The following is a 127,500-nucleotide window of genomic DNA, read 5'->3' on the forward strand; positions in this document are numbered from 1 at the left end:
TAACAAATAATTTAAAAAACTTCTTCGGGATCAGTGTCCCTTCCACGGGACGGTTGAGCTAACGTAGGCTAATACGATTAGCATGAGGTTGTAAGTAACAAGACATTTCCCAGGACATAGACATATCTGATATAGGCAGAAAGCATAAATTGCTGTTAATCTAACTGCACTGTCCAATTTACAGTAGCTATTACAGTGAAATAATACAATGCTATTGTTTGAGAGTGCACAATTTTGAACATTAACATTTATTAATAAACAAATTAGGCACATTTGGGCAGTCTTGATACAACATTTTGAACAGAAACGCAATGGTTCATTGGATCAGTCTAAAACTTTGCACATACACTGCTGCCATCTAGTGGCCCAAATCTAAATTGCACCTGGGTTGGAATAATACATGATGGCCGTTCTCTTACATTTCAACGATGATGGTGCAAATAAAATACTAGAGAACAGTTTGTTTTTTCTTTGTATTATCTTTTACCAAATCTATTGTGTTATATTCTCCTACATTGCTTTCACATTTCCACAAACGCCAAAGACTTTCCTTTCAAATGATACCAATAATATGCATATCCTTGCTTCAGGGCCTGAGCTACAGGCAGTTAGATTTGGGTATGTCATTTTAGGCGAAATAGAAAAAAGGGGCGGATCCTTAAGAGGTTTTTAAAGAGCAACAAGAAAATAACAAGGCTATATACAGGGGGTACCGGTACAGAGTCAATGTGCAGGGGGCACAGGTTAATTGAGATAATTGAGGTAATATGTACATGTAGGTAGAGGTAAAGTGACTGTGCATTGGAGCGGCAGGTAGCCCAGTGGTTAGAGTGGAGGGGCGGCAGGTAGCCTAGTGGTTAAATCATTGGACTAGTAACCGAAAGGTTGCAAGATCGAATCCCCGAACCGACAAGGTAAAAATATGTTGTTCTGCCCTTGAACAAGGCAGTTAACCCACTGTTCCTAGGCTGTCATTGAAACTAAGATTTTGTTCTTAACTGACTTGCATTTTTGAATAAAGGTAAAATAAATTGATCATAAACGGAGAGTAGCAGCAGTTTGTTGATGATGTGGATACCAAGAGTGTGTAACCACACAGTGGTGATTTTAGCATGTAAATCTTGGTGGGCAAAAAAAGTGTAATGGGGGATGCATGCCAGCAAAGCCACTACACAACACAACACTAAACAACACAACACTACACTAAACAACACAACACAACACTAAACAACACAACACTACACTAAACAACACAACACAACACAACACTACACAACACAACACTACACAATACATGAATTGCACTATAACGGTGACAAACGGTGCCCACAAACTGTTAGGGCCTACATGAAGCTGTCCCAACAGCAGAGTCCAAACATATCAGTCCCAACACCTTACCACCGCTACACCTGGTTATCAGCGGAGCCTTGACTGGCAGGGAAACAGGTCATTCAAGGGGACGACAAGCGTATAAGAGGCAATCTGTAATTTTGATTAAGACATTAATAAGCGAGCCAGGACGGACATAGTCAATTTAACTGTTTGTTCAGCTTTTGAAATGTACAGCAACAGAATTCAGAGCATAGGTCATTCTTACAGTGTTTTCCCTGTACACCAAGTCAGAACCGTAGGGTAAATGAAGGGGGCATATAAGCAGACAATGAAAGCTCTTACAACATTCAATGATGACATTTCTCTAAAACAGGTTATAGGCTACATGTGCACCACCAAGTCAGAAGAGTAACGTTAAGCGAATTTAAGAGGTGAAAATAGACCAACTTATTAGGGTGAGGCACATGGCCTACTGACAGCTTACTACACAACATACACTTAGTTTTACTTTCTTAGCTACAGTATACACATCTCCCTGGCATATTACATTATTTATGCAGCAGCATATAAGACATTTCTGGACTCACCTTGTTGTGCTGTGCTCACTTGAACAGGAAGGTGGCCCGGCGGTTCTTCCTGGGCAAATTATGTCATCAAAGAAAGACAAAGAGGCCGGATTTACAATTCCTGATTGGATTTGGATGACCGTGCAAAACGTATTACACTAGGCTACCTTGTTTATTGCCCATTTCCCAGTTGCAATGCTTGCAGTTACCCACTGTCAGTAATTCCTTCCAAACCACTCATTGTTGTATAACGGCCGATGAGCAACGATACGTTTTATCTATAATTTCTCTTCATTACTTCTCTTCATATGACAAGGATTAAAGAGGATTTGCCAGTAGATTGTCGACTTGATTCATGATGATGACTGCTAGCTAAGATTTTGAAAGTATGATGTTGACATGATCAGTCCAATCAAAGCTACTGTAGATATAACGTGATTTGACGTCATTTTATCTGTGGCCAATGACCTTGAGCCTTCTTGGATGGGCACTTCTAATGTAAGTCTATGGCATTCGTAGTCTACCCTTATTACTTGGCCGTGACTTACCCCACCTCCACAGAAAGCACTGAGCTAGCCTGAAACACCTGCATTTTGAAGCTGCCTTACTCAAGAAAACAAAAAAGAGACCATGTTTATATGTGGATTTATTAACTCAATGATATATATTGTCCCACTTGCCCTGAATGACGGGTCGCCACTGGGCCTACCTAGAAATGAGGAATACATTGAAAAAAAGAAAGGGGTTTTGAGGAAGATGATTATTCAACCTAAAGGTCAAATAATTCCGTCAGTTTCAGAGCAGCACAGAACAGATACGTACCGAGAGGTGGGGATTAAAGGGTTAATCCAAAATACGGAATGTTGGAGCTATGGAATTCTTAAATCAGGAATCCAATTTAAATGTTACATTCTTGGTTAAATGACAACTGATTTACCATGTTATTGAACCACGTAGATATATATATTTTCAGATGTGTGATAGATGAAAGGTTTTGTATAGTAAGTGCCCTAATGTACCATATAAGTTCACAAAGCATTTTTATAGGTTAACATATTTTGTCTTTGTCTTTTACTATAGGTAGGTGATGACGTGACGAGGGGTATTGATTGGTCCAATGAGAACGACAGACTGCTGGTGTGTCAGATGTGCATCAAGCTAGCTGACATCAATGGCCCACTGAAACACAAGGACCTGCACCTACAGTGGACCAAGGGCATCGTCGATGAGTTCTATGAACAGGTCAGATTCTCCCTCTCTATCTCACACACACACACACACACACACACACACACACACACACACACACACACACACACACACACACAGACACAGACACAGACACAGACACAGACACAGACACAGACACACACAGACACAGACACAGACACAGACACAGACACAGACAGACAGACAGACAGACAGAAACAAAAGTACCTGCACCTACAGTGGACCAAAGGCATCGTCGATGAATTCTATGAACATGTGAGATCCAAATCATACCCTAGCCCCTACACTCTAGCCCCTATACTCTAGCCCCTATACTCTAGCCCCTACACCCTAGCCCCTACACCCCAGCCCACACACACACACACACACACACACACACACACACACACACACACACACACACACACACACACACACACACACACACACACACACACACACACACACACACACACACACACACACACACACACACACACACACACACACACACACACACACACACGCGTGGGAGTAAAATAAGTGACATGCTTTCAATCCAGAAGCGATGGTTTGGATTCTCAGAATTCTCATCCCATCTCTTCAGAAGTAACCACCAGTCCAACAGAAGTATACAACAGAAAAACACTAACACATCCGATACATTCATGGGACTGGAAGGTTTCACGTGCTAGTACAAGGTTTATCCGACATGAAACTCCTGTGAAAGGAAAAGCTGTTATGTTCAATATTAGAAATAATATGGCAATACAGATGGGTATAGTATTGTAAAAGAAAAGTCTCTGCCCCATGCTACAAAGCTATCAGGCACTATAGACTGTAGAATAATATATATAAAATACACATTTAAGTCAAATAAAAACTGTAGTAGTATTTTTTTAAACTTATTTGACCTTTATTTAACTAGGCAAGTCAGTTAAGAACAAATTCTTATTTACAATGACAGACTACCCCGGGCCGACGCTGGGCCAATTGTGCACCGCCTTATAGGACTCCCAATCACGGCAGAATGTGATACAGCCTGGATATAAGCCTGACCGCTGCACCACTCGGGAGCACAATGTACTACCGTTGTACTACGCTTTTAGAAAAAAGAGTTCCAGAAGGGTTCCTCGGCTGTCCCCATAGGAGAACCCTTTTTGGCTCCAGGTAGAACACTTTTGGGTTCCATGCTGAACCCTCTGTGGAAAGGGTTCTACATGGAACCCAAAAGAGTTCTACCTGGAACCAAAAAGGGTTCTTCAAAGGGTTTTCCTATGGGGACAGCTGAAGAATCCTTTTAGGTTTTACAGTGCCTTGCAAAAGTATTCATCCCCCTTGGCATTTTTCCTATTTTGTTGCATTACAACCTGCAATTTAAATAGATTTTATTTGGTTTTCATGTAATGGACATGCACAAAATAGTCCAAATTGGTAAAGTGAAATGAAAAAAATCACTTGTTTAAATAAATAAAAAACGGAAAAGTGGTTTGTGCATATGTATTCACCCCTTTGCTATGAAGCCCCTAAATAAGATCTTGTGCAACCAATTACCTTCAGAAGTCACAATTTTAAGAATATGGCACCACAAGAGAGGGCCGCCCACCAAACCTCACAGACCAGGCAAGGAGGGCATTAATCAGAGAGCCAACAAAGAGACCAAAGATAACCCTGAAGGAGCTGCAAAGCTCCACAGGGGAGATTGGAGTATCTGTCCATAGGACCACTTTAAGCCGTACACTCCACAGAGCTGGGCTTTATGGAAGTGTGACCAGAAAAAAGCCATTGCTTGAAGAAAAAAATAAGCAAACACGTTTGGTGTTCACCAAAATTCATGTGGGAGACTCCCCAAACATATGGAAGAATGTACTCTGATCAGATGAGACTAAAATGTCACTTTTTGGCCATCAAGGAAAACATTATGTCTGGCGCAAACCCAACACCTCTTATCACCCCGAGAATACCATCCCCACAGTGAAGTATGGTGGTGGCAGCATCATGTTGTGGAGAAGTTTTTCACTGGCAGGGACTGGGAAACTGGTCAGAATTGAAGGAATGAAGGAATTATGGATGGTGCTAAATACAGGGAAATTCTTGAGGGAAACCTGTTTCAGTCTTGCAGAGACTTGAAACTGGGACAGAGGTTCACCTTCCAGCTGGACAATGACCCTAAGCGTACTGCTAAAGCAACACTCGAGTGGTTTAAGGGGAAACATTTAAATGTCTTGGAATGGCCTAGTCAAAGCCCAGACCTCAATCCAATTGAGAATCTGTGGTATGACTTAAAGATTGCTGTACACCAGCGGAACCCATCCAACTTGAAGGAGCTGGAGCAGTTTTGCCTTGAAGAATGGGCAAAAATCTCAGTGGCTAGATGTGCCAAGCCTATAGAGACATACCCCAAGAGACTTCCAGCTGTAATTTCTGCAAAAGGTGGCTCTAAAAAAGTATTGACTTTGGAGGGGGTGAATAGTTATGCACGCTCAAGTTTTCAGTTTTTTTGTCTTATTTCTTGTTGGTTTCACACCCCAAAAACATTTTGCATCTTCAAAGTGGTAGGCATGTTTTGTAAATTAAATGAAACACCCCCCCCCCCCCCCCAAAAAAAAACAAACAAATTGGTTTTATTTCCAGGTTGAAAGGCAACAAAAAAGGAAAAATGCCAAGGGGGTGAATACTTTCGCAGGCCACCTTAGATAGCACCTTTTTTTGTAAGAGTGTAGAGCGACTGTATGTCTAAATCACAAGTTTTTCTCAGTCCCATTCATTTTGCTGACCCCAAAGCTTGATGGATTTTCTCCCAGTAATTTAATTTTTATTCCATCTCCCTGACAAATTGAGATAGTAATGGCATGTCTGCTGCCTGGAATTGCACAGAGATTAACCCGTAGAATGTCAACCTTGGTAGAAAATGCGACACACATGAAATATGATTGTCCGGATAAGGAATATGCCATCCATAGACAATCAGATTCTATTTATTTACGTATGTTCAGACTAAAGATGACTTTGTGTGTTCTGTGTAACAGGAGAATATATGACAACATATGATGACATATGACATATGTTGGTACGATTTAAATTCTCTGATAAGGAATATGCATTGGGTCTTCTGCCATCATGGCCAATCACTTTTATACCAAGTATTTATATTTCATATTTTTGGCATTATGACATATGACACATATGCTAGACCGGTCAAATATATTGGCACCTTTGCATTATACAATGGAGTGAAAGTTATTTTTTCTCATTTCAAAACTGGTTGAATGGCTGTTTTTACCCTGTTGTCACCTTTAACTAATCACAGGTCAGTTACACGGTAAATCAGATCCTGTTGTCACCTTTAACTAATCACAGGTAAGTTACACGAGAAATCAGATCTTGCCCCCAATCAAATACATGTAAATGTTGAATCATTTTATACAGGCCATATTCATATTTTGAAAAGAAATAGTGAATTGTGCAAAGGTGCCAATAAACAATATATAGTGTACTGAGGAAACTGCATCAGGGTGTCTTCCATAGTCAGTTGCCAATTATTTCTGTATGTTCACTGTAGCTTACATATACCATGTGTGTTCTGCATGGCATTGATTTCCAAGACATTTTGTCTGTATAAAATACCTTTACATCATTTGAGGACATTGAAAACGTATAGGCTTCTGACGTTTGTTATTTCCACTTTGAAATGTCAGACTTTCCCTTACAAAAAATGTATCAATTACTACAAAAATACCCATTCATTGTAATCCACAGAATAGTTCACATTTCCTGTCGCAAAACACCAGTCTCAACGTCAACAGTGAAGAGGCGACTCAGGGATGCTGGCCTTCTAGGCAGAGTTTCAAAGAAAAAGATATATCTCAGACTGGCCAATAAAAATAAATGATTAAGATGGGCAAAAGAACATAGACACTGGACAGAGGAACTCTGCCTAGAAGGCCAGCATCCCTGAGTCGCCTCTTCATTGTTGACGTTGAGACTGGTGTTTTGCAGGTACTATTTAATGAAGCTGCCAGTTGAGGACTTGTGAGGCGTCTGTTTCTCAAACTAGACACTCTAATGTACTTGTCCTCTTGCTCAGTAGTGCACCGGGGCCTCCCACTCCTCTTTCTATTCTGATTAGAGTCAGTTTGCGCTGTTCTGTGAACACAGCGTTGTACGAGATCTTCAGTTTCTTGGCAATTTCTCGCATGGAATAGCCTTCATTTCTCAGAACAAGAAAAGACTGTCGAGTTTCAGAAGAAAGTCCTTTGTTTTTAGACATTTTGAGCCTGTAATCGAACCCACACATGCTGATGCTCCAGATACTCAACTAGTCTAAAGAAGGCCAGTTTTATTGCTTCTTTAAGCAGGACAACAATTTTCAGCGGTGCTAACATATTTGCAAAAGGGTTTTCTAATGATCAATTAGCCTTTTAAAATGATAAACTTGGATTAGCTAACACAACGTGCCATTGGAACACAGGAATGATGGTTGCTGATAATTGGCCTCTACATGCCTATGTAGATATTCCACAAAATATCAGCAGTTTCCAGCTACAATAGTCATTTACAACATTAACAATGTCTGCTCTGCATTTCTGATCAATTTGGTGTTATTTTAATGGACAAAACATGTGCTTTCCTTTCAAAAACAAGGACATTTCTAAGTGACCCCAAACTTTTAAACGGTAGTGTACGTTCATGTAAAAACATTAACATGTAGTGTGTTTGCATGGATCTATCAGTTACACATACATGTCAGTACATACACACAACAAGTAGGTCACATGGGGGAGAGGCGTTGTGCCGTTAGGTGTTGCTTTATTTGTTTCTCTGAAACCAGGTTTGCTGTTCACTTGCTCTATATGAGATGGAAGGAAGTTCCATGCACTCATGGCTCTGTATAATACTGTACATAATACTGTACATTTTCTTTCTGGACCTGGGGACTGTGAAAAGACCCCTGGTGGCATGTCTGGTGGGGTAAGTGTGTGTGTGTCAGTGCTGTGTGTAAGTTGACTATGCAAACAATTTGGAATTTCCAACACATTAATGTATTTTAGATAAACAACTCCTCAACTCTTAGCCAGGAGAGACTGGCGTGCATACTATTAATATTATACCTCTGATTACAATGAAGAGCAAAACGTGTTGTTCTGTTCTGGGCCAGCTGCAGCTGTTACTTCTGCTCCTGCCACGCCCTCTACTGCTCATCCTGTGTCTCCTTGATCTGCTGCCACTCCCCCAGTTTTCTCTCTCGTGTGTGTGTGTGTGGAGAGACAGGTGTGCTGGAGTCAGAGCAGATCCCCACCAGCTGCAACCTGTTCCATAATCAAGACCCTGCCACTTCCACACTGCCAGATCGTAGCCTCTGCTCTGTCAATCTGCATTTTAGCCATTGGCTCATGCATAGATCCTATTTTCATGTTGTGCCCATTTTTCCTTGCCTGACGCTGTTCTCTCTGCTACAGTTCCGTCCACTCAGACTCTGGTCCTTGTCTCCAGTCCCACGTCTCGTCAGTCCTGCCACTCTGCCCAGAACCCCCACTCCACTGCTTCCTTGGATTCTGCTCCGGACCTGCTCACCCAGCCCCAACTCCCCTCGCTCCAGCCTTAGAACCTGGATCCTGCAACCCGTCCAAGCTTCCCCTGGCCTGCACCACATCTTTCATCTGCTTTTCAATAAATACCTTATCCCAATCTCCTCGTCTGAGTCTGCACTTGGGTTCACCTGCTCTTCTCCGCGTAACATTAACTAGGTATTTCTTTGGATCACTTGATCATAACTGGACAATAATAAAGATAAGATAAAACTAGAGCCTACAGGACTTGCTTTGTGTTGTGTCAAAAAAGCAGAGCATCTCTATGGACAGACCCCTCCCCATCTTTACAACTATTTAATCTATGTTTCGACCATGACAGTTTACAATCTAAGGAAACACCAAGTAATTTAGTCCCCTCAACTTGTTCAACAGCCACACTGTTCATTATCAGATTCAGCTGAGGTCTACAACTTAAGGAATGATTTGTACCAAATGAAGTGCTCTTAGTTTAAGATATTCAGGACTAGTTTATTAGTGGCCACCGATTCCAAAACTGACTGCAACTCTTCAGGGTGCCATCAGCCCAACCCAGCCCAAATCATTGCCACACACTCTTCAACTAGCGTATGAAGCCAGCCTGAGCCAAGCCTCCTTCATAGTGTAGAAGAAAAGTCTGCACTCCAGAAGCTTGGCAACAGTCTGGCCCTTCAATGACAATGACCCCAATGATGGATAGGATTCAATATGGTGATTATGCTGTTGGGGTGCTAGGCAACTGGTGGAGGAGCAGCAGTGATTGCAACAGTGATTACACAGACAGACCACGGCCTTGGAGTCAATGTGTGGGGTGTTCTGTTGGCGCCAATGTATGGGCTGAGCCTGTGTGGTTGTCCATTTAAATCTAGTCCTAGAAGGCATGCACTGCTCTGTAAAGTCCCCAGTGTGTCACTAAGGAAGAGATGAGATGGATGTGTGTTTTGTAACTGGCATATTTATTTTCACAGAATGTGAAACTGGAGATTTATATGATTTGATTTATACCCCTATTATGTTGGATGTTCAGCCATAAAATTATTATTTCATGCAATGTTTCTAAAAAGAAATAGAGAATTACAGAAAAACAATAGTCCAAACCAAATGTCTCTACCACATATGGTTCAATATGCAGACAATTATATCAGATCATTTAGCATGATTAGAGTGAATAGAATATCTGTACAGCCATGGTCAAAAAGTGGTCGCTACTCAATAGAACTCTGTCACAGCTCCGAGGGCAGAAATGCGTTAACTACGAACGTCAACTGACAAGCTAGCTAGTGGCTGCAGCTTCGTGTTTAAATTTTTTTTAATTTCACCTTTATTTAACCAGGTAGGCTAGTTGAAAACAAGTTCTCATTTACAACTGCGACCTGGCCAAGATAAAGCAAAGCAGTGCAACACATACAACAACCCAGAGTTACACATGGAATAAACAAACATACAGTCAATATTACAATAGAAAAACTATATATACAGTGTGTGCAAATGAGGTAGGATAAGGGAGGTAAGGCAATAAATAGGCCATAGTGGCGAAATATTACAATATAGCAATTAAACACTGGAGTGTTAGATGTGCAGAAGATGAGTGTGCAAATAGAGATACTGGGGTGCAAAGGAGCAAAAATATATAGAATAAATAACAGTATGGGGATGAGGTAGTTGGATGGGCTATTTACAGATGGGCTATGTACAGGTGCAGTGATCTGTGAGCTGCTCTGACAACTGGTGCTGAAAGTTAGTGAGGGAGATATAAGTCTCCAGCTTCAGTGATTTTTGCAGTTTGTTCCAGTCATTGGCATTAGAGAACTGGAAGGAAAGGCGGCCAAACGAGGAATTGGCTTTGGGGGTGACCAGTGAAATATACCTGCTGGAGCGCGTGCTACTGGTGGGTGCTGCTATAGTGACCAGTGAGCTGAGATAAGGCGGAGCTTTACCTAGCAAAGACTTATAGATGACCTGGAGCCAGTGGGTCTGGCGACAAATGTGAAGCGAGGGCCAGCCAACGAGAGCATACAGGTCGCCGTGGTGGGTAGTATATGGGGCTTTGGTGACAAAACGGATGGCACTGTGATAGACTGCATCCAATTTGCTGAGTAGTGTTGGAGGCTATTTTGTAAATGACATCGCCGAAGTCAAGGATCGGTAGGATAGTCAGTTTTACGAGGGTATGTTTGGCAGCATGAGTGAAGGATGCTTTGCTTGCGAAATAGTAAGCCGATTCTAGATTAAATTTTGGATTGTAGATGCTTAATGTGAGTCTGGAAGGAGAGTTTACAGTCTAGCCAGACACCTAGGTATTTGTAGTTGTCCACATATTCTAAGTCAGATCCGTCCAGAGTAGTGATGCTGGGTGGGCGGGCAGGTGTGGGCAGTGATCGGTTGAAGAGCATGCATTTAGTTTTACTTGCATTTAACTTTTTAGGGCTGCAATCCCACTAACGGGATCGATATGACAACAGTCAGTGAAAGTGCAGGGCGCCAAATTCAAACAACAGAAATCTCATAATTAAAATTCCTCAAACATACAACTATCTTATACCATTTTAAAGGTACTCTTGTTGTTAATCCCACCAAAGTGTCCGAATTCAAAAAGGCTTTACAGCGAAAGCACCACAAACGATTATGTTAGGTCACCGCCAAATCACAGAAAAACACAGCCATTTTTCCAGCCAAAGACAGGAGTCACAAAAAGCAGAAATAGAGATAAAATTAATCACTAACCTTTGATGATCTTCATCAGATGACACTCATAGGACTTCATGTCACACAATACATGTATGTTTTGTTCGGTAAAGTTCATATTTATATAAAAAAATCTCAGTATACTTTGGCACGTTATGTTCAGTAATTCCAAAAACATCCGGTGATTATGCAGAGAGCCACATCAATTTACAGAAATACTCATAAACCAAAGATCAAGTGTTATACATGGAATTTTATATCCACTTCTCCTTAATGCAACCGCTGTGTCAGATTTCAAAAAGCTTTACGGAAAAAGCTAACCATGCAATAATCTGAGGTCGGCACTCCGAGCCCAATCAAGACAAAAATATATCCGCCATATTGTGCAGTCAAGAGAAGTCAGAAATAACATTATAAATATTCATTTACCTTTGATGATCTTCATCAGAATGCACTCCCAGGAATCACAGTTCCACAATAAATGTTTAATTTGTTCGGTAATGTCCATCATTTATGTCCAAATAGCTACTTTTGGCGCGTTTGGTACACAAATCCAAAGTCACGACGCGCGTTCACTAACATAACAGTCAGTAGAAACATGTCAAACGATGTATTGAATCAATCTTTAGGATGTTTTTAACATAAATATTCAAAAATTTCAACCGGAGAATTCCTTTGCCTTCAGAAGTGCGATAGAACATAGCTCGCTCTCACATGAACGCGCATGGTCAGCGCATGTTCAGGTCATGGTAGACCTTACTCAATCCCCTCTCATTCGGCCCCCCTTCATGTTAGAAGCCTCAGACAAGGTTCTAAAGACTGTTGACATCTAGTGGAAGCCTTAGGAAGTGCAAAATGACCCATTTCCCACTGTGTATTTGATAGGCGATGAGATGAAAACCTACAAACCTCAGATTTCCCACTTCCTGGTTGGATTTTTTCTCAGGTTTTTGCCTGCCATATGAGTTCTGCTATACTCAAAGACATCATTCAAACAGTTTTAGAAACTTCAGAGTGTTTTCCATCCAATACTACTAATAATATGCATATATTAGCAACTGGGACTGAGGAGCAGGCAGTTTACTCTGGGCACCTCTGGGCACATTTTCATCCAAGCTACTCAATACTGCCCCTGCAGCCATAAGAAGTTTTAAGAGCAGTTGGAGGCCACGGAAGGAGAGTTGTATGGCATTGAATCTCGTCTGGAGGATAGTTAACACAGTGGCCAAAGAAGGGAAAGAAGTATACAGAATGGTGTCGTCTGCGTAGAGGTGGATCAGAGAATCACCAGCAGCAAGAATGACATCATTATATATACAGAGAAAAGAGTCGCCCTGAGAATTGAACCCTGTGGCACCCCCATAGAGACTGCCGGAGGCCCGGACAACAGGCCCTCCGATTTGACACACTGAACTCTGTCTGAGAAGTAGTTGGTGAACCAGGCGAGGCAGTCATTTGAGAAGCCAAGGCTTTTGAGTCTGCCGATAAGAATGTGGTGATTTACAGAGTCGAAAGCCTTGGCCAGATCGATGAATACAGCTGCACAGTATTGTCTCTTATCGATGGCGGTTATGATATCGTTTAGGACCTTGAGCGTGGCTGAGGTGCACCCATGACCAGCTCGGAAACCAGATTGTATGGTGGAGAAGGTACTGTGGGATTCGAAATCGTCGGTGATCTGTTTGTTAACTTGGCTTTCGAAGACCTTAGAAAGGCAGGGCAGGATGGGTATAGGTCTGTAGCAGTTTGGGTCTAGGGTGTCTTCCCTTTGAAGAGGGGGATGACCGCGGCAGCTTCCCAATCTTTGGGTATCTCAGACGATACGAAACAGAAGTTGAACAGGCTAGTAATAGGGGTTGCAACAATTTCGCCGGATAATTTTAGAAAGAGAGGGTCCAGATTGTCTAGCCCTGCTGATTTGTAGGGGTCCAGATTTTGCAGCTCTTTCAGAACATCAGCTATCTGGATTTGGGTGAAGGAGAAAGGGGGGGCTTGGGTAAGTTGCTGTGGGGGGTGCAGGGCTGTTGACCGGGGTAGGGGTAGCCAAGTGGAAAGCATAGCCAGCCGTAGAAAAATGCTTATTGAAATTCTCAATTATTGTGGATTTATTGGTCGTGACAGTGTTTTCTAGCCTCAGCTCAGTGGGCAGCTGGGAGGAGGTGCACTTATTCTCCATGGACTTTACAGTGTCCCAGAACTTTTTGGAGTTTATGTTACAGGATGCAAATTTCTGTTTGAAAAAGCTAGCCTTTGCTTTCTGAACTGCCTGTGTATATTGGTTCCCAACTTCCCTGAAAAGTTGCGTATTGTGGGTGTAACAATTCCAGTGGTGGAAACAAGAGTCAGGTGCAGAGAGCAGGAATCTCTTACAAAAGGTGGAATTTATTTCCTTCACGTAATCACCTACAAAACGGTGACGCCACTTTAAACACTGGGCGCGTAAAGAAAAAATGTCCAACATCAATAGAATGACGAAATCCACAAAATACACACCACAAACACGAAACAGAAAATCAAGCCCGCACAAAAGGGAGCGGGCAAACTGGGTTTAAATAACCCCTAATCTAAACATACAACAGGTGAAACAAATTAGACAAACTAAAAGGATAACAGAAAAGGGGATCGGTGGCAGCTAGTAGACCGGAGACGACGACCGCCGAGCGCCGCCCGAACGGGAAGAGGCACCATCCTCGGCGGGACTCGTAACAGTACCCCCCTCCCGACGCGCGGCTCCCGCAGCGCGCCGACTCCGGCCTCGAGGACGACCCGGAGGACGAGGAGCAGGGCGCTCCGGATGGAGGCGGTGAAAGTCCCTCAACAGGGACGGATCCAAGATGTCCCCCACCGGTACCCAGCATCTCTCCTCCGGACCGTACCCCTCCCAGTCCACGAGGTACTGCAGGCCCCTCACCCGGCGTCTTGAGTCCAGAATAGTTCTGATCCTATACGCCGGGGACCCCTCGATGTCGAGAGGGGGAGGAGGGACCTCCGGTACCTCACCTTCCTGCAGGGGACCAGCTACCACCGGCCTGAGGAGAGACACATGAAACGAGGGGTTAATACGATAGTAAGAGGGAAGTTGTAACCTATAACACACCTCGTTTATCCTCCTCAGGACTTTAAATGGCCCCACACACTGCGGCCCCAGCTTCCGGCAGGGCAGGCGGAGGGGCAGGTTTCGGGCCGAGAGCCAGACCCTGTCCCCTGGTGCAAACACAGGGGCCTCACTGCGGTGGCGGTCAGCGCTCCTCTTCTGCCGTTCACTGGCCTGCTTAAGAGAGTCCTGGACCGCTCGCCAGGTCTCTCTAGAGCGCTGTACCCATTCCTCCACCGCAGGAGCCTCAGTCTGGCTCTGGTGCCACGGAGCCAGGACCGGCTGGTACCCCAGTACACACTCGAAAGGCGACATGTTCGTAGATGAGTGGCGGAGTGAGTTCTGGGCCAACTCCGCCCACGGGACGTACCTCGCCCATTCTCCTGGCCGGTCCTGGCAATACGACCTCAGAAACCTACCCACCTCCTGGTTCACTCTCTCCACCTGCCCATTACTTTCGGGGTGATACCCAGAGGTAAGGCTGACCGAGACCCCCAGACGCTCCATAAACGCCCTCCATACCCGGGACGTGAACTGGGGACCTCGATCAGATACGATATCCTCCGGCACCCCATAATGCCGGAAGACGTGGGTAAATAGAGCCTCCGCAGTCTGTAGGGCCGTAGGGAGACCAGGCAATGGGAGGAGACGACAGGACTTAGAGAACCGATCCACAACGACCAAAATGGTAGTGTTCCCCTGAGACGGAGGAAGATCCGTCAAAAAATCTACTGATAGATGAGACCATGGCCGTTGTGGAACCGGAAGGGGTTGTAACTTCCCCCTTGGTAGGTGCCTAGGAGCCTTACTCTGAGCGCATACCGAGCAGGAGGAGACATAGAGTCTCACGTCCTTAGCCAAGGTGGGCCACCAGTATTTCCCTCTAAGACCACGCACTGTCCTCTCCACCCCCGGATGACCCGAAGCAGGTATTGAGTGAGCCCACCGAATCAATCGATCACGAACACCAAGCGGTACGTACCTACGGCCAGTCGGACACTGGGACGGCGCAGGTTCTACCCTCAACGCCCGCTCGATGTCCGCGTCCACCTCCCATACCACCGGAGCCACCAGACATGAGGCGGGAAGGATGGGAGTCGGATCGATGGGCCGGTCATCCGTGTCATAGAGACGAGACAGCGCGTCGGCCTTTGTGTTGAGGGAACCTGGTCGGTAAGAGATCGTAAATCTAAAACGAGTAAAAAACATGGCCCACCTCGCCTGACGCGGATTCAATCTCCTCGCCTCTCGGATATACTCCAGATTGTGATGGTCAGTCCAGATGAGAAAAGGGTACTTAGCCCCCTCAAGCCAGTGTCTCCACACCTTCAGGGCTTTTACCATAGCTAGTAACTCCCTGTCCCCCACATCATAGTTCCGCTCCGCCGGACTCAACTTCTTAGAAAAGAAAGCACAGGGACGGAGCTTCGGTGGCGTGCCCGAGCGCTGTGATAGCACGGCTCCAACACCAGCCTCGGACGCATCCACCTCCACTATGAACGCTAATGAAGGGTCCGGATGCGCCAACACGGGAGCCTCAGTGAAACATGCCTTCAACTGGTTAAAAGCTCTCTCAGCCTCGGCCGACCACTGTAGACGCACCGGCCCTCCCTTTAGCAGTGAGGTAATGGGGGCCGCCACTTGGCCAAAACCCCGGATAAACCTCCGGTAGTAATTGGCAAACCCTAAAAACCGCTGCACCTCCTTTACCGTGGCTGGAGTCGGCCAATTACGCACGGCGTTAACGCGATCACACTCCATAACCACCCCTGACATGGAAATGCGATAACCCAGGAAGGAAACGGCTTGTTTGGAAAACACACATTTCTCAGCCTTGACGTATAGGTCATGCTCCAGCAGCCTCCCAAGAACCCTGCGCACCAGGGAAACATGCGCGGCGCGTGTAGCAGAATAGATCAGGATGTCATCAATATACACTACCACACCCTGCCCGTGCAGGTCCCTGAGAATCTCATCTACAAAGGATTGGAAAACGGCTGGAGCATTCTTTAACCCATACGGCATGACGAGGTACTCATAGTGGCCTGATGTGGTACTAAACGCTGTTTTCCACTCGTCTCCCTCCCGAATACGCACCAAATTATACGCGCTCCTAAGATCCAGTTTTGTGAAAAAACGTGCTCCGTGGAATGATTCCACCGCCGTAGCGATGAGAGGTAGCGGATAACTAAATCCCACTGTGATTGAATTTAGACCTCGATAATCAATGCACGGACGCAGTCCTCCCTCCTTTTTTCTCACAAAAAAGAAACTCGAGGAGACGGGTGACATGGAGGGCCGAATGAACCCCTGTCTCAGAGCTTCCGTGACATATGTCTCCATAGCCAACGTCTCCTCCTGTGACAAGGGGTACACATGACTCCTGGGAAGTGCAGCGTTCACCTGGAGGTTTATCACACAATCCCACCGTCGATGAGGTGGTAATTTAGTCGCTTTCTTTTTACTAAAAGCGATAGCCAAATCGGCATATTCTGGGGGAATGCGCACAGTGGAAAACTGGTCTGGACTCTCCACCGAGGTGGCACCGATGGAAACTCCCACACACCTACCTGAACACTCCTCTGACCACCCCTGAAGAGCTCCCTGTCTCCAGGAAATGAGGGGATTGTGAATGGCTAGCCAAGGAACCCCCAACACCACTGGAAACCCAGGTGAATCAATAAGGTAGAAACTAATCTGCTCCCTATGATCCCCCTGTGTTACCATGTCCAGCGGAATCGTGGCCTCCCTGACCAGCCCTGACCCTAGCGGTCGGCTATCTAAGGAGTGCACAGGGAAAGGAGGGTCTATCTGTACCAACGGAATACCCAACTTACGGGCTAGACCGCGATCCATAAAACTCCCAGCTGCGCCTGAGTCTACGAGCGCCTTATGCTGAAGAGAAGGGAAAAACGCAGGGAAGAAAATAATCAAAAACATGTGACCGACAGGAAGCTCTGGGTGAGTCTTGTGCCTACTCACCTGGGGTGATCGAGGAGTATTCCGCCTGCCATCTCCATTCCCAGAGGCGCTCCTCCAACACCGGTCTGAAGTGTGTCCTCTCCTGCCACAATAGGTGCAAGAGTAGCTACCTCCTCTGGCCCCCCTAGATGCAGCCCCTCCCAACTCCATCGGGGTTGAAGTGGGAGGACTGGGAGGTGGAACGGACAGGACCCCCTCTGAACGCCCGCGGGCAGCTAGCAGGTTGTCCAGTCGAATAGACATGTCAATTAACTCATCAAGAGAGAGCGTAGTGTCTCGACAAGCTAGCTCCCGACGGACGTCCTCCCGAAGGCTACATCGATAATGGTCCATCAGGGCCCTGTCATTCCACCCCGCGCCAGCAGCCAAGGTCCGGAACTCCAAAGCGAAGTCTTGCGCACTCCTCGTCTCCTGTCTGAGGTGAAACAGTCTCTCACCCACCGCTCGGCCCTCCTGAGGGTGGTCAAATACGGCCCGAAAGCGGCGAGTGAACTCTGGGTAGTTGTCCCGAACAGAGTCTGGGCCGTTCCAGACCGCATTAGCCCATTCCAGGGCTCTACCAGTCAGACAGGAGATGAGGAGGCTAACACTCTCCTCTCCAGAGGGAGTCGGACGAACAGTGGCCAAGTAGAGCTCCAACTGGAGCAAAAACCCCTGGCACCCAGCCACCGCTCCATCGTACTCCCTTGGGAGCGCAAGACGCAATGCACCCGAACCTGATGCTGACGTTGATGGGGAAGGTTGCCCCGTCTGGGAAGGAGCTGGGGTTGTAGTCGGGATACCACTCCTCTCCCATCGTTCCATCCTCTCCATCATCATGTCCATTGCTGTCCCTATTCGATGGAGAACGGCGGTGTGATGCTGGACACGCTCCTCCATCGATGGGAGAGGGGTGGTTGCTGCTTCTGCTGACTCCATTCCTTTTGGTGCGGGCTTCTGTAACAATTCCAGTGGTGGAAACAAGAGTCAGGTGCAGAGAGCAGGAATCTCTTACAAAAGGTGGAATTTATTTCCTTCACGTAATCACCTACAAAACGGTGACGCCACTTTAAACACTGGGCGCGTAAAGAAAAAATGTCCAACATCAATAGAATGACGAAATCCACAAAATACACACCACAAACACGAAACAGAAAATCAAGCCCGCACAAAAGGGAGCGGGCAAACTGGGTTTAAATAACCCCTAATCTAAACATACAACAGGTGAAACAAATTAGACAAACTAAAAGGATAACAGAAAAGGGGATCGGTGGCAGCTAGTAGACCGGAGACGACGACCGCCGAGCGCCGCCCGAACGGGAAGAGGCACCATCCTCGGCGGGACTCGTAACAGTGGGGGCTATTCGGTGCTAATGCAGTACGCCACAGGATGTTTTTGAACTGGTCAAGGGCAGTCAGGTCTGGATTGAACCAAGGGCTATATTAGTTCTAGGTTCTACATTTTTTGAATGGGGCATGCGTATTTAAGATGGTGAAGAAGGTTCTTTTAAAGGATAACCAGGCATCCTCTACTGATACCCCGGCCAGGTCGATTAGAAAGGCCTGCTCGCTGAAGTGTTTTAGGGAGCGTTTGACAGTGATGAGGGGTGGTCGTTTGACCGCAGAACCATTATTGACGCAGGCAATGAGGCAGTGATCGCTGAGATCCTGGTTGACGACAGATGTGTATTTGGAGGGCAGGTTGGTTAGGAGGATATCTATGAGGGTGCCCATGTTTACGGATTTGGGGTTGTACCTGGTAGGTTCATTGATAATTTGTGTGAGATTGAGGGCATCAAGCTTAGATTGTAGGATGGCCGGGGTGTTAAGCATGTCCCAGTTTAGGTCAGTTATTAGCACGAGCTCTGAAGATAGATGGGGGGCAATCAATTCACATATGGTGTACAGGGAACAGCTGTGGGCAGAGGGTGGTCTATTGCAAGCGGCAAATGTGAGAGACTTGTTTCTGGAAAGGTGGATTTTTAAAAGTAGAAGCTCAAATTGTTTGGGCACAGACCTGGATAGTAAGACAGAACTCTGCAGTAGATTGCAACTCCGCCCCCTTTGGCAGTTCTATCTTGTCGGAAAATGTTATATTTAGGGATGGAAATTTCTGCGTTTTTGGTGGTCTTCCTAAGCCAGGATTCAGACATGGCTAGGTTGGCAGAGTGTGCTAAAGCAGTGAATAAAACAAACTGAGGGAGGAGGCTTCTAATGTTAACATGCATGAAACCAAGGCTTTTACAGTTGCAGAAGTCAACAAATGAGAGCGCCTAGGGAATGGTAGTGGAGCTAGGCACTGCAGGGCCTGGATTAACCTTTACATCACCAGAGGAACAGAGGAGGAGTAGAATAAGGGTATGGCTAAAGGCTATAAGAACTGGTCGTCTAGTACGTTTGGGACAGAGAGTAAAAGGAGCAGGTTTCTGGGCACGATAGCATATATTCAAGGCATAATGTACAGACAAGGGTATGGTAGGATGTGAATACAGTGGAGGTAAACCTATGCATTGAGTGATGATGAGAGAGATGTTGTCTCTAGAAACATCATTTAAACCAGGTGAGGTCACTGCATGTGTGGGAGGTGGAACGAAAGAGTTAGCTAAGGCGTATTGAGCAGGGCTAGAGGCTCTGCAGTGAAATAAGGCAATAATCACTAACCAAAACAGCAATGGATAAGGCGTATTGACATTTGGGAAAGGAATGCATAGCCGAGTGATCATAGCCGAGTGAAATCTGCGTTATAGAAAACAAAATTGGTTCTACATATTCATTTACAAAGCTAACAGACTGAATTTCAATATCTAACTTCCCCCGAAAGCAATGGGTATGTTCAAGCGGTAAGCTTAACGAAGCCGACTGTTGACGGAAATCGGCGAGTGAAGTCAGGAGAGGTGCATCTGTGATAGCCGAAAGTCAGATACTGTGGTGGTCTCAGATTAACATGGCAGTGTCAACATAGCTGCTGTTGTTTATAAATGTTTTTCTGTATAAATGTTGAAATAAACTTTCTCGCCATATCACACACACACACAAACTAAAAACATAACATGTGTACAATTAATTGGTTAGAGACAGGTCTCAAATATACCTTTCATTTGATTGGTTAGAGACAGGTCTCAAATATACCTTTCATTTGATTGGTTAGAGACAGGTCTCAAATACACCTTTCATTTGATTGGTTAGAGACAGGTCTCAAATATACCTTTCATTTGATTGGTTAGAGACAGGTCTCAAATATACCTTTCATTTGATTGGTTAGAGACAGGTCTCAAATATACCTTTCATTTGATTGGTTAGAGACAGGTCTCAAATATACCTTTCATTTGTATTTCCATTGGCTTTAGAATTGCGATAAAGTTCCTGTTTCAGTTATGTTTTTGTCCACAATCGCGTGGGTCAAACCAGAACACCCTAATGATTGGTTGACAAAAGTGCCTCCACAATGATGGTGAGTAGCAGCCGCAGCAACTTGGAGGCAAGAAACTGCATGACTTCATCAAAAACTGCATGACCTTTGATCACATGATTTTCGTAAAGTTCATCCAGTTGACATATAGTCGCAAATTGGACAATTTGAAAGGCGGTGACCAACAACTTGACAAACATGATCCACTTGTACACTCCTGAGTGGCGCAGCGGTCTAAGGCACTGCATCTCAGTATTAGAGCCACGGATCTGGAGATAAAAATGACCAAGGTATCACGTTGATTTTGATTGGTCCAAAGCACGGAAACACCTCCAAATGTTACCAAGTCCCAACACTGAAAAAATAGAAGAGATACAACCAAGAGCAGGGGTTACAACAAACTAACGTTCTTATTTAAAGTAACTGCCCAGTATTTCCAATGGTAATTAAGTATATTATGAAGCAGCTTTTCTGTGTTGGAATGGTATGGGCGTATTCTGGTAATTAAAAATATTCATGCAAGTAGACCGCTGATTGGCCAGCTCATCCTCCTCAAGGTGATGATGACATCACGTTCTATGAGGACTTAGTAAGCATTTTTTGTAAACGGTCTGTTTGAGATACAAGTTTGTGGTAGGTTTCTGAAAGTGTTTTTTTCTCCAATTTATGCTTTGGCCACAAATACTTGTATAGGAAAAGTCAACATTATTTGGATATGTTATAACTTTTATATATAACTTTTAAAAGTCATATTTTCAATGGGCAGTTACTGTAATTAATATGGTTAAATACTTAGTAAGTCATGTCAGAAAATAACTTAACAGATTCATTACTTACCAACAACAGCTGCCAATTCCAATAAAATTACATCACGCTTTGAATTTCACTTTCCGTGATTTGTCTAACAACTCTATCATGAATCTAGCAAATACGTCCTGTGGGTCAGAGTGCAGTTTTTATTTTGTTTCATGGCACAAACTTCTGTTAGTACGTTCCTCACATTGGCTTGAGTCACTGAAGGAGCAGGCCTGTCCCGGCAAGTGCAGGGGGGTTGCCTAGGAACACGTTCCTTGGAGGGAGACAATGTCTCTATTGAGGCGACACATTCCTGCGACTTGTGAATCTCTTTGGAACGAACAGCTAGCATGATCTAAGCTAATAGAGAGAATCATCGAACAAAATAACTACATTATGGCATTTAAGTTACAAATCATTAAATATTTACACATAATAGACATTTCGGTACATTTGTGGACAAAAATCTTAATTAAGTACAAGCATAATTAAGGTTATAATATTGTAGAGAACAATCTATTTGTTAATCGTATGTGATTCATAATGACAGAAATCTACATTTAGACACATTTATTAGCACCCTCTTGAATGTACCCACATTTCACTACATTCTAGAGCAGTGAGTGAATGTCTTATCGTGTGTAATCATCATTTATCAACTCGCGTGTCATAATTTGATCTACCTATACATTATGTAGCCTACAGATGTTAAATGTTGTTTTTTTAATCTCTTGACTGTAGCACCAAAAAACCTCCTAGCAAGCAATAAAGTCTTCTGATTCTAAAAAGTGAACGTGTCATCACCTCTTCCACAGGGTGACGAGGAGTCCAGCCAGGGCCTTCCCATCAGCCCCTTCATGGACCGCTCTGCTCCTCAGCTGGCTAAGCTCCAGGAGTCCTTCATCACCCACATCGTAGGACCGCTCTGTAATTCATACGACTCCGCAGCACTCATGCCCGGACGTTGGGTGGAGCCTAACCCCGAGGAGGAGGAGGAGGAGCACGAGGAAGATGAAGAGGAGGATACGACAGAGGATGACGATGGGTCTACTAGCTCAGAGGCATCGCGTAAGAATGTTTCCTTTACTTTACTTGGTGTAGTTGACAGGGACAATGCACATTAATATTTACCCAGAATCAATGCATGAAAAAACTATTAAATATTGTTTCTCCAAACCCTTCTGTAGAGAAAGGCAAAGCAGCTCCCAAGAAGAGGAGGAAAGTGTTCTGTCAGATCACCCAGCACCTGATGGACAACCACGAGATGTGGAAGAAGGTGATCGCAGAGGAAACCCCCAAGCAAAACAATGTAGCTGAGCCAATCCTATCCATCCACGAGGAGGAGGAGGAGCCAGGGAGCAGGGAGGATGTAGTGGAGGGGGAGGAGCCAGAAGAGGAAGGGGAGGTGCCAGAGGAGGAAATAGATGAGGAGTGGCCAGCACCCCCGAAGGACGAGTCTGAACCTGTAGAAGAGGCGGGGCCAGAGTGAGGGCCCCAAAGGCTCATGGCGAGTGCTATTTGGGATCCTTGGGATATTGCTACCCTAAACCCTAACCCTTAACCCTAAACTTAACCATAACCCTTACCTAACCTTAACCCGTTACATAAACCATTTTAAATGTAAACTTAAATGGGGTAGGGATGTCCCAAGGATCCCAGATAGCAAGGAGCAAAGGCTCATGGGAATGAAACAAGGCAGCCGTTAGCCCGAGCCAGAACATGAAATTACTTTTTCTATCCTATTGACAAACAGGCGGAGTGATTTTATTATTGTTTTTGCCAGCACATTCACTTAGACACAACACTGTAGAAGTTTGGGACATTGTGCCTAATGAAAATGTAACACAGAGTGGGAGATATTTACTTGTGTTTTACACATTTTATATATAAAAACAAAGAATACAAGTCAGGTTCAGAAACATCGGTCAATCGTCCTCTTGAGGAACGATCCATTATTACAATAACCAACAGGATCATATACTGGATGTAACAAACTGGTATAAGAGGTCACGAAGTACACAGACTCTTTTTGCTACCGTCAAGAGTGGATTGAGACTTGGTCATGAAGACCTCAAACCCATTGTGTAAACAACGGACTGCAGAGACTGCCGCCAATTTATATATAAGAAATATTTTCTAAACGCAATTATACTTAAACATCACATGCACCTGTACTCATGTGTTTTGTTTCGGGGGGGGATTTTAAGTATTTTCTCTGGGTCTGATAAGTCTCAGTAATATGGTTCTATTTTTACTATGTGGATTGAGAAGGGAAAAAATAGACCGAACAGCTTCATACAAATCTACATTTTCCATTTTTATTAATGTTCTTTAATTGATTTCACATTGCATCTCACACCTATAATCTGTAAGCACACGACAGCAAGCATGCCCTCTAGGCATCTTTTGGTTTTTACTGACAAACTGAAACGGTCGGTATAGCCCAACCCTTTTAATTAAGGCCCCTCGATGATCTATGACATCGGCAGAACCATCAGACTGTAACTTTTCCTCGTGTCATGGTACTCCAGTCGTGTCATGGTAATCCAGTCGTGTCATGGTACTCCCGTTGTGTCATGGTACTCCCGTTGTGTCATGGTACTCCAGTTGTGTCATGGTACTCCCGTTGTGTCATGGTACTCCCGTTGTGTCATGGTACTCCCATTGTGTCATGGTACTCCCGTTGTGTCATGGTACTCCAGTTGTGTCATGGTACTCCAGTTGTGTCATGGTACTCCCGTTGTGTCATGGTACTCCAGTCGTGTCATGGTACTCCAGTCGTGTCATGGTACTCCCGTTGTGTCATGGTACTCCAGTCGTGTCATGGTACTCCAGTTGTGTCATGGTACTCCCGTTGTGTCATGGTACTCCAGTCGTGTCATGGTACTCCCGTTGTGTCATGGTACTCCCGTTGTGTCATGGTACTCCAGTTGTGTCATGGTACTCCCGTTGTGTCATGGTACTCCAGTTGTGTCATGGTACTCCCGTTGTGTCATGGTACTCCAGTTGTGTCATGGTACTCCCGTTGTGTCATGGTACTCCCATTGTGTCATGGTACTCCAGTTGTGTCATGGTACTCCCGTTGTGTCATGGTACTCCCGTTGTGTCATGGTACTCCCGTTGTGTCATGGTACTCCAGTCGTGTCATGGTACTCCCGTTGTGTCATGGTACTCCAGTCGTGTCATGGTACTCCAGTCGTGTCATGGTACTCCCGTTGTGTCATGGTACTCCAGTTGTGTCATGGTACTCCAGTCGTGTCATGGTACTCCAGTCGTGTCATGGTACTCCCGTTGTGTCATGGTACTCCAGTCGTGTCATGGTACTCCAGTCGTGTCATGGTACTCCAGTCGTGTCATGGTACTCCCGTTGTGTCATGGTACTCCAGTTGTGTCATGGTACTCCCGTTGTGTCATGGTACTCCAGTTGTGTCATGGTACTCCAGTTGTGTCATGGTACTCCAGGGAAGCACACACACACACACACACACACACACACACACACACACACACACACACACACACACACACACACACACACACACACACACACACACACACACACACACACACACACACACACACACACACAGTATACGATCTCTAAGCCATACAAGGAGGAACCATTTACTGTGAGGTGATTTTAAGGGAGAGAGCAGAGTAGCACATAATAGTCCTAGCTTTGACAGCCAGTCTCCATCCTAAATGGCATCCTATTCCCTGTATAGTGCACTACTTTTGACCAAGGCCCTAAAGAACCTTATTCCCTATATAGTGCACTACTTTTGTCCAGAGCGAGCCCCTCCCCTACAGAGCCCCCCCCCCTCCTTCTATTAACATGTGAACACACACCGTAAATAACAGTACACACAACAGATCAATGACAAGGCTCCTCTCTGTGTACTGCTGTCAAACACTATACTACTATAAACACTGTGTATACTTTAGGTGGTGAACTGGGTAAGGTGAATGAATAGCCTATGCTCCTTGTACATTTTGGATTCCCTCACCTTTCATCCCAAATTTGACATCGTTCTTTTACATGATCTTTCTCAATCAGGTTTTTAATAATTCTTCCAAGTGAAAATAGATTATTGATGTGATGCCTTGTGTAGTGCATTGCATCGATAGCATACTCAGTACAGTATATGGGATAAGCTACACAGTTGTAGTGGTTAGCAACACTTTAAGTATGCTATATAAAACCTTTATAGGTTGTAAGTTGTAAAATACCTTTTAAAATTTATTTTTTTTAGATTGGAATCCAGGTTTATGTAGAGTTTAATCCAGAGCCTTCCTGCAGGAAAAAAAAAAGACCCCATGTTCAGGACTTCAGTGAACTTTTTAGTAGCAGAAACAAATATTTGATCCATTCATGCTCCTCGGAGACAAAGGCCATACTGTATGCAACGCTTGGCTTCACTATAGATGCAGTAAAGAGGTCAATGAAATGCATACCGTGGGCGATAGAAGGATGCTGGACTTGTGGACATTTAACAAATCTGATCCATCAAAGTGGATATTGGTCAAATCCGTCATAATGTATTGTAACGGGCCCACAATGTGGTTACTCAAATCTGATGTGGATATATTTGGCTGTTTTCACCTCATAACATGTAGAAGTTGTCCCTTTTCAGGTTTAGAAGAAGTGACTGCTAAATGCTAACTCCTGTTTGTGTAAGCTGGTAGCATAGCTAGCATACAGCTAGCATACAGCTAGCATACCATTACAGTGGTGGTAGTTAAAGTTGTTTTTTAACTTGTAATGCAGTTGATTGATGACGATGACATCAACATGTATGGGGGTTGACATCTATACAAGCATCATACTCTGATTTTTACCTCAACATAGTGTGGAATACACATGTAAACAACAGTCTAAATGTAGTATCATTTGGCTGGGGGCCAATGAGGAGATTCGGGATCTTTCTCGAATGGCACCTTTCCCCCCCCATGCGTTTCCATGGCGTTTCCATTGTTTTGGTTGAGTTCCATTGACCTCTTTACCATCTGTCCTTTCTATATGGTCTTTATTATTAAACTGAATGACACTGTGTGGCCAACAGGTTACTATTTACATGATATGAATCTGAATGACACTGTGTGAACAGCAGGTTACCATTTACATGATATGATTCTGCATCACATGTACCATGTGGTCTAAGTATTTTTATAAACTGGGTGGTTCGAGCGATGAATGCTGATTGGATGAAAGCTGTGGTATACCAAACCGTATACCACGGGTATGACAGAAAATACATTTTTACTGCTCTAAATACAATGGTAACCAGTTTATAATAGCAATAAGGAACCTCTGGGGTTTGTGGTATATGGCCAATATACCACGACTAAGGGCTGTGTCCAGGCACTCAGCGTTGTGTCGTACATGAGAACAGCCCTTAGCCGTGGTATATTGGCCATATACCGCACCCCCTCGGCCTTATTGCTTAAATCACACACATCATAACATATGGTCTGTCTCTCTCAGTGTTTTTCTGTGATATCAAACAATGCTGTTGCCACCACCTGTGAAACTGCAATGTGATATGTAGTTTCCATTTATTTACAAAAGTTCGAAAAGACCTGGAATGTTTTGTGAGATAATATTTGTTATGGTATGGAGCCTCATATGTTAATATGATCATGCTATTCATTTAATTTTACTTTTTAATTTCTGATGCATGATAGTACACAGAATGATTGTTAAACACGCGCGTGTGTGTCTGTGTGTCTGTGTGTCTGTGTGTCTGTGTGTCTGTGTGTCTGTGTGTGTGTGTGTGTGTGTGTGTGTGTGTGTGTGTGTGTGTGTGTGTGTGTGTGTGTGTGTGTGTGTGTGCGTGCGTGCGTGTGCGTGTGCGTGCGTGCGTGCGTGCGTGTGTGCGTGCGTGCGTGCGTGCGTGCGTGCGTGCGTGTGTGTGTATGTGTGTGTAATAACGTCCGCCTCTGATCTCTTGTCAGTATGGCCTGCCAATCGGATGGATGCACACAAAACTAGGAGACATTAAACATGTAAAACTGTAGAGATTTGTTTATTATTTTGAATAATGTGTCACATTTTTGCAACCTTGACACAACTCATTTTGTTTTGCTATGACACAGTGGTCACTGATCAGTCACTCTCCCCCCTGTTTGTCTGACTGTCAGAGACTTCCACCTCACCTTTTGAGTGGAGCCTAGGAGCCAAGGCTAGTTCCTAGTTCCTAGTTCCTAGTTCCTACCCCATACCAAAATACCGATGTTTGAAAGTTCCAATGTAAAATAGCACTCTTTTTGTCTAAATTCATCTTTATTTGCCATAATTATTGAAAAAAAAAACATGTATTATCTTCTACAATGAGAACCAAACATGCTTTACTATCCTCTAAACAAGAAAATTAGCCTTGTATTTTTATATACTGTAGTTGACACATGATGATGCTTAATTGACTAATGGTTTTCTCTCACCAGTACCTTGCACTTAACCTCTACAGAGTACCTAACCCGGATCCGGGAGCACCCCCCCCCCCCCCCCCCACACACTGATTAGCATCGCTAGCATAGCGTCACAATTAAATAGTAGCATCTAAATATCATTAAATCACAAGTCCAAGACACCCAATGAAAGACACAGATCTTGTGAATAAAACCACCATTTCAGATTTTTTAAATGTTTTACAGGGAAGACAAAATATGTAAATCTATTAGCTAAACACGTTAGCAAAAGACACCATTTTCTTACTCCAACAGTTTCTTACTCCATCAGGTGCTATCACCAATTCGGCTAAACTAAGATATTGATAGCCACAAACCAACAAACAAATTCATAAGATGACAGTCTGATAACATATTTATGGTATAGCATAGTTTTTTTTTTTTAAATGTGCATTTTTCAGGTATAAATCACAGTTCTACATTGCAGCTGCAATCTGATATAGTGCTGATGCAGCTAGAACAATTACAGAGACCAACGTTATATAACTAATTACTTGTCTTAAAACATTTCAGAAAAAATACACAGCGTACAGACATTGAAAGCCCAACATCTGGTGAATCCAAACAATATTTCAGATTTTTTAAATGTTTTATAGCGAAAACAAAATGTATCGCTAAATTAGCATAACCAGGCCAGCCAGAACCGGCTGGACGCGCCCGACCAGTTCACATGCACGACAGATATATGAAATAACATCGTAAATTGGGTCTTACTATTGCTGGTCTTTCATCAGAATGTTGATCAAGGTGTCCTTAGTCCTGATGAGTCGTTCAATCCATTCACAATGGCAACCTCCCCTCTTCATTTAGCCTGGGTACTGGTTGACTGGCACGGTCCATGTCCAAAGTTAAAAAACTCAAAGAACGGAACACGGCAAAACTCCCGAAAAAATTCTAATAATCTGATTAAACTATATTGAAAAAACATACATTACGGTGATATGGTCACATGTATCAAACAAACTTCGACACGGAGATAGTTTTCATCCGTAACGTCAGCATAACAAAAGACAATGGCACCTCTGAAAACGCGCATCTCAGAAACCGGAAGTTGTCGGTCACGCTAAAGAAATAGGTCTTATTTCACGTCAGTACAAGATAAACAAAAAATTTCTCCTCTGACAACTTCCTGACACCCAGAGGAAGAAGAAGGAAGTGTGTTTCGGGTCATAGGTCGCGTGACCATATATAGGCAGAGCTTTGAAGCGAGCATACACATCTTGCAATCTTCTTCTGGCTCAGGGAAAGTGCTGTGAAATGACCTGTGTTTGACTCAGAGACAAAATTGGAACGGTTTTAGAAACCATAGCTTGTTTTCTATCCAATGGCATATGGTTATATGCATATAGTAACAGCAATAATTGAATAAGAGGCAGTTTAATCTGTAGAGGCAATTATGCTAATGCGAAACAGCACCCCCTGTATTCTCAAGAAGTTAACACATGTAGCAATATTTACACTTAATAAAAAAATACACAGTATTTGTTAAGTAAAACTTGTTCATTTCCTTGCTGGTTGATGCTCCATTTTGTACAATATATATGCTGTACAGTAAAGAAATATTAAAACAAACAAAAAACTCTTTTAGATATACATTATTTATTTTTACCATTTTGTAATTTAGACGCTATACTGTAGTTACTATATTGCCAGAATTACTGGAAGTGCCTATTGGTATTATGTGTACTATACAGTGAATATGTTTTGAGATCAGTAGAAGTTGTCACACGATGAACAATGTGGATGTTGTGATGTGAAATACATTGAATTACAATACTTTAATTTCTGTGGTATTTGGGCCTCTGTGTATTTTTTCCTGCTTGAATGTTCAAATGTACACTGATCAAAAATATAAACGAAACATGTAACAATTTCTAAGGTTATAATGAGTTACAGTTCATGTAAGGAAATCAGTCAATTGAAATAAATAAATTAGACTCTAATCTATGGTTTTTACATGATTGGGAATACAGATATGCATCTGTTGGTTACAAATACCTTAAAAGAAATGGGCCTCACAATGGGCCTCAGGATCTCATTGCGGTAATTTTGTGCATTGAAATTGCCAATCGATCAAATGCAATTGTGTTTGTTGTCCGTAGCTTATGCCTGCCCGTACCATAAACCCACTGCCACCATGGGGCACTCTGTTCACAACGTTGACATCAGCAAACCGCTTGCCCACACGACGCCATACACATGGTCTACGGTTGGACGTACTGCCTAATTCTTTAAAACAACGTTGGAGGCATCTTATGGTGGAGAAATTAGTAACCAATTCTCTGCCAACAGCTCTGGTGGACATTCCTACAGTCAGCATGCCAATTGCGTGCTCCCTCAAAACATTTTTAAGTGGCCTTTAATTGTCCCTAGTACAAGGTGCACCTGTGTAATGATCATGCTGTTTAATCAGCCACACCTGTCAGGTGGATGGATTATAATTTGGGGGTTTAGTGGTTAGAGCGTTGGGACATGAAACTCAAGGTAGCTGGACCAAATCCCTGATGTGACAATGTAAAAATCTGTTGTTGTGCCCCTCAACAAGGCAATTAACCCACTGTTCCCTGGTAGGCCATCATTGTGAATAAGAATTTGTTATTATTAACTGTCTTGACAAGTTAAATAAAAAAAATCTTGGCAAAGGATGAATGCTCAATAACAGGGATGTAAACGAATTTGAGAGAAATATGCTTTTTGTGCGTATGTAAAATTTCTGGTATCTTTTATTTCAGTTCATGAAACAAGGGACCAACACTTTACATGTTGTGTTTATATTTTTGATCATTGTACATGCATATAAGTATATGTATATATATGAATATATACATATATATAAATATATAAATAAATATCTGTCTTCATTGCCATCTGAAGATTGGCTGATTTTTATTGAGAGTGTAACGCTTAACATTAATAATATATGCCATTTATTTATCCAAAGCGACTTACAGACATGTGTGCATATATTTTACATACTGGTAATGTTGGGAATGAAACTCATTATCCTGGCATTGAAAGCACCATGCTCTACTAACTGAGTTACGGACCACAAGCACCATGCTCTACTAACTGAGTTACGGACCACAAGCACCATGCTCTACTAACTGAGTTACGGACCACAAGCACCATGCTCTACTAACTGAGATATGGAGGACCACAAGCACCATGCTCTACTAACTGAGTTACGGACCACAAGCACCATGCTCTACTAACTGAGTTATGGACCACAAGCACCATGCTCTACTAACTGAGTTACGGACCACAAGCACCATGCTCTACTAACTGAGTTATGGAGGACCACAAGCACCATGCTCTACTAACTGAGTTATGGACCACAAGCACCATGCTCTACTAACTGAGTTATGGACCACAAGCACCATGCTCTACTAACTGAGTTACGGACCACAAGCACCATGCTCTACTAACTGAGTTATGGACCACAAGCACCATGCTCTAATAACTGAGTTACGGACCACAAGCACCATGCTCTACTAACTGAGTTATGGACCACAAGCACCATGCTCTACTAACTGAGTTATGGAGGACCACAAGCACCATGCTCTACTAACTGAGATATGGACCACAAGCACCATGCTCTACTAACTGAGTTACGGAGGACCACAAGCACCATGCTCTACTAACTGAGTTATGGACCACAAGCACCATGCTCTACTAACTGAGATATGGAGGACCACAAGCACCATGCTCTACTAACTGAGTTACGGACCACAAGCACCATGCTCTACTAACTGAGTTATGGACCACAAGCACCATGCTCTACTAACTGAGATATGGACCACAAGCACCATGCTCTACTAACTGAGTTATGGACCACAAGCACCATGCTCTACTAACTGAGTTATGGACCACAAGCACCATGCTCTACTAACTGAGTTATGGACCACAAGCACCATGCTCTACTAACTGAGTTATGGACCACAAGCACCATGCTCTACTAACTGAGATATGGACCACAAGCACCATGCTCTACTAACTGAGATATGGACCACAAGCACCATGGTCTACTAACTGAGTTACGGAGGACCACAAGCACCATGCTCTACTAACTGAGATATGGACCACAAGCACCATGCTCTACTAACTGAGTTACAGAGGACCACAAGCACCATGCTCTACTAACTGAGTTATGGAGGACCACAAGCACCATGCTCTACTAACTGAGTTATGGACCACAAGCACCATGCTCTACTAACTGAGTTATGGACCACAAGCACCATGCTCTACTAACTGAGATATGGACCACAAGCACCATGCTCTACTAACTGAGTTATGGACCACAAGCACCATGCTCTACTAACTGAGATATGGAGGACCACAAGCACCATGCTCTACTAACTGAGTTACGGACCACAAGCACCATGCTCTACTAACTGAGTTATGGACCACAAGCACCATGCTCTACTAACTGAGATATGGACCACAAGCACCATGCTCTACTAACTGAGTTATGGACCACAAGCACCATGCTCTACTAACTGAGTTATGGACCACAAGCACCATGCTCTACTAACTGAGTTATGGACCACAAGCACCATGCTCTACTAACTGAGTTATGGACCACAAGCACCATGGTCTACTAACTGAGTTACGGAGGACCACAAGCACCATGCTCTACTAACTGAGATATGGACCACAAGCACCATGCTCTACTAACTGAGTTACAGAGGACCACAAGCACCATGCTCTACTAACTGAGTTATGGAGGACCACAAGCACCATGCTCTACTAACTGAGATATGGACCACAAGCACCATGCTCTACTAACTGAGTTATGGACCACAAGCACCATGCTCTACTAACTGAGATATGGACCACAAGCACCATGCTCTACTAACTGAGATATGGACCACAAGCACCATGCTCTACTAACTGAGATATGGACCACAAGCACCATGCTCTACTAACTGAGTTACGGACCACAAGCACCATGCTCTACTAACTGAGTTATGGAGGACCACAAGCACCATGCTCTACTAACTGAGATATGGACCACAAGCACCATGCTCTACTAACTGAGATATGGACCACAAGCACCATGCTCTACTAACTGAGATATGGACCACAAGCACCATGCTCTACTAACTGAGATATGGACCACAAGCACCATGCTCTACTAACTGAGTAATGGACCACAAGCACCATGCTCTACTAACTGAGTTATGGACCACAAGCACCATGCTCTACTAACTGAGTTATGGACCACAAGAGCCATGCTCTACTAACTGAGTTACGGACCACAAGCACCATGCTCTACTAACTGAGTTACGGACCACAAGCACCATGCTCTACTAACTGAGTTATGGAGGACCACAAGCACCATGCTCTACTAACTGAGTTACGGACCACAAGCACCATGCTCTACTAACTGAGTTATGGACCACAAGCACCATGCTCTACTAACTGAGATATGGACCACAAGCACCATGCTCTACTAACTGAGTTACGGACCACAAGCACCATGCTCTACTAACTGAGTTATGGACCACAAGCACCATGCTCTACTAACTGAGTTACGGAGGACCACAAGCACCATGCTCTACTAACTGAGTTACAGAGGACCACAAGCACCATGCTCTACTAACTGAGATACGGACCACAAGCACCATGCTCTACTAACTGAGTTATGGACCACAAGCACCATGCTCTACTAACTGAGATATGGAGGACCACAAGCACCATGCTCTACTAACTGAGATATGGACCACAAGCACCATGCTCTACTAACTGAGTTACAGAGGACCACAAGCACCATGCTCTACTAACTGAGATATGGACCACTAGCACCATGCTCTACTAACTGAGATATGGACCACAAGCACCATGCTCTACTAACTGAGATATGGACCACAAGCACCATGCTCTACTAACTGAGTTATGGACCACAAGTACCATGCTCTAGTAACTGAGATATGGAGGACCACAAGCACCATGCTCTACTAACTGAGTTATGGAGGACCACAAGCACCATGCTCTACTAACTGAGTTACGGACCACAAGCACCATGCTCTACTAACTGAGTTATGGACCACAAGTACCATGCTCTACTAACTGAGATATGGAGGACCACAAGCACCATGCTCTACTAACTGAGTAATGGAGGACCACAAGCACCATGCTCTACTAACTGAGTTATGGACCACAAGTACCATGCTCTACTAACTGAGTTATGGACCACAAGCACCATGCTCTACTAACTGAGATATGGACCACAAGCACCATGCTCTACTAACTGAGATATGGACCACAAGCACCATGCTCTACTAACTGAGTTACGGAGGACCACAAGCACCATGCTCTACTAACTGAGATATGGACCACAAGCACCATGCTCTACTAACTGAGATATGGACCACAAGCACCATGCTCTACTAACTGAGTTACGGACCACAAGCACCATGGTCTACTAACTGAGTTACGGACCACAAGCACCATGCTCTACTAACTGAGTTATGGAGGACCACAAGCACCATGCTCTACTAACTGAGTTACGGAGGACCACAAGCACCATGCTCTACTAACTGAGTAATGGACCACAAGCACCATGCTCTACTAACTGAGTTATGGACCACAAGCACCATGCTCTACTAACTGAGTAATGGAGGACCACAAGCACCATGCTCTACTAACTGAGTTACGGACCACAAGCACCATGCTCTACTAACTGAGTTATGGACCACAAGAGCCATGCTCTACTAACTGAGTTACGGACCACAAGCACCATGCTCTACTAACTGAGTTACGGACCACAAGCACCATGCTCTACTAACTGAGATATGGACCACAAGCACCATGCTCTATTAACTGAGTTATGGACCACAAGCACCATGCTCTACTAACTGAGTTACGGACCACAAGCACCATGCTCTACTAACTGAGATATGGACCACAAGCACCATGCTCTACTAACTGAGTTATGGACCACAAGCACCATGCTCTACTAACTGAGATATGGACCACAAGCACCATGCTCTACTAACTGAGTTATGGACCACAAGCACCATGCTCTACTAACTGAGATATGGACCACAAGCACCATGCTCTACTAACTGAGATATGGACCACAAGCACCATGCTCTACTAACTGAGTTATGGAGGACCACAAGCACCATGCTCTACTAACTGAGATATGGACCACAAGCACCATGGTCTACTAACTGAGTAATGGACCACAAGCACCATGCTCTACTAACTGAGATATGGACCACAAGCACCATGCTCTACTAACTGAGATATGGACCACAAGCACCATGCTCTACTAACTGAGTTATGGACCACAAGTACCATGCTCTACTAACTGAGATATGGAGGACCACAAGCACCATGCTCTACTAACTGAGTTATGGAGGACCACAAGCACCATGCTCTACTAACTGAGTTACGGACCACAAGCACCATGCTCTACTAACTGAGATATGGACCACAAGCACCATGCTCTACTAACTGAGATACGGACCACAAGCACCATGCTCTACTAACTGAGTTATGGACCACAAGCACCATGCTCTACTAACTGAGATATGGACCACAAGCACCATGCTCTACTAACTGAGATATGGACCACAAGCACCATGCTCTACTAACTGAGTTATGGACCACCAGCACCATGCTCTACTAACTGAGTTATGGACCACAAGTACCATGCTCTACTAACTGAGATATGGAGGACCACAAGCACCATGCTCTACTAACTGAGTAATGGAGGACCACAAGCACCATGCTCTACTAACTGAGTTATGGACCACAAGCACCATGCTCTACTAACTGAGTTACGGACCACAAGCACCATGCTCTACTAACTGAGATATGGACCACAAGCACCATGCTCTACTAACTGAGATATGGACCACAAGCACCATGCTCTACTAACTGAGTTACGGAGGACCACAAGCACCATGCTCTACTAACTGAGTTACGGACCACAAGCACCATGCTCTACTAACTGAGTTATGGACCACAAGCACCATGCTCTACTAACTGAGATATGGACCACAAGCACCATGCTCTACTAACTGAGTTACGGACCACAAGCACCATGCTCTACTAACTGAGATATGGACCACAAGCACCATGCTCTACTAACTGAGATACGGACCACAAGCACCATGCTCTACTAACTGAGTTACGGACCACAAGCACCATGCTCTACTAACTGAGATATGGACCACAAGCACCATGCTCTACTAACTGAGATACGGACCACAAGCACCATGCTCTACTAACTGAGTTACGGACCACAAGCACCATGCTCTACTAACTGAGATATGGAGGACCACAAGCACCATGCTCTACTAACTGAGTTATGGACCACAAGCACCATGCTCTACTAACTGAGTTATGGACCACAAGCACCATGCTCTACTAACTGAGTTACGGACCACAAGCACCATGCTCTACTAACTGAGATATGGACCACAAGCACCATGCTCTACTAACTGAGATATGGACCACAAGTACCATGCTCTACTAACTGAGTTATGGACCACAAGCACCATGCTCTACTAACTGAGTTACGGACCACAAGCACCATGCTCTACTAACTGAGATATGGACCACAAGCAAGTGCTTATCCAGCAACCTCACTGATTGCCCACTAAACTAATTCATGTTGTATCCATCCAGCCCTTTCTGTCCAAGCTACTAGCCTGCGTCCAGATCTGTTTGTGCTGTTCATACTGACCCATCCCAGATTAATGTGTGTGCTGTTCATACTGACCCACTGCAGATTAATGTTTGTGCTGTTCATACTGACCCATCCCAGATTAATGTGTGTGCTGTTCATACTGACCTATCCCAGATTAATGTGTGTGCTGTTCATACTGACCTATCCCAGATTAATGTGTGTGCTGTTCATACTGACCCATTCCAGATTAATGTGTGTGCTGTTCATACTGACCTATCCCAGATTAATGTTTGGGCTGTCCTGCCATTGTACAGTTCATACTGTACTGGCCTATGCTGTCTGTCTGTCTGTCTGTCTCTCTTCCCCCCCCCCCCCCCCCCTCTCTCCTTCGCTGGTATTAAATATGGATCAGAATATTAACAATATTAGCAGTCCTTCCCCTCTCAGGTGATCATCAACTGTGATAGTGGTCGTGCCCAAGCTATGTTAATTAAAATGCACCTTTAAATAGCAAAAACAGAAACCATCCTGGATGTGATGTGAAGCCATGCTGTAATGTATATTCAGTAGTGTAAGCTCCATATGTCATGCAGGCTTGGTATCTATCTCCATGGCAACAGGAAAACATGGGACATCAAGGATTGACCACCAGGTGAGGTACACACAGGACGAATTCCATCACTAGACTTCTCTGTTAGAGTCTGTGTTAGATGTCTCACTAAATGTACCTCATATCATACTGTAATATTCACAGATGAAAAAAGTCACACATTTATTTTAATAGGTTTATGTATATCATTCAATCTGTATAGCGATGGAATAGTTCAGTTTTAAAATTGAGTGATGGAAATAAGAAATGTAACTGTACCCCTCATCACTGTCAAACGCTCCATAAAACACTTCAGCGAGCAGGCCTTTCTAATCGACCTGGCCCGGGTATCCTGGAAGAATATTGACCTCATCCCGTCAGTAGAGGATGCCCGGTTGTTCTAGTAATTTCCTCACCATCTTAAATATGCATGCCCCTTTCAAAAAAATATAGAACTCAGAACAGATATAGCCCTTGGTTCACTCCAGACCTGACTGCCCTCGACCAGCTCAAAAACATCTTGTGGCGTACTGCATTAGCATAAAATAGTCCCTGTGGTATGCAACTTTTCAGGGAAGTCAGGAACCAATACACACAGTCATTTAGGAAAGCAAAGGATAGCTTTTTCAAACAGAAATTTGCATCCTGTAGCTCTAACTCCAAAACGTTTTGGGACACTGTAAAGTCCATGGAGAATAAGAGCACCTCCTCCCAGCTGCCCACTGCACCGAGGCTAGGAAACACTGTCACTACCGATAAATCCACAATCATCGAGAATTTCAATAAGCATTTCTCTATGGCTGGCCATGCTTTCCTCCTGGCTACCCCATCCCCGGCCAACAGCTCCAAACCCCCCGCAGCTACTTGCCCAAGCTTCCCCAGCTTCTACTTCACCCAAATCCAGATAGCTGATGTTCTGAAAGAGTTGCAAAACCTGGACCCGTACAAATCAGCTGGGCTAGACAATCTGGACCCTCTCTTTCTCAAAAAATCTGCCGCCATTGTTGCAACCCCTATTACTAGTCTGTCCAACCTCTCTTTCGTATCGTCCGAGATTCCTAAAGATTGGAAAGCTGCTGCGATCATCTCCCTCGTCAAAGGGGGTGACACTCTAGACCCAAAATGTTACAGACCTATATCCATCCTACCCTGCCTTTCTAAAGTCTTCAAAAGCCAAGTTAACAACCAGATCACTGATCATTTCAAATCTCACCGTACCTTCTCCGCTGTGCAATCTGGTTTCCGAGCTGGTCACGGGTGCACCTCAGCCACGCTCAAGGTACTAAACAATATCATAACCGCCATCGATAAAAGATAGTACTGTGCAGCCGTCTTCATCGACCTGGCCAAGGCTTTCGACTCTGTCAATCACTGCATTCTTATCGGCAGACTCAACAGCCTTGGCTTCTCAAATGACTGGTTCCACAACTACTTCTCAGACAGAGTTCAGTGTGTCAAATCGGAGGGCCTGTTGTCCGGACTTCTGGCAGTCTCTATGGGGGTACCACAGGGTTCAATTCTCGGGCTGACTCTTTTCTCTGTATACATCAACAATGTTGCTCTTGCTGCGTGTGATTCCTTGATCCACCTCGACGCACACGACACCATTCTGTATACATCTGGCCCTTCTTTGGACACCGTGTTAACAAACCTCCAAATGAGCTTCAATGCCATACAACACTCCTTCTGTGGCCTTCAACTGCTCTTAAACGCTAGTAAAACTAAATGCATGCTTTTCAACCGATCGCTGCCCACGCCCGCCCGACTAGCATCACTTCTCTGGACAGTTCTGACTTAGAATATGTGGACAACTACAAATACCTAGGTATCTGGGTAGACTGCAAACTCTCCTTCCAGGCTCATATTAAGCATCTCCAATCCAAAAGTAAATCTAGAATCGGCTTCCTATTTCACAACAAAGCCTCCTTCACTCACGCTGCCAAACATACCCTCGTAAAACTGACTATCCTACCGATCCTCGACTCCGGCAATGCCATTTACTTAATAGCCTCCAACACTCTACTCAGCAAACTGGATGCAGTCTATCACAGTGCCATCCGTTTTGTCACCAAAGCCCCATATACCACCCACCACTGCAACCTGTATGCGCTCGTTTGCTGGCCCTCGCTACATATTCGTCGCCAGACCCACTGGCTCCAGGTCATCTATAAGTATTTGCTAGTTAAAGCTCCGCCTTATCACAGCTCACTGGTCAACATAACAACACCCACCCGTAGCACGCGCTCCAGCAGGTATATCTCACTGGTCATCCCCAAAGCCAACACCTCCTTTGGCCGCCTTTCCTTCCAGTTCTCTGCTGCCAATGACTGGAACGAATTGCAAAAATCGCTGAAGCTGGAGACTTATATCTCCCTCACTAACTTTAAGCATCAGCTATCTGAGCAGCTTACCGATCGCTGCAGCTGTACACAGCCCATCTGTAAATAGCCCATCCAACTACCTACCTCATCCCCATATTGTTTTTATTTACTTTATTTTGCTCTTTTGCACACCAGTATTTCTACTTGCACACCATCACTCCAGTTTTAATTTGCTAAATTGTAATTACTTCGCAACTATGGCCTATTTATTGCCTTACATCCTCACGCCATATGCACACACTGTATATAGATTTTTTTTTATATTGTGTTATTGACTGTAAGTTTGTTTATTCCATGTGTAACTCTGTGTTGTTGTATGTGTCGAACTGCTTTGCTTTATCTTGCCCAGGTCGCAGTTGTAAATGAGAACTTGTTCTCAACTGGCCTACCTGGTTAAACAAAGGTGAAATAAATAAAATTAAAATTAAGCTATGCTGTCAGTGTGTAGAATATTCACACCATGATAGAAACATAATTTAAAAGCAATTGGAATTACCATGGGTCATTAAGTGTGCCCAGTTAGTTCCAATTAGGCTTATTATCAAGATGTGGCTTTGGACCTTTTCAGGGTTAACCAACCAGGTAACACCAGATCCAATATTTTTTTTATTTAACTAGGCAAGTCAGTTAAGAACAAATTCTTATTTACAATGAAAACCTAGCAGAGAACAGTGGGTTAACTGCCTTGTTCAGGGGTAAAATGACAGATTTTCAGCTCAGGGATTCAATCCAGCAACCTTTTGGTAATGCTCTAACCGCTGAGCCACCTGCTGCCCCAAAACAATTCCAGGTCCCTAGAACGTCGGGAGATGCCTTTAATACCGGCCACTAGGGACAAGAGTGAGCACTATTCCCATCAAGTAGGCTCGCGGCTTCCTACGGCATGCTACGGCTTGCTAGACCACGAGCTCTGGCTCAGAGGATCGCCTGTTCAATCCCAGTGGTGGGCATTTTTTGCCTGAACTTAACCTTTAAAAAAAAACGATGTTTGTGGACAAACGTCGAATACTGCAGTCATACAATGAGATATTGTTGGCCAAACAGGTGGGAGTTTGAATAGTTATTGGAACTGTATATCACTGCATGTAGAAGTGCTGTAAAACTGTTACAAACTCATATGGTACATATTAGGTACATATTAGGCAGAACTATACTTTACTTTACTGTTTTGACATTATAACATGTTTCACAACAACATGTGAACCTGAGAAAGAAAATATGTTATGGCTTGTTATGTCGCAAAAAAACTGTTAATGAGACGTGATCACCTGCAGCTAAATGAATGATTCATTCACAGTACTTAAGATTTTTGCTGATCATCACGTCATCAACCTCTCATCATCACGTCATCAACCTCTCATCATCACGTTCCACACTCATCATCTGCCATCTAAGACATCTGCGGTTTATCTATTTTTTTTAAATTTCTTTCGATTTTTAGGCTATAACGATTTACCACACCTGACATATTTTCCCTGGCGTTTGCCGTGATGCTCTATAGCCTAGATTTAATTCACGACTAAAAGAATGGCATGAATTAAATGTGCTTTTCTATAGTTCTACTCAGACGCGCATCACGTGTTTCGGTTCAATTCTCAGCCAGCGGTTTCCATGAACTGAACTATAGGCTTCAATGCTCAGATTGCTCCAGTTCTCCGGGTATGTGGTCGCTTGTCAAAGCCGGACTGAAATCCACAACCAAAAAATGAAAATTCTGAGAAATTGATTGAGGTGATTATTGAAGATAGCGATATTTCGATTGGACAAGAAAGCATATGGAAAACTGGAACCAGGGGTTCGGGCAGGGGTTCTGCTACGAAGAAGTTTCAGAGTGGATGTAACATCGACACGTGAAAGCTCTGCAGCCTCATAGGCTTCTTCAGTTCAGAAAAAAAGTACTTGGGTAAGTAGGAATCAATTAAATATATTTATTGGCTATGGCAACATATTTAGCCTAAAGCCACAGTCTCTGAAATTCCCAGTGAATGAAAACATAAAAAAAAAAAACGAATAACATATTAGGCTATATTATATTTTATCATGGTGGACTGTTATCCAATTATCTTTAGATCCTTAAAAAATAATAATGCTCTCGTCAAATGTCACTGCTTGAGAAATACAGATCACAGACATTGTAGGAAGTGCAGCATTGCTGTGGCAACAGTTGCATGTGAAAATATAATTTGCTTTGTTTTGTTGGTCGCCCTTTATGAGCGCCATACATACTATGTGTTTATATCCTGAGTTTCTCTTACAACGAACAATCTGAAGAAAAAAACGACATCAAATTCAATATTTACAATGATTAAATGCGGACACTGGCGCATAAGGAGAAACGTGTAGCCTATTGGACATTATTGGACAAAAGTACTGTTGCATCCACAGATTAGTTTAAGATCACTTGTAGGCTTCACTATTTGGTATTGTTTTGTAAAGGTTATTAGGCAAACAGTCTATAATGTTATTAGCTATGATATGACCTATCAGATTGTCTATAATCAGAGACCTTACCTTTAGCCGACCTACTGAATAAATTACCTATTAATTAGCCACTTGGGTTGCTGAGAGAGAGCGAGAGAGATGGGGAGAGAGAGAGAGTGTGCTTTAACCATTTGTACATTGTTACAACACTGTATATATTTAATATGACACTCGTAATGTCTTTATTGTTTTGAAACTTCTGTATGTGTAATGTTTACTGTTAATTTGTTTTGTTTGTTTCACTTTTGTGTATTGTCTACCTCATTTGCTTTGGCAATGTTAACACATGTTTCCCATGCCAATAAAGCCCCTTGAATTGAATTGAATTGAATTGAGAGAGAAAGAGAGAGATGGGGAGAGAGAGAGAAAGAGAGATGGGGGAGAGATATGGTGAGAGAGAGAGAGAGAGGCAGAGAGAGAGAGAGAGAGAGGGATGAGGAAAGAGAGAGAGAGAGAGAGAGAGAGGGAGAGAGAGAGAGAGAGGGATGAGGAAAGAGAGAGAGAGGGCGAGAGAGAGAATGAGAGAATGAGAAAACAAAAAGATAATTACTTGACACATTGGAAAGAATTAACAAAAAAACAGAGCAAACTAGAATGCGATTTGGCCCTAAGCAGAGAGTACACAGTGGCAGAATACCTGACCACTGTGACTGACCCAAACGCAGCTGCACTTCCTAACCTCCTGCGAAATGTATGACCATATTAGAGACACATATTTTCCTCAGATTACACAGATCCACAAAGAATTCGAATTATACTCCCATATTTATTGGGTGAAATATCACAGTGTGCAATCACGGCAGCAAGATTTGTGATCTGTTGCCACAAGAAAAGGGCAACCAGTGAAGAACAAGCACCATTATAAACACTTTTGTACTTTAACCATTTGTACATGTTACAACACTGTACATAGACATAATATGACATTTAACATGTCTTTATTCTTTTGGAACTTTTGTATGTGTAATGTTTACTGTTCATTTTTTTGTTTATTTTCACTTTAGTTTATTATTTATTGCACTTGCTTTGGTAATGTAAACATATGTTTCCCATGCCAATAAAGCCCCTTAAATTGAATTGAAATGAGAGAGAGAGAGAGAGAGAGAGAGAGAGAGAGAGAGAGAGAGAGAGAGAGAGAGAGAGAGAGAGGGAGAAGGAAAGAAAGAAAGAAAGAAAGAAAGAAGGAAGGAAGGAAGGAAGGAAAGAAGGAAGGAAAGAAAGAAAGAAAGAAAGAAGGAATGAAGGAAGGAAGGAAAGAAGGAAGGAAGGAAAGAAAGAAAGAGAAAGAAAGAGAGAGAGCTCTCTGTCTTCTGTGTGCATTGTGTGATTCAGTCATAGTGTACTGTGTCATTCATCTAGTTAGTTAAAGTGTGCACGTGGTCTGGACAGGGATCAGAGACGGATGGTCTGTTTTACATCTTGATTGAGATTCATTCATGAAACCAAGTGATGAAAACGTAATTTTATTCACACAATGTGACATTAAAAATTTAAAAAACTACGTTGACCCATTCTGTTAAAGAGTTGTCCAACTATTCAACTTTGAACATATTGGTTTCACTAGGCTGTTCGTGCAATTCTTTTGTCAAGATAATCCATCCAATTATCAAATCCAATTTTCCAAACTTTGGGCAGCAGGTAGCCTAGTGGTTAGAGTGTTGGACTAGTAACTGAACGTTTGCTAGATCGAATCCTCCGAGCTGACAAGGTAAAAATCTGTCGTTCTTCCCATGAACAAAGCAGTTGACCTACTATTCCTAGGGGTTCATTGAAAATGGGATTTTGTTCTTAACTGGCTTGCCCTAGTTAAATAAACTAAAGAAACAGTCAGATACACATGTATATGTGATTATTATTGATCCTACATCTTGATTTATCGAGGAAACCGTCACTTTTGCTTTCTGTCAGCCCCCTCGTAGAATAGATCATGATTAACATTTGGACGCCCAATGTTGTTATGAATGAACAATTGGCCTATCAAACAATGATAAATCACTGGATAATCAGATGAAGCCATAACAAGGGGTTATGAATTCAAACAGACAGTAAACAGTAGGCTATAGGCCCTTATAGCGCATGTGGCTATCTGTACTTTCTCTCTGTTTGCTCCAGTTAGAAAACAAAGGGTGCGTTGTTTACCGTGAGAAATGGCTTGTGGCTTCCGCACACATGATGTTTCCTCATCTCTTTCTGTAGGCTACATGAATCAGTTGTTCAATAAGTCGTTCAGAAAATCCCCCCCCAAAAAATGTTACCACGAGGTGGCCACCGTCTTTGATATTAAATTGGTTTGGTCAACCCTTTGAAAGCTAAAGTAATATGTTAGCGACCTCGTAAACAAACGCAGCGCAATTTTGGTGGAAGTTGTGCTACTGTACCCTTTGACTGGAGATGGTGTTTCCGGCAGAGAGAAAAAGGACATAGGCCTACACCTTGAAGCTTTTCTCATTTGGGCAAAAGTCTGTCTTCCATCCTCTCTCCTCCGTGACCCAAAAGTCTGTCTTTCGTCCTCCATCCTCTCTCCTCCGTGACCCAAAAGTCTGTCTTTCGTCCTCCATCCTCTCTCCTCCGTGACCCAAAAGTCTGTCTTTCGTCCTCCATCCTCTCTCCTCCGTGACCCAAAAGTCTGTCCACACCCTGTAAATGTCATTTGGGCTGATGAAGTGTGAGTCTCATTTCATTTTTCCAGCCTCCGTCTAAACAAATGGAAAAGAAATGCACCATATCATTCCATATTTTTAGATGAGGCCTGCAGTCAGTAATTTACTTTCTTTGGAAAATAATAACTTCCAACAGGTGTGAGTTGAACCAATGACGAAAGATTACAACAGAGAAACTCCTTCCCCTGAAGACACCATTATCTTCCTTAGAAAGATGGAGGTTCCATCTAAAGGGAGGTGGACCCCAGACGACGTCTCCTCTACCCCATCATCTTCAGGGATGCAGAGGTCCAGTTGCTCCAGTCTGAAGGTACAGTACTTGTCTCTTCTCAGATCACCTCATGGGAAATTAAAACCCTGTACTGATCTAGGATCAGGTCCCCATTATTCATATAAACATATTCTTTAAGATCTAAAAGGCAGAACTGATCCTACTCTGTCTGTCTGTCTGTCTGTCTGTCTGTCTGTCTGTCTGCCTGTCTGCCTGTCTGTCTGTCTGTTTGTCTGTCTGTACTGTAGAGTTCTATGATTAATTATTCTATCGCATAAACACTCTTCAAAAAGGGTTTGTAAAGGGGTCCTCGGCTGTAGAAGAACACTGTTTAGTTTCCAGGTAGAATGCTGTTTAGTTTCCAGGTAGAACACTGTTTAGTTTCCAGGTAGAATGCTGTTTAGTTTCCAGGTAAAACACTGTTTAGTTTCCAGGTAGAACGCTGTTTAGTTTCCAGGTAGAATGCTGTTTAGTTTCCAGGTAGAACACTGTTTAGTTTCCAGGTAGAATGCTGTTTAGTTTCCAGGTAGAACGCTGTTTAGTTTCCAGGTAAAACGCTGTTTAGTTTCCAGGTAAAACGCTGTTTAGTTTCCAGGTAGAATGCTGTTTAGTTTCCAGGTAGAACGCTGTTTAGTTTCCAGGTAGAATGCTGTTTAGTTTCCAGGTAGAATGCTGTTTAGTTTCCAGGTAGAATACTGTTTAGTTTCCAGGTAGAATACTGTTTAGTTTCCAGGTAGAATGCTGTTTAGTTTCCAGGTAGAATGCTGTTTAGTTTCCAGGTAGAATGCTGTTTAGTTTCCAGGTAGAATACTGTTTAGTTTCCAGGTAGAATGCTGTTTAGTTTCCAGGTAGAATGCTGTTTAGTTTCCAGGTAAAACACTGTTTAGTTTCCAGGTAAAACACTGTTTAGTTTCCAGGTAAAACACTTTTTTGTCTTCTCCCTTCCAGGTAGAACCCTTTCACCCACGAAAACACCCCAATTAGGAACCCTTTGGTGAAAAGGTTCTACCTGTAACCCAAAGGGATTCTCTTATCAGGACAGTCATTCATCCAAATAACTCGTTATGGCAGGTTTTAGGTAAAACCTTTTTTTCTAAGAGTGTAACCACACAGTTGTAACGGCGGTCCTCCTCCTCTTCGCCCGAAAAGGAGGAGTATTGATCGAACCAAGGCGCAGTGGAGTTTGAACACATAATTTATTAAAGAAAACACGAACTTGACTAAACTAACAAAAACAACAAACGGTGTAGACAGACCTATACGACGAACTTACATAAAACAAGAAGAACGCACGAATAGGACAATTAGACTACACAAACCGAACAAACCGTAAACAGTCCCGTATGGTGCAAACAATTACACAGACACGGAAGACAATCACCCACAACGAACACTGTGACAACGCCTACCTAAATATGACTCTTAATTAGAGGAACGCCAAACACCTGCCTCTAATTAAGAGCCATACCAGGCAACCCAAAAACCAACATAGAAACAGAAAACATAGAATGCCCACCCAAACTCACGTCCTGACCAACTAACACATATAACAAATTAACAGAAATAGGTCAGGAACGTGACATAACCCCCCCCCATAAGGTGCGAACTCTGGGCGCACCAGCACAAAGTCTAGGGGAGGGTCTGGGTGGGAATCTGACCACGGTGGTGGCTCAGGCTCCGGGCGAGGTCCCCACCCCACCATAATCCATCCTAGCCTCCATCTCCCCCTAAGAATGTCCACCCTCCTTTTACCCCCACAAAATCTTCTTAGTAACATCAATGATAGGGACAGCACCGGGACAGAGAGATAGATCAAGACAGAGGGATAGATCAGAATATAGAGGTAGATCAAGATAGAGAGGGAGATCATGATAGAGGGGCAACTCCGGACATAGAGACAGCTCTGGACATGGGCAGTTCTGGGTATATAGCCGTTTCAGGCTGAAGGGCAGCTCATGGCTGACTGACGAATCTGGACGCTCATGGCAGGCTGACGGCTCTCGACGCTCATGGCTGGCTGATGGCTCTCGACGCTCATGGCTGGCTGATGGCTCTCGACGCTCATGGCTGGCTGACGGCTCTCGACGCTCATGGCTGGCTGACGGCTCTCGACGCTCATGGCTGGCTGACGGCTCTCGACGCTCATGGCAGGCTGACGGCTCTCGACGCTCATGGCAGGCTGACGGCTCTCGACGCTCATGGCAGGCTGACAGCTCTCGACGCTCATGGCAGGCTGACGGCTGTCGACGCTCATGGCAGGCTGACGGCTGTCGACGCTCATGGCAGGCTGACGGCTCTGGATGCCCATGGCTCTCTGACGGCTCTGGCCGCTCATGGCTCGCTGGCGGCTCTGGCAGATCCTGTCTGGTTGGCGGCTCTGGCAGATCCTGTCTGGTTGGCGGCTCTGGCAGATCCTGTCTGGTTGGCGGCTCTGGCAGATCCTGTCTGGTTGGCTGCTCTGGCAGATCCTGTCTGACGGACGGCTCTAGCGGCTCCTGTCTGGCGGGCGGCTCTAGCGGCTCCTGTCTGGCTGACGGCTCTGTAGGCTCATGGCAGACGGGCGGCTTTGCAGGCTCATGGCAGACGGGCGGCTTTGCAGGCTCATTGCAGACGGATGGCTCAGACGGCGCTGGGGAGACGGATGGCTCAGATGGCGCTGGGGAGACGGATGGCTCAGATGGCGCTGGGGAGACGGATGGCTCAGATGGCGCTGGGGAGACGGATGGCTCTGGCCGGATAAGGCGCACTGTAGACCTGGTGCGTGGTGCCGGAACTGGAGGCACCGGGCTAAGGACACGCACCTTCATACTAGTGCGGGGAGCAGGGACAGGGCACACTGGACTCTCAAAGCCCACTCTATACCTGGTGCGTGGTACCGGCACTGGTAACACCGGGCTGAGGACAAGCACATCAGGATTAGTAGGGGGAGAAGAAACAGTGTGTACAGGGCTCTGGAGACGGACAGGAGGCTTAGTGCGTGGTGCCGGAACTGGAGGCACCGAACTGGATACACGCACTACAGGGAGAGTGCGTGGAGGAGGAACAGGGCTCAGGAGACGCACTGGTAGCCTAGTGCGTAGTGTAGGCATTGTAGGTACTAGGCTGGGGCGGGGAGGTGGCGCCGGAAATACCGGACCGTGGAGGCGTACTGGCACTCTTGAGCATTGAGCCTGCCCAACCTTACCTGGTTGAATACTCCCGGTTGCCCGACCAGTGCGGGGAGGTGGAATAACCCGCACCGGGCTATGTAGGCGAACCGGGGAAACCATGCGTAAGGCAGGTGCCATGTATGCCGGCCCGAGGAGACGCACTGGAGACCAGACGCGTTGAGCCGGCCTCATGACACCTGGCTCAATACCCAATCTAGCCCTACCAGTGCGGGGAGGTGGAATAACCCGCACTGGGCTATGCACTCGTACAGGAGACACCGTGCGCTCTACTGCGTAACACGGCGCCTGCCCGTACTCCCGCTCTCCACGGTAAGCCTGGGAAGTGGGCGCAGGTCTCCTACCTGCCCTTGGCCCACTACCTCTTAGCCTCCCCCCCCCCCCCAAGAAATTTTTGGGTGTTACTCACGGGCTTTTTGGGCTTCCGTGCAAGACGCGTTCCCTCATAACTCCGGTTCCTCTCTCCGGTAGCCTCTGCTCTCCTCAGTGCCTCCAGCTGTTCCCATGGGAGCCGATCCCTACCAGCCAGGATCTCCTCCCATGTGTAGCAACCTTTCCCGTCCAATATATCGTCCCAAGTCCATTCCTCCTTCTTTTCCTGTCCCTTACTCCGTTTACTCCGCTGCTTGGTTCTGGAGATTTGGTGGGTGATTCTGTAACGGCGGTCCTCCTCCTCTTCGCCCGAAAAGGAGGAGTATTGATCGAACCAAGGCGCAGTGGAGTTTGAACACATATTTATTTAACGAAAACACGAACTTAACTAAACTAACAAAAACAACAAACGGTGTAGACAGACCTATACGACGAACTTACATGAAACAAGAAGAACGCACGAATAGGACAATTAGACTACACAAACCGAACAAATCGTAAACAGTCCCGTATGGTGCAAACAATTACACAGACACGGAAGACAATCACCCACAACGAACACTGTGACAACGCCTACCTAAATATGACTCTTAATTAGAGGAACGCCAAACACCTGCCTCTAATTAAGAGCCATACCAGGCAACCCAAAACCAACACAGAAACAGAAAACATAGAATGCCCACCCAACCTCACGTCCTGACCAACTAACACACATAACAAACTAACATAAATAGGTCAGGAATGTGACAACAGTGGTGATTTTAGCATGTAAATATTGGTGGGGCAAAAAATGTGTAATGTGGGATGCATGGCAGCAAAGCCACAACACAACACAACACAACACTAAACAATACACAACACAACACAACACTAAACAATACACAACACAACGCAACACTAAACAATACATGACTTGCACTATAATGGTGACAAACGGTGCCCACAAACTGTTAGGACCTACATAAAGCTGTCCCAACAGCAAAGTCCAAACATATCAGTCGCAACACCTTACCACCGCTACACCTGGTTATCAGCAGAGCCTTGTCTGGCAGCGAAACAGTTCATTCAGCCTCATTTACTGCCTTTTAAGAAAACATAGCTGATGTGGCTGACTTGGTTAAACAAATGTTGTTTCTTCTGACAATTGAGATGTACAAACTATGGCAAAAGGGAACGACGAGTGGATAAGAGGCAATCCATCACTTAGATTAAGACATTCATGAGCGAGCTAGGACGGCCGTACAGTAGTCAATATAACTATTTGTTCAGCACTTTTGAAATGTACAGCGACAGAATTCAGAACATGGGCCATTCTTACAGTATCCTCTCTGTACACCAAGTCAGAACCGCAGGATAAATAAAGGGTGCATATAAGCAGACAATGAAGCTCTTACAATATTCGATCATGACATTTCTCTTAAACAGGTTATACTGTAGGCTTCATGTGCACCACCAAGTCAGAACAGTAGGTGAAATTAAGAGGGGAAAAGGGACCTAATTATTAGGGTGAGGCACATGAGCTACTAACAGCTTACCACACAACATACACTTAGTATTACTTTCTTAGCTACAGTACACATATCTCCCTGTCTGTGTACTGTACAGTGAAACCGTTTCTTGTTTGCCACTAGCTTGTGTACTGTGTGTGTACAATAGTTGTCTTTGTATATGATTAGTGCAGCTAATGACCTACTGTACATTAACTTTACACAGTGTATACACAAGCACTGTATCTGTAAAATGAGTGAGGTAGCCCTCAGCAGCAAGTGACTTACTGTAACAGAGTTTAGGGCCTGTCTTTGTCCTGATCTGGGCTCAAACAAGGGACCTTCTGCACAACAACCCTTCACGGTCCTGTGTTGCTAAGTTTGTGAGAGCCTGATGCTAGCAACGCCAGGGTGGTGGGTTCAATGTCCGCCATGGCCACCCATACGAAAAAAATGTAAGTTGCTTAGGATAAAAGCTTCTGCTAAATGGCAAGCAGCACCGTCAACACCAGTGACCCAGAAAAGCCCAGTCGTTTCTTTGTCTTGGGCTACAGTACTTCTAGGTCTTGTGCGATGGACCCTACTACTGCACGGCACACACAGCTAACTACTTACCAGTGCCACATCAGCTACAGGGTCATTCCATTAAATTATTCTATTTTGGGTATTGTAATTTATTAGAAAAATTAATGAATTAAATCATTTTTCCTTCTTTCATGAAGAGCACATATTCAACTTAATAAAAAAAAATGCTTTCCCATCTCAAGAGGTTGAATGACTATAGTAAGTACCAGATAAAGTAACAGGGTTGATGATTTCTTCTTAAATCAGCCATACATCTCCTTGTGACAGGGGGAACGGAAGCTTGGTGTGTGCAACAGGGAGGGGCAATTGAACGCAAGCTTCACCCCCCAAAAAATGATATTGTAAAAAAAAAAAATGTCTATCCGGTCTGTGGGTATCAAGGTTGTCGTGCTATCCTCGACCAGCTCAGCTTAGTTTTTTTAAATGAATCACTAATCACAATAATAATCTTGAGAAATTACTTTGTCAAAGCAACAAAATAAGTTTTTATTTATGATGGTGAAAACGTTACAATGATTGTGAAAACTTGGAGAGATTATGGTGCACAGATCCACTGGGGAAAAAACTGATTGAGTTAAACGTTGTTACAACGTCATTTGTCAACGTATGTTGATGTGGAATCTACGTGGAAAATACATTGGTTAAATTTTTTTTTAAAGGGAATCAACGTAAACTGTTGGTTTGATGTTAAAATTTCAAACACAAGATGATGTCATTATGTTTAAAAAAATTTACATAAACAAAACTTGTATAAAATATGTTGAAATTATATCCTCTATCAGACAAAAGTCCAGCCCTAGCTATAAAAGTCCAGCCCTAGCTATAAAAGTCCAGCCCTAGCTATAAAGGTCCAGCCCTAGCTATAAAAGTCCAGCCCTAGCTATAAAAGTCCAGCCCTAGCTATAAAAGTCCAGCCCTAGCTATAAAAGTCCAGCCCTAGCTATAAAAGTCAAGCCCTAGCTATAAAAGTCCAGCCCTAGCTATAAAAGTCCAGCCCTAGCTATAAAAGTCCAGCCCTAGCTATAAGAGTCAAGCCCTAGCTATAAAAGTCCAGCCCTAGCTATAAAAGTCCAGCCCTAGCTATAAAAGTCCAGCCCTAGCTATAAAAGTCAAGCCCTAGCTATAAAAGTCCAGCCCTAGCTATAAAAGTCCAGCCCTAGCTATAAAAGTCCAGCCCTAGCCTTAGCTATGATATTTGTCACTGTCTATAACCAATGCACTGTCGTGAGAATGCTTGTTGAGAGATCTCCACTTAAAAATAGAAATAGATTCACTGTAATTCATCAAAGTAATTCCAAAGGGTCGGTTTATTAACGGGGCAAATGAAATGTGAGCATACAACAGCTATAGTTTCAATTCAACCCAGAATTCAATGAAACCAAAAATCTGACATTGTTTTTCTATTGGAATTTGGTAGTGCTTTTTTTTTTAGATGTTAGTGAAACACATAAAAACATTCAACTAACTTGTGGCTGTCTTTCTGAGTGGGTGATTATAGGTTGAAATCTCATTTTATTTATTTATTTATTTTACCGTTATTTTACCAGGTAAGTTGACTGAGAACACGTTCTCATTTGCAGCAACGACCTGGGGAATAGTTACAGGGGAGAGGAGGGGGATGAATGAGCCAATTGTAAACTGGGGACTTAGGTGACAATGATGGTTTGAGGGCCAGATTGGGAATTTAGCCAGGACACCGGGGTTAACACCCCTACTCTTACGATAAGTGCCATGGGATCTTTTAATGACCTCAGAGAGTCAGGACACCCATTTAACGTCCCATCCGAAAGACGGCACCCTACACAGGGCAGTGTCCCCAAACACTGCCCTGGGGCATTGGGATATTTTTTACACCAGAGGAAAGAGTGCCTCCTACTGGCCCTCCAACACCACTTCCAGCAGCATCTGGACTCCAACCCTGCTTAGCTTCAGAAGCAAGCCGGCAGTGGTATGCAGGGTGGTATGCTGCTGGCTCATTGATCAACATCTCAACCAAGTATTACCCAATTATCCACTTGGTGTGCCCAGTGGGGAGGGACATGTTAAAAGGTAGAATTTTGGCACATTAGCAAGTCTTAATTCATATAGAAAAACAGATTTATAGAATTTTCCATGTGGTATATATTAAAGGGCACTTCATTTAATATAGCATGCTTTTAAGTACAATATTGTTGGACAATTTCTACTTAGAATATCAAAGGGACGAAAAAGGGACTCATTTCGTTGAATGATCCTACAATAAAACAGCTGATTAGCAAGTCTGGTTTCTGTTTTTCTGACAACTGTTTCTAACAGGATTTATTCTGGATGTACTTTGACTGAGCTTGTAGACTCGTGGTCACGGTTTCTCTTCACGTTGACAGCCGTTTGCCGCAATGCAGTCCGTTGCTGTTGTTTCTAGATGTTTCTTTACGCAGACAGACTTAGGGAGTAAACACACGTTGTTTGAGGATTCAGCATATTACAGTACAGTATGTGTGTTAAATGTGGATGCTAAGGCAACTTCTTCTGGAGGCTTCTAGCTTGATATCTTGACAAACGGTAATATTACTTAAGGAGAAAAAAGAATTGGCGTCAAAAATCCTCCATTAACCTGGATCATAGCTTTCACCTGGATTCACCTGGTCAGTCTCCATGTCATGGAAAATGCAGGTGTTCCTAATGTTTTGTCCACTCAGTGTATATTGTATCCTTTTAATTTATTTTATTAAAGTGCAGAAAATGTGCATGTACTTTTATCCTCATTTTCAGTATTTTACATTTAAACTCTTACAACTGTCAAATCGGTGTTCCATTTAGAATGGCAAGATTTCATGGAGTAGAAAAGAGATTCAAGAACACTTGGAGGATGATGGAATTTATTTTTTATTTTTTATGTATATTATTAAAAGTACAAACAATGAATTTCAAGATGTATGTAAGTGAAATGTTAATTTATGATGCTGAGGCCTGCTGTGTTCTGGAAGCTAAGTTTCTGGGTTTATTACTTTGACCCCAGATCAAGGGTCATGCGCAGGTATTCTAGCCAGTCACAGGGTTTGCGACACAGACATATAACATGAGCTAAATCACAGCTCCTAGGAATTCAGTTTGTGGGATTCGGGGAATCTGGACTTTTTATACTTGGTCAAATCTTTCTCAGGAAATCTCCCCATGGCCTCTGTCACACCTTGGTTCAAATACTATTCGTAATCATTTCAAATACTCGATTGAGGCTTGATTGAGCTTGCCTGGTGCACTGGAATTAATAGAATAAATGTATGAGAAAATCCTGCCCATCTGGCACTACCAGATAGGCTAAAGCAAACTCTCAAAATGATTTTCAAGATTTCCAATCATATTTGAATGCAGGGCTGGCCTATATTCTGGCCTAAAACTGCATTTACAGTCTGCATTTACAGTCTACATTTACAGTCTGCCTTTACAGTCTGCCTTTACAGTCTGCCTTTACAGTCTGCCTTTACAGTCTGCCTTTACAGTCTGCCTTTACAGTCTGCCTTTACAGTCTGCATTTACAGTCTGCATTTACAGTCTGCCCAATTCTGATAACGTATTCACTAATTGGTATTTTGACCAATCAGATCAGCTCTGAAAAAGATTGGTGACAATTTCTGTGATCGGTCAAAAGACCCAATTATTGGTAAAAATATAATAATTGGGCTTCCTGTGTTAACACAGCCTTGGAGACATAATGTGGGGGACCCCTATACCTTGACAGCAGAACCCAGTACCCTATGCTGTAGCTCCTAAGTGTAAGCTGCATCAGATATTTTTCAGAGCTGATCTGATTAGTCAAAAGACCAATTAGTGTGTGTGGGGGGGGGGGGGGATCCGAATTGGGCTTTCTGTGTTAACAGAATGTAGCCACAATGGAAAACAACGGGGCGAGGCGATGATGAGCTATCGTGTTGTTCTGAACTGTGACCTAGTTTGGTGCTGAACGTTAAACAGAAACAAAGGGGCTATTCTATTCTACTGAAGTGCCCTCCTGCACAACCCCCCAAGCCAAATTACTCAGTGATGTAACGACTGTACTCCAAAATCCACCCGCATCATTATAATTTAGGCTATGTCTTGAGATGGACTAGTGGGAGGAACATTTTAAATGATAGGTTGTATGTGTTAGATTTGAAATGAATACATTAATGCAACCAATTTAGACCCTTCAGACTTATGGCTGGATCTGTAAGCAGCTTCTCCATTATCTATGTGAACGATTGAATAAATAAATGAATGTCACGATCGTGTGGAGGATTTACGGACCAAAACGCAGCATTTGGAAAATACGCCATCTCGTTTATTTATGACGAAGGCAAAACGAAACAAAAAACACTTACACACCAAACAAAACAATAAACGATCGTGAAGCTACAAACGTTGTGCACAAACATACAGGCTACTAACGTTCTTACATAGACAATTACCCACAACCAATGAGAGCCTATGGCTACCCTAAATAAGGCTCCCAATCAGAGACAACCGAAATCAGCTGTCTCTAATTGGGAACTCATTCAGGCCACCATAGACTCTCCTAGACAACTAAACATACATAGAAAACACTAGACACCTGTACTCCACACAAACCCATATACTATACAACAACCCATAACCCCTTTACCATATAAACACCCAACACCAACAAAACATAAACATTCCCCATGTCACACCCTGACCTAACTAAAATAATAAAGAAAACCAATAATACTAAGGCCAGGGTGTGACATAACCCCCCCCTTGAGGCGCGAACTCCGGGCGCACCATACACAGTCTAGGGGAGGGTCTGGGTGGGCTTCCATCCACGGTGGCGGCTCCGGCTCTGGTCGCGGTCCCCACGTCACCACAGTACCTAAACACCTCCTAGGCTTCCTCCAAACGACCCCCCTCCACCTTAACCCCATTGCATTCAGGGGCAGTTCCGGACTAAGGGGCAGTACCAGGGTAAGAGGCAGTACCAGGGTCAGGGGCAGTACTAGGGTCAGGGACAGTGGCAGGGTCAGGGGCAGTACCAGGGTAAGGGGCAGCACCAGGGTAAGGGGCAGCACCAGGGTAAGGGGCAGCTCCGGACTGAGGAATGGCAGCTCCGGACTGAGGGACTGCAGCTCCGGACTGAGGGACTGCAGCTCCGGACTGAGGGATGGCCCATGGCTGGCTGACGGATCTGGCTGCTCATGGCTAGCTGACGGATCTGGCTGCTCATGGCTAGCTGACGGATCTGGCTGCTCATGGCTAGCTGACGGATCTGGCTGCTCATGGCTAGCTGACGGATCTGGCTGCTCATGGCTAGCTGACGGATCTGGCTGCTCATGGCTAGCTGACGGATCTGGCTGCTCATGGCTGGCTGACGGATCTGGCTGCTCATGGCTGGCTGACGGATCTGGCTGCTCATGGCTGGCTGACGGATCTGGCTGCTCATGGCTGGCTGACTGATCTGGCTGCTCCTGTCTGGTTGGCGGCTCTGGCAGATCCTGTCTGGTTGGCGGCTCTGGCAGATCCTGTCTGGTTGGCGGCTCTGGCAGATCCTGTCTGACGGACGGCTCTAGCGGCTCCTGTCTGGCTGGCGGCTCTAGCGGCTCCTGTCTGGCGGACGGCTCAGTGGGCTCATGGCAGACGGGCGGCTTTGCAGGCTCATGGCAGACGGGCGGCTTTGCAGGCTCATTGCAGACGGATGGCTCAGATGGCGCTGGGGAGACGGATGGCTCAGATGGCGCTGGGGAGACGGATGGCTCAGATGGCGCTGGGGAGACGAGCAGTTCAGTCATCGCTGTGCAGACGGCAGACTCCTGCCGGCTGAGGCGCACTGTAGACCTGGTGCGTGGTGCCGGGACTGGTGGCACCGGGCTGGGGACACGCATCTCAGGGCTAGTGCGGGGAGCAGGAACAGGGCATACTGGACCCTGGGGACGCACATTAGGCCTAGTGCGTGGGGCCGGAACTGGTGGTACCGGACTGGGGACACGCATCTCAGGGCTAATGCGGGGAGCAGCAACAGGATGCACAGGACTCTGGAGACGCACAAAAGGCTTAGTGCGTGGTGCCGGAATTGGTGATACCGGGCTGGAGACACGCACCATAGGACGAGTGCGTGGAGGAGGAACAGGACTCTGGAGACACACTGGAAGCCTGTTACGTGGTGTAGGCACTTGTGGCACTGAACTGGGGCGGGGAGGTGGCGCCGGAAATACCGGACCGTGCAGGCGTATTGGCTCCCTTGAGCATTGAGCCTGACCAACCTTACCTGGTTGAATGCTCCCCGTTGCCCGACCAGTGCGGGGAGGTGGAATAACCCGCACCGGGCTATGTAGGCGAACCGGGGACACCATGCGTAAGGCTGGTGCCATGTAAACCGGCCCGAGGAGACGCACTGGTGGCCAGATATGTAGGGCCGGCTTCATGACATCCGGCTCAATACTCAATCTAGCCCTGCCAGTGCGGGGAGGTGGAATAACCCGCACCGGGCTATGCACACGTACAGGAGACACCGTGCGCTCTACTGCGTAACACGGTGTCTGCCCGTACTCTCGCTCTCCACGGTAATTACAGGGAGTAGGCGCAGGTTTCCTACCTGACTTCGCCACTCTCCCTTTAAGCCCCCCCCAAAGAAATGTTTTGGGTTTTCCCACAGGCTTCCTACCGCTTCGTCGTGCTGCCTCCATTCGCCGGTATCCCTCCTCGCACTGCGCCAGAGAATCCCAGGCGGGCTCCGGCACTCTCCCTGGGTTGATCGCCCACCTGTCGATCTCCTCCCACGTAGTGTAACCCAGATCCTTTGTAGGTTCCTTTTCCTGCCTCCGAGCTAGCTCCTCATATCGCCGCCTCTCTGCTTTCGCTGCCTCCAGCTCAGCTTTGGGGCGGTTATATTCTCCTGGTACCTCCCGGTCTAAAATTTCCTCCCATGTCCATAAATCCTTGTATTGCTCCTGTTGCCGCTGGTCATGCCGCATGGTCCTATGGTGGGTAATTCTGTCACGATCGTGTGGAGGATTTACGGACCAAAACGCAGCATTTGGAAAATACGCCATCTCGTTTATTTATGACGAAGGCAAAACGAAACAAAAAACACTTACACACCAAACAAAACAATAAACGATCGTGAAGCTACAAACGTTGTGCACAAACATACAGGCTACTAACGTTCTTACATAGACAATTACCCACAACCAATGAGAGCCTATGGCTACCCTAAATAAGGCTCCCAATCAGAGACAACCGAAATCAGCTGTCTCTAATTGGGAACTCATTCAGGCCACCATAGACTCTCCTAGACAACTAAACATACATAGAAAACACTAGACACCTGTACTCCACACAAACCCATATACTATACAACAACCCATAACCCCTTTACCATATAAACACCCAACACCAACAAAACATAAACATTCCCCATGTCACACCCTGACCTAACTAAAATAATAAAGAAAACCAATAATACTAAGGCCAGGGTGTGACAATGAATTCATGAATGAACAGACTGTTGCTGAAATGTAATTTGTCTCAGGCCAAAATTAGAAAGGTCTTATTGTAAAAAAAAAAAAAAAAGTTAAGGAATCAACATAAGTTGATGACAACATACTGTATGTTAATGACATGGAAATCATTTTAAGTGATGTCTCAGTTACGACTTTGCCTGGAAACATTTCTCAAGAAGTAGAATCTCTGCACCATAAGGCCAGTATCAGTCATGTCGTCAGCGTTCAGAGAAACACAGTACATCTGAGGTCAAGTTGCTACTGTTGAAAATATTTGAATAGAAATATGAATGATGTATGACATACTGAAACCACTGATAACTCAGATGAGTGTCTTTCTGCTTCCTCTCTGATGGACAGAAATAGAGATGTCCTGGTCTATCTGAGGTGAAAGTCTTTGTGTTTCCTCTCTGATGGACAGAAATAGAGATGTCCCGGTCTATCTGAGGTGAAAGTCTTTGTGTTTCCTCTCTGATGGACAGAAATAGAGATGTCCCGGTCTATCTGAGGTGAAAGTCTTTGTGCTTCCTCTCTGATGGACAGAAATAGAGATGTCCTGGTCTATCTGAGGTGAAAGTCTTTGTGCTTCCTCTCTGATGGACAGAAATAGAGATGTCCCGGTCTATCTGAGGTGAAAGTCTTTGTGTTTCCTCTCTGATGGACAGAAATAGAGATGTCCCGGTCTATCTGAGGTGAAAGTCTTTGTGCTTCCTCTCTGATGGACAGAAATAGAGATGTCCCGGTCTATCTGAGGTGAAAGTCTTTGTGCTTCCTCTCTGATGGACAGAAATAGAGATGTCCAGGTCTGTCTGAGGTGAAAGTCTTTGTGCTTCCTCTCTGATGGACAGAAATAGAGATGTCCCGGTCTATCTGAGGTGAAAGTCTTTGTGCTTCCTCTCTGATGGACAGAAATAGAGATGTCCTGGTCTATCTGAGGTGAAGTCTTTATGTTTCCTCTCTGATGGACAGAAATAGAGATGTCCCGGTCTATCTGAGGTGAAAGTCTTTGTGTTTCCTCTCTGATGGACAGAAATAGAGATGTCCCGGTCTATCTGAGGTGAAAGTCTTTGTGCTTCCTCTCTGATGGGACAGAAATAGAGATGTCCTGGTCTATCTGAGGTGAAAGTCTTTGTGTTTCCTCTCTGATAGACAGAAATAGAGATGTCCCGGTCTATCTGAGGTGAAAGTCTTTGTGTTTCCTCTCTGATGGACAGAAATAGAGATGTCCAGGTCTATCTGAGGTGAAAGTCTTTCTGTTTCCTCTCTGATAGACAGAAATAGAGATGTCCCGGTCTATCTGAGGTGAAAGTCTTTGTGTTTCCTCTCTGATGGACAGAAATAGAGATGTCCTGGTCTATCTGAGGTGAAGTCTTTGTGCTTCCTCTCTGATGGACAGAAATAGAGATATCCCGGTCTATCTGAGGTGAAAGTCTTTGTGTTTCCTCTCTGATGGACAGAAATAGAGATGTCCTGGTCTATCTGAGGTGAAGTCTTTGTGCTTCCTCTCTGATGGACAGAAATAGAGATGTCCCGGTCTATCTGAGGTGAAGTCTTTATGTTCAACTCTGCCTTTTGAAGAAAGGATCTCACTGATGACAACCCCCCGATCACTGCAGGGCTATTTTCATCCCGATCAATTTTCATCCCTAACAATGTAGTCCGGACACTGATGCTGATGCTCACCTGTTTCCAATTAACTGTCCAGAGTTATTGCCATGCGACTGAATATGTCAGAGTCAGGAGATTATGACTCATGAGATTGAAGACCTCTTTTAATCCTGTTTTTGTGAAGACTGCCTACGGAGATCAACAACGAGCGAGGACTCGGTGCTCAGCATTCTTAGACCAGGCACTTATTAGTCTGATTTTGTTGTAAAATATATATTTTTTATTTTCTTGACCTCTTTTTCTCTCTCTCTTCTCTCTCTCTCTTTAGATGTTCCTGGCTGCCCTGTCCTTTGCCTACTTCTCTAAAGCCTTGTCTGGGAGTTACATGAAAAGTACGATAACCCAGCTGGAGAGGAGATTTGATATCCCAAGTTATTTGATAGGTGTTATCGACGGGAGCTTTGAAATAGGTAAATACTGTACCTGCATACCTACAGGACATGTTTTGTTTGCTTCTCTACCTAGCTATGCGTTCGTGTTTCTTCTTCCTCTTCTTCTTCCTCCTCCTCTTCTTCTTTTTCTTCTACCGACTTAGCTATTCATACTGTATGTTTCACTAAAATGTTACGGGTGCATCAGGTGGATGAGTGGGCCAAGATTACGTCTTCCCGAGCGTGTCATCGTAGGATCAACACACTATTTGCCAATTCATGAGCTTCCCTTTGAACGAATGTGGCTTTTTGTTATGGTGGTTTGTGTAATACAACCTCAAAAGCTAATGGTGCAATACCTATCCTATGTTTATTCTAGCCCTGTATTTCTATAAGACATCAGTGGTGTCGAATGCTGCTATACTAGTGCTCTTATTGTCAGCATATGACCCTGGTCCGTAGCGCCAGTCACTGGGGTTTCTATGGCGATGTACGTTTCCGTGGGCAATTGCATCAAAAGCAGGGCTTCTTGTTAAAGCAGAGATCATAATATTATGTCCACATGCTGGATCCAATGGCTCACTGTGTTAGAGCATATAGGGGATTGATCTACATCAAGTTGTATTATAACCTGATGAAGACTGTCTGTCTGTAGGTTATTCAATTATGGCATCTGAGCTCTTAGAGTGTGAGGCTCTCCTTATCTTTTTCAAGTGTTCTTTCAGGGTTTTGGTACACTATATTTGCCATTGTCCATGTTTATAGTTCCGTAAGCACTTTTGGATAAAAGTGTCTGCTAACTGACTACAACAAAGTCCTATCAGAATCACATCCTGACGCTACATTTTCTCTGCTATTTAAACAGAATAACATCCTGACGCTAAATTTTCTCTGCTATTAAAACAGAATCACATCTGTGGTTCAGATGTAAACATCTCTTGACCAATAGTGTTGTCGTTCTGAAAGTGTGACCCCTGTAACTGTCAAATGTACCCAACCATATCTCCTTCCCCACCCGTTCCCCTCACCCCTTCCCTTCCCCTCACCCCTTCCCTTCCCCTCACCCCTTCCCTTCCCCTCACCCCTTCCCCTCACCCCTTCCCCTCATCCCTTCCCCTCATACCTTCCCCTCACCCCTTCCCTTCCCCTCAACCCTTCCCTTTCCCTCGCCCCTTCTCCTCATACCTTCCCCTCACCCCTTCCCTTCCCCTCACCCCTTCCCTTCCCCTCAACCCTTCCCTTTCCCTCGCCCCTTCCCCTCATACCTTCCCCTCACCCCTTCCCTTCCCCTCAACCCTTCCCTTTCCCTCACCCCTTCCCCTCACCCCTTCCCCTCACCCCTTCCTTTCTCCTCACCCCTTCCCTTCTCCTCATCCCTTCCCCTCATCCCTTCCCCTCACCCCTTCCCCTCACCCCTTCCCTTCCCCTCATCCCTTCCCTTCCCCCCTTCCCTTCCCCTCATCCCTTCCCTTCCCCTCATCCCTTCCCTTCCCCTCATCCCTTCCCCCCTTCCCTTCCCCTCATCCCTTCTCTTCCCCTCATCCCTTCCCTTCCCCCCTTCCCTTCCCCTCATCCATTCCCTTCCCCTCTTCCCTTCCCCCCTTCCCTTCCCCTCATCCTTTCCCCTCCCCCCTTCCCTTCCCCTCATCCCTTCCCTTCCCCTCATCCCTTCCCTTCCCCTCATCCCTTCCTCTCACCCCTTCCCCTCATCCCTTCCCCTCATCCCTGTGTTGTAGGTAACCTATTGGTGATAGCCTTTGTGAGTTATTTTGGTGCCAAGCTTCACCGACCTAAGATCATAGCGATCGGATGTGTCCTGATGTCGTTTGGGACGTTCCTCATCGCCATGCCTCATTTTATTTTAGGACGGTAAGTAAGACGAGTACACAACTTGTCGTCAGAACATGAGAACATGTATTGACCTCCGTGTGTTTGTAGGTGGCTCACATTAAGTTATGTTTTTACAGTGAGATAGTAGTTTGATCTTAAGTTTTGGCTAACATGTTGCATGACGCTGGGAGTCGAGTAGACGTGAGTAGACGTGACAGTAACATTATCATTACGTGGGTTGGATAACAAATCAAGGGAAGCAATTAAATGGCCAATATACTGCTTTCTTTTTTTTATGAATGTTTACATAATTTTAATTTGTTGTGAATTACATGTTTAAATCTAATGACACCTGATGGATGCTTTATCCCTCCACTTGCTTAACGGTCACATTGCTATTTTGTACCCAGCTATAAGTTCCAATCGTCAGTTAGAGCGTCCATGAATTCAACCACTACCTTCGGTCCATGTCCAGCAAGCTCAGCTGAGTCCACACAGGCAGGTGACAAGGCCTCTATACTGCCGTATGTAGGTAAGACATGGTAACTAAACCATATACACATGTAACAGTATAACTTTACGTCGTCCCCTCGCCCCGACACGGGCGCGAACCAGGGACCCTCTGCACACATCAACAACGGTCGCCCACGAAGCATCGTTACCCATCGCTCCACAAAGTCCGCGGCCCTTGCAGAGCAAGGGGCAACACTACTTAAGTCTCAGAGCAAGTGACGTAACTGAGTGAAATGCTACTAGCGCGTACCTGCTAACTAGCTAGCCATTTCACATCCGTTACACACAGACATGTAGTACAAATGTAATCCCTACCATCTCCCCTTGACCCTAACTCTTCAATGTGTGTAGATCTGTAAGATGGAAGCAATATAGTGGGAGCTCCAACACTACACTGCTTATACTCAAGTTAATAAACAGATCACTGACCATTTCAAATCCCACCGTACCTTCTCCGCTGTGCAATCCGGTTTCCGAGCTGGTCACGGGTGTACCTCAGCCACGCTCAAGGTACTAAACGATATCATAACCGCCATCGATAAAAGACAGTACTGTGCAGCCATTTTCATCGACCTGGCCAAGGCTTTCGACTCTGTCAATCACCATTCTTATCGGCAGACTCAACAGCCTTTGTTTCTCAAATGACTGCATCACCTGGTTCACCAACTTCTTCTCAGATAGAGTTCAGTGTGTAAAATCGGAGGGCCTGTTGTCCGGACCTCCGGCAGTCTCTATGGGGGTACCACAGGTTCAATTCTCGGGCCGACTCTTTTCTCTGTATATATCAATGATGTCGCTCTTGCTGTGGGTGATTCCCTGATCCACCTCTACGCAGACGACACTATTCTGTATACATCTGGCCCTTCTTTGGACACTGTGTTAACTAACCTCCAAATGAGCTTCAATGCCATACAACACTCCTTCTGTGGCCTCCAACTGCTATTAAATGCTAGTAAAACTAAATGCATGCTTTTTAACCGTTTGCTGCCCACACCTGCCCGCCTGACTAGCATCATTACTCTGGACGGTTCTGACTTAGAATATGTGGACAACTATAAATACCTAGGTGTCTGGGTAGACTGTAAACTCTCCTTCCAGAATCATATTAAACATCTCCAAACCAAAATTAAATCTAGAATCGGCTTACTATTTCGCAACAAAGCATCCTTCACTCACGCCGCCAAACATACCCTCGTAAAACTGTCTATCCTACCGATCCTCGACTTCGGTGATGTCATCTATAAAACAGCCTCCAACACTCTACTCAGCAAACTGGATGCAGTCTATCACAGTGCCATCCGTTTTGTCACCAAAGCCCCATATACCACCCACCACTGCGACTTGTATGCTCTCGTCGGCTGGCCCTCGCTACATATTCGTCGCCAGACCCACTGGCTCCAGGTCATCTATAAGTCTTTGCTAGGTAAAGCTCCGCCTTATCTCAGCTCACTGGTCACGATAACAACACCCACCCATAGCACGCGCTCCAGCAGGTATATCTCACTGGTCATCCCCAAAGCCAACACCACCTTTGGCCTCCTTTCCTTCCAGTTCTCTGTTGCCAATGACTGCAACGAATTGCAATAATCGCTGAAGTTGGAGACTTATATTTCTCTCACTAACTTTAAACATCAGCTATCTGAGCAGCTAACCAATCGCTGCAGCTGTACATAGCCCATCTGTAAATAGCCCACCCAATCTACCTATATCATCCCCATATTGTTAAAAAAAAACTTTTCTGCTCTTTTGCACTCCAGTATTTCTACTTGCACATCATCAATTGCACATCTGTCACTCCAGTGTGAATTTGCTCAATTGTAATTACTTTTGCAACTATGGCCTATTTATTGCCTTACATCCTCACGCCATTTACACACACTGTATATAGATTTTTTTTCTATGTGTTATTGACTGTATGTTTGTTTATTCCATGTGTAACTCTGTGTTGTTGTTTGTGTTGCACTGCTCTGCTTTATCTTGGCCAGGTCGCGGTTGTAAATGAGAACTTGTTCTCCACTGGCCTGCCTGGTTAAATAAAGGTGAAATAAATAAAAAAAACATTGAAGGGTTAGGGCCAATGGGAAAGGAGGGAATTGGGACTGGCTGATGTCCAGGATACTAGAACATTGATAGGTTAAGGCCAACGGGAGGGGTAAGGAGGGAATTGCGACCGGTTGTTGTTCATCCATTAAATTATACTCTGCTATTGTGGGATCTAATGCTGTATTTAAGCATGTTTTTTTTTTCTTCTAAATGACAGGCTGTGAGCAAGAGTCCAGTGTGTCTATGTGGATCTATGTGTTCCTGGGTAATGTGTTAAGAGGGATAGGAGAGACTCCTGTACATCCGCTGGGAATCTCCTATATAGACGACTACGCCACATCTGAGAATGCAGCCCTTTACATTAGTAAGACATGTTTCTTCTCTCACAATAAAATGTATATTTATTATAACTTTTAGAATAATTTGTTTAAAGTAGCATAGGTCATCTGTCATGTAGCTAAATCAAGTTCCTATCTTTTCTATGTTTGAATGTTTCAGGCTGTGTCCAGACCATATCAATCATAGGTCCTGTCTTTGGCTACTTACTAGGATCCTTGTGTGCCAAGATATACGTTGACATAGGATACGTGAACATGGGTGAGTCGATTCCGACAACTACTATATTACGGGCGTCGTATATACAGCTTGCCACGGTGGTGCCGTTACGTAATGACATAATCCAGTCCGGTTCCTATATACTCATGGTGCTGTTATAGCGCTTTTATCCAGAGCAACTTACAGTCATGCGTCTATACATTTTATATATTGGTAGCCCCAGCGGGAATCGAACCCACAACCTTTGGTGTTGCAAGCACTATACTCTATTGCACGTTTTTGTTTTTGCCCTAGCACTACACAGCTGATTCAAATAACCAACCCAGGACTGAGAACGGGAAACCCTGGGTTGTTCTCAATTCACTTACTGATTTAACTGAATCCTAAAGGGCTTTGAGCCCAACCCTGTTGGTTATATGACCCTGCTACATCTGTCCTTCTTCTCCAGAGACTATCACCATCACCCCAGGCGATGCCCGCTGGGTCGGGGCGTGGTGGCTAGGGTACCTCATAGCCGGGGCTATCACCCTCATGTCTGCCGTACCCTTCTGGTTCCTGCCCAAGTCGCTGCCCATGCCCGTGGATAAGCAACTTAATGCCAACTGCACCCCAGAACAGACCCGGTTCATCAAGGACTCTCCCTCAGCCATGGAACATAAGTTTAGACCAGAGGAACCGGCCAACTTCCATCAAATGGCTAAAGGTACCTTAATATCCCCTGGCCTGGCTTTTGAGAAGACCCATAACAACATACAGTACAGGCCTAATGATCAGATGAGTGTATACTTCAGGCAGGGTAAAATTAGGTTAGGGATACAGTAACGTATTGGAGAGGACCATATCTACTACACTCTTAAACATTAAAACGTGTTCCGAAAGGTTTCTTTGGCTGTCCCCATAGGAGAACCCTCTGAAGAACCATTTTATGTTCTAGGTAGAACCATTTTGGGTTCCGTGTAGAACCCAAAAGTGGAACGGGTTCTACCTGGAATCCAAAAAGGGTTCTTCAAAGGGCTCTCCTATATGGACGTCCGAAGAAACCTTCTAGGTTCTAGAGAAAAAAAATGTTTCTAAGAGTGTACTTCAGAGGGCTCGGAGAGTCGTCTCCAATAGCATTATTCATTCTCTTTCCATCTGTATGTCAATGCAGTTTTATATAGATGTGAATGGTACATTATATATATTTTTAACCTTTATTTAACTAGGCAAGTCAGTTAAGAACAAATACATTTTTTTACAATGACGGCCAAACCCGGACAACGCTGGGCCAATTGTGCGCCGCCCTATGGGACTCCCAATCACGGCCGGATGTGATACGGGCTGGATTCGAACCAAGGACTGTAGTGACGCCTCTTGCACTGAGATGCAGTGCCTTAGTCCGCTGCGCCACTCGGGAGCAAAGAGACAAGTAAGAAATTAAAACGAACAGAAACATATAACAATAATCGCTGTTGTTGTTGTATTTTCACAGAATTTGTTCCAACATTGAAGAGCTTACTGGGAAGTCCAGTCTATATAACCTACCTCTGCGTGACCATTATTCAATTCAACTCTCTCATCGGCATGGTAACCTACAAGCCCAAATACATTGAGCAACATTACGGACAGTCAGCATCAAAAGCCAACTTCCTAATGGGTGAGTGCATCCATCGTTTTATGATCATGTGTTTAATGTGTCTTTAAAAATCCTACATCATCAAAAGTAACATTGCTAATATTGTGTAATGGTGTAATAAAACATATATTTCAGTTAGCTGGTTTTGTCTGAAGAGTTTCATGTTCTTATGTTCTTTATGTTACATTTCCATGGCAGTATGTTTCTTTCATACAAAAAAAACAGACAGCTCCTCGAAAGATAGCTCTGACTTCTCTGTAATTTAACAATGACACGAGGAGACGGACTCTGACTTCTCTGTAATTAAACACTGACATGAGGAGACGGACTCTGACTTCTCTGTAATTAAACACTGACATGAGGAGACGGACTCTGACTTCTCTGTAATTAAACACTGACATGAGGAGACGGACTCTGACTTCTCTGTAATTAAACACTGACATGAGGAGATGGACTCTGACTTCTCTGTAATTAAACACTGACACGAGGAGACAGACTCTGACTTCTCTGTAATTAAACACTGACACGAGGAGACAGACTCTGACTTCTCTGTAATTAAACACTGACACGAGGAGACAGACAAGATTAAAGCGAGATAGACTTGAAATTATTAGAACATAATATTGAATAATGTAATTAATAAATAGCCAGTCTTGATTTAAAATGATATTAATGTTAAATTATATTTAAAGTGCTGTTGATGACCACATAATAATAATAATATGCTTTTATTCTGTACTCAATTAGTGAAGAGTGGTTTAGTAGGGAGAGGAGAGGAGGTTGGGGGCTCAGCCAGAAATACATGCAGCATTCCCCCTGTCCTTTCAACCATCAAAGACAGTTTCATCTCTCATGACCACTTCACATGAAATATGGATGAACGACTTTGATATGAATGAGGCTATTCCTTCCTTTGATCTCTTCTGGGAAGAAGGATTGCACTAGATACAGTCGCATCTCTGCCTCCCTGTAAAACCCAGTAAGTGATTCCCAATACAGTTCCCTTCCCCTCTGTAAGAACCTGGGCCCTTTCTCAATTCGTCTTTCTGTGATTCATCACATCCTATCTCCTTGCCCGCTTCTCAACCAAATTGGAGGAGAAGATCCTTATGAGGAGGAGGTCGATGAGACAAAGATGATAATTGAGAAAGATCCCTTTTGTCTTGTGATGTCTGTATTGTACGTGCCTGGCTATCCAGACTCCTTGCTTCTGCCAAATGCTACACCACTCCCACGGATGTTAGTTTCTTGTCTGCAATGAGTCTGGATCTGAGTACCTCCCCGATCCTTTAACGAATGCGAACACATTTTTGGGGCTGTCTGATTGGTCCAGAAACCAGAACACACGTGGGCAAAGCGTCGGTTTGAAAGTTCGTCATTGGCTTTGATACTCTGATTGGTTAGAGATGATCCAATCGATGATGGATTTGTTTTGTACAACACCCCTTTTGCCCCTCGTCACCACAAACGACTTCAGACTGAAATATGTAGCGAACAACAGAGTAACGGAATAATGTATCGTGAGTTGTCAGGTTAGTATTGTATTGCAGGCATAATCACCATCCCAGCTAGGAAGAGAGGATTGTGGTTGATCTGTCCCTGTAAAATGGCTATAGACAAGGCCGGATCTAGCCTTTTGGGGGCCCTAAGCTAAATTTTGTTGGGGGACCCCTCACCACCATGCTGGCAAAACATTTTAGTGGCCCCCCCTCTTGATGGTGGTGAGATTTTTGGTTTTGTTTTAGTTAATTTCCTGCAATTTTACACTTTGCCATGGGGCATAGAGAAAATGCTGTTGTTTTTTAAACAAGTTTGCAACAATTCCACACATTTTGCCATGGGGCCGTTTTAGGGGCATTTTTTTGTTGTTGCCGTTTTTACAGCTAATTTCCTGCAATTCTACACATTTTGCCCAGCCCATTATGAGTTTGAAAACGTCATACTGGTTCGTTTCTGCAAAAAAGGTCAAATGTCACAGTAGCTGATGTTTTTTCTCAATACATTGCAGTCAATGGGAAAAGATGTCACAGTGTTGACGTTTACAGTATGTCAATACATTGCAACTAATGGGAAAAGATGGGTGTCACAAGATTGATGCTTATGTCAATACACACAGTAGCAGTCAATGGGAAAAGATAAGAGACAACCAATTGGGTTGAGCCAGGATGTTGAGATGAAGCGAGGGCTAGGCTTAGAATTGAGCTGGAAGTTGATATGAAGCTAGGGTTAGGAATGAGGTTAGGTTTAGGGTTGAGCAGGGTTGAACTTTGAGTGGACATGAAGCTAGAGTTAGGAATGAAGTTAGGTTTAGGGTTGAGCAGGGTTGAACTTTGAGTGGACATGAAGCTAGGGTTAGGAATGAGGTTAGGTTTAGGGTTGAGCAGGGTTGAACTTTGAGTGGACATGAAGCTAGGGTTAGGAATGAGGTTAGGTTTAGGGTTGAGCAGGGTTGAACTTTGAGTGGACATGAAGCTAGGGTTAGGAATGAGGTTAGGTTTAGGGTTGAGCAGGGTTGAACTTTGAGTGGACATGAAGCTAGGGTTAGGGTTATAAACGCTGCACGGCCTCAGCCCTGCCGTGCGTTTACTGTGATACGGCCTCAGCCCTGCCGTGCAGCGTTTACGGTGATACGACCTCAGCCCTGCCGTGCAGCGTTTACGGTGATACGGCCTCAGCCCTGCCGTGCGTTTACTGTGATACGGCCTCAGCCCTGCCGTGCAGCGTTTACGGTGATACGACCTCAGCCCTGCCGTGCAGCGTTTACTGTGATACGGCCTCAGCCCTGCCGTGCAGCGTTTACGGTGATACGGCCTCAGCCCTGCCGTGCAGCGTTTACGGTGATACGGCCTCAGCCCTGCCGTGCAGCGTTTACGGTGATACGGCCTCAGCCCCGCCGTGCAGCGTTTACGGTGATACGGCCTCTGCAGAAGTCAGGTCATTCATACTTCTTTCGCCTTGGCGGAGCAGCGCAGAGCTGTTGTCAAGGAAGTTGTCAAGGAAGTGAGTTTGTGTTTTTTTCGGGACCTCTCGCGGGACCCCTCTACCGTCGGGACCCCTCTACCGTCGGGACCCCTCTACCGTCGGGACCCCTCTACCGTCGGAACCCCTCTACCGTCGGGACCCCTCTACCGTCGGGACCCCTCTACCGTCAACCAATCATGTCAATGTAGACGGAGCCCTACGCATTGTTACAACATTTGGGAGGCGCATGGCGATGCAGTACGGAGCTCGATTTGGTCTCCGCGTGCCTTCGTAATTGCGTCACAACATCCACACGGAACCTTCGACCACATTCCCCGGATCATTGATGCACATATACCACTCCAGTGTTAATTGCTAAATTGTAATTACTTCGCCACGATTGGCCTATAGGCCTATATATATATATAGGCCTATATATATATTGCCTTACCTCCTTACATCATTTGCACACACTGTATACAGATTATTCTATTGTGTTATTGACTGTATGTTTGTTTATTCCATGTGTAACTCTGTGTTGTTGTTTGTGTCGCACTGCTTTGCTTTATCTTGGCCAGGTCACAGTTGTAAATGAGAACTTGTTCTCAACTGGCCTACCTGGTTAAATAAAGGTGAACAATTTTTGTTTTGTTTTTAACTCTCAACAGTAAGTTGACCCCCTGACTGAGCTCCTAAAAAAAATATTTTTTTTGGAGGGTGGGTCAGGGGCCCCCGTCTCCTATGTCGCTTATGGCAAGGGCCAGGCCTGGCTATACCCCTAATTCCACACGTCCCCTCCCTGTAGTATAAACTTGTTGTTCGTATGATGTCTGTAGAGATCCCACGGGGAAATCTGTTTGGAAACGAGCTGGCAACCGGAGGGTTGATGGTATCAGTATCGTAGATGCCTTCTCCTGACGTTGTGCCCTCGAAAGACACTTAACCGTCAAAACTGCTTCAGGGGAGCTGCTTCAGGGGAGCTACTTCAGGGGACCTGCTTCAGGGGAGCTGCTTCAGGGGACCTGCTTCAGGGGAGCTGCTTCAGGGGACCTGCTTCAGGGGAGCTGCTTCAGGGGAGCTGTACTACGACTAGAACGGTTCTTTCAACTTCCCTCTATGCGCCGTGCATGCATGTCTGTTCTGCTCTCCAGGCACGGTCAACATCCCCGCAGTGGCTCTGGGGATGTTCTCAGGGGGTGTGGTCATGAAGAAGTTCAAGCTGGGCGTCATGGCAGCTGCTAAGTTCTCCTTCGGGACCTCCCTGCTGGGGTACTTCCTGTCCCTCTTCTTCTTCGCCATGGGCTGTGACAACGCCAAGGTGGCTGGGATAACCATGTCATACACAGGGTAAGTCTCCGCGATGGATACAAACCTCCCCCATCATCTGTTATGTATTCAACTGAACTCTATTGGGAACGAGTAGCTATTCTTAGTCACTCTGTCACGTTCCTGACCTGTTTTCCTTTGTTATGTATTTGTTTTAGTTGGTCAGGGCGTGAGTTGGGTGGGTTAGTCTAGGTTTTCTATTTCTATGTGGGGTTTTGTGTTCGGCCTGGTATGATTCTCAATTAGAGACAGGTGTGTATCGTTTGTCTCTGATTGAGAGTCATACAAAGGCAGCCAGGGTTTCACTGGTGTTTTGTGGGTGTTTGTTTCCTGTCACTGTGTTTGTGTTCTGCACCGGATAGGACTGTCTCGACTTTCACATTTGTTGTTTTTGAATTGTTGTAAGTGTTTCACCGTTTATGTTCAATTAAACATGTTGAACACTAACCGCGTTGCATTTTGGTCCTCTCCTTCACCTCAGGAGGAAAGTCGTTACAGAAACACCCACCATACCCGGACCAAGCAGCGTGGCAACGGGCAGCAGCAACAGCAGCAGCAGTACAAGGAGGAATGGACATGGGAGGAGATTCTGGACGGAGAAGGACCCTGGGCAGAGCCAGAGGAGTGTCGCCGTCCCAAAGCGGAGCTGGAGGCATCAAAAGCGGAGAGGCGTCATTATGAGGCGCTTGCAAGGCAGAGTGGCTGGAAACCCGAGAGGCTCACCCAAAAATTTCTTGGGGGGGGGCTAAAGGGGAGTGTGGCGAAGCCGGGTTGGATACCTGAGCCAACTCCCCGGGCTTACCGTGGAGTGAGAGGGCGTCGTACTGGTCAGACACCGTGTTATGCGGTAAAGCGCACGGTGTCCCCAGTACGCGTGCTTAGCCCAGTGCGGGCTATTCCACCTTGCCGCACTGGGAGGGCTAGGTTGGGCATCGAGCTGGATGTCATGAAGCCGGCCCAACGTATCTGGCCTCCAGTATGTCTCCTCGGGCCGGCGTACATGGCACCAGCCTTACAGGTGGTGTCCCCGGTTCGCCTGCATAGCCCAGTGCGGGCTATTCCACCTCGCCGCACTGGCAGGGCTACGGGGACCATTCAACCTTTTAAGGTTGGAGAGGCTCGGTGCTCAAGAGCACGTGTCCTCCTTCACGGTCCGGTATATCCGGCGCCACCTTCCCGCCCCAGCTCAGTACCACCAGTGCCTACACCACGCACCAGGCTTCCAGTGCATCTCCAGAGCCCTGTTCCTCTTCCACGCACTCTCCCTATGGTGCGTGTCTCCAGCCCAGTGCCTCCAGTTCCGGCACCACGCACCAAGCCTCCTGTGCGTCTCCAGAGCCCTGGACGCACTGTTCCTTCTCCCCGCACTCGCCCTGAGGTGCGTGCCCTCAGCCCGGTACCTCCAGTTCCGGTACCATGCACCAGGCCTAGAGTGCGCCACGAGAGTCCAGTGTGCCCTGTTCCTGTTCCCCGCACTCGCCCTGAGGTGCGTGCCCTCAGCCCGGTACCTCCAGTTCCGGTACCACGCACCAGGCCTATAGTGCGTCTCAGCCGGCCAGAGTCTGCCGTCTGCCCAGCGGTGCCTGAACGGCCCGTCTGCCCAGCTCCGTCTGAGCCATCTGTCTGCCCAGCGCCGTCTGAGCCATCTGTCTGCCCAGCGCCGTCTGAGCCATCTGTCTGCCCAGCGCCATCTGAGCCATCTGTCTGCCCAGCGCCGTCTGAGCCATCTGTCTGCCCAGCGCCGTCTGAGCCATCTGTCTGCCCAGCTCCATCTGAGTCATCCGTCTGCCACGAGCCATTAGAGCCGCCCGTCTGTCCCGAGCCAGTAGAGCCGTCCGTCAGTCAGGAGCCGCTAGAGCCGTCCGTCAGTCAGGAGCCGCCAGAGACGTCCGCCAGTCAGGAGCTGCCAGAGACGCCCGCCAGTCAGGAGCTGCCAGAGACGCCCGCCAGTCAGGAGCTGCCAGAGACGCCCGCCAGTCAGGAGCTGCCAGAGACGCCCGCCAGTCAGGAGCTGCCAGAGACGCCCGCCAGTCAGGAGCTGCCAGAGACGCCCGCCAGTCAGGAGCTGCCAGAGATGCCCGCCAGTCAGGAGCTGCCAGAGACGCCCGCCAGTCAGGAGCTGCCAGAGACGTCCGACAGTCCGGAGCTGCCCTACAGTCCGGAGCTGCCCTACAGTCCGGAGCTGCCGTACAGTCCGGAGCTGCCCTACAGTCCGGAGCTGCCCTACAGTCCGGAGCTGCCACTCAGCCCGGACCTGCCGGAGTCCCTCAGCCAGGACCTGCCGGAGTCCCTCAGCCAGGACCTGCCGCCCCTTATCCCGGTGCTGGTCCTTATCCCGGTGCTGCCCCTTATCCCGGTGATGCCCCTTGTCCCGGTGCTGCCCCTTGTCCCGGTGCTGCCCCTTGTCCCGGTGCTGCTCCTTGTCCCGGTGCTGCCCCTTATCCCGGTGTTGCCCCTTGTCCCGGTGCTGCCCCTTGTCCCGGTGCTGCCCCTTATCCCGGTGCTGCCCCTTATCCCGGTGCTGCCCCTTCATTTAGGTGGGGTTAGTGGGAGGGTGGTCATTGGGCGGGGGATACGGAAGCGGGGAGTGACTATGGTGGGGTGGGGACCTCGCCCAGCGCCAGAGCCGCCACCGTGGACAGACGCCCACCCAGACCCTCCCCTAGACTTTGTGCTGGTGCGCCCGGAGTTCGCACCTTAAGGGGGGGGTTCTGTCACGTTCCTGACCTGTTTTCCTTTGTTATGTATTTGTTTTAGTTGGTCAGGGCGTGAGTTGGGTGGGTTAGTCTAGGTTTTCTATTTCTATGTGGGGTTTTGTGTTCGGCCTGGTATGATTCTCAATTAGAGACAGGTGTGTATCGTTTGTCTCTGATTGAGAGTCATACAAAGGCAGCCAGGGTTTCACTGGTGTTTTGTGGGTGTTTGTTTCCTGTCACTGTGTTTGTGTTCTGCACCGGATAGGACTGTCTCGACTTTCACATTTGTTGTTTTTGAATTGTTGTAAGTGTTTCACCGTTTATGTTCAATTAAACATGTTGAACACTAACCGCGTTGCATTTTGGTCCTCTCCTTCACCTCAGGAGGAAAGTCGTTACACACTCAGAATAGAGAAAAACATGTCACTCAAAACAGAGTCGCTACGAACTGACCTAGAAAACAGTCTGTGTAAATGAGTGAACAGTGATGTTCTAACAGATCTTTCTAGAATCTAATACATACTGTACCTTTTCAGTTGTTTCTCCATCCGTCTCTGTGTTTTGTCCAGGGTGGAGGGGTTGTCGTACCAGCAGCCATCTCTGTTCTCTGAGTGTAACTCCGGTTGCCTGTGCTCCGGGAGTGACTGGGACCCTGTCTGTGGAGAGAACGGGATCACGTATGTGTCCCCCTGTTTGGCTGGCTGTACATCCTCTACCGGAGCAGGCAGAAACACGGTGAGATGATATCTTAGCGTTCCCCTTGGGCCGATACACGGACTATACAAAACATTAACAACAGCTGTTTCCATGACACAGACTGACCAGGTGAATCCAGTGGGACGCTATGGTCTGTTACTGATGTCACTTGTTAAATTCACTTTAATCAGATTAGATGAAGAGGAGGAGACGGGTTAAAGACGGACTATTAAGCCTTTAGACAATTGAGACATGGATTGTGTACGTGTGCCATTCAGAGAGTGAATGGACAAGACCACCGGTTTGTGTCAAGAACTGCAACGCTACAGGGTTTTTGCAACGCTCAACAGTTTCCTGTGTGTATCAAGAATGGTCCACCACCCAAAGGACGTCCAGCCAAGTTGACACGACTGTGGGAAGCATTGGAGTCAACGTGAGCCAGCATCACTTGAGCCAGCAACACTTTCGACACTTTATAGATTCAATGCCCCAATGAATTGAGTCTGCTCTGAGGGCAAAAAGGGAGGGGGTGCTACTCAATATTAGGAAGGTGTTCTTAATGTTTGGTATACTCAGTGTATGTGAAGTCATGAGGTGGAGACAAATATATCGAACTCCCGCCTCTAGGGTTCTTATGTAGACTATAGTAGGTAGTACTCACCGCTAGTCTAGACTCTCTAGACTGCTAGTCCAGACTCCCTAGACCGCTATTCCAGACTCTCTAGAGCGCTAGTCCAGACTCTATAGACCGCTTGTCCAGACTCTCTAGAGCACTAGTCCAGACTCCCTAGACCGCTAGTCCAGACTCCCTAGACCGCTAGTCTAGACTCTCCAGACTCTCTAGACTGCTACTCCAGACTCTCTAGACTGCTACTCCAGACTCTCTAGACCACTAGTCCAGTGTCTCTAGATCGCTAGTCCAAGCTCCCTAGATCGCTAGTCCAGACTCTCTAAACCGCTAGTCCAGACTCTCCAGACTCTCTAGACCACTAGTTCAGACTCCCTAGACCACTAGTCAAGACTCTCTAGACCGCTAGTCAAGACTCTCTAGACCAATAGTCAAGACTCTCTAGACCGCTAGTCCAGACTCCCTAGACCGCTACTCCAGACTCCCTAGACCGCTAGTCCAAACTCCCCAGACCGCTGGTCCAGACTCCCCAGACTGCTAGTCCAGACTCCCTAGACCGCTAGTCCAGACTCCCTAGACCGCTAGTCCAGACTCTCTAGACCGCTAGTCCAGACTCCCTAGACCGCTAGTCCAGACTCCCTAGACCGCTAGTCCAGACTCTCTAGATCGCTAGTCCAGACTCTAGACCGGTAGTCCAGACTCCCCAGACCGCTAGTCCAGACTCCCCAGACCGCTAGTCCAGACTCCCTAGACCCTATATTATTGCAGTGTTTTACTACTCAGTGATCCTTCCCCATGTCCTCTCCTCCAGGTGTTTGACCAGTGCAGGTGTGTGGCAGTGACAGGGGCAGGTTCTCAGCCCAGCAACCTGACTGCCTCCCTGGGTCACTGTCCAATCAGAGACAGCTGTGACACAATGTTCCCCTACTTCCTCTTCTTGTCTGTCATCACTTCCTTCATCATCTCTCTGGGGGGAACGCCAGGCTTCATGCTTCTCATCAGGTCAGTGAGGCCATCTAGTGGATGGACTGGAGAAATGCAACAATGACACAAAATGTGTTGTATCCTAACATGTTCAACTTGGGGAAACCGTTTTGTAAAAAATCATGCTTTGATGTCACTCAAGTTCAAGTTAATTTACAACAGTTAGGATTAAGTTTAGTTGGCCTTTAAAGGACTTCCCCTAACTCCCTAATAATCTTCTTATAGGTGCATTAAGCCTGAGTTTAAATCCCTTGCTCTTGGAGTCCACACGTTGGCCACCCGGACCCTGGGTGAGTATTACTTCTGTCCTCGGTTGACTGATAGATTGAGTCAGTCAATGATTGATTGATTGATTGATTTTAGCTGGCATCCCTGCACCTATCTACTTCGGAGCCGTCATAGACACGACCTGTTTAAAGTGGGGAATCACACAATGTGGAGGAAGAGGAGCGTGCAGAATCTACAACACAACAGCCTACAGGTAAAACACCTAGGGGGTCAATTCAGACGTAGGAAACTATGCCTTTCACAACACACTTCTCAGTAGTTGGTATTCAGACTTACCTTATGCAGGTGCGTAATGGTTTTGCAGGCGTGGTTATCTTGCACGCGCTGAATAAATGTAATTCGACAGCTGAAAACCCTCCCACTTGCCGGCCAACCGATTTTTCTCGTCAAGTTTTCATTCAATATGATTTTTAGTACATTTATCTAAATCCACCCCTTTAAATTTGGTGTACCTTTTTTAATTAGAAATTCCTCGACGGACTCACTAGAACATATGGAGAGAAGAGTTCAGAATATTAGAGATCAATTAAAGAAAGCCATGTAAATACATGGATATTAATGTCCTTGTCAGCACTAATTGGTAGATTTAAAAATACTCTGATCTTGTCTATTATTTAGGGTTAGAAAAGTATTTATGAATAATAAAAATGTAAAAAAGATTTGGAGAGCCTTTACGCACAAAATATATTGGTGAATAAAAAATATAGTGGTTTGATTGACTTCCTGAAGGTTGCCGTGTTGAATTGTTTAATCCATGAAAAATTAGAAGTTGACAAAAGTGTACAATAAGGGTTGATCATCCTCATTAATCATGGAACTGTTATAACTGTTGTGAACCATGTGCCAGGCTCGTATAATCTGCTTCTCATAGTGATTCCAATAGGCTACATGTCCCAAATTACTGAGCAACTTATAATACGTTAGCCTGATATGATCCACTATTGTTATAATCAGATGGTGTGCAGGGTGGGCCCCTGTGGCCCCTCTCCTAGCAGTGTGTCTGTATGGGATAGGACTATAATCAGATGGTGGGCCCCTGTGGCCCCTCTCCTAGCAGTGTCTTCTCTCTTCATCTGTTGACCTTATCTTGAGTTGAGTTCCACATCTCTCATGACATTTTTTATTATTTAACCTTTATTTATCTAGGCAAGTCAGTTAAGAACAAACTCGTATTTACAATGGCAGCCATCCAGGGAACAGTGGGTTAACAGCTTTGTTCAAGGGCAGAATGACAGATGTTTTACCTTGTCAGCTTGTGGATTCGATCTAGCAACCTTTCGGTTACAGGCCCAACGCTCTAGGCACTAGGCTAAGTACCTGCCCCCCCTCATGCTCCTGATTCCGCAGCAACTGACCTGCCTCATCAGGAACTTAAACGACACTGTTGCCCTTTGCCCCCCTCCTTAGGAACATTCATATTGAACAATATAATATTTGAACAGAATATGAATTTTCTGCACTTCCACTTCCAAGTCTCACTCAGTAACTTTCCATATCACTCAGTAACTTTCACCACACCTAGTTCCTCTTGACCCTTCCTTGACCCCTAACATATGCATTATTTATACATGTAAAGTAATCAATAAGTTTTAGTATGGTAACATGAATAAGTATATTTCAAATTAGAATCCAAATCCATACTGTTCAACATTATACAAACTTTGAAATTACTTATAAATGAACAGAAAAGAAAACATGATTAATATTCTCACAATTAATTTGTATGTTCACACCTCCAAGACTTATGGGCTCTGATTATGTAATTCGCTTCCATGGCATAAGGCCCTGGTCTGAATTTATAATCGCACTAAGAACACTCTACCCCCCCCCCCCCCCCCCCCCCTCCTATCTGCCATTAAACAACTGATAATGACATTTCAGTTGGAGCTTTTGACTTTCTCTTCCTCCCTCAGGTTCCTAAGAGAGTGACGGCAAAAGACTTGAAAATGACAAGTGGTAGTAATGCGTTATTAACCTATGCATAATCATTTATGGCAATAACCCGAAGTTTGATAACATGACGATTCCCACTCTCCCTTAGTCTGACTAAGAGATGCCTTTGGGATACCGCTCTGCTGGGTTCCACAGAAATGCTTATACCCAGACTTCCTCCTCAGTTAAAAGTCTATGCATATCATTAAAATCATAAATCAACTCAGTAGGTTTGGCACTATACTGTCTTTTACGCGTGGCTACAGAAGTCTCTAGCTTGTCTCTCCGAATGTCATTCTTGCAAGTTATAAAGCCAGCATTTCATAAATTTGACGTTTGGAAAAAAAATGTATATACCACTGGGCACACACGTCAATTCAATGTCTATTCCACGTTGGTTCAACGTAATTTAATTGAAAGGACGTTGAAACATCGTTGATTCAACCAGTGTGTGCCCAGTGGGATGTTGATATGCTTCAGTTTGATACCATATGACTAGTTTTACATGTTTCTCCAGCGATCAAAAGATAAAACCCTCCCACTTGCTGGCCAACAGATTAGCTCTTGCGGTTTTCATTCAATAGGGTTTTCAGTCCATTTATCTTAAGCCATCCCTTTAAATACGCTGTACCTTATAGTTATTGTCCATAGACTCAATAAAATATATGGAGAGAACGTGTTCAGTAAGAAAACCATCTAGATATATGCATTTTCTTCTCCATTTCAGAACCAATTAAAAATTAATACTCTGGTTTTGTAGATATTTTAGGGTTAGGAAAGGACTTATGAATCATAAACAGGTTTGGAGAGCCTTTTACACATTCAATAAATAAAACTGTGGTTTGACTCGTTCAGAATATTGCCACATTCAATTCTTCAGCCCATGGTAATGTTGGAAGATTAGTGTACATAGAATTAGAATAGAGAGATTAGTGTACAATGGTTGGCTAAACCCTGTTCTATTGCCTGCACTAACCACAGCGCCAAGTATTACGCCATGCGTCGGTTCAAACCGCTACGGCTTGGTCTGCTCCCCACTCCAGAACAATTTAATTAGCCTACATGTCTTTCTTTTATATATATATATATATGATCAACTTTTAGTAATGATCGTCAGCAACAACCACACAGCCGTGACTGCATTTACAGAGGAACCAAATGAAGGTAAATGAAACAATGTAATTACATGTAATGATAATGTAGGCTATACCAACTGAAGGGAACAAACAGTAAAATGGCTGGTGAATATGTGTGGTTATTTGACCTACTGACGGTTGATCGTGATAGGGACTAATATTTTACATGACAGGAAACAGGAAGCAGAGAAAGTCAGGGTAGCCTATAATTAACACGTTCAAGACTGCCCATCGCTGCAAGTTAAAAGGCCATATAATTTCGGTAGGTTCGCTTTTTTTTCATGGTTTCCTCGCACGTAAAGGTGATGGAATTAGGAGGGAATTAAGTCCATGTCAGAATATGGCGTCTCTGTAGACACACATTCATGTATTCCATCTCCACCCCAAGTGAATAGCTGGTGAATAGCATGCTATTTTCATGCCTAAATTTAAGGTCAGAATACGGATGCTTAACTCAGGTGGGAATTCCCCCCCTAGTGAACCTCTACAGTACAGCTCCTAGCTCCATAGCTATCTCTATTTGGATAGGGGTAGCCTACATTGGTTTTAGTAGACACTTATTTTCTTGTTTTACTGTGCCATGTTTTTAGTGTTCATGCTCTCTGCTGTATTTTAGGGCAACAGTTAACATTAATGTACACTCATGTGAAGTGTCACTTTAGAATAGTCTACTTCAAGTGTTGCCTTCGTGTAAAGTGTAACCTATTTTAGTTCATTCTAATGATTTTTATTTGTTAACCAGGCAAGTCAGTTAAGAACAAATTCTTATTTTCAATGACAGCCAAGGAACAGTGGGTTAACTGCCTTGTTCAGGGGCAGAACGCCCGAGTTTTACCTTATCAGCTCGGGGATTCAATCTTGCAATCTTTCGGTTACTAGTCTAACGCTAGCTGCCGCCCCGATTCACTCTCTCCTCTGGTCTGTTCTAGGATAGTATACCTGGGTCTGACTCTGGTCCGAAGGACTGGGAAGGGGATACCGACTGTAGTCAGTTGTACAACTGGGTCTGACTCTGGTCCGAAGGACTGGGAAGGGGATACCGACTGTAGTCAGTTGTACAACTGAATGAATTCAACCGACATGTTTTTCCCACGTTAAACTCCCCCCTCTGATTTCGAGAGATGCGGGGGGCTGCCTAAACTACGTCATCAGCGCCCGGGGAGAAGTTATTTTTGGTTAACTGCCTTGCTCAAGGGCAGAACAGCAGATCTTTCCACCTTGACTGCTCAGGGATTCGAACCAGGGACTTTTCGATTACCAACACGCTTAACCGCTAGGCTACCTGCCCTCTGCTATCTCTTGCTTCCTGTGTATACTGGCTTTCCCTATCCCTAACTCTGACCCTATCCCTAACTCTGACCCTAACTCTGACCCTAACCCTAACTCTGATCCTAACCCTAACCCTAACTCTGATCCTAACCCTAATCCTAACTCTGATCCTAACCCTAATCCTAACTCTGACCTTATCCCTAACCCCAATCTCTCCTCTGTTCTGTTCTAGGGTAGTATACCTGGGTCTGACTATGGGCCTGAGGACTGTCTCTTTCTTCCTGTGTATACTGGGCTTCACTCTACTCAGGAGACACGTCAAGCAGGAAGAGAAAATGGCACTGACCAATGGGAATGTAGAGATGGAGGCCGAGTCTCTCAGGAAAGAGGAGAGCAACAGCTCTTTACACTGTGACCAGTTTGTAAGAGCGCTGGACTGTAACCCTGACAGGGAGACACGCCTTTGATGGACCTCAATAGCTCAACATAGATCGACTCCAAGACTGAATGAAACTGGTGTCGTTGTATCGTCCCTTTGCCTACATAAAGCTAGTTGTGATGTCCTCCAAGTGGGTTAACCCTGTCGGAGTAGACTGTGTTTAGCAAGTTCGCCAACAGTCTGAGAGGCCCATGTTTGCACTGTCGCCGTTCACTACAACGGTAATCATTTTGACAGTACCAGTGTTAATTATTTTTGGGGTGAATATTCAGCAAATATTTTTGTGAAAGGAGTCAGTACCCTGCGCTGGTACTCCATACCATTGTGTATCTGCTCCACTGACCCACTACATGCCCCTAAAATCTCCTTTTAAAGTATTTTCCCACCCTGAATACAAGTGATTTAGCGAGGAGAGAAGAGCATAAAGTCTATTTGTACTGTACTCCTGTAGATGATGTGAAATAAATGGTTTATTTTTGTTTATACAATATCTAGTGAAAGTATACACACCCCTTGCAGTATTCACATTTTGCTACATTACATTTTTTATCTAAAAATGGATTACATTAGATATTTTTCCTTCAGATCTACTCAACTCCATATTTTCAAAAAGTGAAAGTTATTTCAAAGATTACACTGAGTTAAAGTTCAAATAAGGAAATTGAAATTAATTAATTAGACCCTAATTTATGGATTTCACATGACTGGGAATACAGAAATTAATCTATTGGTTACAGATACCTTTTAAAAAAAAGTATGGGCATGGATCAGAAACGCAGTCAGTATCTGGTGTGACAACCATTTGCCTCGTGCAGCTCAACACATCATCTTCGCATTGAGTTGATCATTCCCACTCCTCTTCAATGGCTGTGCGAAGTTGCTGGATATTGGCGGGAATCAGAGCATCCCAAACATGCTCAATGGGTGACATGTCTGTTGAGTATGCAGGCCATAGAAGAACTGAGCCATTTTCAGCTTCCAGGAATTGTGTACAGATCCTTGCAACATGGGACAATGCATTATCATGCTGAAACATGAGGTGATGGCGGCAGACAAATGGCAATGGGCCTCAGGATGTTGTCACTAAAATTGTGTTGTTTGTCCGTAGTTTATGCCTGCCCATACCATAACCCCACCGCCACCAATGGGCACTTTGTTCACAATGTTGACATCAGAAAACCGCTCACTCACACGATGCCATGCACGTGGTCTGCGGTTGTGAGGCCGGTTGCACATACTGCCAAATTCTCTAAAACAACTTTGGTGGCTTATGGTAGAAAAATTAACATTCACCTCACCTCATTCACCTCAAAATTAACATTCACCAGAATTGACATTCTGTTGGACATTCCTTCAGAAAGCATATCAATTGCGCGCTCCCTCAACTTGAGACATCTGTGGCATCTTGTTGTGTGACAAAACTGCACATTTTAGAGTGGCCTTGTATTGTCCCCAGCATCTGTGTATCATGCTGTTTAATCAGCGTATTGATATACCACACCTGTCAGGTGGATGGACTATCTTGGCAAAGGAGAAATGCTCACTACAAGGGCTGTAAACAATTTTTTGCTCAACATTTGAGAGAAATACGCGTTTGTGCATATGAAACATTTCTGGGATCTTTTATTTCAGCTCACGAATCGCGGGACAAACACTTTACATGTTGCGTTTATATTTTTGTTCAGTGTTAATATTTACTGTGCTTGAGCCATTTTTACAACAACAATGGATATATGTTGCCCTAAGAGTTTTGCAAGGTTGGTAGAATCTTATAAAAAATTCTTCACAATCTATACATCCTCGTTTTTATATTTCTTAGTAATTTGGAAAATGTTTTGTAACATTTCTTTCACTTGTAAATTTGAAGTAGGTTGTGTAGATCAATAGCGGGAAAACATCTGATTTAATCCATTTTATTTTTTATTTTAAGGAAGCAAAAGAAGACTGCCTGTGGTGTGTATACTCATGACTGTATGGAACAAAAATACATTTCTTGAACGTTAACGTATGTGTTTTACAGTGCTTTGCAAAAGTATTCATCCCCCTTGGCGTTTTTCCTATTTTGTTACATTACAACCTGTAATTTACATGTATTTTTATTTGGATTTCATGTAATGGACATACACAAAATAGTCCAAATTGGTGAAGTGAAATTCAACACAAAAATAAAATAAAATAAAAATGGAAAAGTGGTGCGTGCATATGATGTATTCACCCCCTTGCCTATGAAGCCCCCAAATAAGATCTGGTGCAACCAATTACCTTCAGAAGTCACACAATTAGTTAGATTGCACACAGGTGAACTTTATTTAAGTGTCACATGATCTGTCATATGATCTCAGTATATATACACCTGTTCTGAAAGGCCCCAGAGTCTGAAACACCACTAAGCAAGTGGCACCACCAAGCAAGCGGCACCATAAAGACCAAGGAGCTCTCCAAACAGGTCAGGGACAAAGTTGTGGAGAAGTACAGATCAGGGTTGGGTTATAAAAAAAATATCAGAAACTTTGAACATCCCACGGAGCACCATTAAATCCATTATTAAAAAATATAAAGAATATGGCACCACAACAAACCTGCCAAGAGAGGGCCGCCCACGAAAACTCACGGACCAGGCAAAGAGGGCATTAATCAGAGAGGCAACAAAGAGACCAAAGATAACCCTGAAGGAGCTGCAAAGCTCCACAGCGGAGATTGGAGTATCTGTCCATAGGACCACTTTAAGCCGTACACTCCACAGAGCTTTGCTTTATGGGAGAGTGTCCAGAAAAAAAGCCACTGCTTAAAGAAAAAAATAAGAAAACATGATTGGTGTTCGCCAAAAGGCATGTGGGAAACTCCCAAAACACATGGAAGAAGGTACTTTGGTCAGACGAGACTAAAATTAAGCTTTTTGGCCATCAAGGAAAATACTATGTCTAGTGCAAACCCAACACCTCTCATCACCCTGAGGACACCATCCCCACAGTGAAGCATGGTGGTGGCAGCATCATGCTGTGGGGATGTTTTTCATCGGCAGGGACTAGGTACCTGGTCAGAATTGAAGGAATGATAGATGGCGCTAAATACAGGGAAATTCTTGAGGGAAACCTGTTTCAGTCTTCCAGAGATTTGAGACTGGGACGGAGGTTCACCTTCCAATGACCATAAGCATACTGCTAAAGCAATACTCATGTGGTTTAAGGGGAAACATTTAAATGTCTTGGAATGGCCTAGTCAAAGACCAGACCTCAATCCAATTGAGAATCTGTTGTATGACTTAAAGATTGCTGTACACCAGCGGAACCCATCCAACTTGAAGGAGCTGGAGCAGTTTTACCTTGAAGAATGGGCAAAAATCCTAGTGGCTAGATGTGCCAAGCTTATAGAGACATACACCAAGAGACGTGCAGCTGTAATTTCTGCAAAAGGTAGCTCTACAAAGTATTGACTTTAGGAGGGTGAATAGTTACGCACGCTCAAGTTTTCAGTTTTTTTGTCTTATTTCTTGTTTGTTTCACAATAAAAAATATTTTGCATCTGTAAAGTGGTAGGCATGTTGTGTAAATAGTATGATACAAACCCCATAAAATCCATTTTAATTCCAATTCCATTTGTAAGGCAACAAAATAGGAAAAATGCCAAGGGGGGTGAATACTTTCGCAAGCCACTGTACTTAAATGGAACCAGTTTTGTTTTGTGGAAAGGAATGTCGTTTTTTGTTTGTTAATGGTTAATGTAGAAATTGTTGTTTTTTCATGTTTGTATTTGAAATGGGTTGTAGGTTGGTCATGTTTTTCATTTCTTGGCTTTGGTTTAAAATCTGAACAACATGACCATGTCAGTATTATCTAGTATTTTTTATTTATTGAATGTAAAAATTTGAGAAAACAGTTCCAGTTCAGCTTCCATACATTAATTCCGTACATTAGTTCCGTACATTAGTTCCGTACATTAGTTCCGTACATTAATTCCATACATTAGTTCCGTACATGAATTCCATACATTAGTTCCGTACATTAGTTCCGTACATTAGTTCAATACATTAGTTCCGTACATTAGTTCAATACATTAGTTCCGTACATTAATTCCATACATTAGTTCCGTACATTAGTTCCATACATTAGTTCTGTACATTAGTTCCGTACATTAGTTCCGTACATTGGTTCCATACATTGGTTCCGTACATTAGTTCCGTACATTAATTCCGTACATTAGTTCCGTACATTAGTTCCGTACATTAGTTCCGTACATTAGTTCCGTACATTGGTTCCGTACATTGGTTCCGTACATTGGTTCCGTACATTAGTTCCGTACATTGGTTCCATACATTGGTTCCGTACATTAGTTCCGTACATTAGTTCCGTACATTGGTTCCGTACATTGGTTCCGTACATTGGTTCCGTACATTAGTTCCGTACATTAGTTCCGTACATTAGTTCCGTACATTAGTTCCGTACATTAGTTCCGTACATTAGTTCCGTACATTAGTTCCATACAATAGTTCCATACATTAGTTCCATAAATTAGTTCCTTTCACTAGTTCCGTACATAGACTGATCACTTCAGGTGGACAATGACCAGATAAAATGCAATGACCTCACGCACAAAAGTTACATTTTAAGTCCATACCTTAACTTGATTCTAGCCTGCCCCAGATCTGTTTGCGACAACGATCATAAGAGTTGGCAAGAAAGCACACCAATACCTCACTGTATTATTAACCTACCTGATTGCAGACCTGGGATAACTGTAGTTCTTAACATGCTTCGTGGAAAGTAACTCTTTTTAGGGGGGGGTAAATTGTTACTTTGAAGGTGACAATTTGAATACAAATTCCCCCAAAATTACTACTTCAACAAATATATTTGAATTCAGATCTCTGGAAGTGACAACTTTTCAAAAAAGTATTGGATTGGCAGCCTTCGACTAAAGGGAGGGTTGTATCTGGAACAGAAACGATTGGATTGGCAGCCTTCGACTAAAGGGAGGGTTGTATCTGGAACAGAAACGATTGGATTGGCTGCCTTCGACTAAAGGGAGGGTTGTATCTGGAACAGAAACGATTGGATTGGCTACCTTCGACTAAAGGGAGGGTTGTATCTGGAACAGAAACGATTGGATTGGCTGCCTTCGACTAAAGGGAGGGTTGTATCTGGAACAGAAACGATTGGATTGGCTGCCTTCGACTAAAGGGAGGGTTGTATCTGGAACAGAAACGATTGGATTGGCTGCCTTCGAATAAAGGGAGGGTGGTATCTGGAACAGAAACGATTGGATTGGCTGCCTTCAACCAAAGGGAGGGTTGTATCTGGAACAGAAACGATTGGATTGGCTGCCTTCGACTAAAGGGAGGGTTGTATCTGGAACAGAAACGATTGGATTGGCTGCCTTCGACTAAAGGGAGGGTTGTATCTGGAACAGAAACGATTGGATTGGCTGCCTTCGACTAAAGGGAGGGTTGTATCAGGAACTGCATGTTGCAGATAGAAATAGAACGAATAGAGCAAATACAATCTCCTATTTCATTCCAATCTATTTGACAGTCATATTTGATCTACACAAAACATTTCTATCTGAACATTCTGTAAATGTCCATTCTCCTGAGCATACCCCAGGTGTACATAACGAAGTCAAACCAGCCAACGATATTTTGTACAGATAAATATGAATAGGTTATTACAATTACTTACTGCATGGCTCTTTCAACATACCACTGAAAAGGTTGAATGTTGCAATTCATATTATGACACCTGAAAATACTGCAGAGAAATTAAAAGCCATTTGTAAACATTGCAAACAGATGGAGTTGGATGCTTAGCAAAAAACACCTTTGAACAACCTCTTTCTCCATGTCAAGGTTCTTGTTTTCAAAACACACACTATACCATCTTTAAAGGGATAGTTTACTTAGAATACAAATGAACATGATTTTCCAGCTATTTGTCTGTCATTGATTCAAGAAGGCTGTTTTGGGGATATTTAGTCCCCTTACACCTAACAGCCATAGTTGAACAGTTGTTGTGAGCTTTCTCAGTCATATTAAACTGTAATTGAGCCTGTGTAACAACACGGTCATTATTTTTAGAGCAACATTTCATTAGCATAATGCATAATACTTTGGTAATCACATTTAAATTGCATAGCAATGAGCTGAGTGGTTTTGTAACTACAGTAGACGAAAGCAATCGTGACTGTTCCTTATTCCTCTTGTGTAATAACTACCATTATTTCTAAAGTCCTATCCTATGTATCAACAATGTTGCTATTGTAGTAATAATTACAAAGTAACTACATGTTTATAAGAACTTGATGTCAAGACATTACCTTATGTCACTCATTATGAAAATGTATTTTAAGTTATTTTGAAAATGAAAAAGTGTTTCCACTCTAATGTTGAGATGAGTCCATGTCCCTTATAATAGATCTAGCTGAATATCTGTTTGGTTTACATTACTTCCATTATTTAGATCAATACATGTTAATGTTTTAGCATCTTTAAATGTATTTTTTCTCCAATTCATCTGCTAATGATCTAATTCTACTAACTGTTGTAGTTTTTGGTTCTTCATAAAATATCTGTCAGCCATCAAATAAATGTTTTTTTTTGTTTTCAAATAACTTTCATATATTCAAATACTTTAAAGTATTAATCGTTTTCTGAGACCTGTGTTTGTATATCAAAATAAACAATTGCCTTTAGTTTGTCTTATAAACAATTGCCTATATTTGACTACCTTGAAAAAGTTGGTATTTCAAATAAACAAAAAAGTTACTAGTGTGCTTAATCATTTTAACAATGAAAATACATTTATTTTTCAAAACAAACAGTATCCCCTGTCCTGTCTTCCCACATCTTACCTATAATACTTGTCCTGTCTTCCCACATCTCATCTACAATACCTGTCCTGTCTTCCCACATCTCATCTACAATACCTGTCCTGTCTTCCCACATCTCATCTACATTACCTGTCCTGTCTTCCCACATCTCATCTACGATACCTGTCCTGTCTTCCCACATCTCATCTACATTACCTGTCCTGTCTTCCCACATCTCATCTACATTCCCTGTCCTGTCGTCCCACATCTCATCTACATTACCTGTCCTGTCTTCCTACATTACCTGTCCTGTCTTCCCACATCTCATCTACAATACCTGTCCTGTCTTCCCACATCTCATCTACATTCCCTGTCCTGTCTTCCCACATCTCATCTACATTACCTGTCCTGTCTTCCCACATCTCATCTACATTACCTGTCCTGTCTTCCCACATCTCATCTACATTCCCTGTCCTGTCGTCCCACATCTCATCTACATTACCTGTCCTGTCTTCCTACATTACTTGTCCTGTCTTCCCACATCTCATCTACATTACCTGTCCTGTCTTCCCACATCTCATCTACATTCCCTGTCCTGTCGTCCCACATCTTACCTACATTACCTGTCCTGTCTTCCTACATTACCTCTTCAGTTTGTGCTTTCCTTCTACTGTACATAATGCCTCAAACGTTGGATTTCTTCAAATGTTTCTCTTTTAATCATTGAACACAAGAGGATCATGCCACTTCATGGTACTCAGCAAAAACATATTCACAGTTGATCTGGGGGTATACCCTCCCCGTAACCAGTTCTGGTTGTAAACAGTGACATTATTTCAACCAGTTTTGCCCACTTGGTACAGATGTAAAACGGGATTTTGCTGAACACTCTGCATATTAGCATAATGCACTTTGAGTACATACGATACAAGTATTATACTTTAAAGTACTAATATACTATACTATGATTTAAAACGGCAAAGCAATTAACCAAGGACATTACATGAGCTCCAGAGAAGGAATTTAAGACCATATGTTTACAGACACAAAATCCTCTGTTCCTTCTTCAAACATGACACAATTGTAGCTCCCTGTCTTAGTTAAAATACAAATGCATGTCTATACATTGAATAACAAGTGTCGAATAACTGTACCCTTTTTTCCCCCCATGCACAGTACAGTATAGATAGGACAGAGATGAATGAAGAGTTGCTGAGCTGAATAGCTGGTATCCATGTGAAATCACTGTGGCTGGCTACCTTCTGTCTTTGACACTAGTCATCTGGATCAACGATTTGGATCCAGTCCCTCCTATTGATCCTTCTTGTCTCCAGCTCCAACCTGAAGATTCTGCATTTCAAAATAGACAGTCAAGTGGTGAAATCAGTCCTATCAATGTTGGTGAAAAGTTATTTGTGATTCATTTATTGGGGGGAGGGGGGGGGGGGGGGGGGGGGATCAATCACAAATATGCTTACCATGATGCATTGACGTGTGTGTGTGTGTGTGTGTGTGTGTGTGTGTGCGTGCGTGCGTGCGTGCGTGCGTGCGTGCGTGCGTGCGTGCGTGCGTGCGTGCGTGCGTGCGTGTGGTGTGCGTGTGTGTGTGTGCGTGTGTGTGTGTGTTTAACTATACTTGTGTGAACCAGAAGTCCCCAGAAGAATGGTAAACAAACAAACATTTTACCCAACTGGGGATATTTTATTGGTCCCCACAAGGAGGTCTAGGGTTACGGTTAGAAATAGTGTTAGGGTTAGAATTAGAATTAGGTTTAAGGTTAGAATTAGGTTTAAGGTTAGAAATAGTGTTAGGGTTAGAATTAGGTTTAAGGTTAGAATTAGGTTTAATGGTTAGTGTTAGGGTTAGAATAAGGTTTAAGGTTAGAATTAGGTTTAATGGTTAGGGTTAAGGTTAGAATTAGGTTTAAGGTTAGAATTAGGTTTAAGGTTAGAGTTAGGTTTAAGGTTAGGTTTAAGGTTAGAAATAGTGTTAGGGTTAGAATTAGGTTTAAGGTTAGAATTAGGTTTAAGGTTAGGTTTAAGGTTAGAATTAGGGTTAAGGTTAGAATTAGGTTTAAGGTTAGAATTAGGTTTAAGGTTAGGGTTAAGGTTAGAATTAGGTTTAAGGTTAGAATTAGGTTTAAGGTTTAGGATAGGAGCTAGGGTTAGGGTTAAGGTTTTGGGGTTAAGGTTAGGGTTAGGTTAAGGATAAGGGTACGGGTTACGGTTAGGGGTAAGGGAAAATAGGGTTTTTAATGGGACTCAATTGTGTGTCCCCACAAGGTTAGTTCTATAAGGCTGTGTGTGTGTGTGTGTGCGTGTGCGCGTGCGTGTGTGTATTACCTGTAGTTCGTTGTGCTCTGTCAACAGTCTGTCATACTCCTTTGTCAGACCGTTAGCCTGCCTCTTCATGGCCTCCACCTCAGCGTTAGACTTACGCACAGCTGCACAGACAACACGCACTTCACTCACGTATACTGACATGTAGATGTTATACATAACAACGGTCTTTGACATTGGATACAACAGCCTACGAATGCAGAAGTGAAGCTATTATTCTGATGTGCTAGACTAGGGTTGTGGAGGTCACAAAAGTTCGTCAGCCGGTGATTGTCAAGCAAATAACTGTCTGTCTCACGGTAATTGACTGTTAATTAACATAAACATTTAGCATCTCCTGGCTTCCACACATCAGTGGCCTACAAGCCACTGATGCAGACCTTTGGAACATCTAAAAAGTCTAATAAATTCATGTAATATAGCCACCACCTTCATAATAAATATATGATTTATTTTAGACAGGTCTGAAGATACATGATACGAAGAAAATGTATTTTAGAAGAACAGAATAGCATACTCTTAGTCGTCCTTATGTTACGTCCTGATCTGGCTATACCATACGGCTGTGGGCTTGTCACGTTGTCACGTTCGTATGAATCGGACCAAGGCGCAGCATGGTATGCATACATTCTTTAATATAATAAGAATGAACACTGAACAAACTTACCAAGATAACAAAACGACACGTGAAGCTGTACAAATGAGTGCTGTCAGGCAACTACACATAGACAAGAACCCACAAACACAAAAGGGAAAATGGCTACCTAAATATGATCCCCAATCAGAGACAACGATAAACAGCTGCCTCTGATTGGGAAACCATATCAGGCCACCATAGACATACAAAATACCTAGACCTACAAAAACCCCTAGACATACAAAAACCCTAGACAATACAAAAACTAGCATACCCATCCTCATCACACCCTGACCTAACCAAAATATAAAGAAAACAGAGATATCTAAGGTCAGAGCATGACAACAGTAGTTCATTTAGCAGACAAGACTTGCTCAGAATTCCGTGGTATTATTTTATAGTATGAAGAATACAATTGAACAAAGCTGAATAAAATAGAAAGGATATTTTCTCCAAACGATTTTAGGGAGGGCGCATATGCTGCTATTCTGTGTTGAGCGTTTAACAAATAAATTGGTACTCCTATATGCTTAATTTAGAGTTATTAATGTAACTGTAGTCGTTCTATAAACGTTGGGATATATGTTTTTATTTTTAATACATTGTAAGGCTGCATAATGCGATTCTGTTGATGATTTGAAGAAAGTTGCTTGAAAGGCATGAGCTCTGCTTTGTTTTTTGCCGAGGCTGTACACACTTCATCAGTCTCTCATTCACAATTTGACAAGCCTCGAATTTCCTGGCGTTTGTTCCCTTCTCCCTGAGTGCTGTGTGCTCCGAAGCACCTCTCACTCACATGGCTCTCCATCAATTGATCGGGTCTTTCTCACAGGCTACAAGTGAAGACAGACACTTCGGGAACACAACTGCCGTGTCCAATTCCGAGGTGCATATTGAAGATATTGGAAGAACTGTCCACATTTACTTTTTGTCAGCCAACAAGATGAGTAGGCCTAACGAACAGCAAAACCACTAGCCTATGTCAATCTACTATCCTCCATAGGCCAAAAGTTGATTCTGTGTGAGAAAAAAATATTCAAAACATAGTCTGGGACAGTTGTGGGATGCGATAGATCTCAAATTAATACAACCACTAGCATAAAACAAATATTTTTGCACAATGAGACTGACGCAACAGATCAGAACGTTTAGCTTAAAATGTGATAAACTATTAGGCTATTTCTTCACATTATAAGTGCAGCAATGCACTCACGGCAGTAGCTATAAGCGCAAATGTTCCAATAGCAAGAAAACACCACCGCGAATGTGATTATGCGTGTGCCCTTATAAAGGTATATTTTTATTGTAAAAATTATCTTCCCCAAACTTGAAACTCACGCGCTGCTTATGTATGCCAGTTAGGCTCTACACCCTTTGTAACACGGATTAATGTGCTTAATTTTAAGTTATTTGGCCACTTTTGTTGTGATACAAACCTTATCAAAACATATAGGCTTATAGGCTAGGCTACATGAGATGTACGACTATGATTAGAAAAAGTTGCACAAAAAAGGCATTGTTTCTTTCGTCAGCGGCATCATTCATAAGTGACAATATATAATTCACAAGTGATAGGCTAATCTTGGCACCCATCAGACTATTCCTGATTTAATATTGTCTTTACATATAATAAATGTGTGAAATTTGTTTTTATTTTAGAATGGACTATTATCATGCACCTGTCTTGAAATGGAGGTGGGGGAAAATACATGTAATCTCTGAACTTAAATAAGAAACGGAGAACTCTTTTCACGTGGTTCATTTTCATGCCAGCCAGGTAGGTTATACTCCCATTGAAAAGATAAGCAATGTGCTTGGCATTAGGAAAGTTGAGATTGCTTTCCTTAAATAAAAAAAACAAGAAAATGGCGCCATCTGGTTTGCTTAATATAAAGAATTTATATTACTTTGACTTTGGATACTTAAGTATATTTGAGCAATTCAATTTACTTTTAAAAGTTCAGTATATTTAAAACCAAATACTTTTACTCAAGTAGTATTTTACTGGGTGACTTTTACTTTAGTCATTTTCTATGAAGGTATCTTTCCTTTTACTCAAGTCTGACAGTTGGGTACTTTTTCCACCGCTGCCCGTAAGTAAGCACTTCACTGTTAGTTTATGAAGCATGTGACAAATAAAACTTGATTTGAAGACAGGTTTGGAGGTCAATTCCATTTAAATTCAGGTAATAAAAAAGCAAAGTAAACATTAAACAGTTTAATTCTTGATTCACTTCCTGATTACCCACCATCCTCTGCAGTCTTCAGTTCCTCCATCAACTTCTCTGCCTCCTTCCTCAGTAGCCGTTTGCCTGCAGTTGTGTTTTTCTCCTCATCCAGCAGAGCCTGAGCAGACAGCACTTTCTTACATTAGTTATTGTATTGTGAGGTAAATGTTCTCATGAAAGAATGAATGGTTTATTTGTCGGTTAGGAAAACAATTTCGTACATCACATGGTGACATAATGGTGCAATAAAGTGCATACAGACAAGAAACACAACAATGACATCATCTGACAAAAATACCCATCACAACTCCTTGGCTCGCTTAAGTTTGTTAAACATTTGTAACTATGTTTTAAGTCTTCCACGAGAGATGACTATCGACTCTCTACTGTACATATAAAGTCAGATAATGCCCCTTCCAGGCCCTCTTCCTGACTCTGGTGTTCACCTGTTTCAGAAGCAGGTTGTCCTCCTGGTACTTCTTGGCTGCCTGATTGGCGCTCTCCGCCTGGGTTTGCAGGCTGGTCCCTGTTACCGTAGCGATGGCCACCTGGTTTATCAGAGTCACCACACGCCGCATCACACTACAGGGACAAGAAGTGATAAATGAGTGACACACTAACCCGAACTAACCCTAGCCTAACCCTAGCCTAACCCTAGCCTAACCCTATCCTCACCCTAGCCTAACCCTACCCTAACCCTAGCCTAACCCTAGCCTAACCCTAGCCTCACCCTAGCCTCACCCTAGCCTCACCCTACCCTAACCCTAGCCTAACCCTAGCCTAACCCTAGGCTAACCCTAACTAACCCTAGCCTAACCCTAACTAACCCTAGCCTAACACTAACTAACCCTAGCCTAGCCTAACCCTAGCCTAACCCTACCCTAACCCTAGCCTAACCCTACTCTAACCCTAGCCTAACCCTAGCTTAACCCTAGCCTCACCCTAGCCTCACCCTACCCTAACCCTAGCCTCACCCTACCCTAACCCTAGCCTAACCCTACCCTAACTATACCCTAACCCTAGCCTAACCCTAGCCTAACCCTAGCCCAACCCTAGCCTCACCCTAGCCTCACCCTACCCTAACCCTAGCCTAACCCTAGCCTAACCCTAGTCTAACCCTACCCTAACCCTAGCCTAACCCTAGACTAACCCTAACCTAACCCTAGCCTAACCCTAGCCTAACCCTAACCACAACCCTAACTTAATGGTCACATCCCAGTTTAACCCTAACTAGCTTCAACCACAACCCTAACTTAATGGTCACATCCCAGTTGAACCCTAACTAGCTTTAACCACAACCCTAACCCCAGGAAGTTGTTACATGTCATCTATGATAAACCAACCTGACTTTTGCTGAGTGATAATATAAAGTAGGACTCACAGCCAGAGGAAGAGGGAGAAGCCAGAGATGTAGAGGTTCCTCTGGGCTCTGAACAGCTTCATGTGGAGGTGGTCAAACAAGTTGGGGTTCAGCTTGGCTTCTCCCATGGGCTCTGCATTGGAGTACTTCCTCACCTCTCTCAGAGCATCTTAGGAGGGAGACACAGGGAACAGGTGTATTAGTGTCTATATCTACACTTTCTATAGCTACACTGCGCCACCCGCCTCCCGGGTGGCGCAGTGGTCTAGGGCACTGCATCGCAGTGCTAGCTGCGCCACCAGAGTCCCTGGGTTCGCGCCCAGGCTCTGTCGCAGCCGGCCGCAACCGGGAGGTCCGTGGGGCGACGCACAATTGGCATAGCGTCGTCCGGGTTAGGGAGGGTTTGGCCGGTAGGGATATCCTTGTCTCAGTATGTAAAAATGTAATAAAATGTATGCACTCTACTGTAAGTCGCTCTGGATAAGAGCGTCTGCTAAATGACTAAAATGTAAATGTAAAATAAAAAGGTTATTTAAAGGGTTCTCACATGGAGACAGGGTATGGAGCATAAAGGACTGATTACTAGTATAACCACAGGCTAGAGTTAATCAGCTTGCTGTTTTCCCACGGGCTCTGCACTGGAGTACTGCCTCACCTCTCTCAGAGGATCTTAGGGTGGAAACAGGGAACAGGTGTAACAGTAACGTGTAGCAACTATACTATATCTCCCTATAATGCAAAATGAAAATCCCTTGGAGCTGGTTTCCTGGTCTTTTATCAAATCAAATCAAATGTATTTATATAGCCCTTCTTACATCAGTGTCACGTTCCTGACCTATTTCTGTTAGTTTGTTATATGTGTTAGTTGGTCAGGACGTGAAGTTGGGTGGGCATTCTATGTTTTCTGTTTCTATGTTGGTTTATGGGTTGCCTGGTATGGCTCTTAATTAGAGGCAGGTGTTTGGCGTTCCTCTAATTAAGAGTCATATTTAGGTAGGTGTTTTCACAGTGTTCTTTGTGGGTGATTGTCTCCTGTGTTTGTGTATGTCGTTAAGCCACAAGGGACTGGTTTCGGTTTGTTTTGTTCAGTGTTTTTTATGTGTAGGCTTTTTTCCCTGCTCCTGCGTTCTCGTGTGTTATGTGAGTCCGTCGTTCAGATCTGTCTACACCGTTTATTTGTTTTGTTAGTTTATCAGTCAAGTTCGTGTTTTCGTGTTTTTTTCTTTAATAAATCATGTCTACAAACTCAGCTGCATTTTGGTTCGATCCCTGAGGAAAGCCGTTACAGAATCACCCACCAATCCAGAACCAAGCGGCGTGAAGTCAAGCAGGATTATACACAGGAATCATGGACTTGGGAGGAAATATTGGACGGGAGAGGTCCATGGGCACAGCCGGGAGAATATCGCCATCCCAAAGCTGAGCTGGAGGCAGCGAAAGCAGAGAGGCGGTGGTATGAGGAGGCAGCAAGGAGACGTGGCTGGAAGCCCGAGAGGAGACCCCAAAAATTTCTTGGGGGGGGGATAAGAGGTAGTGGGCCAAGGGCAGGTAGGAAACCTGCGCCCACTTCCCAGGCTTACCGTGGAGAGCGGGAGTACGGGCAGGCGCCGTGTTACGCAGTAGAGCGCACGGTGTCTCCTGTACGAGTGCATAGCCCAGTGCGGGTTATTCCACCTCCCCGCACTGGTAGGGCTAGATTGGGCATTGAGCCAGGTGTCATGAGGCCGGCTCAACGCGTCTGGTCTCCAGTGCGTCTCCTCGGGCCGGCTTACATGGCACCAGCCTTACGCATGGTGTCCCCGGTTCGCCTACATAGCCCGGTGCGGGTTATTCCACCTCCCCGCACTGGTCGGGCGACGGGGAGCATTCAACCAGGTAAGGTTGGGCAGGCTCGGTGCTCAAGGGAGCCAGTACGCCTTCACGGTCCGGTATTTCCGGCACTACCTCCCCGCCCCAGCCCAGTACCACCAGTGCCTACACCACGCACCAGGCTTCCAGTGCGTTTTCAGAGCCCTGTGCCTCCTCCACGCACTCTCCCTATGGTGCGTGTCTCCAGCCCAGTGCCTCTAGTTCCGGCATCGCGCACTAAGCCACATGTGCGTCTCCTAAGTCCTGTGCACACTGTTTCTCCCCGCACTCGTCCTGAGGTGCGTGCCCTCAGTCCGGTACCACGCACCAGGAATATAGTGCGCTTCGAGAGGTCAGTGTGTCCTGTCCCTGCTCCCCGCACTAGGCTTGAAGTGCGTGTCCTCAGTCAGGTGCCTCCAGTTACGGCACCACGCACCAAGCCTACAGTGCGTCTCAGCCGGCCAGAGTCTGCCATCTGCCCAACGGCGCATGAACTGCCTGTCTGCCATGAGCCTGCAAAGCTGCCCGTCTGCCATGAACCTACAGAGCCTTCCGCCAGACAGGAGCAGCCAGAGCATTCCGCCAGACAGGTGCAGTCTGAGCCATCCGTCTCCGCAGCGCCATCTGAGCCATCCGTCTCCCCAGCGCCGTCTGAGCCATCCGTCTCCCCAGCGCCGTCTGAGCCATCCGTCTACCCAGAGCCGTCTGAGCCATCCGTCTGTCCTGAGCCATTAGAGCCGCCCGTCTGTCCCGAGCCGTCAGAGCCGATAGTCAGTCAGGAGCCGCTAGAGCCAGTTATCAGTCAGGATCTGCCAGAGCCGCCAACCAGACAGGATCTGCCAGAGCCGCCAACCAGACAGGATCTGCCAGAGCCGCCAACCAGACAGGATCTGCCAGAGCCGCCAACCAGACAGGATCTGCCAGAGCCGCCAACCAGACAGGATCTGCCAGAGCCGCCAACCAGACAGGATCTGCCAGAGCCGCCAACCAGACAGGATCTGCCAGAGCCGTCAGTGAGCCATGAGCGTCCAGAGCCTTCAGCCAGCCATGAGCGTCCAGAGCCGTCAGCGAGCCATGAGCGTCCAGAGCTGTCAGCGAGCCATGAGCGTCGAGAGCCGTCTGCCAGCCATGAGCGTCGAGAGCCGTCAGCCAGCCATGAGCGTCCAGAGCCGTTAGCCAGTCATGAGCTGTCCCTTAGCCCGGAGCGGCTATTTACCCAGAACTTCCCCTCAGTCCAGAGCTGTCTCTCTGTCCGGAGCTGCCTTTCAGTCCGGAGTTGCCCCTCTATCCTGATTTACCTCTCTATCCTAAGCTACCTCTCTATCCTGATCTATCCCTCTGTCTTGAGCTATCCCTCTGTCTTGATCTATCCCTCTGTCCCGGTGCTGCCCCGGTTGTTGATGTTACCAAAAGGATTTTGTGGGGGTAAGATGAGGGTGGACATTCATAGGGGGAGATGGAAGCTGGGATTGACTATGGTGGGGTGGGGACCTCGCCCGGAGCCTGAGCCACCACCGTGGTCAGATGCCCACCCAGACCCTCCCCTAGACTTTGTGCTGGTGCGCCCGGAGTTCGCACCTTATGGGGGGGGTTATGTCACGTTCCTGACCTATTTCTGTTAGTTTGTTATATGTGTTAGTTGGTCAGGACGTGAGGTTGGGTGGGCATTCTATGTTTTCTGTTTCTATGTTGGTTTATGGGTTGCCTGGTATGGCTCTTAATTAGAGGCAGGTGTTTGGCGTTCCTCTAATTAAGAGTCATATTTAGGTAGGTGTTTTCACAGTGTTCGTTGTGGGTGATTGTCTCCTGTGTTTGTGTATGTCGTTACGCACACGGGACTGGTTTCGGTTTGTTTTGTTCAGTGTTTTTTATGTGTAGGCTTTTTTCCCTGTTCGTGCGTTCTCGTGTGTTATGTGAGTCCGTCGTTCAGATCTGTCTACACCGTTTATTTGTTTTGTTAGTTTATTAGTCAAGTTCGTGTTTTCGTGTTTTTTTCTTTAATAAATCATGTCTACAAACTCAGCTGCATTTTGGTTCGATCCCTGCTCCTCCTCTTCTGATGAAGAGGAGGAGGAAAGCCGTTACAATCAGCTGATATCTCAAAGTGCTGTACAGAAACCCAGTTTAAAACCCCAAACAGCAAGCAATGCAGGTGTAGAAGCACGATGGCTAGGAAAAACTCCCTACAAAGGCCAAAACCTAGGAAGAAACCTAGAGAAGAACCAAGCTCTGAGGGGTGGCCAGTCCTCTTCTGGCTGTGCCCGGGTGGAGATTATAACAGAACATGGCCATGATGTTCAAAATGTTCATAAATGACCGGCATGGTCAAATAATAAGAATCACAGTAGTTTATGTCCAACAATAAAAACTAACACTTTTGGGGCCAAATAAAATCACCAGCTGGTCCCCAGTTGGGCATCGCTGGACTACAGGACTGATTGTAACACTGTGTAAAGCCAGGTACAATGCTTTATAACTTGTTGATATAAGCATGTATATGCCTTTGTATGTCTTGTAATGTGTATAATATGTCACTAGACTATGAGATGAAACTATAGAACAAGGAGAATAACCCACAAATCCTATAAAAGGTGTCATTATGGAAAACTTTCTGACTATCTATCTACAATAGACTCAGTGTTGCCATACCAAAGACCCAACCAATACACTGCAAGTATGATGACTTACCACAGAAGAGAATGATGAGGATGAGTATCATGGTAAAGAATCCCCTGTTCCAATACGGAGCAAACCAGTTCCATACACTCAGGTTGAACAGTGATCGCCATCTGCAAAAAGTAAGAGTTAGAAACTTAGAGAATGACTAGTTACAGACAACAAGGGATTAAACCAAAGTTACCTGGTTCCTTGTAATATGTCTGTGTAAATAGGTTACAGAGGGATCAAAGATCATACTCCCCATGAAATGCTAACCTGGTGAGAGGTTAGCATGTCTTGGGGGGATGATCTTTGATGCTCTGTAACTTTCTCACTCATCAACATTCCCAATTCATTCAGGATTATCCGTAGTCATGGTAACATGAATATAGAAGTGTTTAGAAACATATTCTATTCACAATAAAAGTGACGCCAAAATCACACATTCTATTGGGCGCAAAATAATCTGAAACACAACCAAAACAAACTGCAAATGCATCCAACAAGTTTGTAAAGACACAAGCTTGATGTGGTCATTGCGTGCTAGGAAATATGGGACCAAATACTAAACTTTTGACTACATTATTTATAATAATTTTTAGGGGTATCAATAATTTTGACCCCTAACTTTTTGAGACAAAAAATTGTTACTTGTTTAAGAAAATATCTTTCTCTGATCAATTCTATTAGTAAAAAATTATATAATTACCCAATTTGTTTGCTACATTATAGCTCAGTATTTGAATTGTATATACAGTTGAAGTCGGAAGTTTACATACACCTTAGCCAAAACTCAGTTTTTCACAATTCTTGACATTTAATCCTAGTAACAATGTGTTGTCTTAGGTCAGTTAGTATCACCACTTTATTTTAAGAATGTGAAATGTCAGAATAATAGTAGAGAGAAAGATTTATTTCAGCTTTTATTTCTAACATCACATTCCCTGTGGGTCAGAAGTTCACATACACTCAATTAGTATTTGGTAGCATTGCCTTTAAATTGTTTAACTTGGGTCAAACGTTTCGGGTAACCTTCCACAAGCTTCCCACAATTAGTTGGGTGTGTTTTGGTCCATTCCTCCTGACAGAGCTGGTGTAACTGAGTCAGGTTTGTAGGCCTCCTTGTTCGCATACGCTTTTTCAGTTCTGCCCACAAGTGTTCTAAAGAATTGAGGTCAGGGCTTGGTGATGGCCACTCCAAAACCTTGACTTTGTTAAGCCATTTTGCCACAACTTGGAAGTACGCTTGGAGTCATTGTCCATTTGGAAGACCCCTTTGCGACCAAGCTTTAACTTCCTGACTGATGTCTTGAGATTTTGCTTCAATATATCCACATAATTTTCCTCTCTCATGAAGCCATCTATTTTGTGAAGTGCAGCTGTCACTCCTGCAGCAAAGCACCCCCAGAACATGATGCTGCCACCCCTGCGCTTCCCGGTTGGGATGGTGTTCTTCGGCTTGCAAGCCTCCCCCTTTTTCCTACAAACATAATGATGGTCATTATGGCCAAACAGTTCTATTTTTGTTTCATCAGACCAGAGGACTTTTCTCCAAAAAGTACGATCTTTGTCCCGATGTGCAGTTGCAAACCGTAGTCTGGCTTTTTTATGGCTGTTTTGGAGCAGTGGCTGCTTCCTTGCTGAGCGGCCATTCAGGTTATATCGATATAGGACTCGTTTTACTGTGGATATAGATACTTTTGTACCTGTTTCCTCCAGCATCTTCACAAGGTCCTTTGCTGCTGTTCTGGGAATGATTTGCACTTTTTGCACCAAGGTACGTTCATCTCTAGGAGATTGAATGCGTCTCCTTCCTGAGCGGTATGACGGCTGTGTGGTCCCATGGTGTTTATACTTGCGTGCTATTGTTTGTACAGATGAACGGGGTACCTTCAGGCATTTGGAAATTGTTCCCAAGAATGAACCAGACTTGGAGGTCTACACATTTTCTTCTGAGTTCTTGGCTGATTTCTTTTGATTTTCCCATAATGTCAAGCAAAGAGGCACTGAGTTTGAAGGTAGGCCTTGAAATACATCCACAGGTACACCTTCAATTGACTCAAATGATGTCAATTAGCCTATCAGAAGCTTCTAAAGCCATGCCATCGTTTTCCTGAATTTTCCAAGCTGTTTAAAGGCACAGTCAACTTAGTGTATGTAAACTTCTGACCCACTGGAATTGTGATACAGTGAATTATAAGTGAAATAATCTGTCTGTAAACAATTGTTGGAAAAATGACTTGTGTCATGCACAAAATAGATGTCCTAACCGACTTGCCAAAAATATAGTTTGTTAACTAGACATTTGCGGAGTGGTTGAAAAACGAGTTTTAATGACTCCAACCTAAGTGTATGTAAACTTCCGTCTTCAACTGTATTAGTATAAAGTAATATAAATATCCCATGTTTTTTCAGCATACAATATAGCTCAGTATTTCTATTATTTATTAGACACAGACATTTTGTCTTGCTTATCTTTATCAAGGGTGCCAATAGTTTGGGATTGGACTGTAAATGTTACAGTTTTGGCCAAATGTCACAAGAGAAGGCTTCACGCTTCAACCTGGTTAAATGCTAGGATATGATTCCCCACAGTACCTTTTGGCAGATATAAAAGGCAGACAAAGGATCAGAATGACAGCTATCTCCACATAAAGGAAGATAGCCACCACAGTCCACTGGAGAGTCATCTTATGCTGGGAGTCCACTGTGGAGAAACAACCCCACTGTAAATACATACATAAAATGCACAATACAATATCCAGCAGGCAAAACTGAGCTACATTATTTTGTTCTTATGTACAGAACATCACAAGGCTCCTGAATCTGTGTTTGTGTCATATGGTTCTGACAGAAAAAGACTGCGAGGGACGATAGACCAACAATACACTGACTATTCACTTCTTATCAATCTATACTAGGTAACAGTGGCGTGATGATTACAACTTATTACAGAGGGATACCATATAGGTCATACACGTGTTACCTGAATATAGTATACTTTTGTTTTTGTTTCGTGTTATTTCCTATCACTGAGTCCATGTTGAACATATGAATGGAATTGGAACCAAATACAAAACAATACGAACCTTTACAAATTCCTTTAAAAATCGAATCAATTGAGTGAATTTCCCTGATCTGACCAGTAGAGAAAATCTTTACCGGTTATTTAGCTACGTAACAGTGTGGGCACTGTGGAGATATCATGACAATGAATACCGAAATGTTGCTTTTGGTAAAACATTAGAGACACCAGAAATAGTCTATAACTATTCCTACTGCTCTACAGCGCGAAGTGGCATACTGTTAACACGCATTTACAAATACAGTGCATCCAAATGCTATTTATATCTCAAGTTATTTTCTAACTTCGCCACAGTTGACCACCTAAAGATCATTTGTCAAATCAACAGTACGTTATCTTGCTTTCTATACTGTACATGGGAACCACGTTGACACACCCAAACAAGCAGAAATAGAGTTGGAATCTTACCCGACAAATATGGTAGATTAGAACTAGACCAGGACGGAACATACCCCCACGCCCTCCTCTGAACCCCCCACCCCCCCCGCCCTGCACAACAGCTGTTCATGCCCAGCCTCTTAAACCCTGACGTCACCTGAGAGAAACTTGAACAAGATGCCCATAAATAAAGCCATCACCATGCCGTATTAAGCTGACAGTAAACCCCTGTCGTTGTGTTGAAGGTAACTAATTAATAAGGTTCAATTTGAATGTGTTTCATAGTATTAACGCCATTTAGACTGTGGACTTAGGATCTAGGCCTCTCTAATATTCCATATTAGAGAGATATTAAACAATATTAACACTGCAAATAAAGCTGCTGATGTTTTGGCTCAACCTAAACCTTGAGATACATAACATCTCAACTAAAGGTCGACCGATTAATCGCAATGGCCGATGAATTCGTTTTCATAACAATCAGTAATCGTTATTTTTGGACACCGATCATGGCCGATTACATTGCACTCCACGAGGAGACTGCGTGGCAGGCTGACTACCTGTTATGCGAGTGCAGCAAGGAGCCAAGGTAAGGTGCTAGCTAGCCTTAAACTTATCCTATAAAAAACAATCAATCTTAACATAATCACAAGTTAACTACACATGGTTGATGATATTACTAGTTTATCTAGCTTGTCCTGCATTGCATATAATCGATGCAGTGCCTGTTAATTTATCATTGAATCACAGCCAACTTCGCCAAACAGGTGATTTAACAAGCGCATTCGCGAAAAAAGCACTGTCGTTGCACCAATGTACCTAACCATAAACATCAATGCTTTTCTTAAAATCAACACACAAGTATATCTTTTTAAACCTGCATATTTAGTTAATATTGCCTGCTAACATGAATTTCTTTTAACTAGGGAAATTGTGTCACTTCTCTTGCGTTCTGTGCAAGCAGAGTCAGGGTGTATGCAGCAGTTTGGGCTGCCTGGCTCGTTGCGAACTGTGTGAAGACCATTTCTTCCTAACAAGGACCGTAATTAATTTCCCAGAATTGTACATAATTATGACATAACATTGAAGGTTGTGCAATGTAACAGCAATATTTAGACTTAAGGATGCCACCCTTTAGATAAAATATGGAACGGTTTCGTATTTCACTGAAAGAATAAACGTCTTGTTTTCGAAATGATAGTTTCCGGATTTGACCATATTAATGACCTAAGGCTCGTATTTCTGTGTGTTATTATATTATAATTAAGTCTATGATTTGATAGCGCAGTCTGACTGAGCGGTGGTAGGCAGCAGCGGGCTCGTAAACATTCATTCAAACAGCACTTTCCTGCATTTGCCAGCAGCTCTTCGCTGTGCTTCAAGCATTGAGCTGTTTATGACTTCAAGCCAATTAACTCCCGAGATTAGGCTGGCAATACTAAAGTACCTATTAGAACATCCAATAGTCAAAGGTATATGAAATACAAATGGAATAGAGAGAAATAGTCCTATAATAACTACAACCTAAAACTTCTTACCTGGGAATATCGAAGACTCATGTTAAAAGGAACCACCAGCTTTCATATGTTCTCATGTTCTGAGCAAGGAACTTAAACGTTAGCTTTTTTACATGGCACATATTGCACTTTTACTTTCTTCTCCAACACTTTGTTTTTGCATTATTTTAACCAAATTGAACATGTTTCATTATTAATTTGAGACTAAATTGATTTTATTGATGTATTATATTAAGTTAAAATACGTGTTCATTCAGTATTGTTGTAATTGTCATTATTACAAATATATATATAAAAATCTGACGATTTAATCCGTATCGGCTTTTTTTTGGTCCTCCAATAATTGGTATCGGTGTTGAAAAATCCTAATCGGTCGACCTCTAGTAGACACTGTACCTTGACACAAATGGGGTACGGCAGCCGAAGACATTACACACTTCCACTTGTTTCAGATGAAACAAATACTTGTTCTCCCCACTGTATGTGTATAAATATTGGCCGATTAACGGTATCGGCTTTTATTGGTCCCCCAATAATCGGTATCGGTATCGGTGTTGAAAAATCATAATCGGTCGACCTCTAATCTCAACTATCTTTGGGGATCACCAATTACTGGGTCAATGAAAGTATTCTGAGTACGTAGAACTACTTTAATGTATTGCTTCTCCTAACTTCCGTATCAATTTGTTCATGATAATTGTACAGTGCCTTCAGAAAGTATTCACACCCCTTAACTTTTTTCACATTTTATTGTGTTACAAAGTGGGATTTAAATGCAATTTTTTTGTCAATGATCCACACAAAATAGTTTGTAATTTCAAAGTGGAAGAAAAAATGTTTAAAAAAATGTCTGAATGGAAAATAATACCATATGTCTTGATTAGATTAGTATTTAACCCTCTGAGTCAATAAGTGTTAGAATAACTTTTGGCAGAGATGACCAATGTGAGACTTTAACTTCTTATGGCTGCAGGGGCAGTATTGAGTAGCTTGGATGAAAGGTGCACAGAAGTGCCCAGAGTAAACGGCCTGCTCCTCAGTCATAGTTGCTAATATATGCATATTATTATTAGTATTGTATAGAAAACACTCTGAAGTTTCTAAAACTGTTTGAATTATGTCTGTGAGTATAACAGAACTCATATGGCAGGCAAAACCTGAGAATAAATCCAAACAGGAAGTGGAAATTCTGAGGCTGGTAGATTTTCAACCAGCGAGATGTGGATGAGTTTGCACTTCCTACGGCTTCCACTAGATGTCAACAGTCTGTAGAACCTTGTCTGATGCCTCTACTGTGATGTGGGGCCGGATGAGAGGAGAATTAGTCAGGTCTGCCATGAGGTGGCCATACTTTGACCATGCGCGTTCACATGAGAGCGAGCTCTGTTCCATCGCTCATCTGAAGTCAATGTAATTCTCCGGTTGGAATGTTATTCAAGATTTATGTTAAAAACATTCTAAAGATTGATTCAATATATCGTTTGACATGTTTCTACGGACTGTTACGGAACTTTTGGACATTTCGTCAGGTTTTAGTGAACGCGCTTCGCTGACGTTGGATTTGTATACCAAACACGAGACAAAAATAGCTATTTGGACATAAATGATGGACATTACCGGGAAAAACAAACATTTCTTGTGGAAGTGGGAGTCCAGGGAGTGCATTCCGACGAAGATCAGCAAAGGTAAGTGAGAATTTATAATGCTTTTAATGAGTTTTGTTGACTGCACAATTTGGGCGGGTAACTGTATGGCTTGCTTTTGTGGCTGAACGCTGTTTTCAGATTATTGAATATTGTGCTTTTGCCGTAAAGCTTTTTGAAATCTGACACAGCGGTTGCATTAAGAACAAGTGTATCTTTAATTCTATGTAAAACATCTATCTTTCATCAACGTTTATGATGAGTATTTCTGTTATTTGACGTGGCTCTGCAATTTCTCCGGATATTTTGGAGGCATTTCTGAACACGGCACCAATGTAAACTGAGATTTGTGGATATAAATATGCACATTATCGAACAAGACATATATGTATTGTTGTCACGTTCCTGACCTATTTATGTTAGTTTTTGTGTGTTAGTTGGTCAGGACGTGAGGTTGGGTGGGCATTCTATGTTATCTGTTTCTATGTTGGTTTCGGTTTGCCTGGTATGGCTCTTGATTAGAGGCAGGTGGTTTGCGTTTTCCTCTAATCAAGAGTCATATTTAGGTAGGGCATTCTCACTGTTTGTTTGTGGGTGATTGTCTCCTATGTCTGTATGTACGTTCGTACCACATGGGACTGTAGCGTTTGTTTGTTTTGTTTCGTTTCGTTTCGATGTCGTCCGTTTCCTGTACGTAAGTTTATGTTCAGGTTTCGTTCAACGTCGTTTTCTTGTTTTGTAGTTTGAAAGTGTTTTGTTTCGTTTCGTGTTGCCATCATATTGTATAATAAAGATGGCTTATTTCCCAAAGCCTGCGTTTTGGTCTTCAGATCCCTCTCTCCTCACCTCATCCGAGGATGAGGAGAGCGACAGCCTTTACAGAATCACCCACCACCACGCTAAGACCAAGCGGCAAAGGGAAACTAAACGGAGTAAAGGACAGGAGAGAAAGGAGCAATGGACATGGGACGATGTTTTGGATGGAAAGGGTGTCTACACATGGGAGGAGATCCTAGCTGGTAGAGATCGCCTCCCATGGGAACAGCTGGAGGCACTGAGGAGAGCGGAGGCTACCGGAGAGAGGAACCGGAGCTATGAGGGAACGCGTCTGGCACGGAAGCCGAAAAAGCCCGTAAGTAATTCCCAAAAATTTCTTGGGGGGGGGCTAGGAGGTGGTGGGCCAAGGGCAGGTAGGAGACCTGCGCCCACTTCCCAGGCTTACCGTGGAGAGCGGGAGTACGGGCAGGCGCCGTGTTACGCAGTAGAGCGCACGGTGTCTCCTGTACGAGTGCATAGCCCAGTGCGGGTTATTCCACCTCCCCGCACTGGTAGGGCTAGATTGAGTATTGAGCCAGGTGTCATGAGGCCGGCTCAACGCGTCTGGTCTCCAGTGCGTCTCCTCGGGCCGGCATACATGGCACCTGCCTTACGCATGGTTTCCCCGGTTCGCCTACATTGGCCGGTGCGGGTTATTCCACCTCCCCGCACTGGTCGGGCAACCGGGAGCATTCAACCAGGTAAGGTTGGGCAGGTTCAATGCTCAAGAGTGCCAGTACGCCTCCACGGTCCGGTATTTCCGGCACCACCTCCCCGCCCCAGCCTAGTACCTACAGTGTCTACACTACGCACTAGGCTACCAGTGCGTATCCTGAGCCCTGTTCCTCCTCCACGCACTCTCCCTGTAGTGCGTGTATCTAGCCCGGTGCCTCCAGTTCCGGGTCCACGCACTAAGCTACCTGTGCGTCTCCAGAGCCCTGAACCCACTGTAGCTTCTCCCCCTACTAATCCTGATGTGCTTGTCCTCAGCCCGGTGTCAACAGTGCCGGTACCACGCATCAGGGATAGAGTAGGCTTTGAGAATACAGTGTGCCCTGTTCCTGCTCCCCGCACTAGTAGGAAGGTGCTTATCATTAGCACGGTGCCTCCAGTTCCGGCACCACGCACCAGGTCTACAGTGCGCCATATCCGGCCAGAGCCATCCGTCTCCCCAGCGCCATCTGAGCCATCCGTCTCCCCAGCGCCATCTGAGCCATCCGTCTCCCCAGCGCCATCTGAGCCATCCGTCTCCCCAGCGCCATCTGAGCCATCCGTCTCCCCAGCGCCGTCTGAGCCATCCGTCTGCCAGGAGCCTGCAAAGCCGCCCGTCTGCCATGAGCCTGCAAAGCCGCCCGTCTGCCATGAGCCTACAGAGCCGTCAGCCAGACAGGAGCCGCTAGAGCCATCAGCCAGACAGGAGCCGCTAGAGCCGTCAGCCAGACAGGATCTGCCAGAGCCGCCAACCAGACAGGATCTGCCAGAGCCGCCAACCAGACAGGATCTGCCAGAGCCGCCAACCAGACAGGATCTGCCAGAGCCGCCAACCAGACAGGATCTGCCAGAGCCGCCAACCAGACAGGATCTGCCAGAGCCGCCAACCAGACAGGATCTGCCAGAGCCGCCAGCGAGCCATGAGCAGCCAGAGCCGTCAGAGAGCCATGAGCAGCCAGAGCCGTCAGAGAGCCATGAGCAGCCAGAGCCGTCAGAGAGCCATGAGCAGCCAGAGCCGTCAGAGAGCCATGAGCAGCCAGAGCCGTCAGAGCGCCATGAGCGTCGAGAGCCGTCAGCCTGCCATGAGCGTCGAGAGCCGTCAGCCTGCCATGAGCGTCGAGAGCCGTCAGCCTGCCATGAGTGTCGAGAGCCGTCAGCCTGCCATGAGCGTCGAGAGCCGTCAGCCTGCCATGAGCGTCGAGAGCCGTCAGCCAGCCAAGAGCATCGAGATTCGTCAGTCAGCCATGAGCTGTTCTTCAGCCTGAAAAGGTTGGATACCCAGAACTGCCCATCAGTCCAGAGCTGTCTCTCTGTCCGGAGCTGCCTTTCAGTCCGGAGTTGCCCCTCTATCCTAATCTCCCTCTCTATCTTCATCTATCTCTATATTCTTATCTATCCCTCTTTCTTGATTTATCTCTCTGTCCCGGTGTTGTCCCTATTAGATATGTTGTTAAGGGAATTTTGTGGGGGTCAAAAGAGGGTGGACATTCTTGGAGGGAGGAAGTTAGGATGGATTATGGTGGGGTGGGAACCGCGCCCCGAGCCTGAACCACCACCGTGGTTAGATGCCCACCCAGACCCTCCCCTAGACTTTGTGCTGGTGCGTCCGGAGTTCGCACCTTGTGGGGGGGGTACTGTCACGTTCCTGACCTATTTATGTTAGTTTTTGTGTGTTAGTTGGTCAGGACGTGAGGTTGGGTGGGCATTCTATGTTATCTGTTTCTATGTTGGTTTCGGTTTGCCTGGTATGGCTCTTGATTAGAGGCAGGTGGTTTGCGTTTTCCTCTAATCAAGAGTCATATTTAGGTAGGGCATTCTCACTGTTTGTTTGTGGGTGATTGTCTCCTATGTCTGTATGTACGTTCGTACCACATGGGACTGTAGCGTTTGTTTGTTTTGTTTCGTTTCGTTTCGATGTCGTCCGTTTCCTGTACGTAAGTTTATGTTTAGTTATGTAAGTTTATGTTCAGGTTTCGTTCAACGTCGTTTTCTTGTTTTGTAGTTTGAAAGTGTTTTGTTTCGTTTCGTGTTGCCATCATATTGTATAATAAAGATGGCTTATTTCCCAAAGCCTGCGTTTTGGTCTTCAGATCCCTCTCTCCTCACCTCATCCGAGGATGAGGAGAGCGACAGCCTTTACAATTGTGTAATATGAAGTCCTATGAGTGTTATCTGATGAAGATCATCAAAGGTTAGTGATTCACTTTATCTCTATTTGTGCTTTTTGTGACTCCTTTCTTTGGCTGGAAAAATGGTTGAATTTTTCTTTGAGTTGGTGGTGACATAACATAATCGTTTGTGGTGCTTTCGCTGAAAAGCCTATTTGAAATCGGACACTGTGGTGGGATTAACAACAAGATTACCTTTAAAATGGTATAAGATACATGTATGTTTGAGGAATTTTAATTATGAGATTTCTGTTGTTTGAATTTGGCGCCCTGCACTTTCACTGGCTGTTGTCATATCATCCCGTTAACGGGATTGCAGCCATAACAAGTTTTAATACTCTCTAAAAGCTTTGCACATCACTAAAAGCTTTGTAAAACATTTGCCAATTATTCTTTAAACATGTTTACAAGCTCTGTCATGTTGGTTGTTGATCATTGCTAGACAGCCATTTTCAAGTCTTTAAGTCAAAACTGTAACTACGACCCTCAGGAACATTCAATGTTGTCTTGGTAAACAACTCCAGTGTATATTTGTCCTTGTGTTTTCGGTTATTGTCCTGCTGAAAGGTGAATTGTCTCCCAATGTGTGTTAAAAAGCAGACTGAACCAAGTTTTCCTCTAGGATTTTGCCTGTGCTTACCACTATTCTGTTTATTTTAATTTTTAAAAAAACTCCCTAATCCTTGTCGATGACAAGCATACCCATACATATCGTAAGAGTAGGGGTGTTAACCCCGGTGTCCTGGCTAAATTCCCAATCTGGCCCTCAAACCATCATGGTCACCTAATAATCCCCAGTTTACAATTGGCTCATTCATCCCCCTCCTCTCCCCTGTAACTATTCCCCAGGTCGTTGCTGCAAATGAGAACGTGTTCTCAGTCAATTTACCTGGTAAAATAACGGTAAAATAAAAAAATAAAATAAATAAAATACCCATAACATAATGCAGCAACCACAATGCTTGAAAATATAAAGACTTGGACTGGCCTCAAACATAACATTTTGTTTTCAGGACAAAAAGTGTATTTGTTTTCCACAGTTTATGCAGTATTACTTTAGTGCCTTATTGCAAACAGGATAAATGTTTTGGAATATTTTTTATTCTGTACAGGCTTCCTTATTTTCACTCTGTCATTTATGTTAGTATTGTGGAGTAACTACAATGTTGTTGATCCATCCTCTGTTTTCTCCTATCGCATCTATTAAACTCTGTAACTGTTTCAAAGTCACCATTGTCTTCATGGTGAAATCCCTGAGGGGTTTCCTTCCTCTCCGGCAACTGAGTTAGGAAGGACACCTGTATCTTTGTAGTGACAAGGTGTATTGATACACCATCCAAAGTGAAATGAATAACTTTATCATGCTTTTTTACCATTCTACCAATAAGTGCACTTCTTTGCGAGTCATTGGAAAACCTCCCTGGTCTTTTTGGTTGAATCTGTGGTTGAGATTCACTGCTCGACCGAGGGACCTTACAGATAATTGTATGAGTGGGGTACAGAGACGAGGTATTCATTCAAAAAGCATGTTAAACGCTATTGAGTCCTTACAACTTATTGTGACTTGTTAAGCACATGTTTACCCCTGAACTTCTTTAGGCATGCTATAACAAAGGGATTGAATACTTACTGACTGAAAACAATTCTGCTTTTCATTTTCAATTAAGATGTAAACATTTATAAAAACACAATTCCCCGTTGACATTATGGGTTATTGTGTATAGATCAGTGTCACAAAATCTCAATTTCATCCATTCATAAATTCAGGCTATAACGCAACAAAATGTGGAAAAATACATTCTGAATGTACTGTATACATGACATTATGCATTAGGCCTATCTCTATACTATATACCTTACACTGGGGACATGGTGCAAAAACATTTGTAAATTGTCCAGAAGAGGATGCTATAGTCTATCTTTAGACTGGATAATGAATCGAATAGGCTCTCAAAAAAAAAAATGCTCTCCATCCTAATCCTCATTGTCAAGTGAAATAGAAAGTTACCATCAAAAATTGAAATACTCCTCTTTCCCCCACCTTAACTTCAGAGTTTAATGAGAGCACCTTTAAGTCCTGTTGAGCATGTGTACTAAGGTGTCTCTTTACTATCATCCAATACAATTACGAGAAAGAGTTGGATTATCCGATTTCTTTCAATTCTTACAACTCAGACATCTTATTCAATCTCTTTAAACAGAATCTGGATGAACCAAAGGCATTTAGCGTAGAAGCAATCGTGAAAGAAGCTGTCTACTGTACGCCAAATCAGTTTATTACCAATTTATATCAAGGGTTGATTGAAACTCTGGTTCAGGACCGAAAAGAAAAAAATGGGAAACGAATCTAAAGGAAGAAATTGAGGAGAACCACTGTGAAAATGTTCCTACCTCCTCCTACAACCTAAGACATAAACTACTGCAATTTAAGACAGTTTATAGGAATTACTATACTCCTGCCAGAATGAATGTAATGCACAGGGAGGTATCACATCTCTGTTGGAGATGTACAAAGTATCAAATCAAATGTATTTATATAGCCCTTCTTACATCAGCTGTTAACTCAAAGTGCTGTACAGAAACCCAGCCTAAAACCCCAAGCAATATCTCTGTAACTCTATTACATCCTGGCTGCGTCACATCCAGCAGTGGTTGGGAGTCCGTCAGGGCGGCGCACAATTGGTCCAGTGTCGTACGGGTTTGGCCGTTGTAGGCCGTCATTGTAAATAAAAAATGTGTTCTTAACTGACTTGCCTAGTTAAATAAAGGTTTAATTTATTAGTATTTTTAAATACATATGATGTTGTCCTGTATCAACATGTCAGCGTTCTGTATGTGCTTTCATTGTGTCCAGGAATTTATATCCATCCATCGCCACCACTATCTACGTCTGTTGGGAAACGTAAATATAGGTCAACAATGTCAGAGAAAGTTTTGTATTCTAATTGCTGCAAAATAGTTGTATTTTCATCATTTGGAAAGCCTCATATTCACCCTCTATTACAAAATGGAGGACTAAAAAATGTAGTTACATCCCACGAAATTATATAGACTACAAAGTCAAATAAAAACCAGATTTATTTGACAGAATCAGGGAACCGTTTATGGACCATCTCAAAGAATGTATATGATTGTGAACAAGTTCTATAGTATATCTTTGTGAATGTCACTTTATTTTGGATTCATTTTTTTACTTGAATATTTTGTTCAATAATAAAAACAAAAACATCTACATAAGAAATACAATCTCTCTCTCTCTCTCTCTCTCTCTCTCTCTCGTTCTCTCTTTCAGTCTCTCTCTCTCTCTCGCTCTCTCTCAGTCTCTCTCTCTCGTTCTCTCTCTCAGTCTCTCTCTCTCTCTCTCTCTCGTTCTCTCTCTCCGTCTCTCTCTCTCTCGTTCTCTCTCTCAGTCTCTCTCTCTCTCTCTCTCTCTCTCATTTTCTCTCTCAGTCTCTCTCTCTCTCTCTCTCTCGTTCTCTCTCTCAGTCTCTCTCTCTCTCTCTCTCTCTCTCTCTCTCTCTCTCTCTCTCTCTCTCTCTCTCTCACCTGCATTCATTTAGGCTCTTTCTCTGCACCTCTTTAGAGACCTGAAAGGCTGAGTGTTTACCCATTTCAGCTGTGCTCTGAGATTGCTTTTTTTAGCTAAAAAACAAGTTGAATGTGCTTTGATGTGTTTTGTATTCCCTTCGTCGCCACAGACAGATTGTAAAGTGTTTTTACAATCACGGGTTTGGTCAGGTGGTATTTTGGTAGGCTAAGATGTTTAATGTCTGTTCCATTCTTGAAAGTAATATCAATTGACTGTAATGTATTGTTTACTCTGATCATTCCAGCTCTGTGCTCTGAGAATTCACATACGCCAGAGGGAAAATGAGTGTGCATGTATTGGCTAAAGTGTACCAGGGGAGGAAGGGGACAGAGAGAGGCATGAAGGGAATTCAACATGGCTGCAGCAGCTCCTCTCTCTCTCTCTCTCTCTCTCTCTCTCTCTCTCTCTCTCTCTCTCTCTCTCTCTCTCTCCCTCTCTCCCTCTCTCTCTCAATTCAAGGGGCTTTATTGGCATGGGAAACATGTGTTAACATAGCCAAAGCAAGTGAGGTAGATAATATACAAAAGTGAAATAAACAATAAAAATTAACAGTAAACATTACACATACAGAAGTCTGTTGGCAGGCTGTCTCTTCTGTTCCAGGCAGCAACAGACAGCCAGGCAGCAACTCCCTGCCCCTCCATTCGTTCAGAGGGGAGTGTGCAGTGTGTGTGTTTGTGTGTGTGGGTGTGTGTGTGTGTGTGTTAGAGAGCGAGAGAGAGACAGTGTGTGTGTGTGTGTGTGTTTGTATGTAATCAGACACCAGTCAGCACTAAGAGAGGCTGGAGAACACTGATCCTCTCACACACAGCAGACACTGTCACTCGCTGATAAAACAATCAGTTTGACACACACACACAGCCGCAAATATATACAGTACCAGTCAAAAGTTTGGACACAGCTACTCATTCAAGGTTTTTTTACTATGTTCTTGTCACGCCCTGACCTTAGAGAGCCTTTTTATACCTCTATTTGGTTTGGTCAGGGTGTGACTTGGGGTGTGCATTCTATGTTTTTGTTTTCTATGATTTTGAATTTCTATGTTTTGGCCGGGTATGGTTCTCAATCAGGGACAGCTGTCTATCGTTGTCTCTGATTGGGAACTATACTTAGGTAGCCCTTTTCCCTCCTTTTAGTGTGGGAAGTTGTCTTTGTTTGTGGCACTATAGCCCTTAAGCTTCACGGTTGGTTTTGTATTGTTTATTGTTTTTGTCGGCGTCATCCAAAATAAAAGGAATATGTACGCTCACCACGCTGCACCTTGGTCACCTTCTTCCAGCATCGGCCGCGACAGTTCTACATTGTAGAATAATAGTGAAGACATCACAACTATGAAATAACACATATGGAATCATGTAGTAACCAAAAAAGTGTTAAACAAATCTAAATATATTTTATATTTGAGATTGTTCAAAGTAGTCACCATTTACCTTGATGACAGCTTTCAGAATAGCCCTTACACAGCCTGGAGGTGTTGGGTCATTGTCCTGTTGAAAAACAAATGATAGTCCCACTAAGCGCAAACCAGATGGGATGGTGTATCGCTGCAGAATGCTGTGGTAGCCATGCTGGTTAAGTGTGCCTTGAATTCTAAATAAATCACAGACAGTCTCACCAGCAAAGCACCCCACACTATCACACTTCCTCTTCCATGCTTCACGGTGGGAACCACACATGCAGAGATCATCCATTAAACTACTCTATGTCTCACATAGACACAGCGGTTGGAACCAGAAATCTCAAATTTGAACACATCAGACGAAAGGACAGATTTCCACCGGTCTAATGTCCATTGCTTGTTTTTCTTGGACCAAGTAAGTCTCTTATTATTATTGGTGTCCTTTAGTGGTGGTTTCTTTGCAGCAATTTGACCATAAATGCCTGATTCACACAGTCCCCTCTGAACAGTTGATGTTGAGATGTGTCTGTTGGCTGCAATTTCTGAGGCTGGTAACTCTAATTAACTTATCCTCTGCAGCAGAGATAACTCTCGGTTTTCCTTTCCTGTGGCGGTCCTCATGAGAGCCAGTTTCATCATAGTGCTTGATGGTTTTTGCGACTGCACTTGAAGAAACTTTAAAAGTACTTGAAATGTTCCACATTGACTGACCTTCATGTCTTAAAGTAACGATGGACTGTTGTTTCTCTTTGCTTATTCGAGCTGTTCTTGCCGTAATATGGACTTGTTCTTTTACTAAATAGGGCCATCTTCTGTATACCACCCCTACCTTGTCACAACACAACTGACTGGCTAAAACACATTAAAAAGGAAAGAAATTCCACAAAATAACTGTTAACAAGGCACACCTGTTAATTGAAATGCATTCCAGGTGACTACCTCATGAAGCTGGTTGAGAGAATGCCAAGAGTGTGCAAAGCTGTCATCAAGGGAAATAAAATATATTTTGATTTGTTTAAAACTTTTTTGGTAACTACGTGATTCCATATGTGTTATTTTGTAGTTTTGATGTCTTCGCTACTGTTCTACAATGTAGAAAGTAGTAAAAATGAAGAAGAACCCTGGATTGTGTAGATGTGTCCAAACTTTTGACTGGTACTGTACATAAAACCAAACACGCACTGTCTTTCTCTCTCTCTCTCTCTCTCTCTCTCACACACACACACACACACACACACACACACACACACACACACACACACACACACACACACACACACACACACACACACACACACACACAAACACACACACACACACACACACATACACACACACACACACACACACACACACACACACACACACACACACACACACACACACACACACACACACACACACACACACACACACACACACACACACACACATTCCCAGCGGGGAAAGGGGGCATGCTGTAGCAGCTGTACCCATTGCAGGCAAATCTACATTCTGCTGAGCTCTCTGTGTCCTTCACATTTCAGCATTGCAGGCAAACAGAGTTGTTCATATGTTCCCCTGTTTATCAATGTTTCAGGACTAGTCTCTGCTGTCCATTATGTTATAACTCCTATATACCCCTACTTAACCCCTATATAACCCCTATATAGACCATATAAACCTTATACAAACCCTATAAACCCTATATAAACCTCATATAAACCCTATATAAACCCTATATAAACCTTATATAAACCTTATATAAACCCTATATAAATCTTATATAAACCCTATATAAACCATAGATAAACCTTATAAACCCTATATAAACCATAGATAAACCTTATAAACCCTATATAAACCTTATATAAACCCTATATAAACCTTATATAAACCTTATATAACCCTATATAAACCCTATATAAACCATAGATAAACCCTATAAACCTTATATAACCTTATATAACCCTATATAAAACCTATATAAACCTTATATAAACCTTATATAACCCTATATAAACCCTATAAACCCTATATAAACCGTATATAAACCCTATATAACCTTTTATAAACCCTATAAACCCTATATAAACCCTATATAAACCCTTTAAAACCCTATAAACCCTATATAAACCCTTTTAAACCCTATAAACCCTATTTAAACCCTATAAACCCTATATAAACCCTATAAACCCTATATAAACCCTTTTAAACCCTATAAACCCTATTTAAGCCCTATAACCCTGTATGAACCCTATAATCCATTTATGAAGCCTATATGCACCTTATGTAAAACCGATAAACCCTATACACAACTTCCGGCGCCAACAGAGATGGCCGCCTCGCTTCGCGTTCCTAGGAAACTATGCAGTATTTCGTTTTTTATTACTGCATTGTCGGAACTAGAAGCACAAGCATTTCGCTACACTCGCATTAACATCTGCTAACCATGTGTGTGTGACCAATAAAATTTGATTTGATTTGATGATTTTTGATTTGATATATAAACCCTACACAACCCCTATATAAACCCTACACAGCCCCTATATAAACCCTACACAGCCCCTGTATAAACCATATAAACCCTATATCAATGAAGATAGGTAAACTGATACAGCTGTATCATACACTCTTAGAAAAGGCAGGGTTCCAGGTAGAACCCTTTTGGTTCCAGGTAGAACCCGTTTTGGTTCCATGTAGAACCCTCTGTGTAATGGGTTTGACGTGGAACCCAAAAAGGGTTCATCAAAAGGTTCTCCTATGGGGACAGCCAAATGACCCTTTTCGGTTCAAGATATAGTGTATAAATGAAGATAGGTAAACGGATAGAGCTGTGGATAAACCAGAGCGGCATACCGAACGGCCCTCTCTTCCGTGTGTACTGCACTATTTTCCACCAGCGCTCCTAGGAACCGGGCACCATTGAAACCACTGAGATCAACTTCACCATCACTGCTTTGAAATTGCCACTCAATGATGTCATTAAGTTCACACTTGCTAGAGGTCACACTCTATTTCATCTGCTAGCCTTTGATCTCAACTGTCCATTTCTCCATGGCCATAGACTGGGTCTTAAATGACACCGTATTCCCTATATAGTGCGCTGCTTTTGACGAGGGCCGGTGGGGCTCATTTCAAAAGTAGTACACTTCATAGGAAATACAGTGCAATCTGGGAAACAGACGTTGATTTTAAGACTCCATTTCTATACAGCCATAATAGACTTGGATGGTCACAAAGTTATTTTTTATTAACTTTCATCTAATTTATATAGGGTTCCTTTCTTCTCCATATTACAGGTCTCATGGGGAGGGAGACATTTTGAAATTGTCCATGAAAAACAATCTGTCACGCTTGGGCTGTGCAGTCCGGCTGAAGAGTTCAATCGACTTTCTTCTCTCTCCTTGATAGCAGAATTACAGTTGAATGTTGGCTGACCTAATACAATAGAGACATCATACAGGGCTGGGTAATACAATCTTCCTGAGTCTGTGGCTGGATAGAGAGAGAGAGAGATCAGATCAGAACTAGAGGAGGTAGGTTTGTAAAGAAAGCAGGATGAGAGTATATGAGAGAGAGAGAGAGAGAGAGAGAGAGAGAGAGAGAGAGAGAGAGAGAGAGAGAGAGAGAGAGAGAGAGAGAGAGAGGGATGATGATGATGGATGTGATAGGGGAACATGTCAGAGGAGGGGGATGAGGAGAGATTGAACATGATGAATGGGGTTGTGGGATGGGGAGAGAAAGAGAGGGGGAGAGAGAGAGAGGGGGATAGAGAAAGAGAGGGAGAGAGGGAGAAAGAGAGAGAGGGATGATGAGGATGGATGTGATAGGGGAAAGTGTCAGAAGAGGGGGATGAGGAGATATTGAAAGCGATGGATGGGGTTGTGGGATGGGAGAGAGAGAGGGGGGGCAGAGAGAGAGGGGGATAGAGAAAGAGAGGGAGAGAGAAAGAGAGGGAGAGAGAGAGAGAGAGAGGGATGATGAGGATGGATGTGATAGGGGAAAGTGTCAGAAGAGGGGGATGAGGAGAGATTGAAAGCGATGGATGGGGTTGTGGGATGGGGAGAGAGAGACAGGGAGAGAGGGATAGAGAAAGAGAGGGAGAGAGAGAGAGGGATAGAGAAAGAGAGGGAGCGAGAGAGAGGGATAGAGAAAGAGAGGGAGAGAGAGAGAGAGAGAGAGGGATGATGAGGATGGATGTGATAGGGGAAAGTGTCAGAAGAGGGGGATGAGGAGAGATTTCAAAGCGATGGAAGGGGTTGTGGGATGGGGAGAGAGAGACAGGGAGAGAGGGATGGATGATGAGGATGGATGTGATAGGGGAAAGTGTCAGAAGAGGGGGATGAGGAGAGATTGAAAGCGATGGAAGGGGTTGTGGGATGGGGAGAGAAAGGAGAAGATGATGGATGTTATCGGGTGGAGTCGGGGATGGTTTGGATCCAACTCAGGTTAAGTGATCCAGATGGATGTGCCACTCACCTCTCCATACTGATGGAACTGAAGACACCTGTTAGACACATGTTAGAATACTGCCTGGGTTCTCCTTTCACAGCTTCCTCAGGTCAGTCCCCCATCTCAGTCTGGATGCCTGGTTAATAATATGCTTGTTATTAAAAAAAATGATCACGGGTCACTTGTGTTGGGATCACAGCAGTGGTAGTGGTGACACCCTTTAGATCAATGGAGATGAATGGAGATGAGAAGACTGGGGATGAATCTCAAAAGATTTCTCCGGTCCTTGACTCCTTGATTCCTCAACCTCTATCTCAGAGAAGAAGAAAAACCAAACCAGTGGGAAGGAACCGCATGTGTTTTAATGCATTTTGAAAATGGGGTTGGAGAATCAAAGAGAAGGTGTTTGAGATTCACTTGTTGTCCACAGAGTGAACAGCTCATGAATATGAAGTTTGTTTTCTGATGTATCTAACGTGTCTCTAGCTGGCCTTATGTTAGCAGGAGACAGGGAACTGTCTGTCGAAGAGACGGGTGGTGCCTGTACCTGTCACCTCTCTACTTCTCCTCAGCAGAAGAATGATCCAATACTGATCAGAATTCAAAAGTTTGGCCTGGTGGTGAAATTGCTTTTTTTTAGTTTGGAGAGGAGAAGACTTGAGTTGAAAAGGAGAGATGTTAATTCCCTGAGGCTTGAGGTAATACCAGACCCGTTTATTCAAAGTGGGAAACATTCATCCTGATGATTGATATGTTTGGGGTGATAGGTATAAAGGTGAAGGTTATAAGGAGATAGCTATCTAGTATCGTTTAGGTATTTCTTCCTGGACAAGTTGCAGCCGCACTGCGACTGTGTCCCGAACAAATATCACAATGCTCTAGTTCTTTTACAATACACATTTTTTAGCGGTGTTAAGTTAGTCCATAGTTCATAGTGGTGAGTAATATTTATTCATCTGGCATACTGGGGGGGGGGGGGGGGGGGGGGACCTGAGTCAGAGTGGCTATGTCTCTGAGTGGTTTATGGAAACCGACCACTTTACACTAATCTCATCCACCAGCTAGCGTGCATTAGCAATGAGCCTGGGGATGAGGTTACCCTTTTACTGACCCCACATTCATTTAGCAGTTCAACACAATAGATGACCCCCAAATCTGCCAAGGCCACGTGTGGATGCAGCAATCGCATACCATTCATTCCAGAGGACAATCAATACAAAGTTTCTTTTGATAAACGTAGTCATTTGAAATAACTTTGGTGGTATATATAAAAAAAAAGAAAAGCCATTTGTCAATATTTGTAAAAATCAGTATCCATCCAGCAACAACAAAAAAATAAAGAAGCATTTGTGCTGTTTAATGGTAACTATTCGATCTGGATGGCTGAAGCGTTACAGATGGCTGAAGCGTTACAGATGGCTGAAGCATTACAGATGGCTGAAGCGTTACAGATGGCTGAAGCGTTACAGATGGCTGAAGCATTACAGATGGCTGAAGCGTTACAGATGGCTGAAGCGTTACAGATGGCTGAAGGGTTACAGATGGCTGAAGGGTTACAGATGGCTGAAGCGTTACAGATGGCTGAAGGGTTACAGATGGCTGAAGGGTTACAGATGGCTGAAGCCTTACAGATGGCTGAAGGGTTACAGATGGCTGAAGCGTTACAGATGGCTGAAGCGTTACAGATGGCTGAAGCGTTACAGATGGCTGAAGCATTACAGATGGCTGAAGCGTTACAGATGGCTGAAGCGTTACAGATGGCTGAAGCATTACAGATGGCTGAAGCGTTACAGATGGCTGAAGCGTTACAGATGGCTGAAGCGTTACAGATGGCTGAAGGGTTACAGATGGCTGAAGCGTTACAGATGGCTGAAGCATTACAGATGGCTGAAGCGTTACAGATGGCTGAAGGGTTACAGATGGCTGAAGCGTTACAGATGGCTGAAGCGTTACAGATGGCTGAAGCGTTACAGATGGCTGAAGCATTACAGATGGCTGAAGCGTTACAGATGGCTGAAGCATTACAGATGGCTGAAGGGTTACAGATGGCTGAAGCGTTACAGATGGCTGAAGAGTTACAGATGGCTGAAGCGTTACAGATGGCTGAAGCGTTACAGATTGTAATACCTAACCTTAAAAATGTACTATCAATTTAAAAAACAAGGAAAGTGTGCCGTCTGGTTTGCTTAATATAAGGAATTTGAAATTTACTCAAGTGGGTTTTTACTGGGTGACTTTCACTTTTACTTGAGTCAATTTCTATTAAGGTATATTTACTTTTACTCAAGTATGACAATTGGGTACGTTTTCCACCTCTGGGTTCTACTAAGCTGTACGGAGCGGCAGGTAGCCTAGTGATTAGAGCGTTGGACTAGTAACCAAAAGATTGCCAGATTGAAATCGCTGAGCTGACAAGGTAAAAATTGGTTGTTCTGTCCCTGAACATGGCAGTTAACTGACTGTTCCTAGTCTGTCAGTGTAAATAAAAATGTGTTCATAACTGACTTGCCTAGTCAAATATGGAATTGGGTTCTACTAAGCTATATGGAATTTTTTTAAGAAGGTCATATTTGATTTTGAATTATAAGAATTAAAGAAAATGTAAAAAAATAAAATAAAAATGCGATGGAAAAAATGTTTGGGGCTTTACAGCTTTTAGCCCATAAAAACGCATTGAATAACAGATTCACTATATGGAACAACAGACTGCTTTTTCAACTGGTCGTGGGGAACCTTCAAACGAGTCCTGTGAGGTCTGTGGGTGTCCAAGAGCAAAACATGTACGTGTTCGTGAGAGTCACCTTTCCACAGAAGGGGTCAAACTGTTGGAACGCTACAGACAGAAGTTGTCAGATCGGCAGTACCGACTTCAGACGAGTCATAAGAGCATTATATCATATAATACTCAACCGGGTCACCCGTGATACAAGTCAGTATTCAACATCCATGTCGAAGGATGCTGGGAGATGATGTGGAAACTGACCACTGGGGGGCGCTGTTACCTTCGAGTAGATTTAGATTTTGCTAGGGTGTTGTGGGCAGGGGTGGTGGATGGGCTTAAGCATCTGCCGCTGATTCCAAAGTTTGCAAGTTTGAATCCAGCGTTAGAAAGTTGTTAATGCCTACATGTTTTACCTTAATTAAAGACTTCAAAATGTTGACATTTAGAACAGCTTCAAAATCTGAAGTTTGAGAGGCATGGATTAACGTCTATTTAATAATTCTGATGTGAGACTGTGAGAGCTGCTAGGTAATACTTCAGATTTAAAGCAAACCAAATGGTGAAGCTACTGTTTTTTTTTACCCCTCAAAATAAGGACTGGACCTTTAAAGTGCCTCTATCTACTTCAGGTAAATCTTGCGTCTCCCAGGAGGTCTTTGTCAGTTTCCCTCGCTTGTCTGCCACTGTCCCTGGCACAGTCCCATCTCCACTTTCATTGACACTCCCATCCCGTTCATCAGGCATGGTGCAGGGAGGAGAGCCCAGAGCAGAGAGAGACATCCTTCACCATTTGTTTACAACCATAGGTCATAAAGAAACCTGGCATAGATCATAAAGAAACCTGGTTTGCATGTAACAACTCTCTCAGCACTCTGCGGACCTGCAAAATACTCTACAACACTATGAATCTATACAATCTATATGAATATATACGATCTATATGAATCTCTATGAATATATGCGATCTATATGAATCTCTATGAATATATACGATCTATATGAATCTCTATGAATATATACGATCTATATGAATCTCTATGAATATATACGATCTATATGAATCTTTATGAATATATACGATCTATATGAATATATACGATCTATATGAATATATACGATCTATATGAATCTCTATGAATCTATACAATCTATATGAATTTGGACGTCTATCCATGTCCTGATGTCGTCAGGAAATGCCTTTACAACTGGCTATTAGGGTTTTTTGCTAGGGCGTTTTGGATGGAGGTTGCGGGTGGGTGTAATCTCATGACTCTTGGATTTTGCTAGGGGTCCTGCTCATTTGTAGATAGGGGTGAATTATGGATGTAATCTCATGACTCAGGATCAGAAGGATGTGTTTTTGATCCCAGTGGTGGACACTTACTATTGGGTTTGGTTTAACTCTATCCCAAACCTTAACCTTTCAGAATGAGTGCCTAAACATAACACTTGAACCCTATCCCAAACCTTAACCTTCTAAATTGGACATTTGGTGAAACACAACAACGCTGAGCAAGACATGTCCACCCAGGGCATGGGCATGACATGACAAGACATGTGCCAAAAACACTTTGACATGTGACGTTTGGAGAAGTGCGGAATAACTTCTAATTCTGCGGTGACTATGAGAGTTTGTTGTGTAATGCAGCTTGTTCTGGATTTATGACTAAGAATGGGATCTTTATGCTAATACACATTGTGAACCTGCATGGACATTTGGTACTAGATGTGCTCAATTCTTTATCACCTCTTATAAAAGGCTAAACATAATACGTTGACAGGGTTTTATTTTAGAGATCAATAGGGCAGAGAGGAATTCTTCAACAATCCTATGAATACATTTCTTATAGTAATTCGTGGTGAGAGGACTTTCTAGCATATCGCTCTCTCTCCCCTGTTCTCTTTCTCTCTCTCTCTTCCTCTTCCTCTCTTTCTCTCTCTATTTCTCTCTTTCTCTCTTTCTCTATTTCTCTCTCTCTCTTCCTCTTCCTCTCTTTCTCTCTCTATTTCTCTCTCTCTATCTTCCTCTTCCTCTCTTTCTCTCTCTATTTCTCTCTCTCTATCTTCCTCTTCCTCTCTTTCTCTCTCTATTTCTCTCTTTCTCTCTCTATTTCTCTCTCTCTCTTTCTCTTCCTCTCTTTCTCTATTTCTCTCTTTCTTTCTTTCTCTCTTTCTCTTTCTCTCTCTATTTCTCTCTTTCTCTTTCTCTCTCTATTTCTCTCTCTCTCTCTTCCTCTTCCTCTCTTTCTCTCTCTATTTCTCTCTCTCTATTTCTCTCTTTCTCTTTCTCTCTCTATTTCTCTCTCTCTCTCTTCCTCTTCCTCTCTTTCTCTCTCTATTTCTCTCTTTCTTTCTTCCTCTCTTTCTCTCTTTCTCTCTCTCCCTCCTGTTCTCTCCCTGCCTCCCACACTCTTCCCGCCCCTCCATCCCTCCCCCTCTATCTCTCCCTCATACATAGATAAGCCTCCTCCCAATCTGAACTCTTGGCCTCAGGGGTTCCCAGCGCAGTAAGACACAGGCCACATGAGAGACAGGTAACGGTGTGGGATGAGAAGCTGCATAATCCTGATGAAGGCCAGTGGTCTTACTCCCGTTATATACTCAATGACGTCTGCTGTGCTAGCTGAGGATAAGGGGAGGATAAGCGGAGGATAAGGGGAGGATAAGCGAAGGATAAGGAGAGGATAAGCAGAGGATAATAGGAGGATAAGGGGAGGATAATGGGAGGATAAGGGGAGGATAATAGGAAGATAAGCGGAGGATAATAGGAGGATAATGGGAGGATAAACTGAGGATAAGTGGAGAATAATGGGAGGATACGGAGAGGATAATGGGAGGATAATGGGAGGATAAGGAGAGGATAAGGTGTGTCAAAGCTTTCACAAAGACAGATTAATGTCAAAACATAAATAAGAGTAACTATTGAAAAAAGGCCATATAAAAAAAGGCCACATGAGAGACAGGCACGGTGTGGGATGAGAAGCTACATAATCCTGATGAAGGGCAGTGGTTTTACTCCCGTTATATACTCAATGACGTCTGCTGTGTTAGCTGAGGATAAGGGGAGAATAATCGGAGGATAAGGGGAGGATAAGCGGAGGATAATGGGAGGATAAGGGGAGGATAAGCGAAGGATAATGAGAGGATAAGGGGAGGATAAGTGGAGGATAATGGGAGGATAAGGGGATGATAAGCAAAAGATAAGGATAGGATAAGGGGAGGATAAGTGGAGGATAATTGGAGGATAAGGGGAGGATAAGCGGAGGATAAGGGGAGGATAATGGGAGGATAAGGGGATGATAAGCGAAGGATAAGGATAGGATAAGGGGAGGATAATAGGAGGATAAGGGGAGGATAAGGGGGTGATAATGGGAGGATAAAGGGATGATAAGCGAAGGATAAGGATAGGATAAGGGGGGATAAGTGGAGGATAATAGGAGGATAAGGGGAGGATAAGCAGAGGATAATGGGAGGATAAGGGGAGGAAGATGGGAGGATAAGGGGAGGATAAGGGGAGGATAAGTGGAGGATAATAGGAGGATAAGGGGAGGATAAGCGGAGGATAACGGGAGGATAAGGGGATGATAAACGAAGGATAAGGATAGGATAAGGGGAGGATAATAGGAGGATAAGGGGAGGATAAGGATAGGATAAGTGGAGGATAAGTGAAGGAAAATAGGAGGATAAGGGGAGGATAAGCGGAGGATAATGGGAAGTTAAGGGGATGATAAGCGAAGGATAAGGATAGGATAAGGGGAGGATAAGTGGAGGATAATAGGAGGATAAGGGGAGGATAATCAAAGGATAATGGGAGGATAAGGGGAGGATAAACTGAGGATAAGGTGAGAATAATGGGAGGATAATGGAAGGATAAGGGGAAGATAAGCGAAGGATAAGGGGAGGATAATGGGAGGATATGCAGAGGATAAGGGGAGAATAAGCAAAGGATAAGGGGAGGATAAGGTGTGTCAAAGCTTTCACAAAGACCGATTGATGTCAAAACATAAATAAGAGTAACTATTGAAAAAACTATTGTTTGTGGGAGATGCCAGTACCTTTTATTTTGTCTTTGTGTACGTGTACAAGTTATTTTTCTTGAGAACAGGTTTCCCCATACTAGACTGTTACTGCACCTGTGTTAGTGATACAGTGCATTTGGAAAGTATTCAGACCCCTTCACTTTTTCTGCATTTTGTTACGTTACAGCCTTATTCTAAAATTGATTTAAAAAAAATTTACCTCATCAATCTCCACACAATACCCCATAATGACAAAGCAAAAACAGGTTTTTAGAATTTTTGGAAAAATAACTCAATACTTTGTTGAAGCACCTTTGGCAGCGATGACAGCCTTGAGTCTTCTTGGGTATGACGCTACAAGCTTGGCACACCTGTATTTGGGGAGTTTCTCCCATTCTTCTCTACAGATCCTCTCAAGCTATGTCAGGTTGGATGTGGAGCGTTGCTGCACAGCTATTTTCAGGTCTCTCCAGAGATGTTCGATCGGGTTCAAGTCCGGACTCTGGCTGGGCCACTCAAGGACATTCAGTCCCAAGCAACTCCTCCGTTGTCTTGGCTGTGTGTTTAGGGTTGTTGTCCTGTTGGAAGGTGAACCTTCACCCCAGTCTGATGTACTGAGCACTCTGTATCAGGTTTTCATCAAGGATCTCTCTATACTTTGCCCCGTTCATATTTTCCTCGATCCTGACTAGTCTCCCAGTCCCTGCCACTGAGAAACCACCATGCTTCACAGTAGGGATGGTGCCAGGTTTCCTCCAGACGTCACGCTTGGCATTCAGGCTAAAGAGTTAAATCTTGGTTTCATCAGACCAGAGACTCTTGTTTCTCATGGTCTGAGAGACTTTTGTCAAACTCCAAGCGGGCTGTCATGTGCCTTTTACTGAGGAGTGGCTTCCGTCTGGCCACTCTACCATAAAGGCCTGATTGGTGGAGTGCTGCATAGATGGTTGTCCTTCTGGAAGGTTCTCCCATCTCCACAGAGGAACTCTGGAGCTCTGTCAGAGTGACCATCAGGTTCTTGGTCACCTCCCTGTCCGGGCGGCCAGCTCTAGGAAGACTCATGGTGGTTCCAAACTTCTTCCATTTAAGAATGATGGAGGCCACTGTGTTGTGGGGGACCTTCAAAATGCTGCAGAAATGTTTTGGTACCCTTCCCCAGATCAGTACCTCGACACAATCCTGTCTTGGAGCTCTACGGACAATTCCTTCGAACTCATGGCTTGGTTTTTGCTCGGACATGTGAGACCGTATGTGTGCCACAGGTGTGTGCCTTTCCAAATCATGTCCAATCAATTGAATTCACCACACGTGGACTTCAATGAAGTTGGAGAAACATCTCAAGGATGATCAATGGAAAGAGGATGCACCTGAGCTCAATTTTGAGTCTCATAGCAAAGGGTCTGAATACTGTAAATATGTAAAGGACTTCTGTTTTTTATTTTTAATAAATTAGCAAAAATGTCTAAAACCCTGTTTTCATTATGTGGTATTGTGTATAGATTGATGAGGATTTCAATTTATTTAATCCATTTTATAATAAGGCTGTAACATAACAAAATGTGTACTAAGTCAAGGGGTCATGAATACTTTCTGAAGGCACTGCGTTTGTATTTTGTGATGTTTGCTGTTGTCTTGTACACAGGTCTCACTTGTTAAAGAGATCTCATTCTCAGTTTTCCTAATTCAATGATGCATTTACTGTATACAAATACAAACATTCATTGAACACAACATTTATTATAAACATACAATGTATACAATGCCTACTTGTTCTATATATAATATGTATTCCTTATATACTGTACATGTCTCTCTCTATATATATATATATATTTCTACAGTTACCAAAAGCCATGCAATATCTACAGCTTTTATCAATGAACCCTCTAATGTACTTTGTTTTCAATAAATAGCAATAACTTATCCATCTCTGGTATTTGTACATTTACAGTAAATACACATACAGGTAACTGCCAAAATAAAGGAACCACTTGAGGAAATTAGGGATA

At 44.1% G+C, this 127,500-nt stretch overlaps 4 protein-coding genes across 5 annotated transcripts in view; 2 read left to right on the top strand and 2 right to left on the bottom strand.

Moving 5' to 3' along the window:
* LOC129861974 (cGMP-inhibited 3',5'-cyclic phosphodiesterase 3A-like) overlaps positions 1–23,114 on the top strand; it is a 237,420-nt gene extending 214,306 nt beyond the window's left edge. Inside the window, exons 13-15 of the mRNA XM_055933225.1 lie at positions 2,979–3,140; positions 22,434–22,686; positions 22,806–23,114. Of these exons, the coding sequence (XP_055789200.1) occupies positions 2,979–3,140; positions 22,434–22,686; positions 22,806–23,107 (717 nt within the window). The 3' untranslated portion in view covers positions 23,108–23,114. The remainder of the gene's footprint in view (positions 1–2,978; positions 3,141–22,433; positions 22,687–22,805) is intronic.
* A 17,945-nt stretch (positions 23,115–41,059) lies between these two features.
* On the top strand, positions 41,060–82,708 carry LOC129861975 (solute carrier organic anion transporter family member 1C1-like). Its single transcript, XM_055933226.1, has 15 exons — positions 41,060–41,600; positions 44,975–45,148; positions 60,126–60,267; positions 61,965–62,097; positions 62,469–62,590; positions 64,832–64,978; positions 65,113–65,211; positions 65,618–65,872; positions 66,641–66,805; positions 70,897–71,092; positions 74,337–74,502; positions 75,903–76,093; positions 76,301–76,365; positions 76,439–76,556; positions 80,933–82,708. The coding sequence occupies exons 2-15, from the start codon at positions 44,990–44,992 to the stop codon at positions 81,165–81,167; spliced, it is 2,193 nt and encodes a 730-aa protein (XP_055789201.1). The 5' UTR covers positions 41,060–41,600; positions 44,975–44,989; the 3' UTR covers positions 81,168–82,708.
* Positions 82,709–87,957: 5,249 nt separating this feature from the next.
* On the bottom strand, positions 87,958–102,603 carry LOC129861976 (B-cell receptor-associated protein 29-like). The gene is made up of 8 exons (XM_055933227.1): positions 102,504–102,603; positions 101,609–101,717; positions 99,041–99,141; positions 94,526–94,673; positions 93,591–93,726; positions 93,166–93,262; positions 90,283–90,383; positions 87,958–89,290 (listed from the first exon to the last, which is right to left on the bottom strand). Exons 1-8 carry the CDS (start codon positions 102,601–102,603, stop codon positions 89,252–89,254), a joined length of 831 nt encoding a protein of 276 aa, XP_055789202.1. The 3' UTR covers positions 87,958–89,251.
* A 24,605-nt stretch (positions 102,604–127,208) lies between these two features.
* The window catches only part of LOC129861977 (G-protein coupled receptor 22-like), a 22,313-nt gene continuing 22,021 nt past the window's right edge, over positions 127,209–127,500 (bottom strand). For both annotated transcript variants that reach the window (XM_055933229.1, XM_055933228.1), the window contains one exon: positions 127,209–127,500. This exon is cut by the window's right edge and continues 1,889 nt beyond it. The gene's annotated coding sequence lies outside the window, so the exon portion shown is untranslated.

This window comes from Salvelinus fontinalis, chromosome 9, assembly GCF_029448725.1.
Source record: "Salvelinus fontinalis isolate EN_2023a chromosome 9, ASM2944872v1, whole genome shotgun sequence".
NCBI classification, from domain to species: Eukaryota; Metazoa; Chordata; class Actinopteri; order Salmoniformes; family Salmonidae; genus Salvelinus; species Salvelinus fontinalis.

Bases quoted from the DNA above. Each gene is read 5' to 3' on its own strand.
- LOC129861975 (XM_055933226.1), top strand. From the start codon at position 44,990: ATGACGAAAGATTACAACAGAGAAACTCCTTCCCCTGAAGACACCATT. The intron at 65,212-65,617 runs GTGAGTCGATTC...CTTCTTCTCCAG, and splicing joins CATAGGATACGTGAACATGG to AGACTATCACCATCACCCCA. The intron at 66,806-70,896 runs GTGAGTGCATCC...TCTGCTCTCCAG, and splicing joins AAAAGCCAACTTCCTAATGG to GCACGGTCAACATCCCCGCA.
- LOC129861976 (XM_055933227.1), bottom strand. From the start codon at position 102,603: ATGAACAGCTGTTGTGCAGGGCGGGGGGGGTGGGGGGTTCAGAGGAGG. The intron at 93,727-94,525 runs GTGAGTCCTACT...TTGTCCCTGTAG, and splicing joins TTCTCCCTCTTCCTCTGGCT to TGTGATGCGGCGTGTGGTGA. The intron at 89,291-90,282 runs GTAATACACACA...TTTGAAATGCAG, and splicing joins CAGAGCACAACGAACTACAG to AATCTTCAGGTTGGAGCTGG.